This window comes from Onychomys torridus, chromosome 4 (genome assembly GCF_903995425.1).
Source record: "Onychomys torridus chromosome 4, mOncTor1.1, whole genome shotgun sequence".
Classification (NCBI taxonomy): Eukaryota; Metazoa; Chordata; class Mammalia; order Rodentia; family Cricetidae; genus Onychomys; species Onychomys torridus.
In genome coordinates, this window is record NC_050446.1 from 76,160,980 (window position 1) to 76,290,217 (window position 129,238).

Here is a 129,238-nt window from a genome sequence, read left to right on the forward strand (position 1 = left end):
TGCCTTCCACACCATAACAGGATGCATTTCTCTGAACTGTGAACCAAAAGGAACCTTAAATTACTATTAGGTATTGATCACAGCAAAAATTGTGATATCACTGAATGAAAATATGCCTGTGGTGTATAGAATTTTATGCTTCTGAGTAGCCTCAATTAAAAAGTAAAAAGAATATAATAAATTTTAATAACATATTTCATTTAGCCAGGTAATCCAAGTCACTCAAATGAATAATGCAAAAAGGATGTAATATTTTCCCACTAACTCATCAAACTTCAATCTGTATTTTTCATGAAGAGTATATTTTAAATTAAGACACTATACTGTCATCAAAAATAATTACTAGTACATACATGTAGCTATATAATCACTAATCCAAGATTTTCATTTATAAAATGTACAGTTGAAAAATGTAGATTCATATTCCAAAGTTGTTTTAAATCTACTTGAAAACTTTCTGATAACTTAGTTAAATATGTTCTTGGTTTTATACTAAAATAAAAATCAAGTAATAAAATTTGGTTCTGTAGTCACAGTGGCTGCATCTATTTTCCACACACTAGGATACAGCTAGTGACTGTTACACTGGGCACTGCAGCTTTGCCAAAATTGTTCATGCATTTATCTCTCTTCTCACTAAAAAGCTCTGAGTTGCTCAGATCTTCCTCACTGCCTAGTGTAAATAAGGCTTGAGTCATAAATGGTGAAAGTTTGTTGAGTCAATAAAAATAAACATGCAAATCATTTGAATCTTCTGCAAGATGAAATTGAGAGAATTCTTTTGTACAGACTATAAACAGCATTTTTATGAATATATACACACACAACTCCTCATACATATACAAGCACAACTGCAGCAGGGACCAGGACATAGAAACAACCTAAATGTTCAGAAGAACATTTAAGATATAGAAACAACTTAAATGTTCAGACTGATGAATAGAGTGGTATATGTATATAATGTGATACTATGCAGCCTTTTAAAAGGAACAAATCCTGCCGTATGTGACCATGTGAATGAACCCAGAGAACATTGTAATAAGTGAAATAAGCGAGTCACTAAGGGCAGGCATTGCATCTCCGCTTCCATGGGGTGTCTCTAACAGTCAAACTCAGAAGCAGAAAGCAGCTACTGTCAGAAGCTGTGGAGAGAAGTGACTTCAACAGCATGTAGGTAAGACCTAGAGATCTGCCATAATATTGTGTATGGTTTGTAACACTCAACTATGTTGTGTGCCCAGGCATTTGAGATGTCGGGTCTCATGTAAAGTGTCCATATCACAGGAGAAGAAAAAGAACAATAGCAAAGAGCCAAACCAAAGCAGCAACAAATATCCTCCATGGTGTGTGGCATTAACCATGGGGGCGCAGAGAAAGGGAATGTATGGCAACTCCACACTTCCTAAGACTATGCTAAAACATAAAGTGTACTTAAAAGAGAAAAGATACCAAGTCCATTTGTTACTGATTTCTTCAATAATAAACATTCCATACATACCCACCTCATCCTCTCCTCTTCATTCATCCCTATTCATTCCTTTGGCAACTTTGTGAGCAGTCTGCAGAATAACTACTACTGGAAAGGTGTGTATGGGTGTACATTCTCTGGTACTCACATGGAAGTCAGGAGACAGCATTATGGAGTCGTTTCTGTCCTTCCACTTTACATGGCTTCAGGGACAGAACTAAGGTCATCAGCTTGCCCTGCAAGCACCTGTGTGGAGCCCTCTCACCAGCTGCCATGATGTCATTTCACATTCTCGAGTTGTTCTGCTTTTCCAAGCCTAAACTTCTGGAGACATAGATTACTCACTGTCCTTTGCAGCCATCATACATGGATTAATGGTACAGTTTTTAATCCCAGAAACATTAAAATCAGTTCTTCAGTGTCTTCCTTTTCAATGACGCTTAATCTCTCAACAACCACATGGATAAATACCAACATCTCCGGTACCATCTGGACATATGGGACCAAAGACCTACATATATAAGTGATTCTATTCATTATGATAATGTTTGGAATGTGTGATTGTCCTTCACCTCTAATAAGATGGGTTCATATTCCCAGGCTTCAGTATAACACACACATGCCCTGGTACAGTGCCCTCATCAAACGCTGATTCAGCAGCCCCCATTTCCCTTTCCCATTTTTCCAACCAGTCACAGGACACAGGAACAGGATGGAAGAGAATTCAGAAGTGGAAGTGATATCTTCAATCTTGGTTACTCTGTGTCCTGCTGACAAACAACAGTGATAAATGAATGGAGATGTGTACATTTCCACAAAGGGAATCAGTTGGTGTATGCTTTATTCTAATGTTGGCTGAGTATGAACAAAATAAAACTAAATACAAAGACATCTACTGACTCAGTCATAGGGCTCACAAAAGTCTGTATTGGTATCCATTCTCTTCTGCTTGGCCTGCTCTTGGATGGTCACTAACTCTCCAGCAGTGAACTTGGGAGTGAGAGTCACGTTGTCATAATCAAATTCTTCATCGAGAAAGAAGGGTTGCACTTCATCCCCAAATACCTATAAAGGTACCAAAGGAAGAAAGGAACACAGTCACCGAAGTGAAGATGAAGTTGAAGACATAAACAGCTTATTAATATTTAATGAAACTTTTTTTAGACGTTCGGCACTCTCAGCTGATTAAGCTGTTTTTAAGTAATGAAATAAATTCAATTATTCAATTTGACCTAATTTAAGCCTCTTAATATGCCCCATTTGATCACACTGTATCTGAATGAGTATCATTAACTAATTCTGCCCCCAAGGCAAGAATCAGATCTGCTTTGCACAAATTCATTTCATTCCTTCCCACACTGCAGAGTCAGAGACAGAGGCATATGGAAAAGCTAGACACTCCGTTAAACAACAAGAAATACACCTTAAGGTCTTGACCAACCTCTTCACCATTGCTAAAAAATATCTGTTAATGAAGTAATCTTTCCAAACGAAATTAAAAATACCTTGTATTTACTATAATCAAGATAATAGTGTCATACCCCTGTCTAATAACAGGAGAAATTAAAACACATATGATCAAATTTAAAAGTCCAGCACCCCTTTTCTTCCTTTTTGCATATTACACTTTGATCTGCAAAGAAAGGTAGCATTTTGTACATGTTTATACAAATGAATGAGTTTTAAAGACCTTCTAAAGGATGAGCCATTCAAAGCACATTTCCCAAGGCTGAGGGTGAAGCTCAGTTGATAGAGTGCTTTGCCTGGCATGTGCAAGATCCTATGTTTGGTTCCCAGCATGAGAAAGGGTTTGTTTCTTTTCATTTTTTTTTAATATAGAGTACATGTTCCAGTAAACAGAAAAGAATGCCTTAAATCTCAATAATTCACCCACTGAAAAATGCCACCCAAAGCCAATGGTATGAGATACAATGAAATCATGCAGTGCCTCATCAACTCTATATGTATGGTGGTGCAGAAATAATCGAAAACTGTGGCTTATGCAAAAATGAAAAATGCCCTGAAGCTAGCTAGTGTCAGCTTTAAACGTTCTTGCATGGCAGATCTCCCCAAGCAGCGGCCGCAGCATGTGTGAAAAAGGAACATGCTGCTCAGAGGCTCTGCGCTGCTCCTGCAGTGAGAAGACCATCAAGAAAGCTCTGCTTTCCCACCTAGCTGTTCGGAGTCCTATTAGGGAGTAGGGTGTGTAGTGCTAATCGCAGACTCCAGCCACGCATTGCCCTGTGACAACAGAACCAGCTACTGGGATCCAACAATTTCCAGAGGCCTGAGCCTCTCCTCTGTGTTTTCCTGGGGAGGAAAGTCAAGAGGTGCCACTGAATGATTTCCCATCCTGGGCCTGCCCTAGTATCAAGAACCACATGGGTATCAACAGTAAGTAGCCTTCCATTAGCCCTGCCAGTACCTAGTGAAAGGATTAGCATCATCAGCTCACAATACCCCAAGACCAAGTTCTCAGCACAAAGGAGATTTATTTGCCCCAGAGGGACAGAGGGCAGAAAATAAGAGACAAAGACAGGAGACAGAGGATGAGGGGGAAAGGGAAGGGAACAGGGAGAGGAAGAAGGGATATTTGTCCTTGAAGGAGGACAAAGGACTGCCTCTGGATCGAGAGGACACAGAGACGGCACATAGGCAAATGGTGGCTTATGATGGTAAAAGGGGAAACTCATGTTAGGATGAGGTATTTAATTTTAATTGGCTATGTTAATTAGGGCAGCCAAAGGGGGTTGATTGTGGAACTTCAATACTTTGATAGCTGGACCTTGGTTATCAGCCTCAGGAGGAAGAAGTGGACAAATAAGGCCAAATAGCCACCTTAGTGGCTAGCTTTAGGACTATAATCTCATGGTTTTTAGCAAGGCTGAGAGAAGCGGGGAGAAGGGCAAGGCCTGCTGGAGCCATGTTCTCCATGCTCGGGATGGCTACAGTCCCTTCATCAACTACTGCCTCCCAATCATGAAGCTTTGAAAGGCTTCAGAACTTGCCCAAGGCTAGTAAAGAAGAGAAGCCACATTTGAACCCAGGACAATATGCTTCAAATAAGCCACATTTGTTCAAAAACACAAGCACAACAATTTCCAAAACACTAGTTCTTTGGGAAAAGAGCCCTTTTCTCAATAAGCTGCACAGTTCCCAGAGCTACCACTGAAAATGACTCAAGGCCATGTGCAAGGTCATGACTGTTTTCAATAGAGCAGCTGCAGACACGACGCAAATGAGCCTGCGGAGGAAAGTGACTGGTGTGCCATGATCACTCTCTGTAATTAAATTTCTCTTCACCACAAAGTAACAGGGAGCACTACTGATAAGACTAGTTCTAATGAAGAAACACACACACAATGACACTTGATGTTCATGTGCAGAATGCAAGTGTCCAAGCCACCTCCAACTCTATGTAGAAGTACTGAAACCTGCCATAGTCCATCCTGCCTGCCTATGTAGACACCTGATTCTTACTGATCCTGGCCAAGATGTGGAGGAAACTCTCTCTATGAAAGCTTTTGGTCATTGAGGATTTTTGAAGCTCTTCATGCCTTCGTCTAAAAGCAAGAGGCGACACATCTACCGAGCTGCAGGTATCTCACTTATGTCCAAACCCGGATTCAGAGTCCCACCCTGATCCTCTGAACCCATCCATTCTCACCACAGGCAAACACTTGGCCTTCATCCACCTCCCAGGGAGACTAGGTTACTAGAAATTAAACAAGTCTCTCAGCTATGAAAATCCCTTTGATACCATACCATGCCCTTCCTACTCCCCGGTCCATAACGTGTTTCCATCTCCCCCACCCTACACTTATTCATTCAATAAGCATTGGTTAAGCATTAGGTACTGGGAACAGAATGCCAGTACAGCAAAACCTGGGTCTACAGGATTTCCTGACCCAGGAGAAGACAGTAAACAAGTGTTATCACTGACATGGGGCATGCTCTTCACTAGAATAACAGCAAAAGATAGAGCATTTTCATTTTCCCCCAATCAAGGATCGTCACTTTGCAGAACATACCACCAGCCCCCACATCACCTCCCCTCATTATCTATCATCTTGTCTTAGTGGTCCAGGTAAAGTAAGGCTCATAGTTTGGGCTTCTCAGGGCTTCTGATCAGCACTAACTCCTATGGCCAAGTTAGTTCTTAAGAGATGGCCCCACCTAATGCCTTCTTATACCTCCATATCTCTGAATTTCCAATCTACATTGTGGCTGGAATATGTAGCATTATGATACTACAGGTGAAGAGATTCCCTCTCAGATGGAAAAAAAAAAAAGTGTTTTTCCTTAAAGTTTTTTTCCCCATATAGTTGAATTCTCATTGTGTTGCATAATTTTCTACAGAAAATTTGAATTAACAAAAACATTAGCAAAGAATAGAGTTTTCTCAACTCTGAGATACCATCTTATACCTGTCAGACTGGCTAAGATCAAAAACACTGAAGACAGCTTATGTTGGAGAGGATATGGAGCAAGGGAAACACTTCTCCACTGTTGGTGGGAATGCAAACTTGTACAGTCACTCTGGAATCAGGAGGGCAAATTCTCAGGAAATTAGGAATAAGTCTTCCTCAAGACCCAGCTATACCACTCTTGGGCATATACCCAAGGAATGCTCAATCTTACCACAAGGACACATGCTCAACTATGTTCATATCAGCATTATTTGTAATAGCAAGAACTGGAAACAACCTAGATGCCCCTTAGCTGAAGAATGGATAAAGAAAATGTGGCACATATACACAATAGAGTACTACTAAGTAGAAAAAAACAATGATATCATGAAATTTGCAGGCAAATGGATGGAACTAGAAAATATAATCTTGAGTGAGGTAACCCAGACTCAGAAGGACAAACAGTATGTACTCACTCATAAGTCGATACTAGATGTGAGGGAAGGGATGGTCAGACTGCAACCCACAACTCCAGAGAGGCTAGCTAACAGGGAAAGACCCTAGGAGGGACACATGGATGACTCTGCGAAGGAGAAGTGGATGAAATCTACATGAGTGGACTGGGTGTGGGGGGGATGGCAGAGGGGGAGGAGTAGGGGGCTGAGAACATAGAGAAATGGGAGGGTCAAGCTGGAACAGGGACAGAGTAGGAGGGCAGAGAGGGAGATACGATGATAGATGAGGACATCATGGGAATATGAAGAGGCAGGGAGCTGGGAAGGCTCTCGGAAATCCACAAGGATGACCCCACCTTGGACTGCTGCCTGGACTGGTCTACTCTGGTGATTGGTCTAGCGAATAACCTAGCTGTCATCATAGAGCATTTGTCCAGTGAGTGATGGAGGTAGATGCAGAGATCCACAGCCAGGCACCAAGCTGAGCTCCAGGAATCCAATTGATGAGAGAGAGGAGGGATTCTGTAGTCAGGGAATGTCATGATCATGATGGGAGGACATGCAGAGATGACCAGCCACACTAGAGGAAGCCCATGAACTGTGGACTGGTGGCTGTGGAGTCCCCAAGGGACTGAACTAGGCCCTCTGGATACAAAAGACAGTTGTTTGGCTCAAACTAGAAGGCACCCAGGCAGGGAGATCGGGATCCATCCCTGGTGCATGGGCAGGCTTCTGGGAATCCATTGCCTGTGGTATGACGCCTTGCGCAGCCTTGGTGCAATGGGAGGGGACTTGGACCTGCCTAGGCTCAGTGTGCTGGGCTCTGCTGACTCCCCATGGGAGACCTTGATTTAGGGGATGTGGGGATGTGGAGTGGCTTGGGAGAGATGGCTGGGGGGTAGGAGGAGGGAGGGGGGATGTGGGGGGGTTATGGGGAGTGAGTAGAAAATTTCTTAATAAACAAAAATGAAAAAAAGAATAGTTTTCTGAAAGCTAATAAACTTGCCAATATAAGGATTAGTCACTTATAATGAACTTAAAAAAAATACAAAGTTTGTCACTTAGAACTAAGAGTTATTAATAGCAGCAATTGCTAGATAATTTTCTTTTTTTTTTTTGGTTTTTCTTTTTTTAAGATTTATTTATTTGTTTGTTTTTATTTATTTATTTATTTATTTATTTTTATTTATTTATTATGTACACAGAAGAGAGTGCTAGATCTCATTATAGATGGTTGTGAGCCACCATGTGGGTGCTGGGAATTGAACACAGGGCCTCTGGAAGAACAGTCAGTGCTTTGAACCTCTGAGCCATCTCTCTAGCCCTTTTTGTTTGTTTGTTTGTTTTTCAAGACAGGGTTTCTCTGTGTAGTTTTGGTGCCTGTCCTGGATCTCAATCAGTAGACTAGGCTGACCTCAAACTCACAGATATCTGCCTGGCTCTGCCTCCCAAGTGCTGGGATTAAAGGTGTGCGCCACCACTGCCCAGTGCTAGATAATTTTCTTAGAATATGACTTCAATGCTGAAACAGAACGGAGGAAACTAAGAATAGTCATAATTTCCTATTTGCAAAGCCAAAATGTGATCTTCCGAACAATTAAGCCATTTGGGGGATATGCTTCAGTATGGCTCAGTTGAGTCAAGGTGTGAGAATAGTCCTCTGCAGTCATTCGGGAATTTTTCATTCTTCCCAAAATGTTCGATTTCCTACATTCCTAGGCATTGTATAAGGTCCTAGAACACAAAAAAGACCTGGGTAAAGTCACTGACAGATTATATCAACACCAACATACCATGATAGTGAACCATAGAGTGGCAGATTTGGGAGGGTGACAAGACCATCTAACAGACAAGATTGGAGTGGGTTGGGAAGGAATCAGAGATGGTTAGATAACTAGGTAGAACCAGTTAACAGGCTGAGGGAAGATCAGCCTTGCAGACAGTTTCCATGAGTGCGCTATGGAGATAAGGTGCAGGGTTTCATGTCTGAAAGCAGTTCAGCCTTGTCTGAGCATAAAGGACATAAGGACAGTGTGAGAAATGGCAAGGCGGCAGCAACATCATCTTATAGATGACAAAAAGGCCCTGAAGAATCTTTTGCAATCAGGGCAGACACTTGGTCTTATATGCATTCTCTTCATTTAGTCAAACTTTTTTAATGAACACCTATAATGGAGCAGGTATTAGCAGCACCAAAAGGAAATACAACCTGTCATCTTGGAGATTAGGATTTAGTAGCTCACACTGCAGATTAAATAGACGGTAGATTTGGAGGGATTAGCCTGGAGTCAGAAGGCTCCTCGGGATTCTGCTATCAGAGTCTAGCAAGAGACAAGGACAATGGAGCACTGGTAGAAAAGATACGAAACCATTTAGGAAGACAATAAGCAGCATTTGGTGACTGATGATACAGAAATGGCAGAGGAGAAAGTACAGGGAGGGAAACTCAGCTATGAACACACTGCATTTGAAGATCCCTGGAAGATACAGAAGTCAAAAAGCAATTAAATACACAAACCCAAAGCTCAAGAGGGAAAATATCTGAAGCTAGACGTGCCCATTGACAGACATAAGCGTAACAGGAAGAATTGAGAACGAAAGTCGCTTCAAGCATTCAGGGAGGGAAGAGTCACAAGGCATAAGGATGGCGCCGTGGAGAACACCGACTTGTTAGGAGTGGGCAGACAAAAACCTCCAAAGGAGGATGGGAGGAGCAATTTCAGAAACACACAAAGAATAGAGCAGAATTGTGAGAGCCAGTAAAGCAAGAGTACAGGGCAGACTGCCATAGCAGGACAGGCACGGCTCTCCATGCTCTGTAAATACAGAAAAGGAAACAGCAGACCGGGCCACTGAACTGTACCTGGTACCCCTCGTTCTGAACACTTTCAGGTAGGCAACCAAGGCCAAAGCATTTCACAGTTCACTGAGAGAGAGGAAGCAGGGCACTAACGGAGTTGGGAGAAACTAGAGGGGAGAGGAACTTAGCTAGATACACTCATGGATTTGAGTGGAAAAGGAGAGGAACAGACCACAGGCAAAGAACGGCCAAGGGAAGCCAAGGGTGTTTTCCTTCTTTTGTTTCCTTTTTGTCAAGGATGGGAGGGGAGATTTGATCACTGGGATGTTGTGGGAAAGAAACCAAGAGAGGAGGAAAGAGACAAGGATACTATATTAGTTACATTTCAGGTCATTGTAAGGAAATTCCTCACAAAAACAACAAAAGGAGGAAGACTTTTATTTGGCTCAAACTTTCAGGGGTACAGCCTATCATGGTAGAGAAGGCATTGGCAGCAGATAGCTCCATGGTGGTGGGCGCATGTGACAGCCACTTCCTCACATCCATGTGGACAGGAAGCCTACCTAGCAAGGACAGGATATGGGCCAGTTTATAACAGCTTGAGACCCATCTCCAGTGACCACATCCCTCTCACCTTCTAAAGACTCCACAAACCAGTGTCACTAGCTGGAGAAAAAAAGGTTCAGACATTCATCTATGCAGTGCACGTCACAGTCACACCAGGACATTCTCTCCCTGGCCCCATAGGTTCATGATTGCTTCATAATGCAAGATGAATCCGGTCCAACTTCAAAAGTCCTATAGTCTTTAGCAATCATTCAAATGTGCAAGTGCAGAGTCTCTTCTGATACTCAGAGTATCTCTAAACCATCAGGCCCTGTAAAATCAAGGTATTACACACTTCCAGCAGTGTCAAAGTAAATACATCCATTCCAAGGGGAAAAAAGGAAACAGAGCAAGGGAAGGTCAGCCCCAGGTCTTGGCATCATGGGGACATATTACAGAGCAGGAAGCAGAGAGAGGACAGGCAGAGTGGCTGGGAACTCACTGCCTCCAACTAGAGTCCAACCTCCAAATGTTCCTCGATTCCCCCAAAACAGCACCAGAACTGGGGACTGGGTATACAAAGGCATACACCTGTGGGGACAGAACATATCCAGACCATGACAGACCTCAACCATGGCACTGAATCACAAAGTCATTCCCAGTTAGCAAGAAGAATGTGTTTATTTGTTCATTGAGTAAATATCCGCTGCACGTCTATGCTTGGTTCTGAGCTCATTCTGACATTTTATGTTGTAATAACATAAGCTTACAGAGGCATGCAGGAGAGACAAGGTGCAGATATGTAATTCCGAGTGAAATGAGGTGTGCCATTCAGAAAGCATCACCGTGCCTCTTCCAACACAGTGAGGCTGCACGCTGCTCCACGATCCAGCAGTTGACTGCTGTGGCAGTCTGAAAGCTTTCTCCTTTCAAGGTGGGCTTATTTCAGCGTCTTAAGTTCTACAGCTCCAAGATTTCAACTACAAATTGAAATTCTGGTTTATTTTAGAGAAGAATCCTTGCTATACAACACCAAATCCCCTGCTGCTAAACAAAAACAAGTGTGAATTAAGTTATTAACTTGTTATTTTTGCCTAAGGAGCTGAGAGAAATGTGTGGATTTCAGGTATCTAATTTCAAGCCTAATTGAAATTTTTTTGTGACCACTATGGGAATAGAATTTGTGTACTATTAGGAAACTTTGAGTTTCCTTAAAATGGCCTATGTGACTGATTCTTACAGAGACATTGTTAAAGGAGGATGCATTTTCATTCATAATACCACATGGGCAAATTAAGGAACCCAAAACTAATGTTCAAATCAATAACAGTAGCATTTAGCTACAGGCTAGAACACAGAGTGATGTGGTAAATAAAGTAACTTGGTGGGGAAATGTTCAGAATCCCATTGTGAAAGGGAAAACAAGGGACCTGAGTTTCTCTACTGACCTCTTCCATGATTGTCTCTTCAGGGAAACACAATTTCCCTCTCACTATTAGGAACTCATCTTGCTCTAGAAAGCAGTTCAAAACCTCCAAAATTTGTCAAAACAGAGGAATCAATGCAAGAATTTATTGACAAATAACAAGCTAGACGTGTGAAAAAATGTCCCTCTCTCAAAAGGGAAAATGCACATACATAAACTACTAATAAATTTAGGGGGGAAATCAAACAGAACCAATCCATAGCAGAAAGCTGTGGATTCGGAAAAGGCAATTATGAGGAAGCAAAACTCACAGAACACAATTCGGCTTTCAGGCTGCAGTTACTGCATGCAGCCATCACCAGCTCTAACCCCAAAGGTTCCTTGATGGTTCCTCACAGGACACTTGCTGGAAGCTGATGATTACATTCTTTTATGATTTAGGTGGTTAAAAATAAGATTTGTGGGAGTGCCTGGGGTTATAGCCAGAGAGGCAACTGCCCCTGGGACCCACCTCTGTACACAGGCCATCCCAGGAGGACCTGACCAACTTGGCCCCAGTTTCCGGCCAATTGGAGGACCCTGCAGGAAGGCTCCTCTTTTCCAAGACTGCAGGCAGACCCTGCAGTCTCCACACCGTGCCCCCACACCCATTTGCCCTAGAACCCAGCCACTTCCTGAGACTCAGAAACCAATTCCCACCTCCCATCCGCCCCTGAATTCCCATCTGGACCAGAGACTGCAGGCAGACCCTGCAGTCACCACGCCCTGCCCCCACACCCATCTGCCAGAGACCCCAGCCACTTGCTGAGAATCAGAGACCAGCCCCCAGCTTCGATCCTGCCCTGGAACTCCCATCTGGACCAGAGACCAGAGGAACTCCCATCTGGACAAGAGGAGCTCCCACCTGGACAAAATAAGGAGACCCCAGGGACTTCCCGAGACTCAGAGTCCAGCCCCCCAGCTCCTATCCGGCCAGCACTCTCATCTGGACCAGCACTCCCATCTGGCCCAGAGCTTCCATCTGGACCAGAGAGAGGCTCCCTAAATCTGTCAGCTCTCTCTGGACCAAGTACACTGGTAAGAACAAGAACGAACCCAAGAGGAGATGGGCAGACACCAAGGCAGAAAGAAGTACATACAACAAAATAAAGAGCAATACAGCATCACCAGAACCTAGCCCTTCTCCAACAGCTAGAACTGAACATCACGGAATGGAAGAAGAAGAAGGAGAAGGAGAAGAAGAAAACAACCTTATAAGTAACATCATGAAGAGGCTAGAGCCTTATATAGAAGAAATCAAAAATAAAGTAGAGGAACAGACAAACAAAAAATGGGAAGGACACTATAAAAATCTAGAGGAAAGGACAATTAAAGCAGAAGAAAACAATAAGTCCTTGAAAAAAAATCATGAAAAAGCAAGGGAGACAGTCCAAGACCTGAAAAGAGAAAAAAAAAAATGAAGAAGACACTAGCAGAAGGAATGCTGGAAATAGAAAATCTGAGTAAACAAACAAGAATGTTAGAGGCAAGTATAACCAACAGAATGCAAGAAATGGAAGAGAGGATCTCTGGTGTTGAAGATACGGTAGAAGAAATAGATTCAATAGTCAAAGAAAACACTAAAACCAACAAAGTCATGACCCAAAATGTCCAAGAAATTTGGGACACCATGAAAGGACCAAACCTACAAATAATAGGGATAGAGGAAGGAGAAGAATACCAACTCAAAGGCACAGAAAATATATTTAACAAGATCATAGAAGAAAACTTTCCCAATTTAAAGAAGGAAATGCCTATGAAGATACAAGAAGCCTATAGAATACCAAAGAGACTAGACCCCAAAAAAAAGTCCCCTCGCCACATAATAATTAAACAACTAAACGTACAGAATAAATAAAGAATATTAAGGGCAGCAAAGGAAAAAGGCCAAATGAATTATAAAGGCAAACCCATCAGAATAACACCCAATTTCTCAATGGAGACTTTGAAAGCCAGAAGGACCTGGACAGATATAATGCAGACACTAAGAGACCATGGATGCCAGCCTACACTAATATACCCAGCAAAACATTCAATCATCATAGATGGAGTAAACAAGACCTTCCAAGACAAAACCAGATTGAAACAATACTTATCCACAAACCCAGCCCTACAGAAAGCACTAGAAGGAAAATTCCAGCCTAAGGAAGGCAGATACACCCATGAAAACACAGGCAATAGATAACACCACAGCAGTAAACCCCAAAGAAGATAAGTACACACACACTACCACCAAAACAATAAAAATAACAACAGGAACAAACAATCACTGGTCATTAATAACCCTTAATATCAATGGACTTAATTCACCTATAAAAAGACACAGACTAACAGAATGGATACGAAAACAGGACCCATCTTTCTGCTGCATACAAGAAACACACCTCAAATTCAAAGACAGACACCTCCTAAGAATAAAAGGCTGGGAAAAGACTTTCCAATCAAAAGGTCTTAAGAAGCAAGCTGGTGTAGCCATCCTAATATCCAGCAAAATAGACTTCAAACTAAAATCAATCAAAAGAGATGATGAAGGACATTACATACTCATCACAGGAAAGATCCACCAAGATGAAGTCTCAATTCTGAACATTTATGCCCCAAACACAAGGGCACCCACATATGGAAAAGAAACATTACTAAAGTTTAAATCACATATAAAACCCCACACATTAATAGTGGGAGACTTCAACACCCCACTTTCACCTTTGGACAGATCATCCAAACTGAAACTTAACAGAGACATAATGGACTTAACTGATGTTGTGGCTCAAATGAACTTAATCGATATCTACAGAATATTCCACCCGAACAAAAAAGAATATACCTTCTTTTCAGCACCCCATGGAACCTTCTCTAAAACCGACCACATACTTGGCCACAAAGCAAATCTCAACAGATACAAAACAATTGGAATAACCTCCTGTGTTCTATCAGACCACCATGGTTTAAAGTTAGATTTCAACAACAGAGAAAATGACAGAAATCCTACAATCTCATGGAAACTGAATAATGCTCAACTGAATCACCAATGGGTTAAGGAAGAAATACAGAAAGAAATTAAAGACTTCCTAGAGATCAATGAAAATGAATACACCACATACCCAAACTTATGGGATACTATAAAAGCAGTGCTAATAGGGAAATTCATAGCACTCAATGCCCACATAAAGAAGCTAGAGAAATCACATGCTAGTGACTTGACAGCACACAAGAAAGCCCTGGAACAGGAAGAAGCAAAGTCTCCCAGGAGGAACAGACGCCAGAAAATTATCAAATTGAGGGCTGAAATTAATAAAATAAAAATAAAGAGAACAATACAAAGGATTAATGAAACAAAGAGTTGGTTCTTTGAGAAGATCAACAAGATAGACAAGCCCTTATCCAAACTAACCAAAAGACAGAGAGAGAGCATCCAAATTAACAAAATCAGAAATGAAAAGGGGGACATAAAAACAGACAATGAGGAAATCCAGAGAATCATCAGGTCATACTTCAAAAACCTCTACTCCACAAAACTGGAAAATCTAAAAGAAATGGATAATTTTCTGGATAGGTACCACAAACCTAAGTTAAATCAAGACCAGATAAACCATTTAAATAGTCCAATAACCTCTAAGGAAATAGAATCAGTCATTAAAAGTCTCCCAACCAAAAAAAGCCCTGGACCAGATGGTTTCACTGCAGAATTCTACCAGATCTTCAAAGAAGACTTAATACCAATACTCTTTAAGTTGTTCCACACAATAGAAGCAGAAAGTATATTACCAAACTCCTTCTATGAGGCTACAATTACCCTGATTCCTAAACCAAACAAAGATGCAACAAAGAAAGAGAACTACAGACCTATCTCCCTCATGATCATTGATGCAAAAATACTCAATAAAATTCTGGCAAACAGACTCCAAGAACACATCAAAACAATTATCCACCATGATCAAGTAGGCTTCATCCCAGGGATGCAAGGGTGGTTCAACATACGAAAGTCCGTCAATGTAATACACCATATAAACAAACTCAAAGAAAAAAACCACATGATCATCTCACTAGAGGCAGAAAAGGCATTTGACAAAATCCAACACCCCTTCATGATAAAGGTCTTGGAGCGATCAGGAATACAGGGAACATACCTAAACATAATAAAGGCAATCTACAGCAAGCCAACAGCCAACTTCAAATTAAATGGAGAGAAACTCAAAGCAATTCCACTAAAATCAGGAACAAGGCAAGGCTGTCCCCTCTCCCCCTACTTATTTAATATAGTACTTGAAGTTCTAGCCAGAGCTATAAGACAACACAAAGAGATTAAGGGGATACAAATTGTAAAGGAAGAAATCAAGCTCTCCCTATTTGCAGATGACATGATAGTATATATTAGTGACCCCAAAAATTCAACCAAGGAACTGATACAGCTAATAAAAACCTTCAGCAACATAGCAGGATACAAGATCAACTCAAAAAAATCAGTAGCCCTCCTATATACAATAGACAAACAGGCTGAGAAGGAAATCAGAGATACATCACCCTTTGCAATAACCACAAATGAAATAAAATACCTTGGGGTAATTCTAACTGAGCATGTGAAGGACCTATATGACAAGAACTTTAAGTCCCTCAAAAAAGAAATTGAAGAACATGTCAGAAAATGGAAAGACCTCCCATGCTCATGGATAGGCAGGATTAACATAGTAAAAATGGCGATGTTACCAAAAGCAATCTACAGATTCAACTCAATTCCCATCAAATTACTAACACAATTCTTCACAGATCTGGAAAGAAGAATACTCAACTTCATATGGAAAAACAAAAAACCCAGGATAGCCAAAAGAATCCTGTACAATAAAACAACCTCTGGAGGCATCACCATCCCTGACCTCAAGCTCTACTATAGAGCTACAGTAATAAATACAGCTTGGTACTGGCATAAAAACCAACATGTGGACCAATGGAATCAAATTGAAGACCCTGACATTAACCCGCACACCTATGAACATATAATTTTTGACAAAGAAGCCAAAAATGTACAATGGAAAAAAGAAAGCATCTTCAACAAATGCTGCTGGCATAACTGGATGTCAATGTGTAGAAGGCTGCAAAATAGATCCTTATCTGTCACCATGCACAAAACTTAAGTCCAAGTGGATCAAAGACCTCAACATAAATCCAGTTACTCTGAACCTGATAGAAGAGAAAGTAGGAAGTAGTCTTGAATGCATTGGCACTGGAGAGCACTTTCTAAATATAACACCAGTAGCACAGACACTGGGAGAAACAATCAATCAATGGGACCTGTTGAAAATGAGAAGCTTTTGTAGAGCAAAGGACACGGTCAACAAGACAAAGCGACAGCCTACAGAATGGGAGAAGGTCTTCACGAACCCCACATCTGACAGAGGGCTGATATCCAGAATATATAAAGAACTCAAGAAATTAAGATATCAAAATGCCCAACAGTCCAGTTAAGAAATGGGCTATAGAACTAAACAGTGAGTTCTCTACAGAAGAAGTTCAAATGGCTGAAAGACATTTAAGGAATTGCTCAACAGCCCTAATTATCTGGGAAATGCAAATCAAAACGACTCTGAGATACTACCTTACAGCTGTCAGAGTGGCTAAGATCAAAAACACAGAAGACAGCTTATGCTGGAGAGGATGTGGAACAAGGGGAACTCTCCTCCACTGCTGGTGGGAATGCAAGCTTGTACAGCCACTTTGGAAATCAATATGGCGCCTCCTTAGAAAATTGGGAATCCATCTCCCCCAAGACCCAGCAGTAGCACTCTTGGGCATATACCCAAGGAATGCTCAATCATACCACAAGGGCATTTGCTCAGCTATGTTCATATCAGCATTGTTTGCAATAGCCAGAACCTGGAAACAACCTAGATGACCTCCAACTGAAGAATGGATAAAGAAAATATGGTACATATACACAATGGAGTACTACTCAGCAGAGAAAAACAAGGACATCATAAGGTTTGCAGGCAAATGGATGGATCTAGAAAAAATCATCCTGAGTGAGGTAACCCAGACTGAGAAGGACAAACATGGTATGTATTTACTCATAGGAGGATATTAGATGTAAAACAAAGATGACTAGACTGCTACACAACTCCAGGGAGGCTACCTAGAAAACGGGACTCTAGGAAAGACCCAGGGATCACCCAATGACAGAGAAATGGATGAGATCTACATGAACAACCTAGATGACAGTGGGAGTAATGAAGGGCAAGATTTGAGGGAAAGAAAGCTTAGGGGAGCAGGAGATCTCACCTAGATCAAAAACAGAAAGGGAGAACGAGGAATAACAGACCATGATAAATGAAGACCACATGAGAATAGGAATAGGCAGAGTGATGGAGAGGTCCCCAGAAATCCACAATGATACATCCTCTGTAGACTGCTGGCAATGGTCAAGAGAATGCCTGATCTGACCTAGTCTGGTGATCAGATGACTAAACAGTCGTCTTGTAACTCTCATCCAATAACTGATGGAAGTGGATGCAGAGATCCTGAACCAGGCCCCAGGTGGAGCTCCAGGTGTCCAATTATCAAGAAAGAGGAGGGACTGCAAGAGTGTGAATTCTTGAATCCAAGATTGCAAAAAGTACAGGGACAAATAGCCAATCAAAAGAAAGCACATGAATTATGAACCAATGGCTGTGGAGCCCCCAGCTGGATCAGGCCCTCTGGATAAGTGAGACAATTGAATAGTTTGATCTGTTAGGGAGGCATCCAGGCTGTGGGACCAGGACCTGTCCTTAATGTATGAGCTAGCTGTTTGGAATGTTGGGCTTACACAGGGACACATGCTCAGCCTGGAAGGAGGGGACAGGACCTGCCTGTACTGAATCCACCAGGGGTGTCTTGGTCCTGGAGAACATGGGAATGGAGGGGAGGGGCTGGGGGCAAGGTGGGAGTGGGGGCTGGAGGGGGGAGGACAGGGGAACCCATGGCTGATATATAAAATTAAAACACATAATAGTAATAATAATAATAATAATAATAATAATAATAATAATAATTGTGCTATTAAACCCAGGCAGACTTGGTTCAGTGTTGTGATTTCAGACGGTTTTAAAATGATCCTCCAACAAATAATGATTACACCTAAAATCCCAACTAGGTGTGGTGGCACACACCTGTAATCTTAGCTCTTACTAGCAGGAAAATGAGCAAGGGCCAACCTGTGCTACCTAATGAGACCTGATTAGAAACAGAGCAAACAAAAAGTAATGAAGCTTACATACAAAATATCAACCTGGATAGCCCAAAGGCAGAAAAATTAGCCCTAGATTGTTCTTGAGTTTGACAACACAAAAGTTGTTCATATGAATTTGATTCTAACATTTTAAAATGTTCACATTTTCTATTTGGACAGTTACAGTCCTTCAAAAAGGACATAAGTTGGCCTTAGTGATACTCACCTATTATCCTCACACTTGGGAGGTTGAGGCAAGAGAACTTGCCAGGCTGAGCTACAGAACAAGTTCACGTGCAGCACAAGTTATACAGGAGAGAAACAGTTCAGTTTAAAAAAAGTATGTGGAATTGGAGGAGAGATTAGGGAAGTAGGGGTGTATCTAGAAGTCAGGATTTGGGGATGAATATAATAAAAATAGATTTCATGAGAGTCTCAAAAAATTAATTTTTAAAATGGGGGAAATAAAGGCTTGCCTATTGTGTGCAAGGCCCTAGGTATAATACTTGTAGTTGTAATTTGAGTTTCATTGACTATGAGATAGGTCCAAAAATAAGCTTCTTTAACCACTAACTGAAACTAATTTATAATAATTTTGATCACTGCCCCAAAATACATAGATTCTATAACTGACTTAAAAGTAATTGCATTTCTTAGGTACTGGGTGCCATGTCCGGTATCCTGTATGGTCACAACTAGCCAAGACTATAAACAAGCCTTAAAATGAAATGGATTCCTGCTCAGAGAAGCCCTGTGATTTTAGCTTCTTACAGTTTAGCGAGTATAATCTATAATTCAAAAATAAGTCAGCTGTTCTGACTTATTTGTCTAGCAACCAATTTGGGAGTTCAATACAAGCCCGCAAGCATCCTGGGTGTACTTTTCAGAATAGTAGACAAAAGTACTATAAGGGAAAAGTCCATTTGAGATTGAAATGTGTAAGTCATCTCTGATTGAACAGCTGATTCCATAACAGAATACACAGTCCAAGAGCACCTGAATGATTAAGGAAATTGAAGAGGGGCCCTGGGGATTCTAGCAGAATGCACTAATAGAGAACTCTGCAACTCCTGTGTCGTCCCGCCATGTTAACCGGGGAGAAGTTACTTCCCAGCACGGGTGGTGCGGTGTGTTTGTGGGCAGGAGAGCTGTAAAAGGAGAGCACATTGGCTCTCGAGGAATGCTTCAGGAGAATAAACTATAGCAGAGAGTCTGTTCTCCCCACCTTTGAAAACGATGCTGAGGTGACATTCCCCAGCCTTCCATATACCTAGATAGGAACAATTACTCAGCAGTTGTCAATGGATTCAAGTCAGAGCCTCTGCTCTCTGATTACTCTAAGGAACCGACCCGTTCACTGTAGGAACTCTCTACAAATTTTTAAATGCAAGAAATGAACTTCTACCTCCTTTCAGGAATGGATTTCAGACTGAGATTCCGTTTACATCCTGCCCTTACCTTACCCAATACAAAGGTTTACAGGCCCTCAGAATGGCCAGGTTAGAGCAGAAGAGAGAAGAAAACTGTCCTTTCATCTACTGAGCAGACCCTACCCAGAACTACAGAGGTAAAACGTGTTTCTATATACAAACATCACTGCTCTGTGTACATCAGAGCTAGATGGAAGTGGGCAAGATCAACTAAACAATTTGAACTCCAAATTATCCCAAATGGAGGAGAAATACAAAAGCATGCAGATACAGGGGCTCCCTGAAAGGACAAAACCCATGTACTGTCACAATGGAATTCCCGGGGAGTACCTCTTCCGTGTGCTTCAGAGTTCTTCCTATGGCAGGCTTCCGCATCACCTCAGAAGTGAGGGGCAGGTCCAGAGAAGGAACATAAGCAGGAACACTGGTGCTTATATCCTGTTCCACTTCCCCTGGGAGGAGCAGCCCATCTGTTGGATATAAAATATTTCAGCTGATCCGCTAGTGAAGCTCATCATCTCCCCAAGTCATCTAAAAGCCTGTGACAATCAAGACTGGCAGCTATGTTCAGGGAAAGCCTACCCCTTGCACCGTTCCTGTCCTCGTCTGAGAACTTGACTCAAAGGATTCCCCTTTCTATAAAACAGAAGCTACCTGTGTACTGATTTTCTATCATGGTGCAAGGTTACAGGCCATCTGGAAGGCTGGAGGAAGGCTTAGGGGGTGACATGATGGTCCTCCCATGCCTAACTCCCTTTCTACCACTATAGGAAAATAAGGCAGGAATGTGTTCCTTTCGCCTCATTTTCCCATATTTTCCTAAGGGGGTGAAGAGAAAGAAAATGGAGTGCAGATTTCATTCTGTAACAATGCAGCAATATTTCAAATATATATATATATATATTACACAATGAGGAAGCCAGAAGGAAAATACTTTAGCTTTCAGCAGAAAAATGAAATACTCTGTCATATGAAGAACGTGCGGGCTCATTTTCAACACTTGCAAACAACATGTTTCCTGCTTGTTTAGCACAGTCACAAGAATTCAATAACTAATCTTAGTTTCCCCATGGATTTATTTTAAGTAGTTATGTTGGCTTGTTTTCACATGTGTGACACTTCATGAATGTATCACTGATGCCACTGAACCTCTGCAAGCTTCTTTAGGTGAGCAAACAGACACACAGAAGCATAAGGCCCTCCCTCCTTGGTCTAAACTTCCAGAATACCAGAGGAACTAGTGAGAGCTAGCCAATAACTTGGAACTGGTACAAGATGCTACTGCCTGCTACTCAAAGATGATCCTAATTAAGCCACTCATTAAGTTCTCAATGGAAGTGATTAATTAGCAACAGGCATATCTGGGCTAATGGCAATGGCAGCACACACAGAAAGATAACTGTGCAGGTCTGATATTCTAAAACTGAGAGTATTCTGAAATGCACCCTTTACCCCCATAGACATCACCCTCACAAGAACAAATCACTGTTGGTTTTAATTGTTAAGAAATAGACATAGTCAAGTCACCTAGAAACTGAGAACTGGTGGGGAGATAGTGAAGAAGGTAGTTCTATTGAGCTCGATGATTGGAATTTTAGAACATCATCTCATAACTGGTGTAAACAAAAGCAGTGATAACAACTGACACCGATGTGTCCAGTATTGTCCAAGCACATCTCATCCTCCTAGCAGCTCTTACGGTTCTGTGTTGTAAGCAATGAGCTCTCCACATTGAAAAAGACCTCACTCCAGATCCCACAGCTAGAAAGGCAGAGTTGGGCAGTCTGCCCTCAGAGCCAGGACCTCAGCCAATGTCACACTACACATTTTTTAAGCAACCATTTCTACTACATGTTTAATTTTGCTTCATTATATGGAACATCTAAGCATGGGCCAAGAAGTGTCACCTGTAGCACCTGAGCATAGCAGCACTAAGTACATTTTGAAAACATTTGATGCCTAGACAATAACACATTTAAACTCATTAACACTGGGAGAGAAACTGGCTTTCTGATGTACCTATTTATGAGTTCAAAGCCAAACTCCTACACTGGGCTCCCTGTGTAAGAGCCTAGGGTACATCCAAGGCTGCTGAGGGCCTGCCAACAAGCACTGAAGAAAAGGCGTAGGCCTCTGAACGTGAGGACCAGCATCTATCAGGTCAGTTGGCTGCTGGTGTAAACACCAGTTCCAATGGGAAATCAGAATCAATTCTGCTCTCCAGGCTTATGCTTAAGACCATGGCTCTGTCTGACAAAAGGTATGGCGAGCAGGGCAAGTGTCCAGGTCTTCTACTGCAATTTTACAGCACTAATCTGTTCTCATCGAAGGCAAGACTTCCAACTACAACGAAAATGATTTCTTCTATAACAATTCTACTGCCATGGGAACAATTATTTCAAGACAAGAAGACTCCACATCCTCAGCATCTTAAATAAATTGCTGTCACCTTTTCTCTGGGGTAAAGACAAAATTCAAGAAGGCATACTATCAGGGGCTAACACAGTGCCTTGTGCATGGTGAATGGTGAATTCTCAACCAGCACTTAGAAGCAGAGAATTAATTTCCTGCATTACAATTTTAAACTGACCAGCAACTATCAAGAGCCTGTACAGCAGTTAGACACTGTATGTGATATAAAGCAAGCACAGTCCATCCTCTCAAAAACTGAAGGTTGTTATAGGGATACATTCTCCACATATAAAATCAAAATGAGAAAAAACCAAAACCCAAATTGAATTGTTCTGACTCTAAGCATTACACAGCTATAAAGGTAAAACAATCCTGACAGAAAGAGCCTGGTAGGCTATCTATTAGGAAAGAGAATTACTCCTATCTTTCAGCCATCTCACAGTTATTTCTACATATACTCCTATTTCCCAGACACTGGGTGGGTGGGGGGGGGACTATTCACTGATGATGAGGAATGGATTATCTGAATTTACAGTCCAAATCTAGAGTGTTTTCAAGATAAGGATCAGATCTTATTCATTGTCTCTAAAGCAACGCAAAGGCTTCTTACATTTTGAATGCCCTTGGTAGCTGGTATGCACTGTGGAGTCAGCTTCCCAAAGTAAATTTTGTGGCTGACTGACTGAGACGGTTGAGGCTGTTTAATTGTCCTTTCTCAGGAATATGTTAGGGATGTCTAATACTTAGAAACAATGCATGCCATTTATCTATCAGTATCTAGTCACTGATGGACAACTCAAAGGCTACAACCATGCAAGCTAATAACAACACTTAAAAGTAAATGATGTAGGCCTGGGACTGCATAGACGGCTGAGCAGCTAAAAACACTGGCTGCTCTTCCAGAGGACCTGGGTTTGAGTCCTAGCATCCACATGGCCACTTGCAACCATTTCTGGCTCCTGTCCTGAGGGATCTGATGTCCCCTTCTGGCCACCATGGGCATAGCATGCATGAGACATCCAAACATACATACACATAAAATATCATACACATAAAAATAAGTATTTTTAGAGCCTTAGTAAAAGCAATAGTTTTTCAATTCTATATTAAGGACATTTTTCAATTAAAATTGAAATTTGTTTTAACAATGTATGGCAGTGAAGATTATAGATATAGTATAGTTTGGTGTCACACCCTTGGTTCACACTAAGGTACCTTTCCAGTCACTGCTTTTATAACTTCAGTGATAATATCAATAAAGATGACGTTAGGTCATCAGGGTTTCCCAAGGATTCTCAGACTATATCCTTAAAGATCAACTGTTCTAGCTGGTATCAATCCAACTACTATCTTAGAGAAAAACTAGAAAGGCCAGATAAGTTCAAAAAATCAACTATTTGAAAGCACTGAGGCTACTAGGGCAGCTTGTATCTTGGGAAGTTAAGATCTCCCCAAGAAGAAAAGAGTTGAAAAATAAGCCTAAGGGTCAAAGTGGCTTTTTCAACTCAAGGCATTTTTACTGGTTTGTAGGCAGAGGTTATGAAGCCAAGAAGCTAAAAGACTTTAAAAACATAACATCAGGACTGGAAAGATGGGAGAGTGGTTAAGAGCACTGGCTGCTCTTCCAGGAGGCTGGAATTCATTTCCCAGCACCCACATGGAGACTCACAATCAGCTGTAACTCCAGTTGCAGAGAATCCAATGCTTTCTGCCAGCCTTGTGGGCAATACACACATGTGGTACACAATATAACCACAGGCTAAACATTCATATACATAAAAGTTTTAAAAATACATCTTTTTAAAATTTTAAAGTAAAAAGCGTAACAGGGTTGCAACAGGGCTACAAAGGTAAAGCTGAAAGGTCCTCAGTGCTCTGATGTGTCCTTACAGTGAAGAATGCTAAATAGGGAAGCTCAGGGTTCATACAAAGTATGAGACCGTTGCATGCACAGGGAAAAAAGGACACACAATTTCCAACAGCATGAACCCCACAGCAGAAACAGAAGGGTGGATCCACACACACCTAGTTTCTTTTCCCAATTTATCTGATTAGGAAGACTCTTTCTTTCCTTGGATAGATTATGAAAAAAATAGAATTATCTTCCTTTTTCTATTCCCTTTTCAGGAAGAAGATAAAATTTTCTTTATGCAATAATAAGTATGAGAGTAGGGTTTTCTTCTGGTTAACATGGCTTCCCAAATACACCTTCATAAATTAGCAAATATAAAAACTGGAGTAGTGGGAATAGAAGACCACTGTAAGGCAAAAAAAAAAAAAAAAAAAAAATGTCTCCTTTCTACGTTTTTAGTAAGCAGTGAAGCCATCAAAGTGGTGGCGCACTCTATTAATCCCAGCACTCGGGAGGCAGAGGCAGGTGGACCTTTGTGAGTTCAAGGCCAGCCTGGGCTACAGAGTGACTTCCAGGAAAGGCGCAAAGCTACACAGAGAAACCCTGTCTCGGGAAGAAAAGAAAAAAAAAAAAAAAAAAAAGATACCTTAAGTTGGTTGGAACATGCCATCTTCTCCAAGCCTGGGACTCTCCTATATACATTTCCTTATGCCACAGCATCTTAAACTATGGGTTGCAATCCTATATGGAGTCATGTAACCAAATGTAGTAGTTGTGAGAAGTTTGGCAAGAGAAAGGTTTCTTAAGACACAATGACCAGAAATTAAGCCAAATCCCAAGGTATTCCTGGAACTCACCTGTGGTCGTAGCATGCAACTTCACTGCAGCACTGGTCTGAACACACAGTGTGTACACTAAATACCATGAGTGCTGGTAACACCACAGTCCCCATGAACATTTCCCAAAACACCTATCTCAGACTACAGTCCACTAGATATTATGAACTGCACTGTTTTCCCTACACATACAAAGATTTCAGTTCTTATGGAACCATAATGGTTTAACTGCAGAAAACAAAGACTTAATAATTTCCTAGCATTGTTCCTCAACATGTAAACATCAGATTAGTTTATCTTTACATTGAGTGCATTAAGCTAGAATGGCTGACTTTAAAAACAGCTGTTTGAATTGCAGGCTTACATTTCATTTTTTAAAATCCAATAAAAATTTGGCTTAGGATTGGAAGAAAATTTCCAACAAATTCTGAAATAGCCCTAAATATAATTCTGCCACTTTGTACTACATAGCTATGGCAAGAAGAATTTGCAATGCTGGCAACTATAAAATCAAAATATCTATCTACTCTAAAAACTGATGAAGATGTTCTGCACACTGCAGCATCAAATATTCACCCAAGATCTAAGTTTTTAATCCATCCAAGCATATCCATCTCATTATTATAAAAATTTGTTTTTATCTTTAATACATAGTAAAGTTATATGCATACCAAAAACTGTTTTAAGGTAAACTTCTTTATGACTTTCATAACTTTTTATGTGTATATACCTAGGGCTACAGAAAATTTCCTGGTGTGAAAAGAAATCATGGGAGGAAAAAGCTTTTTAAAGCCCCACTTTCCACCATTCCTACACTCTCCTGTCTCCCCTCCTCCTCACTTCAGGTTCTTCATTTGGTTCATGGTTTTTCACCCTACAGGTCACATGTTCTAAGAAAGCTTTCTCTGATTCCACAGACAGATTTCAGTTCTCCTGCCCTGTGTTCTCATGAGATCTACAACAAATTATAATGATATATGTGTGATTCTATGGTTAACACGTAATTCCTCCAATAAACTGTTAATCACATCACATGAGAACAAAAGTCTGATGTGTTAGTCTTCAATTACATTCCAGGAATAAGCCACAGTTGTTAAATATTTGTTGAGTAAGAATCACTGGTCACTCCTCTAGCAGAAGCCTCCTACCCCACCAGAAGCCAAGCCAGCATCATGAACTCAGAAACCAGGCCAGCTCCCTGAAACCAAGCAGAAACCACCCATCCCACTAGAAGCCAGGCCAACATCCTGAACCCCAGAGGACCCCTAGCCAGATCAGAGGCCACACACATAGCCAGAACTCCAGCCCCAAATTGGGTAGCAACCCCCTACTGGACCAGAGGCCATCCAGGCCATCAGAAGTTCAGCCCCCACCTTGGTTGGAGAACCTCTTACTCAGCCACTGGCCACTCCAGCCAGAAGACCAGAGAAGAAACAGAAAGCGAGAAAGAAAACACCCACACAACAAAAACAAACCCAGAAATCAGGACCTAAACCTATAATCACTCCAAATTAAGATGCCTAAACATCAGTATAAGAACATAATCAACAACAGCCAGGACAATATGTCACCTCCAGAGCCCAGCCATCCAATTAAAGGAAACCCTGAATATTACCATATAGCTGAAGTACAAGAACACAACTTTAAAACCAACTTTATGAAGATGATAGAGGTCCTTCAAAAGGAAAGGAATAAATTCCTTAAAGAAATCAAGGAAAAGACAATCAAAAATTGGAGGAAATCAATAAACCCCTTAAAGAATGCCAAGAAATTTAAGAAAAAAAAAAAACTGTTCAAGATCTGAAAATGGAAATAGACTCAATAAAGAAAACACAAAATGAGAGAATTCTGGAAATGGACAATCTAGGTAAGTGAATAGGAACTACAGATACAAGCATCATCAACAGAATAGAAGAGAAGGAAGAGAGAATCTCAGGCGTTGAAGACATGATAGAAGAAATTTGATCAAAGAAAATGCTAAATCTAAAACACTCTTGACACAAACCATCCAGGAAATCTGGGGCACTATGAAATGACAAACCTAAGAAAGACAGGAATAGACGATTCCAAGCTCAAAGGCCCAGACAATATTTTTTAACAAATAGACGATTCCAAGCTCAAAGGCCCAGACAATATTTTTTAACAAAATCATAGAAGAAAATTTTCCTAACCTAAAGAACATGCCTATAAAGGTATAAGAAGCTTACAGGACACCAAATAGAATAGACTAGAAAAGAAAGTCCCCTTGTTATATAAATAATCAAAACACTAAACACACAGAACAAAAAAAAAAAAAACACTATTAAAAGCTGCAATAGAAAAAGAAGTAACATATAAAGGCAGACCTATTAGAATTACACTTGACTTCTCAATGGAGACTGTAAAAACCAGAAGGGCCTGGACAGATGTCTTGCAGACTCTAAGAAACCAAATATGCCAGCTCAGACTACTATTCCCAGCAAAACTTTCAATCACCACAGATAAAGAAAACAAGATATTCCATGATAAAGTCAAATTTAAATAATATTTATCCACAAATTCTGCCCTACCAAAAAACTCCAACCTAGGGAGATTGACTACACCCACAGAAACACAGGCAAATAATCTTACGCAGGACAACCCAAAGAAAGGAAGCTAATGGAGCTAATAGACCTTATGAACCAAAGGGATCTAACAGATGTCTACAGAACATTTAACCCAAACACAAAAGAATATACCTTCTTCTCAGAACTTCAAGGAACATTCTCCAAAACTGACCACATACTTGGTCACGAAGCAAATTTCCACAGATACAAAAAAATTGAAATAGCCCCTGCATCCTATCAGACCCCCACTGATTAAAGCTGGATTTCAATAATGACAGAAACAACAGAAATCCTACAAACTCTTGGAAAATGAACAACTTTATACTGAATGACTACTGAGTCAAGGCAGAAATAAAGAAGGAAATTAAAGACTTCCTAGAATTCAATGAAAATGAATGCAAAACATACAGAAACTTATGGAACATAATAAAAGTTGTGCTAAAAGGAAAGGTCATAGCACTAAGTGCCTACATAAAGAATTTGGAGAGATCTCATACCAGCAACTGAACAGCTCACAAGAAAGCTCAAGAACAAAAAGAAGCAGATACACCCAAGAAGAGTAGATGGCAGGAAATAATCAAACTGAGGGCTGAAATCAATAAAATAGAAACAAAGAGAACAATACAAAGAATCAATGAAACAAAGAGTTGGTTCTTTGAGAAAATCAATAAGATAGACAAACCCTTATCCAAACTAACTAAAAGGCAGAGACAGAATGTCCAAATTATCAAAATCAGAAATAAAAAGGAGACATAACAACAGATACCAAGGAAATCCAAACAAACCCTAGGTCATACTTCAAAAACCTGTACTCCACAAAACTGGAAAAATCTAAAAGAATAGACAGATTTCTTGATAGATACACTTACCAAAGATAAAGCAAGATAAGATAAATAATTTAAATGGACCTAACCCTAAGGAAAAAGAAGCATTCATTAAAAGTCTCCCAACCAAAAAATGTCCAGGGCCAGATGGTTTTAGCAAAGAATTCTACCAGACTTTCAAAGAAGAGCTAATACCAATACTCCTCAAATTATTCCACACAATAAAAACAAATGGGACATTCCCAAATTTATTTTATGAGGTTACAGTTACCATGATATCCAAACTACACAAAGATTTAACAAAGAAAGAGAATTACAGAACAATATTCCTCATGAACAATGATGCAAAAATACTCAATAAAATACTGGCAAACCGAATCCAAGAACACATCAAAGAGATCATCAACCATGATCAAGTAGGCTTCATTCCAGAGAAGCAGGGATGTTTTAACATACAAAAATCTGTCAAAATAATTCACCATATAAAAAAGTGAAAAAAAACAAACAAACACATGATCATCTCATTAGATGCAGAAAAAGTCTTTGACAAAATCCAACACCCCTTCATGATAAAAGTCTTGGAGATATCAGGGATAACAGGAGCATTTCTAAACATAATAAAGGCGATATACAGCAAGCCGATAGACAACACCAAATTAAATGGAGAGAAACTCAAAGCAATTCCACTAAAATCAGGAACAAAAACAAGGCTGCCCATTCTCTCCATATCTATTCAATATAGTACTTGCAGTTCTAGCTAGAGCAATGAGACAGACAACTAGAGAAGATGAAAGGGATACAGGCTGGAAAGGAAGATGTTAAAGTATCACTACTGTAGATGATATATTATATACAAGCAACCCCAAAAATTCTACTAAGGAACTCCTACAACTGATAAACACCTTCAGCAAAGTGACTGGATACAAGATTAACTCAAAAAAATTAGTAGCCCTCCTATATACAAAGGTGGAGAAAGAAATTAGGGAAACAACACCCTTCATAATAGTCACAAATAATGTAAAATACCTTGATATAACTGTAACCAAGACCCGTATGACAAGAACTTCAAAAGCCTTTCAAGAAAGAAATTGGAGAAGATATCAGAAAACAGAAAGATCTCCTATGTTCATGGATCAGTAGGAAAAATGGTCATCTTACCAAAAGCAATCTACAGATTCAATGCAATCCCCATCAAAATTCTAATACAATTATTTACAGACCTTGAAAGAAAAATACTCAACTTCATATGTAAAAAAAAAAAAAAACAGGATAGCTAAAACAATCCTGTACAATAAAAGAATTTCTGAAGGTATCGCCATCCTTGACTTCAAGCTCTACTAAAGAGCTAAAGTAATACAAAGAAAAGAAAAAAAAAAAACAAAAAAAAAAAAAAAAAAACATGGTATGGGCTTAAAAACAGGTGGCTCAATGGAATCAAATCAATGACCCAGACATAAATACACATACACACAGCTATGGACACCTGATTCTTGACAAAGAATACAAAATTATAGAATGGGAAAAAGAAAGCATCTTCAACAAATGGTGCTGGTCTAACTGGATGTCCATATGTAGAAGAATGCAAATAGATCCATATTTATCATCCTGCACAAAGCTCAAGTCCAAGTGGATCAACATATAACCAGTTACACTGAACCCGACAGAAGAGAAATGGAGCCTTGAACACATCGGCACAGGAGATGACTTCCTGAATAGAACACCAACAGGGTAGGCATTAAGATCAACAATTAATCAATGGGACTTCATGAAACTGAAAAGCTTCTGTAAGGCAAAGGACACCATCAATAGGACAAAGCCTATAGAATGGGAAAAGATCTTATCAACCCCACATCTGACAGAGGGTTAATTTCCAAAATATATAAAGAATTCAAGAAACTGGACATCAAAAATCCAAATAATCCAATTTAACAATGAGGTACAGATCTAAACAGAATTATTAACAAAGGAATCTCAAATGGCCAAGAAGCACTTAAAGAAATGTCCAACATCCTTAGCCATCAGGGAAATGCAAATCAAAATGACTCTGAGATTTCATCTTATACCTGTCATAAGGGCTAAGATCAAAAACACGAGTGAGAGCTCATGTTGGCAAGGATGTGAAGCAAGGGGAACACCCCTCCATTGCTGGTAGAAGTGCAAATTTGTGCAGCCACTTTAGAAATCAATATGGCTGTTTCTCAGAAAATTGGAAATGGATCTACCTCAAGACCCAGCGATATCACTTTGGGACATATAACCAAAGGATGTTTCATCCTACCACAAAGGCACTTTCTCAATTGTGTTCACAGTGGCTTTATTCATAGTAGCCAGAATCTGGTAACAACTCAGATGCCCCTCAACCAAAGAATGGATAAAGAAAATGTGGTGCACTTACACAATGGAGTATTATTAAACTGATTAAAAAAAAAATAACATCATGAAACTTGCAGGCAAATTGATGGAATGAGAAAAAAATCATCCTGAGAGAGGTAGCCCGAACCCAGAGAGACAAACATGGTATGTACTTATTTCTAGGTGGATATTAGCTGTAAAATAAAGAAGAACCATGCAACAACCCACAGACCCAGAGGTGCTAAGTAACAAGGAGGAGGCAATGGGGGAGGAGTGCTTGGCTCTCCCTGGGAAAGGTAAATAGAATAGATTTTGTGGGAGGACTAGGGGCAGATGGAATGGGAAGAGGAGAGATCAGGTTGGGGTAGAGTAGGAGAGTGCTGGAAGAGATGACTGGAAAGAGGGGCATTTCAGGGTGAGGTAGAAATTTACTGCAATGGAAACTCCCAGGAATCTACAAGAATGACCCTAGCTAAGACTCCAAACAATAAGGGATTCGTAGTCTGAACTGGCCATCTCCTGTAACCAGGAAAGACCTCTAGGAGAGGAACTGGGACACCAACCCAGCCAAATAACCTTCAACCTACAATTTGTCCCACCTACAAGATGTGCTGGGGTAAAGATAGCACACAGAAATTGTAGGGGTCGTCAACCAACAACTGTTCCAGCCTGAGACTCATGCCATGAGAATGAGCCCACCTGACACTGCCTGGAGCAGGACCCAGAGGCTGGATGACCCAGAGACCTAAAATAGAACCAAACAAGACTAAAGAAAAAAAGTCAATGTAGTGATGCCTAATGATATTCTGCCATACTCACAGATTGATGTCTAGCCTCATCAGAGAGGCTTCATCCAGTAACAGCTAGAAACAGATGCAGAAGAGACCCACCCACAGCCAAACATTAGACAGAACTCAGGGAGTTCTGCTGAAGAGGGAGAGGAAAGATTGTAGGAGCCAGAGAGGTCAAGGACACCATAAGAAAACCCACAGTATCAACTGGGTCCGTAGTGGTTTACAGAGACTTAACTGACAACCAGGGAGCCTATGTAGGACTGACTAGTTCCTCTGCATATATGTTACAGTTGTGTAGCTTGGTCTTCTTGTGGGACTCCTGACAATGGGATCAGAGGCACTCTCTGACTCTTTGGCCAGCTTTTGGGACCATTTTCCTCATGCTTGGCTGCCTTGTCCAGTCTTAATATTAGAAGTGCCTTCTCTTACTGAAACTTTATATGCCATGTTTGTTTGATATCAATAGAAGGCATGCCCTTTTCTGAATAGAAATAGAGGAAGAGTGGATGGGGAGTGACTTGGAGGGGGGGGACTGTAGTCAGGATATAAGAAAATACTAAAATCATCATCATCATCATCATCATCATCATCATCATCATCACCACCACCACCACCATCATCATCATTGTTTAAAAAAAAAAAAAAAAAAAAAAAAAAAAGCACTGGTCATTTACAGGTTCCCTAAACCTATTTAATGTTGCAGATAATGACTTTTTTTTTAAGTGGCCGAATTCCTCAGTTGTATGCACACACCCAAAATAGTCAAAAGTAAATACAAGTGCTAAAGAACTTAGAATAAAAAGCAAATGGGAATCCAACCTCTCAGCCCTGATAGACCCTACACATCCTTCTCCAGTGTCTAGCCAGGTAAATGTAGTCCTCACCCCTCACAAGGAAGCTCTGCAACAGATGGAGACCATTACAGAAAACCACAACCAACCCAACTACAGAGTTGTGGAGCCCAGCCCCACTTCTACAAAACATCCCCACACTCAAGGCTTGGGGAATACTGCAACAGAGAACACAGATAGACTGTAAGAGTCCAAGGACCAGAGACTTTACTGTGAGACTGTGTCTCCTAGTAACATCAGAAGATACACCCGTAAAGTTTCTGCAACATAACTTCCTAAATAGGAACTGAACAAGGACAACAGTAGACATACCAATGGATGAGGGAAAGACCACAAGGCTTTGACCTACCCACACAAATAACTATAGGCAATTAGAGAATGCTAAGAGCAAGTCTTTCCCAGGGACACGAATTAGTTATCCAATACCAAATGGTCAGCCCTTAAAATATACAGGCAAGTTGTATAATAGCTTGAGCAGGTAGTACTTAAGGTATTGAGAAATACATACATATATACACATCTGTATGTAACAATAAATAATGAAAAAGGACATGAATTTGAAAGAAAGCAAGGAGGGGTAGATGGAAGGGTTTGGAGGGAGGAAAGGAAAGGAAAAGGAGAAATAGTGTAATTATATTGTAACCTCAAAAAAACAAATCATTTTTTAAATTTTTAAAAAAATCAAACAGGGCTGTAACTGTTGAGCAGGAATCAGTGCCCAGTCTCATCCAACACAATGAATAGCAGTATAAACACACCCACTGTAAGAGACCTTTCCACACAAGTGTGATTATGAGAACTGGACCTCCAAAATCCAGTCTCTCAAGTCAGCTGCATGGAAACTGAGAGAACAAAAGAAAAACGAACAGTATTCCTACTCTAATGACCTCAATGGAATGACTGCAGCTATCCCAAGTTACAATTTTGTTGTATAGCAATTTGAGCCATCTTATCTGAGGCAGGGCAGTCACCAGGTTAACTACCCTATCTTAAATTCATAAGAGGTAAAGGTGCTAACTGTAAGGACGTGACAGCCAGCCCTAACCTCATGGCACTGTGTTTTTTCCTGCCCAGAAATGAACTGCTCTATTCCAGTCATTAGAGCGCTCAGATCTGAGTAATAATTTACATAGGTCCCCTGTGGTGACTAAAGAAATTTAATATGGAACCAGGCATCCCTTAAGGGCCATTGCCCTTTCGCTCTGGAATGCCAGGGAGATCCTAGTGGCCTGCAGGTGAGAGAAGAATAAGATAATGGGCTGTGAGGGATTAACAGCTGCCTTTGCTTCTGTAAAAACCTGCTATTGCTATGGGACAGGGGATGAAATGGTCTTTTATTACTGCAGAGAGGAAAGAAAAAGACAACTGAAGGATGTAAAACGGTTTTCTTGCCCAGCTGTGAGTTCCATGGATACTTGTCATGCATACCTCTCTGATGTCTGTCCTTAGCCACACCCCCTTAACCTCCACTTCTAGCCTGATCGAAGATTGCAGTCCTTCAGCGAGGCAGGAGAGCTGGCCACGCCCCTCACCAGCTGCAGCACCAGGGAGAGTGGGTCCTGCTCCTCACCTGGGCAACACAGTAGAGCTGGTCCCGGCGGCGTGGGTGAGCCACCCTGAGGCCATGAAAGCAGGAGAACTGGCCCTGCCCCTTACTACATGCTACAAGCTGCATGAGGGTGGGGGTGGCGGTGGGGGAGGGAAGCAGTGCAGGAGAGCTCGCCCTGGTGGGGAGGATGAGGGAGAACTGGCAGGCTGACAAACCCAGCTACAACCCAGGCCCAGAACGAGGGCTATGAGTTGGCCCACCAAAACATCCACCCCATCTGTGAACTGCTGGAGCACATGAAAGGACTGATCGTGTAGATCCAAAGCTGCAGTGTCTCAGTGACACCGGGCAACAACAGGATATCCAGGAGTCGTCCCAGTGAAAGCCCAGTATTATGATAGTGAAGCAGAAACCAGAGGCCTTGAACCAGACCAATGACTCACTCAATGAACACTTGCAAGTAAAGATGCATGGACTAAAGGGTACACTGTGTGACTCTCAGTGACACACTACAGCTTCAACAAGGAGATTTTCTTTCTTTTTTATTTTCTTGAGGCTGCAAGGGTAGAGGGCAGATACAAAGGGACAGGGAGATGAATGGGATCAGGATGCATCATGTGACATCCACAAAAAATCAATAGTTTTTAAAAAAAAGAATAAATTAATTTAATTTAAATTTGAATTGAGTCTAAGTCTCTGATTTCTCCCAGTGGACTAAAACACCACAACACTAACTTGATGTCAAATGAACAGAGAGCACCAAACAAACCTTGTAGTAAAGGTCATACTCAAGCCACCCACATTGGTGCACTGTGCTGCTTCTGCCGAAAAGCCTGAATCTAAACTCTCCTCCTTGACTGTCAAAATAATGAGGCAAACCCTGGAAAGGAACTACGTACGCTCTTGAATCTTGGAGAATATTTATGAAGGTGAGCACAGTAACAAATAAAATCAATGGTAGAAAAAAACAATACAAAACATGCTTCCTTGATGCCCCAGGCAAATCTGTTGCTTAAACAGTAACAACAGAATCTAATCAGTAAACTTCCCAGCTGCCAAAATTATACGAGCAACTTGCCTATTTAAAAATGTCACATTTCCCAGCTGATATAAATATTTGCCTTCTGCTTACATTCCTAAAGTGCAATACAAATTAGGCCACACACTGAAATTCACCTTGGCACAAAGTATTTAATTTCTTTCTTCCTTTCAAGTGACCCAGATTGTACATTATGAAAATTGGGAAACCCTGGTGGCCTTTTGGTGATTAGAAAAGATCACTGCAGACTGAACCGACTGTCAGCCATCAATTCAAACATCATTTCACACAAGAGACAGTCTTAACTACTTCATTCAAGTCCACTGAGACTTGGTTCAGCCTCAGTAACTGTTTACACACAAATGCAAGACCTCCTGCTACCTAGTCTCTGGAAACATGATACTAGTGAGATCTTTTCATTCAACTTTTTTTTTCTATTTTTTTCTTTTTTTTAATCATATTTGTGTTTTAATTTTACATATCAGTCATGTGTTCCCCTGTCCTCCCCCCTCCCACCCCCACCCCTGCCTTCCCCCCAGCCCCTCCCCTCCATTCCCATCTCTCCTCCAGGGCCAAGACTCCCCTGGAGATTCAGCTCAACCAGGTAGATTCAGTACAGGCAGGTTCAGTCCCCTCCTTCCAGGCTGAGCAAAGTGTCCCCACATAAGCCCCAGGTTCCAAACAGCCAGCTCATGCACTAAGGACAGGTCTGGGTCCCACTGCCTGGGTGCCTCCCAAACAGTTCAAGCTATTCAATTTGCTCACTTATCCAGAGGGCCTGACCCAGTTGGGGGCTCCACAGCTTTTGGTTCATAATTCATGTGTTTCCATTAGTTTGGCTATTCGGAACCCTGTGCTTTTTCCAATCATGGTCTCAACAATTCATACTCTTACAGTCCATCCTCTTTCTTGACAATTTGAGTCCTGGAGCTCCACCTGGGGCCTGGCCAAGGATCTCAACATCAACTTCCATCAGTTCTTGGATGAGAGTTCCAGCACAAAACCCAGGATAGCCAAAAGAATCCTGTACAATAAAACAACCTCTGGAGGCATCACGATCCCCAAACTCAAGCTCTACTACAGAGCTACCGTAATAAAAACAGCTTGGTACTGGCATAAAAACCAACATGTGGACCAATGGAATCGAATTGAAGACCCTGACATTAACCCACACACCTATGAACATATAATTTTTGACAAAGAAGCCAAAAATGTACAATGGAAAAAAGAAAGCATCTTCAACAAATGCTGCTGGCATAACTGGATGTCAATGTGTAGAAGGCTGCAAATAGATCCATATCTGTCACCGTGCACACTTAAGTCACTTAAGTCCAAGTGGATCAAAGACCTCAACATAAATCCAGTTACTCTGAACCTGCTAGAAGAGAAAGTAGGAAGTAGTCTTGAATGCATTGGCACTGGAGAGCACTTTCTAAATATAACACCAGTAGCACAGACACTGTGAAACAATCAATCAATCAATCAATGGGACCTGTTGAAACTGAGAAGCTTTTGTAGAGCAAAGGACACGGTCAACAAGACAAAGCAACAGCCTACAGAATGGGAGAAGGTCTTCACCAACCCCACATCTGACAGAGGGCTGATATCCAGAATATATAAAGAACTCAAGAAATTAGACATCAAAATGCCCAACAGTCCAGTTAAGAAATGGGCTATAGAACTAAACAGAGAATTCTCAACAGAGGAAGCTCAAATGGCTGAAAGACATTTAAGGAATTGCTCAACATCCCTAATTATCCAGGAAATTCATTCAACTTTTTAAAAGAAAGAAAGAAACCTGGTAACTGAATAGTATACTTGAAAAATGTTTTTAAAAAGCAATGCCACAAATAATAGGCAAAGCTGATGTAAAAAAAAAATTAAATTTGCCAGCCACATTGGCTTATGGTGGTTCGATGAAAGGGATCCACCTCTCCCTATATACTTAGCTGGTGTTTACCATTATTGAACAGTACTAGAATCTCACAAATCACTATTAGCATTAGTGATACACTCTAGGTTCTTGTTGTAAGCAACACTGATCATTTCCCTGTAAATAAGCAAAGATGTTGGGGATGGAAAAATGTGACTCCCTAACTAACAGCTGTTATCCTATGTCACAGCAGTAGCCTTCAACACTTAACTTGGAAACAGTCAGGCAGATAGCATGGATGCTTGTATTGGATGTTCTCAACCCTCTACAGACACCTTGAGAAAAATCCACAGTGGCCACACAATGAGGTCCTAAAGTACATTCACTCTCCAGCAAAACATTGTCCTTTTCACTGGAAGAGCTCTAGAGAGCTTTGAAGCCTAGAGGACCAAGCCTCTCCAATACCCTTGGCCTTGGAGATACAAAACTGGCCCTGCCAAGGGCTGGGGCATGCCAACTCCCTGAGCTTACACTTATAAAACTAAGGGTCGTGGTACCCTAGGCCTATACAATAGCTGAACCACCAAGTGGAGCAAAGGGGCCCACTCATCAGAGCAAGCAAGAGAGTTACGACTCTAGAGGGTGCTACATGCTGCTGCTCCCTCCTGTCTGTGGCTACAGCTCACTGCTATCAAATGCTAAGAGATAGTTAAAAAACAAAACAAACAAAAACAAAAACAAAAAACAAAAAACAAACCTGCCAAATACCACCACTCACAGAGATTCTCCTCAGCAATCCATAATTTCTATTGGGGAGAGCAAAAGAACACCAAGCCGTATGACTGACAAGTACAGACCTTTTCACTGCTAGCAGGAAGTGAGAAACTTCACCACAATAATGCCCAGTACAGGCTCTCGCCTATAAAACTTTCATCTTGGAAATGTTTTACATAGAGACAAGAACCAGTCTCAAACAATACCAGAATGGCTAAAAATGCAGTTCATGGGATCTCACCAAGGAGCTAGTGAATTAGGTTTTCTTATGGGTACAGGATATAGGAATCTGCCTTGTTTTTAAAAGCAAGCTTTACTCCCCAAATCCACCAAAACAGGTGCTTTATCCTTCCTGGCTCTCCCTCAATCAAGTCTTACAAAACTCAGAGTCACTGGGGTATGACATTTGGAAGCAGAACAAAAAAATGTCATTGCTTCAAATTCTCAAAGCCTTACCAATTCAAGTAGCCCAAAAGCTAGGGCAGGAGCCTACACTGTCAAGTGACAAGCAGTTGCTACTCCAGATCAACTATCCACAGCCACTTTAATGCCTATCTAGTCGTGACAAAAACTCTTCTCCCAACAATAGCAATAACTTGTGGTTATTATGACAAAACAGTGTGACAGCAGGACAAGGGCAATCAAACCCACAAGGGAACAGCCCTGTGCCTAAACTTTAAGATTAACTTCAGGATGTCCTCTCACATTCAATAAAGAGCCAGGTTCTCTCTCCTCTCTCTTCTCTCTCTCCTCTTCTCTTCTCTTCTCTCCCCACTCATGTGTCTGCTTCACACAGGCCTGTCACCTCTATCCTCTACCCTATATTAATAAACAGCTCTTCTGTGGAAAAAATAAAAATAAAATAAATAAATAAATAGCCAGGGTTTTCTGCTGTCCCTATTGTTAATGTTTGCTTGCTTTTCTTCATGATAGGTTCTCATGAAGCCTAGTATTGGAGAATATTAGTTTAAGATATGTTACATTTGTTTATGCTTTGGAATATTTGTTTGATGGTGCAAAGATGTGTTGCATTCTTTTATGTTGCATCTATTTAACTCTGTGAAGCTGTGTTACTTTGCCTGCCTAAAACATTTGATTGGTCTAATAAAGAGCTGAACAGCCAATAGCAAGGCAGGAGAAAGGACAGGCAGGGCTGGCAGGCAGAGAGAATAAATAAAAGGAGAAATCTGGGGGAAAAAGATCAAGGAAAGGAGGACTCCAGGGGCAAGCCACCCAGTCACCCAGCCACTCGGCCACCCAGCCAGACACAGAATAAGGAAAGAAAAAAATATACAGAAATAGAGAAAAGTAAAAGCCCAGAGGCAAAAGATAGATGGAAGAATTTAAGTCAAGAAAAGCTGGCTACTGGGTTGGGGATTTAGCTCAGTGGTAAAGTGCTTGCCTAGCAAGTGCAAGGCCCTGGGTTCGATCCTCAGCTCAAAAATAAGAAAAGAAAAGAAAAGAAAAGAAAAGAAAAGAAAAGAAAAGAAAAGAAAAGAAAAGCTGGCTAGAAACAAGCCAAACTGAGGCTATGCATTTACTTATCAGAGAGAATTAAGTCTCCATGTGTGATTTATTTGGGAGTGGGTGGCAGGCCGCCCAAAGAGTGAAAAAACAACAAACTAAAGCCAGCCTCGCCGCAAACTGGCTATGCAGTCAAGGATAACCTGAAATTCGGATAACTCTTGTGCTAATATTACCTCATGTGCTACCACACCCAGTTTTAAAGGTGACCTGAGGATAGACACCAGGACTTTACCCATTCTGGGCAAACACTCTTCAGTTGAGCTATATATATCGCCAGCCCAAACTCCAAAGGTCCCTTGGAGAAATATACTTGTGCTGATACAAAAATGCTAACCAGGAAAGGAGAAAGCAATACCCCATATGAACATCAGTGGATTAGCATAAGGCTCCTTTCAGTGGATTGTGGAAAAAGGACTCAGAAAAAGCATCCATTACATGTGTATACTTACATATTTCATAAATTTTTAAAGGCAAAAATTCTGTATGTTATTATTATTTATTTTGTGATCAATTTTTTATATTTTTATGATTTCTTATGGTCAGTTGCTGTTTTACATTTTCCTTTAAAATAATATCAATTACAAGACTGTTCTTCTGGGAAATAAGGCAATAACTTTATAAGAGCTATATGTGACATGATTATTTAATAGTTTAATTTATTCTGAATTTAGGGGAAGGAAGGGAGGGACAGCTCTATATCAACTAGACCAAAGGTTTTATAAGTTTCAAAAGTCTTTAACTGATTGAGTAAAAGTTTCTGCTTTTTAAAAAGAAATTTCACAACTTCAGTTTTTCTTACATCAAGGGAGGTAAGGGAAAGATTGCCAAAAATAACAAAGCAACATAAACCACTTGTAGTTTCTAGAAAGAGGTCATACAGTATGAAAAAGACAGAGAGCACATACCCTTGTTCATCTGGGGCTCACTCTCTTCCTCCATGTCCAAATCTTCTAAGTCTAGGAAGTTGTCTACCTACAAGAAGACTGAGATTATCTTGCATATATTAGACATGAAGAAAGGCAATGTAGTCAGTCAGTGACCCACGCACACAGCTGAAGGCTGGATCTGCTTTCCTGTGACCTCTCCAGGCCCAGTTAAAAGCCATTGTATGCATATGTTTTCCGGTCTGTAGAAGCATGACATTTGCAAGTCTAGGGTTTTAAAACACCACAGCCTGCTCTCTACAGCAAAAAAGAAAACAGACTGGGGTTTCTTGTAAGGGACTCTGTTTCAAATTTTCTTCCCAGAATTTTTATCAGAGGAGACAGCAGTTTCCGGGTTTGGGTTTGCCTGCTTCTCAAGAAACCTTAGTGATGGTGGCAGCCAGGACCCTTCCTCACAGCATAGAGAGCCAGAGAGAGGAAGCTAAAGACAGCAGGAAAGAAAATATCATTCAAAACAAAAGCATGCTGCCCAGGTAAATCACAGGAGAGGTGAGCAGGGCAAAATATCAAGTGTTTTCTCTTTCAGGCAAATAAAACTGAAACTTACTTCAAAGGCAAAAAGCACCCCAAATAACCTCCCCCACCCAATAGCAGCATTTCAATGAAGAACTATTCCATGTGGAATACTGCTTCCCACTGCACACTGACAATGAGGCATCTCAGGGGACTATCAAAGAATGTAAATAAGAAAATGCTGGCACATGGCATGGAGTAAGGACACAAGGTCGCCATTTGTTTTATGCTTACAACCTGAACGTAGAATTAACAAAATACCTTAAAGTAACAAATGGAGATTCAAGACAGTCTGTGTCTTTCTGTCCTGAGCTGAATGTGGAATGTGTAGTAGGCAGACCATGCTGACCCCACAGAAAGTAAAAATGATAGCTTCCATGCTGCTAACCTGGTAACAGCAACTCTTATTCAGCATGCAAACTCAAAAGCAAAATTCACCTTCCATATGTTTCAATACTAAAATTTGAGAATCAGTTACATTATAACATCTTTTTTAATGATCATGCTAAAATTCCCTTCCCATTTGTTAAACCTTAAGGAGACAAAGATCCAGAACCCAGTCAAGCACAAACAGTTTAAGATGTTCCACCACCAATTTTAAAAAAGAAAATCTTTCAAGGATAAATCTGTTGATTCTCCAGTTTTGTACAAAGAAAAGCGGGAGTCTAATATTTGCCTATTGGTTTGTACGGTAGTTAAAATACAGGCTGTCTCTCATAGGCTCTAGCAGTTGAACACTTGGTGCCAGTCAGTGACGCTGCTTAGAGCGGTTTAGGAGGCAAAGCCTTGCTGGAAGAAGTCTGTCACTGGAGGTGGGCTTTGAGAGTAAAAAGGCTTGCCTACTTCTAGTTCACTCTCTCTGCCTCCTGCTTGTGGTTGAGGTTGTGAGTTCTCGGCTTCCTGCTGTCTGCTGCTTGTTATTATGCCTCCCCACCATGACGGACTTTTATCTATAGGCTTTTTCTTTCAAAGTTGCCTTGGTCATGGTGATTCATCATAGTAACAGAAAAGTTGCTAATACATTTGTTTATGTGTGTTATTCTCAAGGCAGATAACTGAATCTGGCCTTACCTTCACCTTTCCTGCCCGGGTCATATCACCTTGAAGGAAGCTGCCAACTTGCTGGCCTTCATCAATCACTATCTGAAAACACAGCATGGACACACAGTCAGGAAATAATAGTTTCTGTTCCTAGCAGTATCTGGAAGACCAGATTCTCTAGGCTATAGCAATGGTGAAGGGATCGGTTTCAGCAAGTCTAACTGCAATTCTGGTACCCTAGACTCACCCAAGATATAGCAGGTGACTTAATTCAACATGCTTGTGTATAAAACAGACAGCTGCTCCACCTCCTAGTCAGCCCCGCAACGAACCTCTGATACACAAATCAGAGATCACTGGTACAATTTAACAATTCTAGGCCTCCCTATATTTAATAGAATCTCAATCATCACTATTAGCGTGTGAATCCTTTATGGAAAATATCTCATATCTCACACTAGAAGCAAGCTCTAAGAAAAGTGATTATAAATCACTGTTCTATACAAACACATTTCTATCACAGAGGCTTCTGACTCTTATAAAAACAAAATATTGTGTAATACTGTCCATAATATCACATAGAAAACATTGCAAACAGGAACAAAAACTCAAATGATTTTTTTTAATTAATCTAAACTCAAATGGCTTGAAAAGAGAACACTATGAATTATCATTCCTTGATAATTAAAGACAATAGCCAAAGAGGAGATGAATACTGTTGATAAGGTCTTGATGATTAGAGAACACCATCTAATATCTACAAAGCAAATCTTAGAAAAAACACGATAATGGCTTCTACTTTAAAATCTAAATGTGATAAATTTAGGACAGGAAAAAGTCCAGTTTATACAAAGAAGTAGAAAAGGGAACTCTCTGAAGCATTTACACATGGAAGAGTGCTAAGAAGTTTTCACCAAAAACTAAGGATTATCAAACTCTGGCATGTCAAGACTTAATTCTCAAGAGAGCACTTTTCCTAGGAAGAATGCTTCCTCCTTCTTCAAGCTGTTTCTGTAAACATAAGATAGTTACCTGGTCATCTTCTGAGCATTCAGATGAAGTATGAGGAAAGATGGCTGTATTTCTAAAACGATGACCATTTGATTCATTTTTATGGGTCAATTTTTCAGCAGTAAATATATTTTCTGATGAATCAGTTCCATGTGCTCCCCCTTTGGCCACATTATCCTCTGAAATGGTAAATTATGAATTATTAAAAACACCTAATGTGGTCAGATTGTTTCTTTTGTGTTTACTGGAAATTTTTCATCCCTTCCCCCACCCCCCAAAAAATAATCCTTCTCAAAGAACTGTATCAGTAGAAGTTTCTTGAGGCCTTAACTACTCTTACATATAGATAACACTCCTTCAACATCTGACGAATACTGTCTACTATATACCCAGCACTATTTTTTACCATTGTTAAAAAGTTCAAGAAAGTACAGTTCCCTCAAAAATGTGAGACATTATTTATCTCATTTTCCCTTAGGTTTGGAACTTTTTTTCCTCATATGAAAGCAATGTGTGTCTACTTTTTTTAAAAAATATATGAGGAAAAGAGCAAAATATGAACATCATCCCTTTAATCCTACACAGCAGAATAACCACAATAAAATGTTTTGAGTGCTTATCTGTTCATTTCTTATGTATCCATGTACTTCTAAAACTCCAAATAGGATACATAAATACTATAATTTTGTTTGCCAGTAGTGTTTTTATATTATTGAATATTATTATATTTTAAGTTACAGAGAACTCTATTATCTAAATGTAAGATAGTTTACTCAATCAAGTCCATTATTCTTTTATTATTAATTTTTTTCTAGTCTGACCACAGTTTCCCCTCCCTCCTTCCTGCTCTCCTCCCAGTCCCTCTCCCCTATCTGTCTCCTTGTTCTCCTCCCAGTCCCTCTCCCCTATCTCCTTGCTCTCCCACCACCACCCAATCATTCCGCCTCTTTCTCTCCAACCTCTCCCCTCTCTTCAGAAAAGGGCAGGCCTTCCACTAGATATCAATCAAACATGGCAGATCAAGGTGCAGCAAGACTAGGCACCTCCTCTCCTATTAAGGCTGGACAAGGCGACCCAGTAGAAGGAAAGGGTCCCAAAAGCAGGTAACAGAAACAGCCCCTGCTCCCACTGTTAGGAGTCCCATATGAAGACTGAGGTGCACAACTGTATAACATACATGCAGAGGGCCCAGGCCAGTCCCCTGCAGGCTCCCTAGTTGTCAGTTCAGTCTCTGTGAGCCCCTGTGAGCCTGGGTTAGTTGATTTTGTGTGGGTTTTCTTTTGGTGTCCTTGACCCCTCTGGTTCCCACAATCCATCCTCCCCTGTTTCCACAGGATTCCCTGAGCTGCTCTAATGTTTGATTTTGAGTCTTTGCATCTGTTTCCATCAGCTGATAGGTGAAGCCTCTCTGGTGACTATAGGGCTAGGCACCAGTCTATGAATATAGCAGAATATCATTAGGAATCATTACGTTTACTTTTTTTTTTTCACTAGTCATGTTGAGTTCTAGCCCCCCAGGCAGTGTCAGGAGCGGACTCCCATTCATGGTATGGGTCTCAAGCTGGACCAGTCTCAATGTCCATTCTTAACTATTTATAATTATAAGTAATACCTCTTCCTGGGCGGTGGTGGTGCATGCTTTTAATCCCAGCACTTGGGAGACAGTGGCAGCCAGATCTGAATTTGAAGCCAAACTGGTCTACAAAACAAGTTTCAGGACAGCCAAGACTACACAGAAAAACCCCATCTTGAAAAACCAAATTTTATATATACAATTTTGGAGACTGGGCTGGGATCTTGGACAGAACAAAAAGGACAATTTTATATGTGTGTGTGTGTGTGTGTGTGTGTGTGTGTGTAAAATTTGGTTTTATATATACATATATAATTATAAGCAATACTTCTGTATTAAATCCATGCACAGATGCACAGTTACGGTTCTTCCTTAGGATAAGAAAAGAACCTAAGATTAATGAAAAATTAAGAGACTATGAAAATTCTATTGTGACTCCATCAATAGAAATGTGCGGGAACAAAACAGAATAAGTCGGGTAAGAAATAAGAGATCTTGATCTTGCATGTTTCATTTGAGGTATTATGGAGGCAATGACCCAAAAGCAGCTGCAAATGTAGGCTGAAGTGTGGAAGGAACATCACAATCAGAGGTGACTACCTGACCATCATCTACACTGAAGCAATAACTTAAGCCAAAGAGAACATTTTAACATTGGCATCATGGTTAATACTGTCAACGTCACAGACTCTAGGATCACTAGGAGACAAGCTTCCAGACACACCTGTAAGACATTATCAAGGTCAGCATGAATGTGGTGGGAAGACTCACCCTGAGCTCAGGAAGCAGCAGTCCGTGGGCTGGGGTCTTGGACAGAACAAAAAGGACCAAGTACGCTGAGTACAAATACTTATGTCTCTCTGCTTCTTGGCTGGGATCCAATGGTACTAGCTGTAGTGGATAGCCACCTCAGACTCTGACCAGCACACCTTCCCTCCCATGATGGCCTTTCCTGGCAGACTGAGCCAAAATAAACCCTTCCTTCTTTCCTTAAGTTGCTGTGTCAAGGAATTTTGTCACACACAGCAATGGGACAATTAACTAATATAATTAGCAATATTGACATTACCATGAGCTTAAAGTCACTGAGTGTTGAATGTTCTTTCTGGACATTTCATGAAACATTTCATTTTAAATCTTCCAAAATACCTAGAAGGCAGTCCTGTTTCTATCCCCACTTCACAGAAGACAGTAACTCAGGATACTAGAGATTAAATAAAATGTCCAAGGTAATGTAGCTGGTAGGTAACCATTGGATATAAGCCCAAGCCTTCTGACTCTAAAACCTACCCCTAACCACCGCTTTTGCTACCCTGAGTAAATCAGTAAAACAACAAAGGGAGAGGTCCTTACTGAACAAATAAGAAAGAAGTGCTCTAAGGAGAAGGGAATGCTGTGGGATGTCTTTCTGCATGCTGTGAATATGTGCTGTTCTGATTGGTTGATAAATAAAGCTGCATTGGCCTATGGCAGGGAGGATGGAGCCAGGAGGAAAAATCCAGGAGAGACAGTGAAAGGAGAGTAAGAGGAGATACCGAACTGCCATCCAAGGAGCAACATGTACTGGGATGGAGGGAAAGCCATGGAACACATGGCGACACATAGAGTAAATGGGTTAATTTAAGATGAAAGAGCTCGCTAGCAAGAAGCCTGCTATAAGCCACACAGTTGGTAATTAATATATGCCTCTGAATGGTTATTTTATAAGCAGCTTCGGGACCTCAGGGCCAGGCAGGACACAGAAAAACCTTGCAGCTACAAGGGAAAGAAAATTTAAATTTAAAAGGAAAAAAGCTTTCAACTGTCAAAGAGGAGTCAAGACTACAGGATACATTTAAAAAAAAAAAAAAAAAAAAAAAAAACCTGTAACTCACTTGTGTCAATCACAAGTATATATAAAAAATTATAAAGGACTAAAAAACAGTCATATGGTAGATATCAAGCTATCCCCAATTGGGGAATCCTATGCCAGGCCCTTACCTACACTGTGGTGAAAATGTCCCAGAGATGGATGTATTATTTTAGCTGTGAGCAGAGCAGAGCCACCATACTTATTTCTTTTGAGATGTTACTTGCATGACATTAAATCTGCAATTGTGATGCTCACAGTTTGGTGAAGGGCCAGTTGGAACCCTGTTGTAATGGTGTCGATGAAAATGGCCTCCATAGTTTCTTATATTTGATGCTTCATCACCAGGGAATGGAACTATTTGAGAAGGATTAGAAGATATAACCTTCTTAGAGTAGGTGTGGCCTTGATAGAGGACCTGTATCATTGGGGTGGGCTTTGATGTTTCAAAAGCCCATGCAGACCCAGTTTCTCCCTTTCTGCCTGCTCCCTGTAATCAGGATAAAAATCTCTCAGGTACTGCTCTAGCGCCATGCCTTTTTTCTTCCTACCATGATGATAATGGATTAACCCTCTGAAACTGTAAGCAAGCCCCCAACTAAATCCTTTCTTTTGGTTTATAAGAGTTTCTGGGAGTTGGGGATTTAGCTCAATGGTAGAGTGCTTGCCTAGCAAACACAAGGCCCTGGATTCTATCCTCAGCTCCAAAAAAAAAAAAAAAAAAAAATACTGATCACCAATGTTTCAGGCAGTGGTGGTGCACACGTCTTTAATCCCAGCACTTGGGAGTCAAAGGCAGGCGGATCTCTGTGAGTTTGAGGCCAGCCTGGTCTACAGAGCAAGTTCCAGGAAAGGCGCAAAGCTACACAGAGAAACCCTGTCTCAATAAACCAAAAAAAAAAAAAACAAAAAACAAAAAAAACAAAAAAAACAAAAAAAAACAAATAAATGCGGGCTGGAGAGGTGGCTCAGAGGATAAGAGCACTGTTTGCTCTTCCAAAGGTCCTGAGTTCAATTCCCAGCACCCACATGGTGGCTCACAACCATCTGTAGTGAGAACTCTTCTGGCCTGCAGAGATATGTGCAGACAGAATACTGTATACATAATAAATAAATAAATCTTTTTTTTTTAAAGAGTTTCTGTGGTTGTGGTGTCTCTTCCTCAGCAATAGAACAGTCACTAAGACAGACATTGGCACCAGGGAGTGGCGTATTGCTGTGACAGGCCTGAGCATGCTATTCTGCTGGAGGAAGGAGGAAGACTTTTGGACTTTGGGCTAGAAAAGTGATTGAATGCTTTAAGCAGGGATTAATTACTAGTAGTAGCAATACACTAGTAGTAGCATGGAAGACAGTGGTGCTGAGGGTGACTGCGGACTGTGGGGACCCAGCTTAAGAGTTTTCAGAGGTGAGGAATATTGTCATCTGGACTAGAGACTATTCTTGTGATATTTTGGCAAAGAATATGGCTGGTTTTTGTCCTTGTCCTAGAAATCTTCCTGAGGCTAAAACTGAAGATTTTAGGATTAATGGCCTTTGCAGAGATTTCAAGACAGCCTAGTATTGACCATATCAAGTGGTTATTAGTGATCACACTTATGCAGACCTACAATGAAAAGGAACAAACAGGGCAAAGGGAAGTACAGAACTTTAGTCTGAGGGAAAAAAAGAGCACCAGCAAATGTAACGCTGGAGCCAAGTCTTCTGTTTAAGGAGATGAAAACTTTAAAGAAAAGCTTGATGCTGAATGGAATAAAGGCAAGATGTCACTCAGACACTCTGCAAACTGTGAAAGGCCTGAGAGATTTCCTAGGCCTCGACAACAACAGAAATCTTATGCGGATGTAATTCAAGGAGGTACCCAGTTTCCAGCCCCAACAAGCAACAGAACCTGGCAGCTTCTGCCACGTGGTTCGGGATAGAGTCAAGAGGGATATAGGAACTGGAATCTCACTCCATTGTTAAGAAGAGTCACTGAAGCCAGGCATGTGGCAGGGCAGTCCCTGCATGGAGACCCGGAGAGGAGACTGCATGAAGCTGTAAAGGTGAAGCTGGATTGCCTTGGAGACCACAAGATGTTGAAGATGCCAAAGTCGTGAGATACCTTGGCAACTGCTCACAGGAGGTAGAACCAGCCCAAGAGAGACATGTGTGTTGCAGTCAGCAAGGCTAGAAGGGAAGAGCATATAATAAATGCTTTAATATTAGACATGGAAATGCAGAATTTATAGTTTGCCCTGCTGATTTTCAGTCTTGCTTGGTCCAACATTTCCTCACTGTGCTCCTTTCTCTCCCTTGTTTGATTCTGGATACCTTATTAAAAGTAAAATTTGTCAAGAATTTACAACAAAATTTAGTTTGTTTGTTTGTTTGTTTATGTGTATAGGTGCATTGACTATGTATATGTCTGTACATCCTCGCATGCCTGGTGCCTGAGAAGGTCAGAAAAGGCATCAGATGTCCTGGGACATGAGTAACTGATAGTTCAGAGCCACCCTGTGGGTGCTGATAATTGAACATGGGTCCTCTGGAAGAGAAGCCAGTGTTCTTAACCACTGAGTCATCTCTCTGGCTCCTTTTTTCCAAACACTTTAATACTGTTATAGAACAGAATTAAGGTAACACAGCCTGTGATAATAATTCACATCTAATGAATAATTTTCTCTTTTAAAAAAGAAAAAAAAAAGTATCCATTTACTTTGAAAGCAGCTCTCCATTACTGCCTACTGCACAAATACCAGCAATTCCTAACTAGCCCCTATTGGAAAGATGATCTCTGCCTTTGGCACTAACAAATTCTGAGTAAAATCTCTGTGGTGAAGTACAAGCCTTGGATGCCAGAGGTAGAAGAGCTCAGGAAGTGGGTAATGTGCTAGGAAGTTGCTAAAACCACTGCTGAGATATCAACAATATGAGGAGTCAGGCAAGCAAGGATGAAATCGGTGTAGTCTCCTAGACCTCTTCCATTTTGGAGTCAGGTTTCCCATGGTTCTCAAGGTAACAGTAAGAAGTGGCCGAGTGACATGGTGATGCTTAGAAACAGGATAAGCTACTGAGGGATGAACAGATGCCTCAAGCTTCATCAGAGGCAGAAGGGAAGGCTTCCTGTGGCTCCCACCATTCCTCCACACACTATTAGCAATAAAGGGAACAGTTTCAGTCCTCCTAGACATCGTTTACGTCAAACAAGCCTAAATGTGGTAGTTACCAAGAAAATCCTACCTACTCAACCCAAACAAGCCTAAATGTGGTAGTTACCAAGAAAATCCTACCTACTCAACCCAGCACTCCTGAACTAATCAATTGACTTCAATACTTGGAAAGCACAGTGGTCTCTGAAAACAGATATTCTGCAATGACAGGTTATATATGTTGCCAGCTCACTCTATGTACTCCTCTCTCAATTCCCAATAAGATGCTGAGGGTACCAGATGAAAGTCCTTTGAAATAAAGTGAAGTTCGAGCTCCTGATGCTGTTACTGAATTACTGATAAAAGTCCCAGATTTAGAAAAAAAAAAAAAAAAAACTCTACTCTTTTAAAGTCCACCCTCTCTTAAATGTGAAGTTTTTAATCTTTAAAACACCAAAGATTCAGAAAAGTACTTGCCCTCTCCATGATTAAACTTAAGTTAAAGTGCCATCCTAAACCTTGAAATTAGTTTCACAAGCCTATGTACCATGCCCCCACAAAGGCACAAAAAGTGTTTTTGCATACAGGCCTTTTATTGGTTTTTAAACCTAGTAAATAATAAATCTCTTGGCAGAATGAGATGAGAACAAAGTTCCTTTTCAATATGATAATGTCAAAATGGCAGATGTTGGCACAGCCCAGACTTGGAAGTGGCCAGCAGCCTGATTAGACCAGATGCTGCTTCCCAGAGTGAGGCTGGTGGCAATGCACACATGCCACCCAACTGTTCATCTCTTCTGCTTCTGTTTTCCATCAGAGTCCTTTCCTACCCTTTTGCTGTGGATATCGCTCTGTGTAAATAAAGTTCTGATTGGTCAGTGGCCAGGCAGGAAGTATAGGTGGGAAAAGAGAGTAGAGAATTCTGGGAAGTAGGAGGCTGGGGAGAGACCACTGTGCTTTCCAAGTATTGAAGTCAATTGATTAGTTCAGGAGTGCTGGGTTGAGTAGGTAGGATTTTCTTGGTAACTACCACATTTAGGCTTGTTTGGGTTGAGTAGGTAGGATTTTCTTGGTAACTACCACATTTAGGCTTGTTTGACGTAAACGATGTCTAGGAGGACTGAAACTGTTCCCTTTATTGCTAATAGTGTGTGGAGGAATGGTGGGAGCCACAGGAAGCCTTCCCTTCTGCCTCTGATGAAGCTTGAGGCATCTGTTCATCCCTCAGTAGCTTATCTTGTTTCTAAGCATCACCATGTCACTCGGCCACTTCTTACTGTTACCTTGAGAACCATGGGAAACCTGACTCCAAAATGGAAGAGGTCTAGGAGACTACACCGATTTCATCCTTGCTTGCCTGACTCCTCATATTGTTGATATCTCAGCAGTGGTTTTAGCAACTTCCTAGCACATTACCCACTTCCTGAGCTCTTCTACCTCTGGCATCCAAGGCTTGTACTTCACCACAGAGATTTTACTCAGAATTTGTTAGTGCCAAAGGCAGAGATCATCTTTCCAATAGGGGCTAGTTAGGAATTGCTGGTATTTGTGCAGTAGGCAGTAATGGAGAGCTGCTTTCAAAGTAAATGGATACTTTTTTTTTTCTTTTTTAAAAGAGAAAATTATTCATTAGATGTGAATTATTATCACAGGCTGTGTTACCTTAATTCTGTTCTATAACAGTATTAAAGTGTTTGGAAAAAAGGAGCCAGAGAGATGACTCAGTGGTTAAGAACACTGGCTTCTCTTCCAGAGGACCCATGTTCAATTATCAGCACCCACAGGGTGGCTCTGAACTATCAGTTACTCATGTCCCAGGACATCTGATGCCTTTTCTGACCTTCTCAGGCACCAGGCATGCGAGGATGTACAGACATATACATAGTCAATGCACCTATACACATAAACAAACAAACAAACAAACTAAATTTTGTTGTAAATTCTTGACAAATTTACTTTTAATAAGGTATCCAGAATCAAACAAGGGAGAGAAAGGAGCACAGTGAGGAAATGTTGGACCAAGCAAGACTGAAAATCAGCAGGGCAAACTATAAATTCTGCATTTCCATGTCTAATATTAAAGCATTTATTATATGCTCTTCCCTTCTAGCCTTGCTGACTGCAACACACATGTCTCTCTTGGGCTGGTTCTACCTCCTGTGAGCAGTTGCCAAGGTATCTCACGACTTTGGCATCTTCAACATCTTGTGGTCTCCAAGGCAATCCAGCTTCACCTTTACAGCTTCATGCAGTCTCCTCTCCGGGTCTCCATGCAGGGACTGCCCTGCCACATGCCTGGCTTCAGTGACTCTTCTTAACAATGGAGTGAGATTCCAGTTCCTATATCCCTCTTGACTCTATCCCGAACCACGTGGCAGAAGCTGCCAGGTTCTGTTGCTTGTTGGGGCTGGAAACTGGGTACCTCCTTGAATTACATCCGCATAAAATTTCTGTTGTTGTCGAGGCCTAGGAAATCTCTCAGGCCTTTCACAGTTTGCAGAGTGTCTGAGTGACATCTTGCCTTTATTCCATTCAGCATCAAGCTTTTCTTTAAAGTTTTCATCTCCTTAAACAGAAGACTTGGCTCCAGCGTTACATTTGCTTTCCCCGAGGCTGGATGATAATTGACTCATTATTCACAGTCATAGCTATCAACCTGCCAAGGCACAAATGCACAAGCCTGGCCTGGGGGGCTGGGGGGGGGGAGGAATATATAGATATATATGTCAAACACACTAGATGAGGGGCACAATAGCACTAAGATGAAATTTTTGAAATGCCCAGTGTTGAGCACACTTAGAAGAAAATGTGGAGAGCGTAAAGTTGCTAAAATTGTATTATTTATGTTCAAGAAGGAAATCTGTGATTAGTGGGGTCCTGAAGCTTAGAAGTCCAAAAGTGACACTGTGGTCATCAACTATGTGAAAGACGAGAAAGACAACTAAGGCACAGTCCCTGCCCTCACAGAGGGGCCATGCCAGGAGGTTAAGTCGTGTATGAAAAGCCCCCAAAGAGAAGGCGTCTGCAACAAACCACACAGAACGTAGCAAAATGGTAATTGACTTTTGGAATCACGGAAAGCTTCACTGGAAATCAGTCAGGTGAGGTGGACTTTGGAAGAAACTGACAAGCTCAGCAGGCTTATTTATTCCATGAGGGGTTGGGAGGTGGTAAGCTCATAAGTGAAGCTTCCGGGGCCAAAAGGCCAGGGCCTGAGGCAGCACAGTGAGTGAATCTTCCAGGAAGATTGGCAGACGCATTCTATGACAGGTGAACAGGGTGTATTTGGAGAGCTCAAATCAAACTATGCACTTGACCAAAGGAGTCAGTCACAGTCCAGCTGTGCTCTACAGAGAGACACAGAGTAGAGCAGACAGGTTAGGTCATGGAGGCAGGAGGGTCACCTGACAGGTAAGGCCCACACTGTATTGTCTACTGTGTAACAGGTGAGAAGGAAAAGAAGCCGCCGCTACAGAAGAGGCAGAGATTTAAGAAAGAAAAAGCAAGCCTGCAAAGAGAGTTTTCTTTGTGTTTCTAAAACAGAAAGAAGACACTATCTCCCGCTGGTTATGTTTCCTCCCTCTAGATATCACAGAATATGCTCCTTATCTTCCCAATGCCAGCCACACCAGTCTTTGACATTCAAATTGGCATGTCCTCGGTAACTTTCTCTGAGTCTCTGTGATGGAAGATGTAGATAATACAAGGTGCTTGTAACCTGTCAGGTAAACTAGAATTTGGTTCAGAGGCCACACATAAGCCATCTGACAAGCTTAGCTGTGCTGTTCTTCCCAACTGACTTAGTCAGGACCACAGAATAACAAATCTCACCATTCAAACACCTAAAGCATTATTTGAATGTTGCTTCCAGAAGCTTTGGTCTTCATTGGGGTCAAAGCTGCTGGTGACAGTATCTATAGATGACATGTTTACAGAAGGTAGACTCTGTGGTATCTGAGAAGTTCATTTATTGTACACACAATCCATTTGTATTAATTCTTCAAATTAGCATACAAAGGGTTAAGTTCCATTCAGGCACTGTCCTTATCAATATCAAACAACTAAGTTAATGTGTAGTTTATTCCCTTGGTACAGAATGTTCACACACAAGCTAGACTCTTCTGGTTCTTGAGCTAAACCCATGGTGTCACATGGTAAAGAGTTCAGAGAAGGAATCCAAGTGTTCATGGGAAACATCTGGACCTCTCCACAGCTTTATTCAGATGTAACTTATGTACCAACAAATCCATTCACTTTAGCACAGTATCCAGTGATTTCTAGTAAATATGAAGACATGTAAAAGCCACTGCCATTTAATTTTTAGTTTCTATCACCCCAAAAAGTTGCCTAGTGTCAATATGCAGGCTCCTCCCACCCCCATTACCAACCCCAGCAACAGGCAGCAGTCCATATAATTTTTGCTGCTACTGGTTTGTGTTTATTAGACATTCCATTAAAGTGAAATTATGTACATGTGATTTCTTTTATTTAGTATAACAATGAGATACAGCCATGTCTGGTATATACTATTATTTCTCTCCTTTTGTTGTCAAACCATCTTCCACTGTGTCTTGTTTCTCCCTTCAGCTAATAATGGACATTGGGATTGTCTCCACATCTTGTACTCCCTTGATCACAATATTGCATTTGCTCCATGGACCAGCATCACTAATCCAGTTCCACACAGTGGGAAACATAATGACATCAAACCAACAGATAACTACAGTCTCAGCTGCCTTCCACATCAGAGGAGAGAAGAGATGTATGTGTTTTCTGAGGCTATGACTCTCCAGTCACTCCATACTATCACCACAGATGTAGAACTGGGGCTCCATCACATGGCCCTGTTTTCTTTGTTTATAGAAAATTCTCAGAAATTTCCTTTATAATGTGTTGATTGTTTATGTCTTCCTACTCATATTTAAGCATAAACAGAGCAAGGAGCTCCCTTTCAGGAACTCACTCATGGTTCCTGGAAGGTAAAATCCTCTCTCCAAAGAATATGAAACAAGACTGGGAAGTAGACTGTCAGCAAATTCTGCACTGGCTGCTGGGCTGGAGAGTGGATGGAAGGTTAGGAAAGTGAGGAGGCACTGCAAGGGCATAACATTACACATATCTCTCAGCTAGCATATCATCTAGAAGGTTTTCCAAAAATAATGATTAAATATGTGAGCAAAGATTTCATTAAAAAGCCAGTAACATCTCTTCCATTTCCTTGAAATTTTCACTTGATTGATGCCATAAATTTTGACTGTTTTTGAACTAGTATTTCCATGTATAAAATGTTTCCAAAGACTACAAATAAGAAAGCTACAAAGGAGTAGACAGAAAGATAAAGGTGGGGAGAAAGGGAGCGGAGGGACGAGGAGAGGAGGAGAGGAGAGGAGGGGAGAGGAGAGGAGAGGAGAGGAGAGGAGAGGAGAGGAGGGGAGGGGGAGGGGAGGGAGGGGAGGGGAGAGGAGAGGAGAGGAGAGGAGGGGAGAGGAGAGGAGGGGAGAGGAGAGGAGGGGAGGGGAGAGGAGAGGAGAGGAGGGGAGAGGAGAGGAGGGGAGGGGGAGGAGAGGAGGGGGGGGGAGAGAGAGGAGAGGAGGGGAGAGGAGAGGAGAGGAGAGGAGGGGAGGGGAGAGGAGGGGAGGGGAGAGGAGAGGAGAGGAGAGGAGAGGAGGGGAGGGGAGAGGAGAGGAGAGGAGGGGAGAGGAGAGGAGAGGAGGGGAGGGGAGAGGAGAGGAGAGGAGGGGAGAGGAGAGGAGGGGAGGGGAGAGGAGAGGAGAGGAGGGGAGAGGAGAGGAGGGGAGGGGGAGGAGAGGAGGGGAGGGGAGAGGAGAGGAGAGGAGAGGAGAGGAGGGGAGAAGAGAGGAGAGGAGGGAGGGAGAGGAGAGGAGAGGAGAGGAGAGGAGGGGAGGGGAGAGGAGAGGAGAGGAGAGGAGAGGAGAGGAGGGGAGAGGAGAGGAGGGGAGAGGAAAGGAGAGGAGAGGAGAGGAGAGGAGGGGAGAGGAGAGGATGGGAGAGGGAAAAGAGAGAGAAGGGGAGGAGAAGGGGAGAGAGAAGATGAGGGAGGGGAGAGAAGAGGAGAGCAAGGGAAGCTAAATCTCGATGAGGTCCTACAAGGCCATCTACCTATGATGGCCTGCCCCTACTTACATGCCTTCTGACCTCAACCTCCACTCCTCCGACTTTTGTTCAGATCACACAAGGCACTCTAGCATTTTTAAGGTGCCTAAGACAGGACAAGGGCTGCTTTACCTGGCCTCTTCACTGGCTCCCCTGGACTTTAAACGTTCTCAGGCTTAACTCCCTCTCTTTCTGATCTCTTCCAAGTTTTATCTTCCATGGCTGTCAACCCTCATTAATAAGGAACTTCAACTTGTACCTTCATGAGCCACTACTCCTCTCTGCCTCCATCCCCCAAAAGCTTCTAACAGATGGTATTATATTCATTGTTTAGTGACGATTTCACCTTTCTAGAATGCAAATTCTCTGAAGGCAATAATTTTTATCACTTTTGTTCGCTTACATGAGCAGCAATTAGCAAACTTATGATGGCGAAACAAACTATGGCATACTCATACACCTGAATTCTGTGCAGCCATCCAACATAGTTAAGTAATAATACTTACCAGCATAGAAAGATGTTCATAATATGTTATTTTTAAAAAAGCAAGTTTCAATGAGATTATGTACAATATGATCTCATTTCTATAAAATGATTTCAATAAATTTGTCAAATATATAAATGAAGGGAAACAGTAGGTTGAGCCTTTAACTATAATTTAGGCATCCTAAGTATGAATAAATATGCATATATGTATAGTATATGTATGTACCATGTAATACTACTAAATCTATTCAATAGAAATTACTGTATCTATATTACTGATAATAAAGTGAAGCTCAGAGTATGTGAACAAGTGGGTCTCTGATTCTTGTGCCTTCTTTTGGTTTCTTTTCCTTCTATTTGTTTGTTTTATCCAATTATGATGTGTTAGTTTTTGTTTTATCTAATTATATTTTACTTTTTAATATATTTTATTTTATTGTTATCCCTTAAAAGCCTGTGTGATTTCTTTTTCTACTTTTTTAAATTTTATTCTTCTCTCATACATTACACCCTGACCACCATATTTCCCTCCCTCTACTCCTCCCAGTCCCCCCCCCCACTTCCCCTCTGCCCCAGATCCACTCCTCCTCCATTTCCTTTCAAAAAAAAAAAAAAAAAGCAGGCCTCCCAGAGATAGCCAACAAACACAACCTAACAAGATACAATAAGACTGGGCACAAGCCCTCATGTCAAGGCTGAACGAAGCAACCCAGTAGGAGGAAAAGGGTCTCAAGAGCAGGCAAAAGAGTCAGAGATACACCCTGACTCTCATTGTTGGGAGTCCCACAAGAACATCAAGCTGCACAACCATATGGTATATGTAGAGAACCTAGCTCAGACCCATGCAGGTCCATGTTTGCTGCTTCAGTCTCTGTGAACCCCTATAAGCCCTGTTTAGTTGATTCTGTGGGCCATGTTCTCATGGTGTCCTCAACCCCTCTGGCTCTTACAATCATTCCTCCCCATCTTCTGTGGGGTTCTTCTGGCTTCATCTAGGGTTTGACTGTGGGTACCTGCATCTGCTCCCTTCACTTGCTGGATGACGCCCCTCTGATGACAACTGGTCTAGGCACCAATCTATGAGTATAGCAGAATATTATTAGAAATCATTTCATTGACCTTTTTTTTTTTTGACCAGTTATGTTTGGTTCTGTCCTGGGTCACTGGGCTGTCCAGCCTCTGGTCCCTGGCTATCCAGGCAGTCAGAGTCAAGGGTGGGCTCCCTCTCATTGCATGGGCCTCAAGTTAGACCAGTCACTGGTTAGCCACTCCCACAAGTTCTGCACCACCACTACCCCAGCACATCTTGCAGGCAGGACAGATCGTAAGTTGAAGGTTTTGTGGCTGGGTTGATGTCCCAGTCTTACTGCTGGGAGCCTTGCCTGGTTATAGAAGATGGCCAGTTTGGGTCCATGTCCCCCATTACGAGGAGACTTTGTTAGGATCACATAGATTCCAGGGATTTTCCACTGCACTAGGTTTCTACATCACCCCCTAATTGAGTCGCCTCCCCCAGTATGCTCTCCCTCTATTCCTCCCAACCCCAGCCTGATCCCTTGTTTCCATTCCCACCCACCACAGTCCACCCACAAAATCTATTCTATTTCCTTATCCTAGGGAGACCCATGAATCCCCCCTTGAGCTCTCCTTGTTGTCTGTGGATTGTTGCATGATTATCCTTTTCTTAACAGCTAATGTCCACAAGCCTGTTTGTTTTCTAATGAGATACAGAAAGGGAGTGGATCCAGATAGGAGGGGATGTAGGGAGGAACTGAGAGGAATAGACGGAGGGGGAACTGTAATCAGGACAGATAATGTGAGAAAAAAGTCTATTTCGATAAAAGGGGGAAAAAGTGAAGCTCAGAGATATTAAGCATCTTTCCCAGGACTATCTAATTAGATGGTAACAAATCTTGTATTCAAACATCTTGATTATCTGCACTCATCTGCTATTAAATAATGATTGGATATATAAGTACATACTAATAAATATAGAAAATTCATAAAAGATGCATATTGTTATGGCTTCTAAGACATATGGTTTTTAATTGAATAGTTTAAAATAGTTTTGCCTGCATGAAACAGACACCTAAGGTAGTAACTACCTAAACAAAATGGAAGATTATTTCCTGCTCCCATACTACACAAATGCATACAATCAGGGGCTAATATGGATGCTGTTGTTACACAAAGTTATCCTAGAACCCATCTTCCTAAGACCTCCTTCCCTCTTCCTACTCAGCTACCACTAGAGCACCACCCTCTCCACATGCTCCAGCATGATACCCCACCACATCTCTGTGCAAAGGATAAGGGAAGGATGAAAGAGGTGGTAAAGATATACTGCTGTGGGATGTCCTGTATGCTGTAAATATATGTTGCTATGATTGATTGATAAATAAAACGCTGATGGGCCAGTAGCCAGGCAGAAAGGATAGTGTAGGTGGGACAAGGAGAGAGGAGAATTCTATGAAGTAGAAGGCTCAGGCAGAGAGAAATGCTGCCAGCCACCGTGATGAGAAGCAACATGTTAAGATACCAGTAAGCCACAAGCCACATGACAACTTATAGATTAATAGAAATGGGTTAATTTAAGATATAAGAACAGCTAGCAAGAAGCCTGAGCCATTGGGCCATACAGTTAATAAATAATATAAGTCTCTGTGTGTTTGCTTGGGTCTGAGGGCTGCGGGAGCCAAGCAGGAACAGGATAACTTCAGCTACAACATACTTAACACTTCCCATGACCAGCTAAAACACAAGGGTGCAAACCTTCAATCCCAGCACTCTGGAGGCAGATACAAGTGGATCTCTACAAACTTGAGGCCAACCTAGTGTATATAGGGAGTTCCAGGCCAGTCGGGACTACATAGTAAGAACCTGTCTCCAAAAGTATAAAACAAATACATAAAATTTTTGAAGGTAATACGTCAAGGAAGACAAAAACTAAGCATCCCTAACAGGGATCCACCCAGTCCAAGGTGATGTGTGTGTGCTTTGCTCCATGACATGGAAGGTTTGGAAGACTGCTGTGGCATCCTGAGGACATGGCTTCCAATTCCAGGCCTAAGAGAATTATTCTAGTAATCTCAATTCCCAAATAGTAGGAAAAGGATAAAAAGAACCTCTCTTCAATGGAAACACTCAGGAATCTATGTGGGTGACCCTAGATATGACCCCTAGCAACGTAAGATAAGGAGCCTGAACAGCCATCCCCTGTAAACAGGCAAGACTTCCAGTGGAGGGACTGGGACACCAACCCAACCACAAATGCTTTGACCTACAATTTGTCCTGCCTACAGGATATGCTAGAGTGAAGATGGCACAGAAACTGTGGGAGTGACCAACCAATGTTAGGCCCAGCTAGAGACCCACACCCTGAGAGGGAGCTTACCCTGAGGGCCAGGAACTAGAGGTGGGACACTTCAGAGTCCTACAATAGAAACAAACATAAATGGGGGGAGGGGGAGGTCAATGGAATGATTCCTAATGATATTCAGCTATTCTCATAGATTGGTGCCTAGCCTAATTGTCATCAGAGAGGCTTCATCCAGCAACTGATGGAAACAGATACAGAGACCCACAGCCAGACATTAGGCGGACCTTGAGGAAGCCTGTGGGAGAGGAGGAGGAAGGATTGTATGAGTCAGAGGGGTCAAGGACACCACAAGAAAACCCACAGAATCAACTAACCTGAACTCATAGGGGCTCACAGAGACTGAACTGACAACCAGGGAGCCTGCATGGGACTGGCCCGGGCCCTCTGCACACATGTTACAGTTGTGTAACATGGATCTTCCTGTGAGACTCCTAACAGTGAGTGCAGGGCTGTCTCTAACTCTGTCGCCTGCTTTGGGACCCCTTCCTCCTACCGGATTGCCTCATCAGCCTTCATAGAAGAGGAGGTGCCTAGTCTCACTGCAACTACATATACCTTGGCTTGCTGATATCCATGGGAGGCCCACCTCTATCTGAAGAGACAGTGGAGGAGTGAGTGAAGGGGAGAGGTAGAAGAGGTGGGGGAAAGAACTGGAGGAGGAGAAGGAAGAGAAACTTTGGTTGAAAGTAAAATTTTTAAAAATTAATTAAAAAAAGAAGAACCTGTCTTAAGGTTACAACTCAGGAACATTTAGCTGCAGGAGAGAGGGAGAAGTGTAATCTTTATCATAAATGATGATAGAGTAGCTAAGTTGTGCTACAGAATGCACCCCCCACACCCCCACCCCGTGTGTATGAGTGGGGTTGGGGGAGAAGTTGTACCTTATATTATTTTCTAATTTTCCTGCCATGATAAAGAAAGTTTAAAACAAATATTCATTTTTAATTTCGATGTTTCTCTTTTAAATAACAACTTAATCTAGTCATAAAACTACTCTTGGGTGATTATTTAAAATGTACTAAACACCTCCAAGTGTGAAACACAGCAGAACAGCAGAAAGCCCACCAGAAACAGCAGGATTATTAGGGAGACATTTCCTGGAAGTTCAGGCAACAAGATGCTCCACAGTCTGAGTTTTTCATTATCTTCTTATAGCCAAATGCTCCCAAAAGAACGCAGTTCTCCTGCTAATACCAGATTATGTGGCAAGAACATTTTCCTGTGGCGGAGTGATTTGGGCATGGACACCTGCACTGATAGCCTTGAGACTTGAGACAGAATTGTGTGTAACCAGAGACCATTCTAAAACTCTGCAGGCGGTATATCAACGATCAGCAAGATCACAGGAAAATTATTCCCATAATTCACTACATTTTTCCTGTCAAAATGTCATTATATACTATCAAATGGTAACATTAAACAAAAGACATATAGAAAACAAAATAGATTAGTCTCTCTTTTGGCAATACATCCAAATTACATGAAAGCTATATAATTTACTCTTAGAAAAATGCAATTTGTACCATCCCCCACACACACATACACATACGCACCTCCATCTCATTTAAGGCATATTTCTTAAAGCTATTCTGAAAGTCAAGGTTCCTAGGTTGCACAATGAAACTAGTCAATCAGAATGTAAAGAAAAATGCAATTTAGTAAGTGAACAACTCACTTTAGTAAGTGCCTCTCGTGTGATTTTTGTTGAGACATAAGGTAGAATTCCCACAGCAAGGTTTCCTGAGATAGAATTTTATGGCTATGTGAACACAATGTGTTTAGTCCAGCCACCAGAGGCCAGCACAGGACCAGTCCCTGACTTTTACAGCTGTACACTAGGCCACATACCATATAATATCTACTGCACACAGTTGGTTCTAACAATCTCAAGAAACAGCATAGAAACTAACTGACAGTGTACATCTAAGGCTTTAACATTTAACTTTGATATTGCTCTTTTAACATCAAAATCAGTTCCCCTCACCACACAGCCTTTACAACTTACAGAGGACCTTCATGAATATTTCATCCAATTCTCACCCCAAGTGCAGGAGTTATACTGAACAGCAGAATCACTCTTGTTTTGTGCATTTAAAGAATAAATGCCAGGGCTGTGGTCTTGGGGAATGAAATGCCCAGACTAGTTCCTGGGTCATCTGATGAGAAGATACAAAAATGCCCTTCCCATTACACTGGCTTGTCCTACATCAAAAAGAACCAGAAGAGCAGTACTGTGTGTTCTTCACAAAACATCCTCATACCCTGAGATCATGCCTGTCTACCAAAACACAAAACATCCTGGCTCCCTGAGATCATGCCTGTCTACCAACTCACAAAACATCCTGGCTCCCTGAGATCATGCCTGTCTACCAACTCACAAAACATCCTGGCTCCCTGAGATCATGCCTGTCTACTAACTCACAAAACATCCTGGCTCCCTGAGATCATGCCTGTCTACCAGCTTCACAACTCACCCAAGTTAGAGGACATTGCAGCAATCAATTTTCTCCTCTTCCTCACAAGTAAGTCTTTGCATACATTTATAATAATCTAACATTCAAACATGGCATGTGGCATTAGGGATCTCCAGCTTTTAAATTATGTGGGTGTTGAAAATTCTTTCATTTTTTACAGGATACATTAGAATACCCCTCATTTAAAAAAAAAAAAAAAAAAAAAAAAGCTTGAAGTAAAGAAAGAAATGTCTACACTGCTCTAATTATTCTTTTTTTTTTTTTTTTGGGGGGGGGGGGGGGGGGAGACAGGGTTTCACTGTGTAGCCCTGGCTGTCCTGGAACTCACTTTGTAGACCAGGCTGGCCTCAAACTCACAGAGATCCACCTGCCTCTGCCTCCAAAGTGCTGGGATTAAGGGCGTGTCCTGCCACTGCCCAGCTCTAATTATTCTTACTGCTTTTTTGTTTTGTTTTGTTTTTCGGCGAGGGAAATTTGAGACAGTGTCTCACTATACAGCTCTGGCTGTCCTGGAGCACACTATGTAGACCAGACTGGCCTTGAACTCACAGAGATCAGCCTGCCTCTGCCTCCTGAGTGCTGGGATTAAAGATGGATGCTACTGTGTGTGGCTTGCTTTTTTTCTTAACTCATCAAAAATTCACTCAATCAAAATCTGAGAGCCAGAACCAAAAGCAAAGTTTTGAATGTGATTTGTCAGTACTGTGCAAGCAGTATTAATATGGCCTAATTGTACAGTCTCTAGGTGACAAACATGAGATTGCTATCTGTCTTTGATACATCTAAACTATTTAGACTCAGACCATCTTTCATAAGCAGACAGCAATAAATAGCAACACGGCAACTGATGAATCCCTCTAACACAGAAACTCTGTTTCCATCTCTACATTCCCAGATTTTAGTTCAATCCTTACAGCATAGCTACTAGAAGAATGCTTTCACATACCATACTACCTAGTAGAACAGCCCATGATTCTGAAATGATCCCAACATTACCAAGGACTGGACCGACACTGTATTTAGAGACCAGTGACCAGGTTTAGATGACTGCTTGCAATCCTTTTTGTCTAATCTGTGGCTTGTAAGACCACAAAATCTAATGTGAAAATCAGATGAAGTCCAGAAAAGCACAGAAAAACATGATGATGCTCCCTATTCCCCTTACGCTAAGCGAGCAATGGGCTGCAAGATGAGCAAGCTGTCTGCCATCACTTAAATCTCTCTCACTGGAACAAATCAAAATTAGAAAAAAAAAAGAAAGAAAGAAAGAAATCCCATACTAGAGAGCTGTGGTTTTCATATAAGGAAGACACAGGATGGTTAGAGCACAGTTTCCTGTTTGTATCCCTTTGGGCTTAGCCAAGCATTTCAAAGAAAATATTATTGTTTCATGGCTGAAAGAACGCTTTGCCAAAACCATTCTGATCTGACCGCATGCTTATTCAACTGAATCAACACACACAGACTCATGACTGTCTCAGCTCAGGTGGAGTAATTCACCTTTTCCCTTCGGGGAACAACACATTTGCCTACCATGAGTAAGAACAACACCTCACCTTCAAGAAAAATAAATACCAAACAATTGTTCACCTAAGTAATATTGCTTAAATCAGCAAAAGGTTGAAAGTATCACTTGAATTAATTTATCTCACTATTAGTAATTTCCTATATTTTGTAAAAGTTTGAAATCCCATCTGTTTGCTCAGTTCTTTAATTTATACACACACATAAAATGTGCTACATATAATGCATAAATTGAAAATACACAGAACTAAAGAAATTATTCTTATAATTATGATCAAACCAAAGTTCTTTTTTTAAAAATCCCTCTTCTCTAAGAAGCATACCAAGAAATGATATCATTAAAACAAAACAGTGTGCATTAAGAACACTGCCAAAAATAAATTTAATGATCATAATTCAAAGTGCTATACACGCTTAAATATTTTCTTTCTGTACCCAATTACATCTAAATTGCAGAAGACACACACACACACTCAAAAAAAAAAAAAAAAAAAAAAAAACCTAACGATTATCTATGGACCAAATATTCCCATTTGAAGTAAATATAAATTGAAAAGACCTCTGCAGAAGATTTATGCTAATATACCTAAAACAAAATGGCCCCATCAGCTTGAAATCTGTCATAATTTGAGGAGGGAAATTTCCTTCTGCAACTGAACCAGCAGTTTTCTGTGTTCCATAATTTGTCAATTTATTCCCTAAGTGTAGTGATTTAGTGACGAGGAAAGAGACGGAGAAACAAATGAAAAGTGCTTAATTACAGTTCGCAGATGTTCCCCCAAGAGAGAACCAGGCTAATGCCGTGAACGCTGTAGGAGTCTTCCACAGGGCTCCGTGTAAGTTAGCTCCTGGTCCTCTGGACTTTTTTCCTTCTTGGTGTTTTATGTGACATTTGATGCTATGACAAAAAGGTCACATACAGAGGGCTACTCACTTAGGGTCACTAGGAGACTTACAGCCTATTTTGTCCTTTTCTTCAAGGATTCTAAAAAGCACAACAAGGCAAGTCTTAACGGGCTGGAGAGATGGCTCAGTGGTAAAAAACAAACAAACAAACAAACAAACAAACAAACAAACAAAACATGTGTTGTTCTTGCAGAAGACCTGTGTTCAATTCCCAGCATCAACATGGCTGCTCATAACAGGCCACAACTCCAGCTCCAGGGGACATGATGCTCTCTTCTGACCTTCAAGGCTGCCAGACACTTACATGGCACACAGACATACATGCAAACTAAACATTCATACACACTAGTCTAAAAATAATTTTTAAAGAAAAGCCTTAAAATAACACTGCTTCCTTATTCCCTCCCCGAGAATGCCAGATTAATAAGCTTTCTCCTTAACTGTCTGGTTAGTTTGATGGGGAAGTCCTCATGTGATGCCTTGTCAACCTTCCCATGGAGTTCAGTCAGTTTCCTTCTATCTGCTGGGTTATTTCCTGATTGTGCTCTTTACTGTTAAACCCATATTTGCAAAAGAGCTTCCCGGGCAGCCTGACTTTTTTTTTTTTTTTAAACTTCTTCTTCTTCTTAATGTGGCTAACAGAAAGAAAAGAAAGAAGAAGAAAAAGGAAACAGAAAGGCGCTCCACATGGGCGATGAACTAAAAACACCCCTCGATACTCAGTAGGGAATTGGAGGTCTGACAACAACAGCACAGACTCCGTGCTGCCACGACCACCTGGGAGATCGAAGCTGGTCAGTCCGTTTCCAACTTCCTCCAGCAGGCAATCTGCCAGTTGTGAGAGTATCAAAACAATGTTAAGCCCTCGGGTTTCTGTCTAATACACGACAGAAAATAACTGTGAAAGGCTACATGACAAGGATTATGTTTCTTCTTGTGTTTTCTTTTATGAAAGAAAGCTGTTTTTCTGCTCTACTGAAATTCCTCTCCTGCTTAGAAACGGGTAAGAGGGCCAGCTGCTTGCTATATTTTTTTTCTCTGTGGTATTTTTCTACAGCAGATTTTAAAATTCATTCTTCAGACTGGGAAAAGCCTCTCTTTATACTCAACCCCACCCATGAAAGTTTAAAGATTCATTTCTAACATTCAAATTCAAAAGAGCTTTGGGGATGGAAATATGTCAGCTTTAGAAACGTGTTGTTTTATGTGCCGTCTCCAGTTTCATTTTTAATTACATTTTTTAGAAGTTGTCAAGTATAAGTAGTGATAGTCCTTTGGCTGAATTGACAAGTCAAAATTTATCGGTCCAGAAGTGTAAACCAAATCCCAGCACAGGATGCTAAGCTCCTGACAGAACAGACGCTCAATATGGAAGCAAACAATAAAAGGTTCCTCAGAGGAGAAGCATGGGGCTTTGAACAAGAAACTTGGCCTCTGAGGGCCTAGTACCTCCTAGGCAAAGTACCCCCGACTTGCCCTTAACTCCTCCACCTCCGACCCTGTCAGTCACCTGCTCCTCGGTGTCTTGCCATGCCTTGCATACCTCAAGTGCCCTTTTGCTCTCTATTCTGTCTTCCATACCCAAGCTCACATCTCTTTCAAAGGAGCACCTCTGTTCAGCCTCCAGGACAGTCTCCCTGGTTCAAGGGGAATCCTCCTCTCAGAATCACAGCAGTGTCTCTAATTATTTTTACACATCTCTATGTCTGCTTGCTTCTTTGTAGAGTACTGTGGCTTCCAGTTACTGTGTATATCAGTCTAACCCTGGAGCACTGTGACCCAAATGTGGCTATTATTCCTCAGGGTCAGGTCTGACCCTACCTATCTGCTTGTTGGTTGTCTCTTTATTCCATCCATTCAATAAATAGTCACTAAGCATACACTCATTCCATATTACAAGATATTGTTTCTGGTGCTAGAGTGAGAAGCCATAGTGAGCAAAATCCACCAGAAGCAGCTCCCATGGGGCTTATACTCAAGAAAAGGCAAAACACGTATGTTCTGACATCTGTTCCAATGGCTCATATCCCCATCAATGCCTTCTGGACCTCAGAAAAAAAACTGCCCAGTGCTGTCAGACAGAGAGGAAACATCTCCTCCAGAGTGTGGGCTTTGAAGTCACTCTGAATAGGCAGACAGTACCACTGTACCACTAACTTGTCACATGACCTGTAGCAAGCTGGCCTGGGCAGCTACAACAAAATAACCACAGGCTTAATGATTTAAGCAGGAGAAATCGCCCACAGTCTTGGAGGCCAAATTCCTAGGTCAAGGTTGGGTTTCTTGTGCAGACTTTCTCCTCAACCATCACAAGGTCACGTCCTCTTTGTGTCATTTCAGTGTGCATGTCTCTTCTCTCTTCCCCATTCCCCAAAGTCACAGCAGATTGCAGAACCAGTTTAGACTGGTAAAACCTAATTACTTTTTTAAAGGCCTCTATCTCAACATCTACTCCATATTATGGTTAGGGCTTCAGCATAACAACTTTTAGGGTTACAAAGTCAGGTCCATAATGGCCAGTTACTTCACACCTTCGACCTTACAACTTGTTCATCTGTAAACTGGTAATGATAAAAATTAGTTTTTAAAAATCTCACTAGGCTATACACGACAAATTAAGATGATCCATGTACCATGCAGAGTATAGAGCTAGTAACCACTAAATGCTGCCAGTATGCCAGCCTGGTTTTCTCACAGACTCACACTGTTGGGTGTCTCTGTGAGGGAAGTAGGATGGTCAGCTGCCTGGAATTTGAATCTTTGACCTGACACCTGTACAGTGACTTTCTGGTCCCTGTGGCATAAAAAGGAATGGTAAAGGCCATACCTTCATATTATTGTGACAATAAGATTCTTGAGATGAATGATGGGTGAACATACCAATAAATGAATCCAAAACAGAGAGAACTGGGCTGTCTCTTCCAACTCTACAATTTAAACAGAAACAAACTGGAGCAATTTTCTGGAAGCTTAAAGAGTGTGCACAGTCCTGTGACTCAATAAGAGCCTCTGTAATGTAATCTAGACCAGTGGTCCTCACAGTCAGGGAGACTCAGCGCTGCCTGCCTCACCTACAGAATCCCTCCCATAAAGAGAAAAATCTTCAGTTCCTCACGATAGGGACTCACTTCAGAAATCCAGAACAAACTTCAAAGTCTATATTTGCATAAAGGGTTACTTACCATAACCCTTTCATAAAGGCTAGTTCTGATAGCTAGCCAAGTCTAAAAACTATTTTTCAGCATAAATGCAATGGATTTTAAATTTTCAAATAGTCATGTTTGAAAAAGATAGAAAATAAAGTGAAGTTGCCATTCGTGTTTTTATTTAAATCCATTTCAATGTAGTATCTTAATACTACTAACCATATCAAATATAGGCAATTAAAAAATATCGCTGATTTTTTTTTTTTTTTGAGACAGGGTTTCTCTGTGTAACATCCCTAGTTGTCCTGAAACTTACTTTGCAGACCAGGCTGGCTTCAAATTCAGAGATCTACCTGCCTCTGCCTCCAGAGGGCTGGGATTGAAGGCATGGATCACCACACCCAGCAATATATTCTATCTTTATATTGAGTCTTCAGAATCCAAAATCTATTTTACAGTTGTAGCATACTGCAAATCAGAAGCCAAATTTTCATTAGAAATACTTATTTTACTTTGATTTCCAAAATTTTGCCTTTAAAAAGTGACTCACATAGCCAATTTGTCTCAAACACATTTAAACTTTTATCCTAATAAATTAACTGAGTATGATTTATCATATTTATATTTAAAATAATTAAATATAAATAAATATTGAGACCCAGATTCTCAATGGCACAGCCACAGTTCAAGTGCTCAATGGTCACCTCTGGCCAGTAGCCACTGTGCTGGACAGGGCAGGTATTTGTGAGCACAAACCACATGATTGCCACATATCCCTGAAATATGTGGTCAGGTAGGGGGCTAGCACAGCTCCTCAAGTAACCACATGTGAGTGACAAGCACAGATTTCATCCTCTGGGATGGCAGAAGATATTAAACTCTAAGCAAAGGAGAAAGCTGTTTAGATTTTGAAACTCTAAGCCCAGAACACCACCATTTGTCCTGGACACTCAAACACAGAATGTTCTAACTAGTGTGGAATGTCTTTTCCTGAAGATATACTACAAGAAAAATAAAAGGCTAAGAAGAAAGTATAGCAAATGAAATGAGAAAAACACAGAGAAGTGAGAAATAAACGTTTCCATCAAGATCTGAAAATAAAATCTTTGAGTTCTACTTAGTAAGGATAGAACAGGTTAAAGGAGAGGGCACAGAGAGTCCCTTTGGGAGCTGACCCCAGATATTTTAGGAAATAATAAGAAAACCAGGAACAGATTAATTTGAGTTGTTAATTATAAAATTACAGTGGATTCTCTTCAGTCTCCTGGTAGCACTCACAAGGAATCCTAGCACTCAGGAGGGGGAGGCAGGAGGATCATAAGTTCAAAGTCATAGTTGGCTACACAGCAAGTTTGAGGCCAGTCTGGGCTACAGGAGACGCTGTTGGAAAACCTCCATTTTAGTTTCCAAACTTAAACTACTTAGAGATGAATGGTGGGCAATATAGGAAGCTTTCATGGAAATTAATAATTTTACCTAAAGCACAAAATTAGAACAATGGCTGTAGGTTGTACATGAGTGCATGCGCAGGTAAATGTAAATACTAGAAACTGAAATTAGTGATCATTGTGATGCTCTATGTTAGTCCAATTTCTGTTGCTATATTAAAATGCGTGGGACTGGATTCTTAGAAAATTCAGTTTGTGTAACTCATCGTTTGGTAAATTCTAGCACACAGGATCAGTATCTGTCGATGGTGACGCCAGTGACTTGGAAAGGGCTTCATGGAGGATGTCGCCATGTACAACATGGTGCAAGAACACAGTGGGGAGAAAACTCAAGTCAAGATAGGAAGCCAAGAACAGGGCAGAGACCAGTGTTGCTCTTCTTATAATCACCCATGTTAATTAGCAATTACTCCACATTCAATCTTCTGAGGGCAGCATCCCCATCAGCCTAATTGACTCACACTAGTCCCCATTCCCTTAAAGGTCCACAGACTGAGTAGGCTAAATGAATATTAATTTAAAAAATTCACATTTTCAAAACCTTTACAATGATACAAATTGACAAATAGGGGGAAAAAGCCTCTTCCACCTAGATATTCTAAAAAGTTCTTAAATTAAGAGGTACAGAGGACTGAAACTTAGTACTTATCTTTATCCATAAGATCAACAACATATACTGTCTCTATCGATAGGAAAAGCAAAACTCCACATTTCTGATTTCTAACACATATCTTCCAACTTAATTTATCCTCTTGAACTGAAGACGCTATTGAGAATTCAATTATAACTGTCTGTTTAAAACTAGTAGTTTAATATATCTAAACATTTTGATAAAACATTGTACTTATAATCAAATATGTCCCGTGGTTTAAAATCTAGGGTTGAAAAAAAAAGGAAAGAAAAAAAAAACCTCCAAAATATAATCAACTTCAGTGTAATGTAGTGAGAATTATGTGCGATATTAACACTCTTCAGCTGCTTTCCAGGGGTCTGAAGCAATAATGTGAATGTCTTTTAAAAAGCCTATAGTTTAATTTTTCCAGAAAAATAAGTTTAATAGGATTACTGACCCTCTTAACACTCCTCTAAAGAAAATGAATTCCATAAGCATTGTGGCATATAACTATTATAAACATAAATAGAACAGTCAATCAACAGACATAGTAATGGACTCGAGAACTTGAACCTACTGAGGAAGCGTGCCTAGTCTGCCTGATGACCATGTTAGCAGGAAGATTCATGTAAAAGAACCAAACACATTGAGACAAATGAAGGGCCTAGAAACAAGGCAGGGAGATAGGAACTTTAAGAAAACAACCTAATTTCTTAGCATATCGGCCTGGATCAGCTATCCAGGCTATCACTCAATTCTGAGCCATGTACCTAAGTACTGTTTGGTCTTTTGGGAGGTATTTAAATGTTCCAAGGGGGAAACAGGACAATTACTGATTTAAGACATATTTTTGTACATACAACTCTTTGTGCTTTAAGAGGAATTTTTTCAGGTCATTAGTTTATAATGTGAACAGGCGCCTAGGGATATTTTGAAAGGGAAAAGCAGCTAGTATGCTTGGAGCTACAGTTTATGCGGCTCGAATCATCATTTATTTCAGCTCAATTTGGGGCCCCATGCTGAACTCAAAAGGAACTCACCACATTTGAAGCAGTTTCTTTCTCGGCATGCAATGACCAAATCAGAATCTGAAGACAAACTAGATAAAGGGCCTGCTAAAGCTAAGGTTTTACAATTGCATGGCACAAAAAGAAAATCAGCTATACAAATAATATCTAAAGTAATATATATTCAAACTGAATTAATTCTTCCAGTTTTATCTTTATTTGGACCATCTCATGCCAGCCATTCATACTGCCATGTTTGGGTCCAGAAGGCACAGAGAAAGCAAGCAACTTCCTAACCCAAGTTCATTAACAAGAAGATGCAATAAGCCCAAATTCACAGACTAGTGGTCATCCTGACATGATCTGCATATCATGTCAAAGAGTTCATTCACACGGTTCCCAAATCAATCAGCAGCCCTAAATTCTCTACTTCCCACAAGTATAAATAAAATTCCCAGCCTTCCTACATGGTTTGTTTACGTGTTAACAAAATAGATAGTGATATTATTCTTTGGCTATCGGAGAAATACGGCTCAATACTACACTGAGAGTCCAATACTGTCAGAATTGAAAGTATTTTTTAAAAGAAAAAAAAACAACAGCATATGAGAAACCCTCACCTGAAAAGGCTTCAAATTTTGGGCCTTTTCAGATTTGAGAATATTTTAATGTATATAAAATGAGATTGAGAGGTAAAAAGGACCCAAGAAACTTGCTATTCATTGATGATGTATATACTTTAGTCTGAAAGTTATTTCATACAGTATTTTTAATGCATGGGTATTTTTACTATAACTTAGCACATGTGGTCTGATGTGGAGTTTTGTACTTTTGGAATCATTCTGAAGAATTTCAGGTTTCAGATTTTCAAATTAGAAGTGCTCAACCCATACCTTGAACTACGAAACATTAGAATTCCCTTACTTTTGCATTTGTTTAGATCACAAGTCATGATTTCACATCAGGAGATGAGCTTTACAGTGAAGATCATGGTCTTCCAGACAGGAAACTCCCTATTCTCAACCATGGATACACACTAAAGGTGCCAGAGGAGCTTTTAGAAAATGCTGGTTCCTTGGCCCCAGCTGAACTGCCAAGTGCACTATGTAACAACAGAGGCCAAAAGCCTCAGAGGAGTCTAATGTGCAATTTGGTGGAGAGTTCATGACTTACATAGATCTCAAATGTGTATTGATGGCCCAGAAATGGCAAACGTTGAAAGCAAGTCAAGATAACTGAATGCAGAACCCAAGATGGACACAACTCTAATGTACATGAGTGAACAAGGCATTCACACACTTTCAGACAGAACTAAGGCACTCCAAGGCAGGCACAAGAGTGAACAAGCTGTGCACACATTTCTAGACAGAACTAAAGCACTCCAAGGTAGGGGTCCTGAGCTCCAGCTAACACTGTTATAAGGGAAATCACAGACACCAGATCTTTTCACATGGCCTAAAATCTAGAATCAATTTTTTTTCATAAAATTACTAAGCATTTAAGAGTTGTCTCGTGTGGGGCGGTGGTGGCACACGCCTTTAATCCCAGCACTTGGGAGGCAGAGCCAGGCAGAACTTTGTGAGTTCGAGGCCAGCCTGGCCTACCAAGTGAGTTCCAGGAAAGGTGCAAAGCTACACAGAGAAACCCTGTCCCGGGGAAAAAAAAAAAAAAAAGAGTTGTCTCAATTAAAAACCAACACTATATAGAATGAGCAAGCATATAATGAAATACACACTTTAAGTTTAGACTTCTGGCTCCATCCAAGCTCTCTTACCTCAGGTCAAAGGGATATTTCCTGTCTACAGAAACCTCAGCACCATCCTCAGCATCAGCATCACCATCATCATACCCAATGTGTTAACCACTATGACCAGTTCTGCATAGCGTCCCTAGTCTTGAGCAGCCTTTGAGGGAGGTACCATGATTAGTCCCACTTTCTGGTAACTACCCCTGCCAAAGTCAAATAGCTGGTCAATGATCACACCAAAATCCAGGCATGGAGACTGTCTTGGTTTTGAATGTGCTTTTAACAACTTTAAAAAACAAAACAAAATGAAGTGTACAGCTAATAATTTCTCAGCTCATCTGTAGTTATCAAATATCTCTGACTCTGCAACACACCTTTTGAATAAATAAAGACAGGTGTTTATAGCTCCCAGTAACAAAGTCTCTAGTAAGAGCGATGTGCTCTAAGGAGTTGAATGAATGTTCATGAGTCTTCTGAGAAGATACCAAATCTGTTGCTGCAAAAAGTTTACTTCATGTAGCTCTCCAGGTGGGGAAGGACTCAGCTTTCTTTAAGGGGCTGGCCACTGTGGGTAAGTAAATGAGCAACACAAGTTGGACTTTTTTTTCTCTTTTCTTTTTCTTCTTTTTTTTTGGGGGGGGGGGGGGGGGGGTGGGTGGGAGGGGGGCGGGACATCACAAGGGTGAGGGAGTTGGCAGACCTGGGTGGGAGGACTAGGAAGTGAGTTTACTCGGGGCTGGTGATGTGCAATTCCTAAATAAGCAATAAAAATATTATGGAAAAAAAGTTTACTTCACTATTTTACCTTTTGAAAGATGAGTAAAAGTGCTCAGAAACTCTTCATATGTTTGCTCAGGACAATTAACAAACTTATCCAAGACTTCTTTCATTAACTGATCTTCATCCATCATCTCCGGTCTCAGTATGTGCGAAGGCATTCCTATTCACAGGGCCACTCTATAAGACAAAGAAAAGCAGAAGCTAGCGAGTAGGGCAGCTTCAGCAAGGAGATGTGGAGGAGCGCAGGGCCCAGCAGGCAGGTGATGAATGGCTGCTGGAGCACTGGACTCCAGCATAAGGGCTAGAAGCGTCAGCACACTCTGTGCTGCTGAACTGCTAACTGCACTTATTTGGGTTTGGATTTCAGCTTTCACAGTATATGCTAAAGTCACAGGAGTAGTGTCACATAATTTCACTAGAAACTAAAAATCTTTCGACGTGAGGAAAATCTCCAGGACATCTACTGACCACAGCCACCATCACCACCACCACCCCAGCAGTGGCAATGACTACTGGAGCTGGTATGGAAAAGTAACTTGTTTAGCTCTTACTATGAATGGGGTGCTGTCCTAAGAGCTTCAGTGTTAGCTTCCACAATGCCAGGCAAATTCACAGAGCCAAACATACTTGCCCAATCCCTGAACTCAAGCCCTTAAAACAGCAAATCATGCTTCACTCCATCTACTGTGACCACAGCAGCAGTATGGCTAGCAAGAAGTGGCAGGTCTGAAAATTCTGACATTCCAGTGAAGCCATTGGCAACCCTACTACAAACACCTAAAAATGAGCCTGAGTCTGTCTCCCGAACCTACCCCAAATGTTCCTTGAGCCAGTGAGGTTATATTGAATAATTTGAATCCTTCTAATACCTGACATCCTTGAACAAAGTCAAACTAAACCACCTCAATCTTCTCATCCTATTTTAGGAGACATTTCTTTTCCAAAACTGAGTTCAGAGTTGAGGTTCTCTGAGCAGCCCACACACATCCCTCTCACCATAATGGGAGGAGCTGGCTGTGACTTCTCATGCCACCATGTACTATACACTTAGCACACTCTCTAGGAGGAGTTATACATATTTCTTTATCTGCTTTTACACCCATAATCATGAAAGACTGAGTGTATCTTCTCATACTTGTATCCCAAGTACTTAAGACCTTAGGGTGTAGAGCTGGCCACCTAATGTGAACTAAAGGTGCTCACTTGAACGGGTACAATGGTCAAAATGTAACTAGACTTGACAAAATTCAACTGAACTTGGCTAATGACTTCACCTGTCCCTGGATAGGGAGTTCCAAGAACCCTATCAAGCCCTCGGTCAGTGGACTGGGAAAGATTTGATAACACATCACCTGTATGTGTTTACAATATGGCAAACTGGAGCAGAGACTCCAACATGGTCTGGGTATGGACTAATTCTCACAATCTAAAGACTGCACTCATTCTATTCAACTAACATCACATTCACAGCACCACTGGCCCCTTCACACATAACTCATTTTTCATGCTCCTAACTGCCTTATTCTTTGCAGTTCGAACTTAGTCTTCACTCATGATATCATATCTGGTTGAATTCCATTCATCATGTATAAAATATTATTTCATAAAACTTTGGGAAAATTGACTATCTACATTAAAAAGAAGAATAAATACTGCCAAAGTAATACATGCAGAATAATAAAAAGGGGGGGGTAGGGGATCACCACACTATATGGTAAGAAAAGACAGCACCAAACTCCTTTATATTTTTCTGAAACAAGAATAAACATCTGGAGCTGGGGAGAGAGCTCCCTAGTGCTGCTTGTACAGAAGAGCAGAGTTCAGTTCCCGGCACCACAACTGGAGGCGCACAACTGCCTGTAACTCCAGGTCCAGGAGACACTGACGCCTCTGGCCTCTGCAGGAGCGCACACGCGCATACACACACACACACACACACACACACACACAAATACACAATACACATGCATACACACACAATTAAAAATAATAAAAGTCAATCTTTAGAAAGTGGTCATCTTTACAGCCTGGTGGTGGTGGCGCATGCCTTTAATCCCAGCACTCGGGAGGCAGAGCCAGGCGGATCTCTGTGAGTTCAAGGCTAGCCTGGGCTACCAAGTGAGTTCCAGGAAAAAGGTGCAAAAGCTACACAGAGAAACCCTGTCTCGGGGGGGGGGGGGGGGTGTCAGTGGTCATCTTTCACTTAAAAAGGAATAAAAATCTGTTCCTTGCTACTAACATTTTTCACCCACTTTCCATTTTAGATGTTTTCTATTATAGATGTCATCACCATTTACAATATAAACAACACAGGGATGTGTAAGGTAAAAAGCATTAAAGATATTCTTAACTGTCCCCTGACCCCACCAATCCCACCTGTAAATGCTGTCAGAAGTCTAGTAAATATATTTCTAAATCTTTCCCTACAATGTTTATGATTATAGACACTTTTTACAAAAACAGGGAAATATAAGCTGTTCTCTACAAACAGATTTTTTTTGTGTATGCTAAAGAACAGCTTTTTAACAGAATAAGATCCATAGCATCCCACCACATCAGGAAGTCAAAATCTAGCCTGTTCTTTCAAACAGCTACCCAGTCACAGCCTAGCTCTGCTCCTTGTATATAACAAGGGGCAACTTTGGGAAAGTTACTTGGCATCTCTGGACCTATCTCCTCTGATCTAGGAAGGGGCACTGTCATGACTCAGCTTTGTTTCCTAAACCTCACTTCTAAATATTAAATACTAAGGAGGTAAAAGTGTTTTCTGAAGATGATGTCCAAACTCATTTACTGATAAGACCTGACCCAAATTAACATGAGAGTATTTGTGGTTCTTATTTCTTCTACCCAGCGTGACTAATCATGTTTCACCTCCCACCCCCCAAAAAACTAATTGGCTTGCATTTGGGGTGACTTCCCAGCCCACCTGGAAATTTGTATAATACATGTCATATGTACCACCTACCTTACTAAGATCCAACACATTCTGAAACACATGTGAACCTATGGGTTTTACAGAACCATGAAGCTCTATGAAGCTCACAAGACTGTACTGAGGATGAACGTGTGTCTACTTTAGGAAAGGTAGCCTTCCTGATGATAATGAGGAAGGAGACTGCAGAGAATCACTTTGACCGTGACAACTCTGGCTTTGAATGCAAGATAACACCTTGTACATTCTAATCCTATAGGAAGCACGATGCTAGTGGACCAAATGAAAACAATAAGTTTGGGTATTGACTTCAAATGAAAGGCACTGTTTCAAGCTACTTGTCTGAAAAGTTGGATACGTGAAAAGTCATCACTTACAACAAACCCATGTGTACCATTGCCCAGGCTTCAGTGATGTATAGCTTATTAAGGTAGGTCTGCAACTGATAGATAATAAATACCAACAAAGAACCTCACCAGATCAGTGACTATTATTTCATTATCAGCAGGACATATAGGAAACACAACAATCTCAACATCTGTCTACTTTTCCAGAACTGGAGCACAGCATACCAATAATCTCTTCCTCAAAGCATTTAACTGGTCCACTTCTATGCATCAAAAATGGCCAAGCTGTGGCTTCTACTGCTGCAAATGTCTTCTCACAGTTATGTTTAACAAAAAACAAACAAAAAAAGTCACAGAAATTCCTTTAGGGCTCCTTTCCAAAGTTTCAATTGATATATTTTGAATGTTTACCCTCAATGTATCTCAGTACTACCAAAGGCAAATGATGAACAGGCTATACACTGCACAGAGATTTTAAAAAAAATCTTCAAGGCTTCTTATTTCATTTCTGTGTTTGTAACAATCTAGGCATTTATTGGCTTTTTTAAGACTTTCACAAACTGTCAACAGTTGAAGAATTTAACGAGTATCCATCATCCAATTTAGACTTTTCATTACCTAGAAAAGCATTAGGAACCTAATGTTAAAGGTCCCCAGAGACTGACAAAGCAGATCACCCTTTACCAGACAGTCTGGTGGTTTATGTAAATGCCAGTGGTTTTCTAGACGGAAGCATGCTTTTCATTTACCACCCACATGCTAGCGTATTTTTACCATGAAATATTTTTCTAAAAGAAAAAAGAGAAATAGAGGCTTGCCTAGATAACAAGATTCATTTGGGGGTGGGGGCTTGGTTTTGTTTTATGCTTTGAGCACCACATGAAAGGTGTAGAATGTAATGGTAAGTAAAGGCATATAAATAGCTACTGGTAAATCATAAGCAACACTTTTCACCATCAAAGCCTTAGAATGAAAACAGAGAATATTCACTGCTCTGCTCTGACTACTAATGTCACTTGGGAACCAGATGGTTAGGAAAAGGCTTCTCTCTTTGCCCTGACTGAGAGACAAGAGAGGAAAATCCCATCACCCCCCAGAGGTCCTGTTGTGTACTATCAAGTAATGAAGCCAACAATCATATAAGCAGAGTGCTGTGTGCACTAACACAAATAGGCCAATAAAATGTGGAATGTGATGTCATCACCACCAACAGCACATCTTGGATTTCTATCTTCTGATCCTAGTGCAATGAACTCACCCAACAAAATGCAAATGTCGGAGATGAGAGTGTGAAGCTTTAAGATACAGACCCCTACAAACAAGTCTTCTCTCATGGTGCATCGCCTGATTTCTTAACAACATGGAGGGCTGTATGTCTGCAAAAATGTTTTTAAAAATGTGCTGTGGCAATTGAGCCTGTATGATAATGAGTATTCAGAGATGGGTAATTCCTGGGGGGTGCTCACCAACCTAAGACAGAACACCTGTGTGGCCTGGACAGGTGTCTCCATGACCGGTAAGGTGACCTGCTGACGTCCCATGCAACCTAAGTCAGAAGCTCATTTTTTAGTAAAAGGGGGAGACCTGTAGGTCCCTGGCCCCCGTTTTGGGTAACTGTTGCCTTGCTTGCTGACCTTGACATTGATATCCTCCATATGCCAATTCCCTGCGTGATTCCACCCTCCTGAATTCTTAAAGGATGCTCCTCCACTGTGAATCTAGCATATTGGGCGTTAACTGCTCAGATGCAAGATTGTAAAACATCAAGAGTGGGGGTGGGGATTTAGCTCAATGGTAGAGCGCTTGCCTAGCAAGCGCAAGGCCTGGGGTTCGATCCTCAGCTCAAAAAAAAAAACAAACCATCAGAAGCAAATTTCTGCCATTCGGGGTTCCCCTATTGTGCTGTTAAGTCTGTATTCAGACCTCCTCCCTCCTTCAATAAATGACATTTGACATTCAAAAAAAAGAAGAAGAGGGGGGTCAAGAACATGATGGGGAAACCCACAGAGACAGCTGACCGGTGCTAGTTGGAGCTCACTGACTCTAGATTGACAGCTCAGGAACCTACATTGGACCGAACTAGGCCCGCTGAATGTGGGTGACAGCTATGTGACTCGATCTGTTTGTGGGGTCCCTGGCAGCAGGACCAGGACTTATCCCAGGTGTATAAACTGGCTTATTGGAGCCCATTCCCTGTGGTGAGATACCTTGCTCAGCCTTGATACATTGGAGAGGGGCTAGGCTCTCCTTCAACTTGGTATGCCAGACTTTGTTGACTACCAAGGGAGGCCTTACCCATTTTGAGGAGTGGATGGGGACAGAGTGGGAGGGAGGTGAGGAGACAGGAGAAAGGGAGGGAGGGGGAACTGGGGTTGGTATGTAAAATGGAAAAAAATTTTAATAAATAAACATATTTAATAATTTTAAAAAAATGTGTTGTGGCCGGGCGGTGGAGGCAGAGGCAGGAGGATCTCTGTGAGTTCAAGGCCAGCCTGGGCTACAGAGTGAGTTCCAGGAAAGGTGCAAAGCTACTCAGAGAAACCCTGTCTCAAAAAACCAAAAACAAACAAATAAACAAATAAATAAATAAAATAAAAAATGTGCTGTGTCCCATTGCAACTTGAAAACAATAATAAACTTCTAAGGAGCTGTACTAGGTTTCTCAGAGCCTACCTTCAGTGTGTTATAGTTCTGGGAAGTAAAACCCACTGAAGGAGATGAAGGAGAGGACACAGTAGCAATGTAATTGACTTTACCTAAGGAAACAAAGCCATCAACCTTCATATGTCACAGGGTGGCTGTCCTTTCATATTAGTATAAACAGTCTAGTCTCCAAAAGGCTGAACTGTACTGTAACCACGTGATTGTGACTGGTTCATAAGGTAGAAAAGACCAGGTGTGAAGAGGTGGCCTCCTTGACTGAACTGCAGCCACTCTGTACTTGCCCCTACGTTTCCAATCTTTTGTTTTGTTTTGTTTTGTTTTGTTTTTTTGTTTTTCGAGACAGGGTTTCTCTGTGTAGCTTTGCGCCTTTCGTGGATCTCGCTCCGTAGACCAGGCTGGCCTCGAACTCACAAAGATCCACCTGGCTCTGCCTCCCGAGTGCTGGGATTAAAGGCGTGCACCACCACTGCCCGGCCGTTTCCAATCTTTTATACATCACATCAAGAAGAGAGGAAGAAACTTAGATGCTCTGGGCTGGAGAGGTAGCTCAGAAGTTAACAGCACTTACTGCTCTTCCAAAGGACCTGAGTTCATTTCCTGGATATTAGGCAACTCACAACCACCTGTAACTCCAATCCCAGAGAATCCAAACCCTTCTTTGTCAACTGATGCCACTGAAGAGCTGTCATGTACAGTTCTCATGTTACAAACCATGAAGAAATGCTTACGATCATGAACACAAAGAAACCAGCAGGAACATTAAAAAAGAATGGAACTAGTGAACAAAGAGACTGGGAGTTTGAGGGAGAAAGGACAGGGGCACATCAGTGGGTTTAGAGGGAGGAAAGGGAAGGGTGAAGTGTTGTAATTAAACTATAATCTAAAAGAGAAAGACAAAGGGTACTTGTCAACTACCGTAGGAGAGGGAAAACAAAACATGATAATGTGTTCAGGTCAGAAAACTAAACAAGAGTCAAAGTGATTGGTGGCCTTCTAACGGTAGAGTACAGCTGAAACCTTCCTTCTACTTGGAATCTTTCTTGACTCTGATACATGATTGTTTCCAGGAAAAATAAAAACAAAACAACAACAAAAAACAGTACTAATGTTGGATAAGTGGACCCATGCCTCCAACACAACTTATTTAAATTCAATACACCTAGGAGATGAGTATGTGCATACACAATAGAGACCAATAAATCTATAGATATAAATAGAGAGCTATAAATACACCTAGGAAAATAAAGGAAGGTATCAGAGGACAGAAGAATATAAAACAAAACATAGCTTATAAAACAGAAAAGAACCTGCAGTCCTCTACTGTTCTTTCATCAGGGTGAGATAAAAGTAGACAACTCCAGCATCAAAGGATACACCACACTTCAAGTTGCAAACTTCTAGTGACATGCCTTTGCAATACATGAAAGCCAGAGAAGGCTTCATTAACACCCAAAGGCTGAGAGTATAAGCATCTGGGCCTAGATCCCCCAGGAATAACCCTCTGCAGTGAATATTAAAGGAAGCAGTTGGGAGAAGGTAGGAAAGGCTTTGGGATTACTGTTGACCTCACAGTTTCAAAAGAGATGTGCTGTCTTCCAGGTCCACTTTCCCTGACAAACATATCATCTTATGGAAAAGAGTAAGAGCACACCCACACTAAAGACTTCACACAGTTTCAAAAGTGTGGGCTTAGTAAGTGCTTAACATGACTGTAGATATCACAATGGCTGCTTCAACACACACACTTCTGGTTCCTTCCTAAAGAGGTTTAAAAGTTCCTTATTCCTTCCTTACAAGACCCCGCTTTCCTAACAGGAATGACTATGAAGAAGTAATCAATGATGACCTTAAAATTACAATAACATGAAATTGAGTGAAAGCATACTAAAATGAAGGAAAAATATAAATAACAACAGATCAAGGCAAAATAGTATATGTTATAAAGAAAATAGGAAAAATAGAAAATCATCAGGTCATATGACTAGGCAAAGAGTAATTCTTAGACTTGAACCCAAAAGCATGATCCACAAGAGAAAAATCTGATTAACTTCATTGAGCAAAAAGTGTCCTGCAAAAACCTATTAAGATGAAAAGTAAAACTGGGAGAAAATATTAACAAACCACATATTCAAAAAAAGAGCAGCATCTGCAATGTGGAAATTCCTCTTGAAATCCAGCATTACATCAACTTCAAAGGACAAGAGACATGCATGGACCCTTCACCAAAGAAAACCCACAAATGGCAAATTAAAAACATGAAAGAATGACTGGTATCATAGCTATCAGAAACATACAAAAGTATGTTCATACACAAACTTGTACACTAATGTTCATTGCAGCTTCATTCATAACAACCAAACACTGGAAACTATCCAAACACCCTTTAACTGGTGATGCTTAAACAAACTGTCTTTAACTGGTGATGCTTAAACAAACTGTGGTGCAGCCACACCAAGGAATACTACTAAGTAATAAGATGGAAACAAATTGTTGATTCATGCAACTTAGATTTCAAAGGAAGTATTCTGGGTGAAGCCAAGGTCAAAAAGTACATATGTATCCCATGGTTCCATTTATATGACATTTATAAAATATATAATTATAGAAATGGAGAACACATTAATAGTTACTAGGGTAGGGGAGTGGAGGGAACAAGGATGAATATTAAATATTGTGGTATATAGCTGAATATCACTGTGTGGCAGTTTTTATGCAAAATTACATAGGATATAATTGAGACATATGAACACAAATGGGTGCACACATAACTGATGAAATTCAAATAAATTTTGTGGCTCCCACCAAATTTCATTTTAGTTATGCAAGATGTTAACTTTGCAGAAAGTTAGACAAAGGATGCATGGGACTCCTCTGTACCTTTCTTTTAGCCACCTATGATTATTTCAAAATTAAAAATTTACAAGTGCAGACAGAAGAGCAGAGAAGGATAAGTAAGGCAATCAATGCCAAGAAGATGGGAAAGTAGCTGCAAGACTTCTACCAAGAACATGGGGACTGGTGTGCTGACTGCTTTCTCCTGCAGAAGCACTTGGGGAGTAGGAACAATACTAATGTGTAAAAGTGCATGCTTAAGCAGAAACACTCTACTTGAAAAGTTTCCTTGCTTTTCCTGCTCATCCACCCAAACCACTATCATAATGCTTCTGGAGGCGACCATTCATTAAGCCTTTCTGCTCATCAGCAGATTGCATAAAATCAACTTTATCTTCCCAAAATATGCTCTTCCCAAAATATGCTCTTCCTCCCAGCAACTGAAGTCAATTCAGAAACCTCAGTGTTAAAGGACTAGGCTGTCCAACTAAATATAAAGTATTTTTAATTACAGTTATTAATTACTGAAAACAAAGAAAATGCACACAGCTAAGAATTTAAATTTCCTCTCCCCACTTACTCCCTATTTTTAAAAAGCTGATTAACTGTACACCTACAGGAGACACCAAGGGGAATTGTTCTTGCAAACAGGAACGTCGGCTTTTCCTTACCACACCTTCTCAATTCGTATTTAATATACAGCTATGTGGAATCACAAATAAACACCCCACCCTTACCTTTGGCTAAAGTCCTGCAAACACACTAGTGACCTCTAGACAGTTCATTTACCAAGGAAAGTCAGCCATGTTCAGAGCCAACGCCCTAGCCTCAGAAATGTCATCAACTGCATTCGTAATTTAACAGAAGATAATAGTATGCCTCTGTGAACCTTTTTCTCACCGCCCCTGGTAAAGCTTCTAAACCAGAGGAAGTACTGGTGTCTGAGTCAGCTTCATAGCTCTAAAACCATGCAATGTTTCAATAGTAAGAGATGTAGCAGCTCAAATATATCCCATTTCACTGGTATGCAATGTCCTGTTGACGCTTATGGTCTCTGTACTGTAAGACAATTCTGACAGAAAGGCTCCCTGCTTAGTTAAAGCTGGCCCCTCTCTAGGCTTTCCTGAGCCTGCCAGCCACCTGCACAATGCACAGCACTTTTACAATACCAGAACATCAGCTTTAAGCAAAACTCACGCAGCTGGTCGAGAGCAGGTGTAGACCGGGGAACTAAGTCAACACGGCCTGCAGGAATACATTTCTAAGTGTTTCAAAATGCCAGATCTTGCAAATAAAATTGACCTTTTCACTTGGCATTCTCTTAAAAGAAATAAGATTTTTGAGACATGCATCTCGGCTATTTTTAATTCCAGACGCCTATGACCGGAATAACAAATGGGCTTTAAGAAGGAATGCAATGCTTCCATTTGCAGCTTTGCCTCCATGTCCACAACTGAGCACCCTGCTGCATACATACAAACTACCTTTGCCAACATGGTCTCTATCGAGAAAAAAAAAAAAAAATCACAAACACTTCTTTCTCTAAAAAGGGATTTTTTATGATTTTTTTCTAGCACATTACAGAACTCTGACATTTTTTGCCACTTTATTTTAAAGCAATGATCAGGGAGTCGGGAACTCGGAGGGGGAATTACCAAGCCCCCTGTTCAGGGGGGCCCTACTTAACTGTTCTAAATGAAAGGTGACAAATCATTTGACAAGCCCTGCTCTGGACAGCCCATCACCCTAACTGTAGATCACATCCTTTGCTGCTTCCCTTTCCTTCCTCTTTTCTCTTCCGTTGGTTTCAGCCATGGCTCCAATTTGCAACTCACAGGACACGTCAAACTCTCCTGTTTCTACTGCTTCCCTGAGCATCAGTGCCTCGGCACGTGGGACTTAACCTCCATGCCGTCTCAGTGCCATGAGAAGAGCACCCCCTTGTTCCTGGGCCACCATGAAGCTGCTCCCCCACTTAGAGAACAGAGGTGGGCCAGCTTAAAGGGAGCAAAGTGGAGAGCCGACAAACTGGTGCCCCTCCTCTGCCTACCCCCAACTCACCAGCACACAGTCCCTACCCTACAGAGGCGTCTGCAGCTGCCACCCTTGCAAAGTTAGTTAACTTTCTGTCCTTAAGAAGCTTGCAAATAAAAACAAAGGCACTGGACTTGAAGTTGTCTTTCATCTCTTTGCTTTCCAATTATGCTTCCTTTATTGTCCAATTACAATGTCAGTCTACCCTATTACTAAGTCTTTTATCTCTCCCATGAAATAAAGCTATTTTTATTCTGTAATTAAGTTGACTGTGATTCTTTAGTTCTCCACTCTTTTTTGATTTAAAAAGGGATAAATCAATATATTCCAGAAAGAATTGGAATCTGATTCTGCTTCAAGGCTTTGAAATGGGTTAAGTAACCTACGATTGTGATTTCCTGATGAATATCTAAGAACTCTAAAGAAAAGCTGAGTGTGAGAAAAATATAAGGTGTGTTTGTTGACAATCAAAAATGGCTGCCTTGGCCTGGCAAGACGGCTTAGCAGGGAAGGGCACTTGTTGACAAGCCTGACAACCTGAGTTCAATCCTTGAAACCCGTACGGTAGAAGGAGAGAACAAATTCCCCAGATTACCCTGACCTCCACACATATGCCATTACACACACACACACACACACACACACACACACACACACACACACACACAAATGTAAAAACAATGCCACGTCATTCTACTATCATATATGCTGCTTAAGTGCAAGGCCTGGGTTTGCAAGGATTTGGGGGCAGTTGTTTTGGGTTTTTGGGTTTTTTTTGGGGGGGGGGTTGTTTTTTTTCCTAATCCCCCACATGACTGAACATGGATTTATGTCACCAGTGTCCCTTAATCCAAAGGATATGTTCAAAAACCTCCAGTAGATTCCTGATACTGTAGGTGTATCAGACCCTACACTGACTATGTTTTCCTATCTATACTTATAATAAAATTTAACTTATAAACTAGGCAAAGTGAGAGTGTTTTAAAAAAAACACACAATAGGGCTAGAGAGATAGCTCAAAGGTTACGAGCACTGACTGCTCTTCCCAGCAACCACATGGTGGCCCACAACCATCTATAATGAGATCTGGCGCCCTCTTCTGTATACATAATAAATAAATAAATCTTTAAAACACACACACACACACACACACACACACACACACACACACACAATAAAAGAGAACTAGCTGTGTTCTATTTAGAATATACATAAGTAAGATCATTCTGTCTCTCATAACACCGCTCATACAATGTTTACCCTTCCTCTTGTGGTGATATGAGACGATGTTTAAAGAGAGCACTTTATCTTTGTCATATCCAAATTTCCAGTTTCACCTGACCCTTGTGCTTTTGAGACACAGTTAAACAAAGCAAGGGTTACTTAAACGCAAGCACTATAATGCCATTTCATTTGATCAGTTAACAAAAGAGGCTACTAAGTAAAAAACAGGAGGGTAGTTTATACTGTGTGAACATACTGGACAAAGGGATGCCCCATGTCCCAGGCAGGATTCAGAAGAAAACTAAAGGACATCACTGTGCTCGTCAGGGCATTATACAATTTAAAATTTATAATTTGCTTATGCCTGGGATTTTCCATTTAACACCTTTAGATCCCAGAAGATCATAACAGAGAGACACAAGGAAAGTGAAGGCATGGCTAAGGGAGGGTTACTGTCCTAGTCTCTAGTCACCTCCAGAGATAGATAACCTATTCAAAAACTAAGTAAAGATTGCCAGGTTAAGGATGCTACTAAACTCTAAAGGCTAAACCACTCACCAGAAGCTACTTTAAGAGCAAATGAGGTCTGTTTTGGAAGAGCTGTGGCCCCATCCAGCACAGCAGCTTTAGGAGTGTTGCCACCACTGCTGTGATTCCAGATATCACAGCCATCACACAATGGTATTAAGAGGAAAATGGCCAACTGTCCTGTTTCAGACAAACAAAAATCATCACAGAAATAACTAGACAATGATATTTAAAGGACGGACCAACATTTTCAGATGAGAAGAATCAATCAAGGAATTGAGCTGCACATGCATTTAAAAAAAAAAAAAAAAAAAAAAAGTCAACCCTAAAAACAGATCTTAACATTTTCCAAATAAAATTAAGCAGCTATTTATACAAATGAACCCATAACATCACTCACCCTCAAAATCAAGATTTATTGTGCAAACCCTCTTTTCCACACATGTTCTGTCCAGCAACACTCAGTTCCTTGTTTTAGAGACAAGAAAATTGAGCTCATAAAGGTCACTCTACTAGGAATGATGGAAACAAAAACCCTAGCAGACCTGTCCACCCCTAGTCACTACCTGTGGTCATCTAAGCTTCGTGGGCGCTGATTAACTGACCAAGTAGAGTAGGTGCTCTGGGAAATGTTTCTACTCAATGAAATCGTATGCAACTATTAAAACTGTAAAGGTGGTTCTGCTAACGAGGCCATATAAAGTTGTAACGCCATCTCTGGTGGAGGACATTCATAAATTATCTCCTTTCGTCTTTCTCCAACAATCATGGGAGGTAAACATTCCTAAAGCAGACTTGAGGGTTAAGATGACTCCGCTCGGGAAAACAACCACCCCTATTTTCACAAGCATCACGTTGGACATTACACCACAACTGCCTGACTTAAAGTGGACAGAGGCCCTCAAATAATTAGAACTCGTGCTTCTTAGTCTGCACTGAAGAAAACTGGGTCACAGAAGAGACATTCTGATCTCTGCTTCAGAACAGATAATTTCCCATATGATTCACAACAGTGTTCATTTAACCCAAGCTAGTGATACTCATTTTGTGTTTTTCTAAAATGTTTTTAACTTTAATACATCAAGTTTCGATTACACTTTGTTTTTATAAATGACCAGTAACTCACGACTTACATTTTCAATCTGTCAGTAATGAAATGGTTAAACTTGAGGGTAACATCCTGGTAGATATCTCTCTCAAACACCAAAGTGGGGTGGGGCGGGGTGGGGGGGTGTCACAGTCAGTTACTCCCGTTACACCAGAGTTCACTGGAACATCTGTAGGGACATAAACACTCTACCCTTCAGCCGACAGCTTGCCACAGTCACACTAAACAGTCAGTGACTCTTCCCCAAGTGCCGAGTTTAATTCCTGGCTTAGCCGCAAAGATTCAGAGAGGGATAAGCAGCCCCTCTGGCCTTCAGGTAGGTCCAATACCTTCATTTCTAGCAAAGCTAAAAGATGGGAACCTATGTTCATAAACTTTAAGGGGCTGTTGATGCCACAGTAAAGCAGTATGCTGGCTACGGATGAACAGGGTATCTGGCTAGGGAAGAAGTACTACAGAATTTGGAAGTATGGGGTCACTTGGCCTCCAGCTACTGCAAGGATTATGTGGGATTCCTTCAGGGTATTATTATTAATCTTGGGACATAGCTGATCCTCTGGCATCAGCATAGGAAGACAGGCCTAATCCTGGTTTCACTGCCAGCAGAAATCAAGTAACTATGCCTCTAACCTGATTACCATGCAAACAGCATTAACTCACACACTAAGTGGCTGCAGTGGGGGGTACTTGCTATTTTGGGAAACACGGGCGATGCTGATCTGTAAGAGTTAGTGCTCCAGAGTAGACTGTCTGTCTTTGGAGAGAAAGTCAGTGCGGACACAGGAAACTGCACACCCAGACCTCACACCGTTAGTTCTCTTCTGATAACACTCAACGATGCCCTGGCTTCAGAGTGAGTAAGTGAGAATTGCCCTGCTGCGGGACGTAGTGCTGGGCTGAGGAAACTGGGCTACGGGTATTGGCCCTGTATTCCTTCCTCTTAAACAGAATCTTTAATGTGTTGGCTTTGAAATGTCCCTGAGCTGAAAAAGCAGTCTTTTTCCTTTTTTAATCTGCCTGATATTTTTGTCTATTAAAAGAGGAATGAACCTTCAGTGGGTTATTTTAGATCTAGCAAAATTTGTAAGCAACTTTTAAAACCCTAGATGTAACTAACATAGTTATATGTTAAAGCCATGGAAAAGATTCAATTGTCAACTCCAGTAAAAAAAAAAAAAAAAGAAAGAAAGAAAGAAAGAAAGAAAGAAAGAAAGAAAAGAAAAGAAAAAAGAAAAAAAATAGACAAACCAAAATTTCAACAACTCAGTATGTCAAAAATGCTAAAATATCTCCAATGCTCCTATTATTTAAATATATGAATTGTCTAAGATAGATCATCTAAGATTTAAATGGGCAAACCCTTGCCTATGTTCCAAGAGGAGACAATATGGCTAGGATTCCAAGTTTGCTACAAAATGGACAATCTTCCCTATGCACTACTTAAGAAATTGCTTCTATTTAATCCATAATACTCCAAATCTCTATGACAACCTTCACATAGCACAGTTGGCTACAGTGAAAACTAACTCTCTCTCTCTCTCTCCCTCCCTCCCTCCCTCCCTCCCTCCTTCCCTCCTTTTCTTCCTCCCTCTCTTCCTCCCTCCCTCTCTCCCCCCTCTTCCCTTGGGATCTGGAACCCACTGCCCCTGTACAGCTTGTTCTATGATCCTGGATCTGTTCTCCTGGGTGTTTGAAATAAGTAAGCTTTGAACTCAGTGCCACAGATATTACATGGCCCAAGGAACATTTGCAGGAGGAACAGAAATATAGTGTCCAGTAACATTTGATGACTAATTTCTGTGCACAAGGGACTGCGCCTTATAATCAGCATGTGCTAACTTATTTCACAAAGCAATCCAATGAATAGGTACTAATATTATCCCCATTTTCAGATAAAAGAGAGAAAATCGGTTGTCAAGGATGATTACAAAGCAACTAGGTGGTAGAGTTCCAGATTCAGACTCATCAAGTCTAACTTTGGATCTTGCACACACCACAATGGCTTACAGAGGGAATGACAAGAACAAAATGCCCCTTGTTATTTAAACTGAGTCACCGCCAATACCTGTGGCTTATAAATTTATCTGACTATTATTAGTTCAAAAGTCTATCATTGGCACCACCCCCTCTACTGCTCGGAGAACATCTTGAAGGAAGGAAGGGAGCCAAAAGAATGTTAGAGCCAGAGGACAGAGGGGCTGTGAAAAGCTCTCTTTAAGGTATGGCACAGGCACTACAATCATGAACTCATGGTGGCTGTGGTTTCCGAGACTGGGCCTCCACAACACTGGCCCCATCAACAGCCAATCGTGGATGCGAGGGGAACTCACGAGGCCCTGCTCCACTCTGCAGCACTACTGACTACTGATAGATTTGGAGAAAGAAGGAGCCACTGCCTTCAGATATGCACCCATTCGGGAGCACTCCAAGTTTCTACAGATAGTTCCAACCCCACGGTCACACAGATGTCTCTGGTTAAACTCAGTGGGTCACAAAACAAAACAAAACAAAAAAGGTTTATCTCTCCACATCCACTGACCAAATTCCAACATCCTATAACCCTTTCCAAACATCTCCAGCATCATTCATGTGTGATGTCATTATCAGCAGACAACTGAGCCCTAACAGCCTTGTTCTCTATTAGTTCAAGGACAATGGTATCTACTATTTACTGTGTTCGAGCCCTGTTCTGAGTCCTCTGCCATTCTTAAATTACTAATCATAACTGATATCAACCTATGTGGGTAAAATTACCTCAGTTTACAGATGAGGAAATCGAGCCATAGAGTTAAACAGCTTGCTCAAAGTCATGTAGTTACTAAGTGACAGCCAGGATTTGAATCTAGTCTGATAGCACTAGGTCCTAGTCGTGACCATTGTTTTATTCTGCTTTTTAAACAACTTACTGTATTTAAAAAAAAAAAAAAAAAAAAAAGTCAATCTTATTTTGTTTCAACATTTAGTGCCAAAACAGAGTGTTTCACATCTGCAAGCAGCAAGAGTACTTATCTCTCTCTAAGGTAGGTAACAGTACAAACTTCCCAAGCTTACTCTGTCTGATAAGTATTTCTTAACGGCAGTGCAATACGAAAAGGAGCCCTTTTTATACTCAATATAAAATTACTCAAGAATCATCTCACAGTTTGTGGCTGGAAGTGATCTGAAACTAGGTGTCGGGGCAGGGGGTATTTCAGGAACGCTTCACTGAAGAATCCTCAAAACAAGAAGGAAGGAAAGCTGCTGAGCAGGAAGGCGGGCGGGGGTCTGCTAAAGTGTCCCTTGCAACCGCCTAATTGCTACACTTCCGTTAGTAAGTGCAGGAGTGGGGAAAAATTATTTTCAAACAGCTTCTCCCCTGCGTGCTAAGTATTCTGAGACTCGTCTTTTGGTTCTGAAAGACAGTCAACTTTCCTAACTCCCTGTCCCAGCAAGCGAAGAGTCCTCAGAGTGCAATTCTGAGTCTTGCTTCAATACATCCGGAGTTGAGTCAGTAAAGACGACTCAACCATGGCTTCCCTTCAGACTGCGGTTTCCAGGCAACCACACTTTAGGCCAGAAGTATGTGTGCCTCCTGCCAGCACACCCTACTAAGAGTTCCAGGAGCTGAGGCTATTCCTGAGCACAGGTTTGCAGGAGCCCCTCCTGGTACTCTTGCCTTCCAGCGCCGCATTGTCGGCAGAGGGGCGCTTTCTCACCTCTGTTCCCTAGCTGTCCGTCACCTTGGCGCCCATCTAGTCACTTCGCACTTTTGGAGTCCTCATCCAGTCAGCCTAAGAAGGCTCCAGTCCTGAAGCAACAGGGAGACAGACCATAGAAAACGGATTCCTGGGAAATGTAGTTCTATTGGCTCCTATGCACGGGCTCTCTAGGAAAGAAGGACTACAGTTCCCAGAAATCAAAGCGAAGCGAGTCCGCCACTAAAATATGTCCCAGCGGCTAGAATTGAATTAAGTAGGAAAGGTCTGTGACTCTTTGCTTCCTGATTTGAGGTCTTACAGTTCTAGGACAAGCATGTTAAGTGATTTTTCTTTTAAACAAGCCTTTTGCATGTGAGAAAATATAAACATAACGATGTATATTTTAAGATTGCGTTTTATACTTCTTTCAGATAAAAGACCTACTCATAATCAAAAATGTCCCTGCAGATGATAACAGTGGGTCAAAATATAGCCTTAATTCAACCAGGCTTCTCACTGATGAATTTTGATGGTCAAGTTTTCTTCTTTGGCCAAAAGGGCTGGCCCAAGAGATCCTGTCCTACTGGAGTCTTCCATTTCGATATAAAGCAAAATCATCTCAAACTGAAGCCTGCGGTTTTCTCTAAAGATTCCTGCTACCTCCCACCACTTCGCTACCCAGCTACTTGCTCTTACAAAAGAAGCTTAGAGTCTGAAAAGCATCAATATATCATCCACGGAGGGAAAACACCAAACAATGAACTTTCCGATAAGATTTATATCATGTCTGTTGCTTGCAAGAACAACAAAAAAGTTACTTTCTGTTGCACAGAGAAAGATTTAGTAGGAGATGTCCCCGAAGCCAGATATGGTCATTCCATTGATGTGGTGTACAGTCGAGGGAAAAGTATGGGTGTTCTCTTCGGAGGACGATCATACATGCCTTCTACCCAGAGAACCACAGAAAAATGGAATAGTGTAGCTGACTGCCTGCCCCATGTTTTCTTGGTAGATTTTGAATTTGGGTGTGCTACATCATACATTCTTCCAGAACTTCAGGACGGGCTGTCTTTTCATGTTTCTATTGCCAGAAATGATACGATTTACATTTTAGGAGGACACTCACTTGCCAATAACATCCGCCCTGCCAACCTGTATAGAATAAGGGTAGATCTCCCCCTGGGAAGCCCTGCAGTAAACTGCACAGTCTTGCCAGGAGGAATCTCTGTCTCCAGTGCAATCCTCACTCAAACAAATAATGATGAATTTGTTATTGTTGGTGGTTATCAGCTGGAAAATCAAAAAAGGATGGTCTGCAGTGTTGTCTCTCTAGGAAACAACACGATAGAAATTAGTGAAATGGAGACCCCAGATTGGACCCCAGATATTAAACATAGCAAAATATGGTTTGGAAGCAGCATGGGAAATGGGACTGTTTTCCTTGGCATACCAGGAGACAATAAGCAGGCTATGTCAGAAGCATTCTATTTCTATATGTTGAAATGCTCTGAAGATGATGCAAGTGAAGAGCAGAAAATCTTCACAAGCAGTCAGACATCAACAGAAGATCCTGGGGACTCCACTCCCTTTGAAGATTCAGAAGAATTTTGTTTCAGTGCAGAAGCAACCAGTTTTGATGGTGATGATGAATTTGACACCTATAATGAAGATGACGAGGATGATGAATCTGTAACTGGCTACTGGATAACATGCTGCCCTACTTGTGATGTGGACATAAATACTTGGGTTCCATTCTATTCAACTGAGCTCAATAAACCTGCTATGATCTACTGTTCTCATGGAGATGGGCACTGGGTACATGCTCAGTGCATGGATCTGGCAGAACGCACACTCATCCACTTGTCAGAAGGAAGTAACAAATATTACTGTAATGAGCATGTCCAGATAGCAAGAGCATTACAAACTCCCAAAAGAAGTCTGCCCTTACAAAAACCTCCAATGAAATCACTCCACAAAAAAGGTTCTGGGAAAGTCTTGACTCCTGCCAAGAAATCCTTTCTTAGAAGGTTGTTTGATTAGTTTAGCAAAAGCCCCTCAAATTCAGGTGCACTGACCTACATTTTAAATCATAATAGTGATATAAATGGTATTTTGATTTCTGCTCACTGAAAATCTCTGTGCTGTGTTTTGGTTGTATGAATTAAGTGCTAGTTTTAATTTAATGTGAAACATAGTTATTTTAACATGTGCTTTTAACATTTTATTCAAAAATTTCTTAAATGAGAAATGTTATCTAATTTTTTATTCAGAATAGCAGTTATAAAGTGTACAAAGAACTCTTGCATTATTTTGTAACAATCTACATGTTGAATAGTAATTAAATAACAATAAATAAACTAATGCACAAAAGAATTAAATTGTTTTTGTATAATAAGTAGCTTATAGTTGGTTTAAAAAGTTAAAACCAAGAACAACTACATCCCACACTGCTCTTTATAAACTTTAAGGCAGCCCCTTAGATTATACCCATGAACTGAAATACATATATATTTCTGGCAGTAACACAAAGGAAGAACTAATCTACATCAAGCCAGGAATAATGGCACGTGCCTTTAATCCTGGCTCTTGGGAAGTGGGGGCAGGTGAACTGTGAGTTTGATTCTGGCCTAGGCTGAAATACTCAAAGGCTGGCCTTGATAGAAGACAGAGCACTGGTAGAATTGTCACCTACTATGGTGGTTTGAATGAAAATGGTCCCCATAAGTTCATAGGGAGTGGCACTATTAGGAAGTGTGGCCTTATTGGAGTAGGTGTGACCTTGTTGTAGGAAGTGTGGCACTGGGGATGGGTTTTGAGGTTTCAGATGCTCGAGCCAGGTCCAGCATCATTCTCTTTTCCTGCTGCCTGTCAACCCAGATGTAGAACTCTTGGCTCTTTCTCCAGCATCATGTCTGCCTGCGTGCTGCCATGCTTCTTACCATGATGTCAATAGACGAAACTTCTGAACTGCAAGCCTGCTTCAATTAAGTGTTTTCCTTTAGAAGAGTTACAGTGGTCATGATCTCTCTTCACAGCAATAAAAACCCAAGACACATACCATGCCCAAAGTCCTGAATTCAATACTGTAGTACATTTTCTTGAATTATCTACATGCACTTCAAAAGGGTTAAAACACATTCCAACAATACACCTTTGTCTGAATCACTTTGGGGACTCATATTAAATCCTTTCAAAATCAATTGTCATCCCTTCAAAATTGCTCAACTGTTGCCTCTCTTCTTCATTAAAGACAGTTATCTCTGGAAACATTTAAATGTCATTCAAAGCCCAATAGTGTGCATCCCTGAATATTGCATTCTCGTTTTAAGTGAAAAGTGAAACATGAACATGAACTTATACAATGATTTTGAACTTGCATTCTCAGAAGGGCTCTAATGCTAAGTCCTGAATGGTTTTCAAAATAGTATAAGAAGGATATCAAGAAATGTGCTATCAGTGAAAAGAAAATGTTCATAATCCATGAGTGAAAACTCTTCATTTCTTGTATGAAAATCACCAAATCCCTCATCGTGGCTTGACATGGTTCTTTAGTTCCTTCCCTTCCTTCCCTGAATCCTCTGTGTATTTGAGTTCTATAATGGTTCAACATCCTTTCTCAAAAAATAAAAATAAGGTGGATGGTGCCTGAGGAAAAAAATGACATTTGTAGTTGACCTCTGACCTCCACATACATATGCATATATGTGCCCATGCTTCTGCACACACATAATCATGTACACATATGGACACATACAACTTTTTTTAGTTCCAAGGTCCACATTAAACACGGACCTACACAAAAAAACAAAACTCATCTCTAGAGAACTTGTTGTCTCTAGACAAGGCAGGCGAGGTATAGAAAACACATCTGTACGTACTTGAGCTGTTTATGCAGGAAAGGCTGTCTATGCGATATTAACTCTTTTCTAACCTGGAATATACTGATGAAATTAAAAAATAGGGCCAAAATATCTCAAATTTTATATCTCATATCAACCTTTGCTAAAGAATTACTGTGGCAAAGATTTTTTCAATCTAGACTAAACCATTTGAAGTGATATACAGAATGTATAGTGAGCACTCAAAAAAGAAATGAGGATCTGTGTTGTAAAGGATGACCAAATCATTTGTGACAACTTTAAGACAACTCTGTCTTAAAGACAAAGATGGAAAGATAATTATAGAAACTAACCAATTCATTAGACTTTGACCTGACCTCAGTATAGAAATACACAGATCTTAGCTTTCAAGTAAATTAGGATATGTGTGTACATGCATGTGTGTGCTTGTGTGTGTGTGTCTGTCTGTCTGTCTGTCTGTGTACACACATGTTCCTCTGTGTTTGTGTCCACATGTGTGAGGATGTACACTTGTGTGTGAGTGTGTGTGAATGTGTACTTGTACGTGTGGAAGCCACAAGAAAATCACAGGTGTCATTTTTTAGATCTCCTCCACTTTTTTGTGTCTCTGTCTGGCCTGGACCTGGCCAGGTAAGTTAGACTAGCTGGCCATCCGACACTGCCTTGTCTCCACCTCCTCCCACTGATATTAAGTGAAGATTCCACCACCCTGGCTTTTTATGTGGGTTCTGGGGATCAAAGTCAGCTCCCCATCACCTTACATGCCAAGCACTGTAACAATCAAGCTATGTCTACAGTGTGAAATGAATCGGTTTTATAAGTCAGAAATACATTGCCATCATCAGGAGAGGATAAAAAGCAATAAAAGGAGAGAGGAAAATTCCATGGAACAGAGGGGGAGAGAACAGGGGAAGAAACAACGTCACAAAAAGAGGAGACTTTTGATACTAATGACCCTGCTTCATCTCTTCCCACCTAGGTTGAGCACAGTTGTCTGAGAGAGTGAGATATTAATTTGTAGGCAATGTACCATTGAAGCAAAAGGGGATGTTAAACTTGCCTTCAGGTCCTTCAATTACACACACATAATCTTTCTCACACCTGGACAGAGCCCTCTGAGCTTAATACTTTCCAAGAGCATGTCCCTTGTGTCTTGTTCCAGCATGGTTTAGACTGTATCATGTGACCACCTCAGACTCTTCCATGGTTTTCATTTACACACAGGGTCTATCCAGTGGGTCCTGCACGGTAAAGCTTCTGTCCGATTCTCCAATAGTCTAATCCCTCCTCCTCAGTCTGTTACTGTCCACTTGTCTTTCTTAAATTCCCAAACACACTGAATGCTTTCCCATAGGCTGTCTGCTCTAGGTAACTGCCCTAACCTCATCCCTCACTCAATCTGTACATACCCTCTACCTGCATTCAGTCTGTCTCCACTTAAATATCCTTTCTTCCCAGGTGCTTTTTTCTGATGCCACAATTTAAATTCTACTGTCACGTTGTACTTTATACTTATCTATTGTAATTGCATCTAGTTCTTTTCCTCCTCCACAGTACTAGAGTATGACACAGAGCACTCATTAGTCTTTTTGTTGATTTGATGTCTAGCTCCTTGTGAATCAAAATTATGCTACTTGCCACTATACATCAGTATCAGCCATACATTGCCTGCTTAGAAAAAGCGTCCCATAAATACTTAAAATAGAGGCTGATAATCTGCTAAAGGAGAAAAGTTACCAACAGTCTTACATAACTGCAAAGCCTCAGAGCCACAACAATGATGAAGATACCCCAACTGTGCAATAGCGGAAGTTTGGGGTAAACTAACAGTTGTCTAATTGGATCTAAAGCCCATTCAGTTAATAAAAACTCATGCCTGATACTGTAAACCTGGCCAGGAGCTCTTGTTTAGAAATGTCATTGAGCCTAAAAGAGGGTCTAATACTACCATATTACTAAAGTAATATAGTTTTCAATTAACCTCTAAATGTCCACCCTTACACACATAGACCACTGCATCTCTCACCCCTCACCAAAAAGCTTCTTTTTGCAGCAGAGAGAAACTATTAAAGATATCCACAATTGGTCAAAATGCAGAAAATGGGTAACCTTGGGGCACCCAGCCCCCAAATGGGACATCCATAACACAACCCTGAAACCTAAATCTTGGGGGAAAATCTCAGAAAGGGAGATGAAAAGAGTCTAAGAGGCTATGAACTGGAACAACTGCTACGTGATGGTTTCTTCTGGACAGGACAGGGATGTTACTCCCATGGACTCTCAATAACATGGCTGCCCTCTGAGTCCTGCAAAGACCACACTAATCAACATGTGAACATGGATGGAAGAAAATTTCAAAGTCCCCTTTCCCACAGATGAGCCACAGGAAGTCAGTGGCTGCTGACGGAGGAAGAACCACTTCTAGTTTGTTTTGTTTTAAGGTGGTGGTGGTGGTGGTGGTGGTGGTGGTGGTGGTGGTGGTGGTGGTGGTGGTGATAGTGGTGGTGGTGGTGGTGGTGGTGGTGATGATGATGATGATGGTGGTCATGGTGGTGATGGTGGTGGTGGTGATGATGGTCTTGTTGTTGCTTCAGAGATGATACTACAATCCTATATCCTCAGTCCTATACACAGCAAATAATGGAAATACTAATTATACTCAGTAGTTTGTGTGTATGTATACGTGTGTGTGTGTGTGTGTGTGTGTGTGTGTGTGTGTGTGTGTGTTTGTGTGTGTGTAGCTGGAAGATTTCCTGTGCCCACCCAGCTCCCATGGCCTCAAGGTCCCAAGTAAACACACAGAGGTTTATATTAATTAAAACTGCTTGGCCATTAGCTCAGGCTAACTACTGACTAGCTCTTACACTTAAACTAAGCCCATTTTTGTTAATCTGTATGTCTCCATGTTTTCCATGGCTTTACCCGTGTGCCATTACATGCTGCTCCCTGGACGGTGGGCTGGTGTCTCCTCTGCCTCTTCTTTCTCATCTTGTCTATATGTTTGGATTTCCTGCCTGCCTCTAAGCTGCCTTGCCTTAGGCCAAATGGCTTTATTTACTAACAAATCAGAGCAACATATATTCACAGCCTACAGAAAGACATTCCCCCATCACATATATACACATATATATACATATATATGTATATATATAATTAATATATCTTTATTTTTGTTTTTCATATATAACAAAAGCTTATGTATCATAACAAAAGCTTTTATACATATAAAACAAAAATAATATACATATATGAAAAACAAAAATAGCCAGGCGGTGGTGGTGCACACCTGTAATCCCAGCACTTGAGAGGCAGAGGCAGGTGGATCTCTGTGAGTTCGAGGCCAGCCTGGTCTACAGAGCTAGTCCAGGACAGGCTCCAAAGCTACAGAGAAACCCTGTCTTGAAAAACCAAAAATTAAAAAATAAAAATAAAGACACAAGAAATTATACATTTGAGAGAGGCAACTGGAAGATACAGGAGACGATAGAGGAGGAAGTGGGGTTGAAAATTATGCAAATACAATGTATTCACGTATGAAACTTCAAATAAAATAAAATAAAAGCTGAAGTACTTAGAAATGTTATCATAAAGGATGTAAATGTCATTGAGCCTTACTTTTAAGCAAAGCAGGATTAATATTCAGTTATTCAAAAAGTCAGGTCTAGAAGCATCAGGGACTGGCTAGCTTGCTACTAATCATGATCCCAGTTTCTTGGAGAATGGGATAGAGATGATAAATTAGTATAAGGAAGGGCAACTGGGTCTTGGGGACAAGCTATTTGCCTGTAAGTACAGAATTTTAAGAATTGATGTAGCTATAGAGAGAGCCAGACAGAATCCCAGTCTAAAGAGAAATGAAATATGGAAGTGTCCAGTTAAGTGACAGGGAGAGTCATGCAAAGCTACACAGAGCAGACTGTAAAGATATGATTCTGGCTAAGATATAGTCCCTGGCCTCTTGTGAAAATGGAGGTCACAGAAGTACCTGTTACAAAAGGATAGAATGTGGCAACATTCCTAAAGTGCTTACCGCAGGAGAAGAAGTTTAGTAAATGATAGCTATTTGGTTTTGATTAGGTTTTCTGTCTGTGTGTGTTTTGTTAGCTTGACTGGTCTTTTGAGACAATGTCCCAATAAGTCAGCCTTGAAGTCATAATTCTTCTGCCTCAGTCTCCCAAAAAGCTGAGACTATAAGCACTTTCCACCAAGGCTGTTATATTATTATTATTATTATTATTATTATTATTATTATTATTGCTAGAACTGGGCAAAGAGCCTGGAATCTAGCTAGATTTGCCATAATGTGTGTGGCCACAGACAACTCAACAATCAAAATTTTAACCATGGGCTTTGAGTTTATAAGAATTAGAGAGCAGCCTATTATTCCAGAAGATTCTCAGAAGAATTAATAAGGTTTACTGTTTACAGTGAGTATCTGGAAATTCTTTCTTCCTACATTATGATACATTATACCCTTTATCCTAATCCAGTACCCTGTGTTTCAAATATCACTGTCTTAGTACCTTTTCCTGTGATAAACAACCCCTAATGACTCTAGGGCAAAAAGATGTATTTCACCTTCCAATTCAAAGACATCCATCATGGCAGGAAGTCAAGGCACCAGGATATTGAAGCAGCTGGTGCGGAAATAGAGAGCAATGAATGCTTATCCTCAGTTCACCTTCTCCCTTTTTACTCATCCCAGGGAATGGTACCACTCACAGTGAGTTCTTCCCTTTGATTAACCCAGTGGAAATACACTCCCACAGCTACGGCCAGAGGCCACCTGTCTCCCAGGTGACTCCAGGTCTCCAGTTGACAACTGAGACTAAGTATCCTAATCACCAAATTTATTTTTTAATGTCCTTCAAAAACAGAGGGATAATTTTAAGTATGGGCAGTCAACGTTGTTGATATGTAACAATAGAGCAACAACATAAATCACAACACCTGTTCTTTTCAAATCTTAAACTTTTATTCCAAATACTTAAACACAGAATTGTGGATAATAACCAAAATGCTAACGAGTAAGATATTAAAAGATAAAAATAAGTACTGGAACTCATCTTCTTCCATGTGAAAACATTTAAGATGAAAATACAGGTCCTCAGATCAAATAATACATTGCATCCTGGTATCAAAACATCCCCTAAGGGAGAAAAGAAAACTCTTGGAAGACACTAAACAAAACATATCATGCAAGAAAATAAAGTGAAATACAATCCCACAAAATAAATCCAAAAACTGATCAACTTTGAGGTATGTTTACATAAATTCTTAAAGAAAAAAATAAAGAGAAATGGGTACAAAGTATCAATTTTGGTTTAAAATATCTTACCATAGAAAAACTAGAACTGTCATACAATATCTAAAGGCAGACACATATGTAACCAAACACTACTTACAAAACTAGTCCAGCCGGCACATATCTGTCATCCCAGTTACACAGAAGCTGAGGTGGGAGGGTTGCAAGTTCAAGGTCGACCTGGGCAAATAGTGAGGTCTTGTCTCAAAAAATGGTTGAAGAAAGCTGAGATATACATCAGAGGTAATATGTTTGCCTAGCCTATGCAAGACCCTGGTTTAATCTTGCAATCCTGCCTCCTAGCTGTGTGGAATTTGAAATCTGTGTGAAATCATATGAAGCCCATACTTTCAAACCCCACTCCTGAAAAAAAAAAAAAAAAAAACTTTGTTTTCATGCATATTTTGTGAAAACAAATTGAGATAAAATTCAATTCCAGTCAACCTGAGAGAAAAAGACATCTTTCCCTGCTGCTCTGGCATCTGTGCACATGTTTATTAATCCCAAGACACTTCTTAACCTCACACCGATCATTCATCAATTTTCATCAGCTACCGTCACTGGTGCCCACAGTGCACCACAGAAGGCTGGCAGATAGTCCTGTAGAACCAAGTTTCAGGGCAGAAAAATGCATTGCACTTTTCCAGCCCTGCTCTGTGCTTTAAAAAAAAAAAAAAATCCCCTGTTCATTGCGATGAATTTCCCTGGAGTATGTGCCTGCATTTGCAATGGGCATTGTTAAAAAATAAAAGTAGAGTATTAAACCAGAGTCTAGGATATTGCAATCTCCACAATGAGGAGGGAAAAAATAGCCATAGGCAGCACTCTACATATTGAAATCTTGTGACCAGGTGTTCTTGAGGTTTATAAGAATGTGATCTGATTAGGGGAGTCGGGAGAAGGTTGTGCTATAAATCATGTCCTGAGTCAAATGCTTCTGAAATTGTCCTACAATGCTAGCAAGGGGAATTTAATATTGGGCAGTATTTACAGTGCTGAAAATTGACTAACAGAGTGAATGGGGGAAAATACCTACCAACCAGTGCCAGCATGCTCCAGGGAGCAAGAAGACGGTGGGAATCTAACTGTTTATTAGCGTACCGACATCTGTAAGGATTAAATAAGATGAAAGCACTGGTGGTTTGGAAGCCTATTCACTTCCAAACTACAAAACAAAGAAGGGGTTTTTAAATAATATTTAAGTGTGTATATTTTTTGACAACTAAATTATGAATGTCTTTGATATGCTCCATCTAGAAAACAAAGAAAACTGCTGCATATTTCAATGGAAAACACTAAATTCAATCCCCACATATGCACCAAATGTGTGCCATTTAGGATAATGTCATTGATGCGCACTTGACAACTAAATTACAAAGCTCTTTGATATACTGTGTATGAAGACTGACAATTATGACCAATAAAATCAAAGGAAGAAAACAACTAATTAACACCAACATATCATTATGACTCACTGGCATATAAAATCCCATGCCTGCTCTTAAATTGCTGGTGCCTGGCAAATGCTGAACTCCTCAAGACAAGAGTAGTTTCCAAATAGCTGCATCCACTAGAGGGTTTATGGGCTCCGTAAAGGTTTGGCCCAATTCCATTCTATCCAAAGGCCCAAGACAAACAGATGACTTTAAATTCCATCCTGAAAGATATAACTCCTGGGATTATAATCTGTAGTGGTTATTTGTATATCCTAATTAAATTCTGATGCTACTGTATAAACAATATAAACAAAGTATGAAGAACACAGAATTAAGAGACAAAAGGCTTGGGTTCAAATTCAAAATCAGGTGTTAATTATCCCTGTTACTTCAGAAAAATCGGTTACCCTCTATCCAATGTTCCCCTCTTCACAGAGCTGTGGTGAGGAAAGCAAGTGTGAGGACAAAATTCCAAAAGTGGAAAAAAGTAACTAATGTACATGTGTTCACTCTCTACTCTGCTATGAGCAGACTTCATCTAAACTCCACAAATGGAAAAAGTACGGACACACTGACACTCAACTGATCATAACCCAAAGACTAGCCCACTGCGGAAGAGAGGCCTCTAAGAAGCCTCTGCTTATTCAAATTGCCCCATGTTGCACATAGAGCAAAGCTGACATTTTCAGCAAGGCATTAAATCTGTTTTTAGGCAGTAAGGAAATATGGATTTTTAAAAATCTGTGACCTTGAGGTTGTATGGAAAAGCACTGAGAGTATAAATTACTTTTAATTAAAAAGGAAAAATAAACAACCGGAGTTGGCTATATATAGCTTAAGCAAACACGAGTTTATCAGATTTAATGGGTAGCTGTAGCTAACAGGTGCATCCTCTAACTTCATTATTGAAAATTTTATGACACCAAATGACCTCCTAGACACTGAAGGTGACAGTAGTGATGCCATTTAAGCCTAGAAAAGGCTGGTTTTTTCTTAAACCTGTCTTGATGTAATTTATTTCTGCAAAAATATACCATGCAAGAAAATGCACTGAGAGCCCTTGGTAAAAGTCACCGTGCCCTACAAATGTACAGCATTGTTAGAGAAACCTAAAAGCTCCTTTGAATCTTTTAAAATAAATGAACATACGTGAAATTTACAAAATAGTTCTACAAAATATGAAATGCGTTAATATCTCAATACGAAATATAATAAATTGAAGTGAAAAGGGGCATGCACAAGACAAATTCCTTTCCTAGCATGCTCGGCTGTTCTTTGACAACTCTGGCTTTGATTTTCATGACACACAGTGCCATGCACACACTGTACATCCTTGTCCCCTGCAGTTACCACTGTTCTCAGTTATTGAGTTTCCAAAGAACTGATTTCTCCTGCTGCTCTTCTGGACTCACTAAACAGCTCAGGCAATTATCTCATCGACTACCCATTCCTGACCAGGTGACAGCACCTCCGGCCTGTCACTCCAACCTGCCACCCCTTGGGTGGTAAGACCCACACACACAATGATGTGACGGGTGCTAGGAGAAGACCTCACTGCAACCCAAAGGAAAACACTTTTGCAAACACCAACTTATATGTGGTGGTCCTACTTAAAACTCCATTGAATCTTGGATTTCCAGAGAGTCCTCAATGCCCAAAGGGTCCCCTAAGTTCTCCTTTGAGTTTATGGTAAACCCAGAGCTTTTTAATGCATTATGAGCATTCATAAACTTCTGGAGATGTTTTGAAGTATACAACCAGTGGTGTTTCAGGACATCTTCCATCTCATAGCACTTGGACTGTCTGGCATTCATTTTTCGGAAGCGTCTAAACAGTTTATTACCAGATTCATTCCCTTCACTTGCCCATGCCCCAATAGAGCCATCCCTCTCAATAATTTCAGGGACATGGGCCAAGGTTTTGTGAAAATAATTAGTGATTTTGCCCTCGTATCTATATTTGAACTTGGTAGAGAGGAGCTCAGCAAAACGCTGTGAGTTGAAACTGTACTGGCAGAGGGACTCTGGGCACTCTTTAGCAGGACATGTGGAGCGCCACACGGGTTTCATCTTCAGATACAGGTCCATCAGTTCTCTGAGAGCTTCATGCCTCTCCTCAGAAGGAATTAACTCACAAACTGCATCTACAGTCTCTTGGGTCATAAGCTTCCGGGCAAAGTTGCCATTCATCCTCATGATTGGTTTTAGGTTCATTCTTTTCCGGAGATGTTTGTCCAGTGTGGCCTGCCATCTCTTCCTTTCCTCTTTAGAGGCATTGGGGTTTTTATACACTTCCCCTATCTCCAGCTGGAAAATCTTGTAGAATTCAGCCGCATTGCCAATGTCACAGTGGAGTGCATCTATAGAAGGGACTGTCTCAATGAAAGGTTTGGCAGAGACCCCTTTCACCCGGTCCCGCAGTTCTTCCACTGACTCGTGATAGGGATTGGATCGCCAAACCTCATAGCGCTCCAGGTTCTCAGCGTGGCTTCTGGTTATGGAGTGGAAGACAAGATTTTGAGAGGCTTCTAGACGAGTGGCATCACAAAGTGTACAGATGTAGACAGAGCCAGAGGCTTCCAAGCCTTCTACTTCCCGGACAAGTTTTTCATCATATCCAGTGCCCCTGAAGATGAACTTAAAAGTCCTGGGGATGCCTCCCATCTCCAGTATTAATTCACTGCCCTTCATGGCCTCCCTTTCAGCAATGAGAGGGCTTAGGATGGCAGTCAGGGTCTCATGGTCAGACTCATCTGCCAGCATAAGACACAATGGCTTGCAGCACAGTTCAGAATTGGGCTTGGGTTCCTCAAATACCTTCACATTCTTCGAACCATGCTCTACCGTAACTCTCATTACCGTGAATGAAAAACGAACTGCCTTTTCTGGAACTGCAGGCCCACTCCCATGCTTCTCACTCACATCCCCCATTCCATCACAAGACTCCTTTACCACTACAGTGAAGGGACCATTCAGGTAGTCATCAAGATCTTGGGATCTCATGCCTTCCAAGATGTCTTCTTCCATGTCCATCAAAGCAGACACCAAAGCAGAGTCATAGCGGAACCTCTTTGCAATGGTATCCACCGGGTATTCATCCACAGAAGAGGCAAGTCCAGACAGCCCATCAATAATTCCAACATCAGTTCTGGAGGACACATTCTTCAGAGGGGGCTGCCACTCAAAGGGATGGTAGCCTGGCAGAAGGACTTTCTCTGCATTTCGAAGAGCATGCAGAGGCTGAAAAATCTGCCTCCCAGTGATGGCTTTCACAGTCCTGTACATCTTATGGTACTGGCTGCAGCTGAGGAAGGTATTGACCCGGATGGCCAAGCAAACAGCTGGTTGCAGACCAGAGCCCCGCCCCTGCATAATGGCCTCTAGCTCATCGGCTTGTCTGTGTTCATTCCTGGCCCTCAGTGCCAGCAGGAACAATGTCAAGCACACAGACTTCACATCTCCACCTTCTTCTTTGTCAGCAAATTCTTTGACTTGAATCTTGAGCTCCCTGAGTCTATGTTTCTGAGCCCTGCGTGTCAGTGACAGGAGGTGTTGACGAGGCCGGCCCCCTTTATTAATATGCACCAAAGCCTCTTTAGACTCTTTGTGGCTTGAGACATGATGGTTATATTTTTCCAGACTCACCTCCTCGTTGCACTCTTGTGCAGGACACTTCACCATCAGCGAATTCAAGATGTTCAGAAAGGACTTCACTGGACTCTCCAGGTCAGTAGGGAAGCATGGGTATCGGCAAGAAGGACAATAGCTGCCCATGACTTTGAGACATCGGAGGATGCAGATCCTGCAAAACACATGCTTACAGCTGGTCTCCACGGGGTCAGCCAGAATGTGTTCACATATCTGGCAGGAGATGGATTTCACGAAGTGTGCTGGGAAGTCCACTGCAAGAAGCTTGGTACTGAGATGAATCTTATTGCAGTTAGAGATCTTCTTCATGACTTCCTTACTGCTGGCCCTAGCCTGAGCTCTCTTGCGCTGACGGTCCCGTCTCGCTTGGTTGAGCACAGTTTTTAGTTTCTTGCTGAGCTGCACATTGGGCTGATGCCTCTTCCTCTTGAGTCCCCCGTGGGCAGTGAGGCAGATGTCACAGGATGGTGAGTGGGGATGCCACTCCGTGGTCACATTCCTTGGGAAGTAGACCTCACAGGGGGCACTACTGAACTTCCTGTACATAATGCTCCAACAGTTATGGCAGAATTCAGTGGGGTGGATCGAGTCAACATCTGCCTTCACATCAATCCGGAAAACTCTGGCAATGAGGTCTGGCCAGGAAGTCACTCTCTTTTCCTTCTTTCGGAAAAGGCTTTGGGTTTTAGCATCCACGGGCCCATGGACTGGATATCTCCGGTTGTGCCCATCACTCTTGAATGGGTTTCCACAAATGCGGCAGAAGTGTCTAAGCCTGGCTTGGTGAATTGCTTTGTCTCTTGACTTCCCATCAGCATGGAATTTCTTTGAAAATTTAGGGTGGAGTTTCAAAGCTCGCTGAGTCAGAACTGATTTCTGACCACCAGGCTTGTCTGGAACTACTGGAGACTGCTCTAGGTAAGGGTTCCCCTCTGAGGAACCCTTCTCCTTTTGTGCTTCTTCAGGTACCTTTTCGGGTGCCTTTTCAAAGGATCGAACCCTGAATAGCTTAAATTTCCATTCAGAAAATTTGATTTGTGGGTGCTGAATTTCATCAGGGGTAGGACTGAGTCTCAGGGTGGGTGGCAAGGAGACAGCCATGTCGGCTAAGCTACCTGGGGACAGTGGGAGGAAAAAAAAGGCAAGTTAAGAAAAATATCAATATCTGATTGCTGTATCTTGGAAATAATTGAGATTGATGCATTTGATTTTTCATTCATTAATTCTTTCCAAAAGATATTTATTATATCTCCTGCTGTGTTGGATGCTGATAATACAGCCAAGAATAGTCAATCTCTTTTCTAACAGCATTTGGAGCCACTTAAACTGCGCGTGCGCGTGTGTGTGTGTGTGTGTGTGTGTGTGTGTGTGTGTGCGCGCGCGTGCTTTTTGTTGTTGTTGTTGTGGTTGTTGCTGTTTTTGTTTTTCGAGACAGGGTTTCTCTATGTAGCTTTGCGCCTTTCCTGGAACTCACTTGGTAGACCAGGCTGGCCTCGAACTCACAGAGATCCGACTGGCTCTGCCTCCCGAGTGCTCGGATTAAAGGTGTACACCACCACCGCCCGGCTAGTGTGCTTTTAAATAATATATATATATATATATGTAAAATTTAATTCCCTTACCACAAAAACCTTATCTTTGAAGATAGCATCATTGAGTGATTGATCTTGTTTCCCAATGTCCCTGGTACCCATTAGGGGCTCAATAGTTTTTTGTGAATAAATATAATGATAAACTGGATACTAAACCAAAGAAAAGTAATATTTTCAACATTGTATTAGCCTCATTACACTAACTGGACAATATATTTCCAGGTTTTTAAAACATTCTTCCGGGAGATTGGTTGTTTATTTCTTCCAAATAGGTCATAAAGAAATGATAAAGCTACAAACCCAAAGAAACTAATTACTCACTACTTGAAAGGATGAAGTGAATTTTGAGCTTTATGTATGCAAACTAATAATAAGTATCATGGATAGTAATTATGCTTACAATTTTAATTAGTGAATGCTGTTGTAAATTAGAAGGCTGAGTCTACATTAGAAACAAAACCTTTAAACCTGCAACAAACCATAGCATGAGCATGCTAAAGAGGCTGAAGGACTTTCAAGATGAAAACTTCAAGTAGTTTCAGACAAAACTCACACAGGTCATCCTGAAAGTCACTGCAGACCAAAGGTCATTAGTACTACAGTGTGTAATAAGAAGAGATATGAGGAACATTTTTCTCATGGTTAAAAATATTACAGATGAGGGAAATTATGTAGTTGCATTATAATCTCAAAAAGTAAAAGAAATAAATTTTTAAAAAATTACAAGTGAAATGAAATGATTCCTAATGATATTCTACTATTCTAATAGATTTGTGCCTAGTCCAATTGTCATCAGAGAAGCTTCATCCAGCAACTGATGGAAACAGATGCAGAGAGAGACCCAGAAACAAACATTAGGCAGAGCTCAGGGAATCCTGTGGGAGATGAGGAGGAAGGATTGTGGGAGTCAGAGGGTTCAAAGAAACTACAAGAAAACCCACAGAATCAACCAACCTGGGCTCTTAAGGGCCCACAGAGACTGAACCAGAAAGCCTGCACAGGACCAACCTAAGCCCTCAGCATATGTTACAGTTGTGTAACTTGGTCTTTTTGTGGGGCTCCTAACAGTGAGAGCAGGGGCTGTCTCTGACTCTGTTGCCTGCTTTTGGGACTCTTTCCTCCTACCAGCTTGCCTCATCCATCCTTAATAGGAGAGGAGGTGCCTAGTCTTGCTGCAACTTGATGGGCCATGGGTGGCTGATATACACAGGAGGCCTACCCTTTTCTGAAGAGAAAGGAGGAGGAGTAGATGGGGGTGTGGCCAGATGGGCGGCTGTGGAGAGAGGCTGGGAGGAGAGTATGAAGGGAGGGGAAACTAATTAACTGGAAAAATTAATTAATTAATATAAAAATACAGATGAGCATAATGGTGCATGTCTGTGATACCAACACCAAAGAGGTTGGAGCAGAAGAGTCAATGCAAGTTTGAGGCCAGCCTGGTCGACCCTAGGCCACCCTGGGCTACACCCTGTCTCAAGTAATAATAATAGTAAAAACAATAATAATAAAATGATATGTCAATTATAGTATAAATATCAGTCACAAAATAGAAGAAAAACAAACAGTGCTATCTGAGTAGTCTCTAGACCTAAACTAGACCAAACTGCCTACAATTCCTTAGTTCATAATATACCATCCCATCCATGCTCCCCAAATGTTTCTGGGTTAGCTCTTTTGACCTATAACCTATGTCTAGAAACCCATTTTCCCCTCAACAGATTAACCATCTCTATGAGTTTTATAGTCACATAGGAAGATAATCCCTCAAATAATACATTTTGACCAGGAGTGGGACTTGGGCAAGTGACATGATGGAGGTAAAGACTAGTCCTGGATCCTTCTAGTAACACTGCTTTTTAGTTCTTCCTTTTAAACTAACACACGTTATTCCATGTATATGTGTATTATACATCAGAGCTGTTGGGTTTTTTTTTTTTTTCATTAAAATTAAAGGCAAATTTCTAAGACTTGATTGAAGGGGAAACACAGGCTGTTCCTTATGTGAGACTATGGAAGCCAAACAATTCTAAAAACATTTCAAAGGTCTTAAGAACCCCAAAGGTATTTCAAGTGCAACCAAAGGCCTCAACGTTGCTTTCTGATCAATTATGTTTCTTCATTCTTTCTTGTAACAAATGTGAGGCCAATCTCTGTGTTCCTTGCCTTTGGCTTGAACCAAATGCCATTTTCACCACATTAAATATTAACCTTTCACATTCAATAAGTCAACTTCCCCTGACTCCCACTAGCCTGAAACACTCTTACCAAATCCACCACCACATCTGTTTAAGTGTGCCCATGGAATAATGTAGTTATTAACTACTGCCAGTCAAATCTAATGTATTTACTAGATTGTTTCACACCACAAATCATAAAAGTGTATCCAAACCTTTGAAACAAAACAGAGGTTGAAATCATGGAATAATGCTTTAAGGGAATATACACAAAAATGCTAAGGGGGATTTTCTGTAAAGGTTACATGTTTTATGGGTTTGGGAGATGATAGAACTTTTAAAAATCTGATTTAGTGAGTCCTTGTAATCGCTCCAGCTACCAATGACTGAAACTACTGTTATCACTTAGTTTTAAAGAAAGCATGGAGAAATTAAGATACCTTCATATACCCTTGAAAGGGGTATAAATATAAATTAGCATAAAAAGTCTAGAGACACTTTTGTAATGCCTTTTAAAAGTTAAAATGTGTTGTCTTTGGTGCAATAAATTTCCTTTGAGGAAGGTATTTTATAGATATTCTATAGAAATACCTCCACAAGTATATGATGACATTTATATAAAGCCAGGGGAGATTTACTTGAAAAGTTGTTAGCTACTTTAAAAAACAGAAAATAATACCGATAATTACCAAAGGTGCATTACTAAATAAATTATGGTCTAAACATAGAATAGAAACTACATTAAACAATGTATACTTATATATGCATAAAAAGTAAACAAAAGATGTCCATGTGCAAAAAAGAGAAGACAGAAACAATAGCAAGTACAACAGGATCCTGTTTATGCATACACATTCATATTTTATACAAATTGAAAATACAGAAACTCTAGAACTTTACGCCCTAAAATCTTAACAGTGCTTAAACACTGGAAAGTAAAATTAAAACTAACAAAGGGGTCTCTTAATTTTATTATTTTCTTGTTTGAAGTTTCCACACAACACATGTATATTTATTTTAGTTTTATGACCAATTCAGCTCAAATGAGACCTTTTTCAAGACTAGATTTGTATGTATTGATGATCTTTTTATATTCTTTCTTTTTAATTTTTCTCCAAAAAATTTTAAGACCTGACTAAGTCTTAAATCTGACCAGCATCCTTATTCTTGTTTATCTTTTGTTTGTTGTTTTCTGTTAAACATGTCTCAAGGGGACAAAAATCCAACCTGTAGAAACCTGAAGCTAGGATTAGGGAAGGGTGGTTTTGCACCATGATTTGAAATTCTTCAAATGCCTATTGTCTTCTCTTGTAGCAAAGGGTCTGAGAGTAGACACCTCAGTCTTAAAGGCTGAGGATCTGGTGCTGGCACAGCTCTATTCCAGTCAGCACTATTACTTCAGTATTGCCATCATCTACCACCACAGCTGTAACAGTCCCTCCCTCCACAGATCAGTGACTCTATGAAACCAGCCTGGAGTGCTGTAGACTGGGAAAAGCTGTAGTTTGTAGTGAGTAACCATTAGTGTCCTGGGGTGTCCGGAAAGCACAGGAGAAGCTCATCTCTATCTCAGCCCTAACAGTAACACATGCATTCCCCTCCTTGGCTCACCATCTCCTGGTAACAGCTACAATATCATTGCTGACTGGCCAGTGAGTCCCAGAAAGAGCTCATTGTCTCTTCCTCCCTGATGCTGAGATTACAAGAATGGGTTATCACACCCAGCTGTTTTACAAAGGTTTGGGGGATCCGACTCCTCATGCTTACTAACTGAGCTATCTCCCCAACCCCAATCACACAATTTCTCTGTGCCCAAGCGTGATCCCTCTTTGCCACACCTTTTCTACTTTGTTCTTTCCCAACTATCTGTACAACATGCACCAAAACATTTATAGCATCTACAAAATAACCAGAACATGCTTGCCCTTCTTCCAGGGGATCCTCCCATTGAACTGCTTTAGAAAGATGTATACAGTCACAACCCTTCATTATACATCCCAAGAGCGCAACCTCAGAATAAGGTCTCTTCTATGGCAATTCTCAAAACTAATATGAGTCAGAATCACCACAGGGTTTGTTTTCCAAAGCGTGCAGATCATTAGCTTGCAGAGAGCCTGCCTATTTGTCTAGGTGGAGTCCAGAGAATGCATTATTGCAATGGTCCTGATGGAGTGGCATACAGATCACATTTTCAGAAACACTGGATGTCTCAGTTCAGGAAATGTCAGGGCCACGTTGGCAAAACCTGGGAAATTGCACATTTCCTCCCAACCTGGAATTCTCTGCTCCTGATTATTTTTTCTTGCCTGATCTAACAGTGTGTTAGTTTATCTCTCCTTTGCAGTCATTCAAGCAGCTCTCCTTAAGCCCTGCTCTGCCAATAGCATTCATTTATATCAACTTAGATGTGTTCCCTCTGCTCTATAAGCCTGACGTGTCTCTCAACTTGGCCTCTTACTCCTTTTCTGTTTTTCCTTCATCCCAAACAAAAACAAAATCAGTGCCAGCTTTCCTCATTCCCTCTCTTCACTGCCTGCAAGGAACACATCTCTCATGGTTCTGATTAGAAACACACAAAAATATATATAATAAATATCTTGGCTCAAGGCATGAGAAATATGAGAGTTACCTTGCTCCACAGGCCTCCTGGCCAGAATGCTGGGATGTCTGCAGTTTAGTTGTTACTTATTATTCGATAGCACAGAGATAGCAACATGTGTTGTCTACTCTCTCCTTGCTTTCTTGCCCCTTAGTGCATAACGCTGCATTATTTATCAGTCCCCACTGTCCTTCCTACCCTCCCCCAACACTGAGGGCTAACCACAAATGATGGTAGCCAATCACAGGCCACCCCGCCCCTCCCAGCTCCAGCTGGCACCTGGCTCTTCAGGAAACTTAGCTGGAGGACCCAAATGTAGAAACATGCACAATGTGTTCTGGAGAGCAGGCTACCAGTCACTGTCTGATAATGCCTGATGTAGAAATGATCTCAACATTCTACGCTCTGGTTTCTGCCTGGGTTCTAAAGCTCCGTGCTTCAATTTCTGCATCCAAAAGTCAATGGGAGCTAGCAGTAAGAGTTCCTATAGGAAAATTACTGGAATGGTACCTGGTTCCTAGGAAGAGCCTATCAAATATTAACAAAGTTATGAATTTTTATTTATTATTTGTTATAAACAGCCCAGAACACTTCCACCTGGTCAAGTCTTTGTCAGAAAACTTGAGAAACCTTGAAAGGAAACTAAATTTAAACTTAGTCCTGAAGACAAGAGACCTGGATATAAATGACTCAGGCCTTGGATTCCTTACTTAAATACTTATAAGTTTAAATCTGGTCACCCACAATAGAGGCTTGGCAGTATTAGATCAATGTGCTAGGTCTCTGAGTACTTTCTACACACTTAGTTCTCACAACAATCCTATACATTTGATAATATTATCTCTAGAGAAAGGTTTCAAGCAGTAGAAAAACTGGCCCATGGTCATTTTGCCACTTGTTGAAAGTGGGTTGGAATTGTGAAGCCCTTTCCCTGTCTCTGTCTCTCTTTATCTCAGTCTCTGTCTCTGTCTCTCTGCCTCTGTCTCTCTCTGTCTCTGTCTCTCTCTGTGTCTCTCTCTCTGTCTCTGTCTCTGTCTGTCTCTGCCTGTCTCTCTGTCTCTCTGTCTCTCTCTCTCTCTCTCTCTCTCTCTCTCTCTCTCTCTCTCTCTGTCTGTGTGTGTGTGTGTGTGTGTGTGTGTGTGTGTGTGTGTTGTATACATGCTTGTGTAAAACCACACAGGCAGATGCAAGTACACCTGTATGCAGCGTGCATGTAGAAAGCGTGCATGTAGAAGCCAGAGGCCAACATCACTGGGTGTCTTGCTTCATTACTCACTGTCTTATTTTTTAAAACAAAGTTTCTCGTTGAACCTGAGGCTCAGCAATCCCGGTACATGGGCTGTCCAGCAAATCCCAGGGATCCTCCCGTCTCCATCTCCCCAGTACTGGGATTATTGACAATGCAGCACTGTATATAGCGTTTATATACGCACCCTGAGAATTAAGCTCAGGACCTCAATTCATGCACTTGGGACAAGAGAGAAGAAGCACAGGATGACTTCCATGGAAGCAGATATCTTCTATTCATGCCACACTCTTCAAAATGCTGCAACCCGACTGGGGTCACAGAAAGGAAAAGAATAAGTCAGACATCATGCTTCATCTTGAAGGAAAGAGAAAAACAATATTATCTCACAGAACTGAAGCTTACTTTTATCAGTCCTGTATCACTTTATAAACAGAAAAATTCAGAAGTATTACAAAAACTAATCCTAATAAATTAATAAAAACATTGGATTCATACAAAAATAGACTTAAAATTGTTTAGTCTTACAAAAGTTTAGATGTCTTTATATCAAATTCTTCAAAGTCAAGAGCACTAATATTATCCCCCATTTTACCCAACAGCCTCTTCCTTACCACCCGCATTGCAACCATATTGTTGTTATTTGTCTCCCACTGTGAGCCGAGACCACTTTCCTGGCACGTGGAAAAACAAGCTAAGCAAAGGGCCCAGGTCCTTTTGACTAGCAACTAAACTTCTGTTCACTATCCTTTCAAGTATTTTCAATGAAATAAGCCCACCTGGAGCAATCCTTGACTTTCATCATAAAATTGCAAAGTCAGAGCTACCTAAGACTCTGTGTTGTTCCAAGCAAATTAAAAAATGGAACGAGCTGACAGGTGTTGGCAAAATTTTACAGGAGGCAAAAAAAGAAAAGAAAAGAAAAGGGCGAACTAGCATCTGGACAATGTGATGCCAGATTCCAGCCTCCAGCATAGCCTTCTAGCTGAGTGATTATCTGTGGAGAACCCTGGAAGCGCCCACAGGCCCTTTGCTCTCCAGGCTTCTTCACGCATGCCTTCCTGCTGTCCTTCCTTTCAGCCTGCCTGTCCATCCAAGTCCCAAACCCTCCTTAACAAGTTGCCTGCACTTATTCCCTGTGACTTCCCAAAGGCTCTTTTAAAAGACCTTTTCAAATTCAATTTCTTCCCAGACAGCAATGAGCTCTAGTTGCTGATACCAATCAGAATCTCCTCCTGCAGCCAGAGTCTGAGTAGGTGAGCACCACATTTCCGACTCTTATCGTAACCCAGCAGACGCTGTTTGCCAACATTGTGATTACATACATAAGCATGTATCTATACATCTCCAACTAGCAAAAGTCTTGTCTTCTAACATCATCGAGAGCCGGAACTAAAGGGGGACTTAGAGGTTATCTGGTCCTGAGGCTGCATCTTGAAGGACAAAGGGCCTCCACGTGATGTCACAGGAGAGGAAGAGATGCAGAGAGAATGCTTCAAATGTGGTCTCCAGGGTTCCAGGACAAGAGTCTTTTCACTCTAGTAAGAAGAGATCCTTACCCCTCCCACCCTGACACCACCCTGAGTTTGGGCCAACAAGGGGCTTGAGTTGGTGACAGATCAGAACCTTAACAGGTCATTGCTAAATTTGAGCCTTGGATGATTGTGAGAATTTGCAGTATCTCCACTCATTCATTTCACCCCCACTTCCCTGGCCTTAAAATTGCTTCCTAATTAACTCAGTGTGGATTATCCCTGTTAGTAAGTTTTCTAATGCGTTATTAATTACTCTAAACGTCAACTGCAGCTCATTTTCAGCACATTCTGGAATGTCACAGCAGGTTTCCTGAGAGCAGCCAGCCTGTTTTCTAAACAACTAGTGCCACCATGTGGACAAAAATGGGCAGATTCTTGAGGAATCAAAACAAGACACCAGATAAACAAAACAAGTACTGAATTTCTGGACTAGTGAAGAAGAAATTGTGTGTCTTATTCTCTTCTCTACCTTTGTCTCAACCTCTATCCCCCATCTTACCTTTCCACCATGGCTTGCCACTCGAGGAATCCTCCACCCCATCCCCATAATTCCTACGAACCAGGAAACAACACTAAAAGCTTACAAGGTCAAAGGAATTTGCCCAAAAGCTCACACCTAGTGTCAATGTTCCACTAAAGTCAAGGGTCCAACATGGAAATCTGGCATCCCTGTATCTCTACTACTGACTGTCCCCACGCCTCCTTGACACCTTCTCCTAATTCCCCAAGCAGGTAAAGATGTGAGAGCTGCATCTTCTTTGGTGATGCTGGGGACTGAGACATGATGGGCTGGACGTAAGTCTCTACTAGACAAAGTTTCTAACCTGGTGACAGGCATTCCTGTCCAAACCCAGCAACAGAAGGGTTGTCTCCATTCCATTTAGCTGCCAAGCATTTGACAACGATTTCAAAGGTCAGACTAGGATGGAATTTGTCTAAAGTTCTCAGAGCTGGTAGTATTCATGTTTGCAAACCAAGCACACCTATCCTAAAAATGAGAGAACAGAAACGGTGTAGATAGGACACCACCGTGGAAAATTCTTTTGTTTCATGTGCAAAATTTTAAGTCATACTCAAAGCTATCTTCAGATATGAGGCATGAATAAAATGGCTCCCAAGGCATCTCATAACGCAGATATTGATATTTCCAAAATCTGGAAATGTGCCAAGTGAAGTTACACACAATCAATGTTTTATTTTGTTATAACAGGATAGTTTATAGGACCATCTGAATTCTAGTGCTTTTTATTTACGCCAATTTTAGATTAAAAGTAACTGTCATGCATGAAGGATACAAGTTGAGTTTAGTTGTAGTTGGCATTCACAGTTCTTAACTCTGCTATCAATGGGTGACCTATTTCTTCAGGATTCTCTGAGTCTTTCCCAGTAGTCCAGTGAATCCTCACTCCAGAATCAGTCACAAACCAGAACCAACAAGGGATGTCATTAATTAACATGTGGCAATGGTTTGGAATATTGTTTGAGTATCCCCTGTGGTTTCAAGTGTCTACATTTAATTCTCATTGTGGGACATTAAAGGTGAGGACTTTGGGAAGTCGGATAAGGTCACTAGAGCAGAGATCATGATTGAATACTTAAGGGAGAGAGACCTGATAGAAACACATTGACCCACATGCTCTCAGTCTCCTGCACTATGATGCTCTGCACCTTCAGAACTCTTCCAGGAAAAAATTTTTGTACCCCTAGAGTTTTGAGACAAAATAAACTTATTTCTATTATTGAATAGCCTGCCTCAGATATTTTAATACAGTGATGAAACACTAATACAGAAGTATTACTTGTATCATACCAGAAAAAATATACATAACAATATGACAAAACAATACATAAGCAACTTCCATGCCTCTTAAACATCTTCATGGCCCTTATAATTACTCATTGGCTATCTTTGTTTTATAGAGACCACAAGTAAAATGTAGAGGGTGAACTCAGATTAGGTGGTTTCTAGTCATCTGGATTTATAGTGCCCTTTCTCTACCACAGATGTTTCACCAGCTGATGAAATATCTCAGTAGGCAAAGCCTGACTACCTGAGTTCAATCCCTGGGACTTATTTGGTAAAAAGAGACACAGACTCCCTCAAGTTGTAGCTGTTTCTGACCTCCACATACCTGACATGACACATGCATGTGAGTACTCCACACAGAGAGAGACAGAGACAGAGAAGAGAGATGATAAATAAATGAAATGTAATGAAAATAATTGTAAAGGGAGTAGGGTGCTGGAAAGATGGTTCAGTATTTAAGAGCAGTTACTATCCTCCACAAGACTGGAGAGCAGCTCCCAGAACCCATGGCAGGTGGTTCATAATCACCTATAACTCCAGCTCCAGGAGATCTGATGCCCTCCTCTGGCTTTCATGAATATCCACATACATGTGACATACACATTCACACAGACATACACACATACACATAAATAAAATATGGCTGTCTTTGTTGATCTAAGGACCTGTGTATTGATACTTTGATGCCTAATACCTCAGGTTGTGACTCTGTCTGAAAACAGGTACTTGTATAAGTCAGAATTCTCCAGAAAGAGGGGGATGGGCAAGGAGGGGGAAGAATGTGAGTTTGCCTCACATGACTATGGATGCTGAAAAGTCTCACAAACTACTTATCTAACAAGATTGTGAACCATGAGGGCCAGTGGTGTGAATTAGTCTGAGCCTGAAGAGTCAAGAACCAGGAGCTCCAGTGTTCAAGAGCAGAACACGGAAGTTTAGCTCAAGGAAAGAAAATTTTCCCTTCTTCTGCCTTTTTCTTCAGTTGTAGACCTAAACATGTTGGGGGATACCCGCTGTCACTGATGAGTGTGTCTCCTCTACTCAGTTCATTCAATTACTAAATTCTTATGAATAAGCCCATGTTTTACCAGCTTCCTAGGCCTCCCTGGTCCAGTTACATTAACACATAAAATTACCTATCGTGACTCCCTATAGAGGTGATTAGGCTAAAATGAAGTCATTGGATTGGTTTCTAATATACCAGTCTGACTATTGTCATATGTAAAGGAAATTTAGGTTTGGAGACATGGCTCAGCAGTTAAGAGTACTTGCTGTTTTTCAGCAACTGGAGTCCAGTTCCCAGAACTCACGCGGGGTAACTCACAACTGCTTGTAACTCCAGCTGTATGGAGTCCGACACTCTCTTCTTGCCTTCCTGGTACTTGTGCACACACAATACACACACATGCACGTGAAGAAAAACAAATGTTTAGGAAAAATGAGAAAAGGGAAAGGGAACATTGTGGGAATGGGGCAGGAAGATTGTAAGAGCCGGGGGATCAGGGAGTTTGCTGGGAGACTGTGTCCCTTAGGAATGTCAGAAGCTTACAGCCACACAGTGTCATCAACATGACCACATAAACATAAGCTAAACAAATGCTAAAGTGCCTGGGCGGGGGAGCCAATGAGGCCCAACCCTACACAAAGAACTTCAGGTAACTAAGGAACCCTGAGAGCAGGATGAATAGTCTTCCCCAGGGAACAGCACACCAACTGGTTATCCAATACCAAATGGTCAGTCCTGAAAACATACATACAAGTAACATCACACAGACTGAGCAGGTTGTGTTTATGTATTTAGGAACATATATGTGTACTCATATACATATATGCATATAAGAACATATATTTAATAAAAATAGAGGTCATTAATTTGAGAGAGAAAGGAGGGAAATGTGGGAGGGTTTGGAGGGAGGAAAGGGAAGGGAGAAATGATGTAATTACACTATGATCCCCAAAAGTACAAAAATAATAATTTTTAAAACACAATTTAAAAAAGAACCCTGGCTTTGAAACCGTATAATGACCCACATTATATTCTAGCCCTACCTCTTTTAACCTGTGTGAATTTGGGAATAGTCCTTAGTCTCCCTGATACCATTTTTTTAATGTTAAAATTGGCATCATGGGGCTGGAGAAATGGTTTAGCAGTTAATAGCACTTAGGGATCTTACAGAGGACCTGGAATCAATCCTCAGCACCCACACAGTAGCTCACAATTGTGTGTAGCTCTAGCTCTATGAGATCCAGAGTCCTCCTCCAGCTTCTGTGGGACCCTGGATGCATGTGGTACACATCAATGCACACAAACACATACATACACATACACATACACATAAAAATAAAGAAACAAGATCTTTCTTAAAAACATAAAATTGGAATAACACTGTGCGCCTGGTGATGCCCTTGGAAAAATTAAACAAGTTAATCAGGGTGATATGATTATCACTCCATTAAACAGATCTCCCAATCTTCCTCAAAACACTCTCCTTCCGTCTGCTTGGTGCAATTCCACATCTCAATGAGAGCTCTTGATCAGGACCTGGTCGCACTGATTGTTCTTCTCGGAACCCACACATCCAATCAGTCAGCAACTTTTAATCTTCTTACAATCACAGGGGATATTTCACTTCTCTGGTCAAAAGCCTTTGTGCTGCTTTTCCATCTTGGTTAAATCTAACACCGAAGGACTCACAAGAGCCAAGAGCGGACCACCTCTGCCCTCTCTTACTCTTCCCACCCGAGTGCAGTCGCTCCAGACTCCCTGTGCTCCTCAAAAAGCCCAGATAGCCATCACATGCAGTTCACTTACTGAAATACCACTTTAGACACCACTGTGCTAGTCAGGGAGCTCCAGAGGAGGTGAGGGGCTACACACACACACACACACACACACACACACACACACACACACACACGGAAGAGAGAGAGAAAGAGAAAGACTGCTCTCTAGATTTTGTGTCCCCCAAAGAATCTCGCTGCCTCACAAGGCTGGAACTGTAAAAGCTGCCGCCATGTGACCTGATGATGAACTATGTGAGAGGAAGCCCAACCAGACAAGAGGAAACAGGAAGCAAATGGGGTGGGGCGGGATGGAATCTGACATGAGAATATTTAAACTTTTGGATTAAATAAACTACAACCTCACAGGCTTTTAAGTGATGGAAATCATGAAATTCTATGGACTACTTAAGTGAGGCTGATTTTAGGGTTTTGACTTGCTTTGTTTTGTAGGCAAGGTCCTGTTAAAAAGGTTGAGTTGGCCTACAGTTCACAATCCTCCTGTCTCAGTGTCCTTAATGCTGGAACTTCAGGCATGTATGTGCCATTTACATGAGCTGAAATTAGGTTTCTGTCCACTGAAACCATCCTAAGTCCAAAGACACAAAGATCTTATCTTCTATCTTTGTGAGTTTTCCGTAGGAGTTTTGAGTGCCTGGAAAATTGTAGCAATGCCCCAAGGAAAACTTCCCTTCAGTCCACGATGTGTCTGGAACTTTAATATTTCCCTGGGTACTAAGGAAGTCCCTGCTTGGGCACTTTTTTCCTTAAAGAAGATCAAATTTGGGTTTCTCATTTCCCCCTTTTTTCAGATTGATACAAATTCATTTTACATAGTGACATGTTTCCTAAAGATAATTTGTTCAAGTACATCATGTGCTTTGGCCATAATTACCATCCTCATATTTTTCCGTTCCTCCTACCTCCCTGTTTACCCCGGCAACTGTTCTCACTCCTTTCCCATCTGCTTTTTCATGTGGGGTTTGTGTGTGTGTGTGTGTGTGTGTGTGTGTGCATGTGTGTGCGCGCGTGTGCGCGTGCGTGCGTGTGTGTGCGTGTGTGTGCACGCGCGTGTGCGCGTGTGTGCATGCGTGCATGTGTGGTGTGTGCGCACGCGTGTGTGTGTGTGCGAGCATGTGTGTGCGTGTGTGTGCGTGTGTGCGTGTGTGCGTGCATGTGTGTGCGTCTGTGCGTGTGTGTGTGCGTGCGTGTGTGTGGTGTGTGCGCGCGCGCGTGTGTGCACGTGCGTGTGCGTGCATGTGTGTGCGCGTGTGCGTGTGCGCATGTGTGCATGTGTGCGTGTGTGTGTGTGTGTGTGTGTGTGTGTGTGTACATACATATTTGACTTTGTGTAACGATGTACAATCTAGGATTCACAGATGAGAGAAAACATGCAACAGTTTTGTTTCTGAGTTTGGCTTATTTCACTTAATATGATAACCTCCAGTTACATCTCTTTTACAGCAAATGACATGTTTGTCTTCCTTTACAGCTGAATGAAAATCCACCATGGAGTTTACTATCTATGAACCAGTATTCACCTCTCCACCTTCCTGACTGTGAACTCACTGTGACCAGCTGCCTCCCACTTCTGCCTCCATGGCACTCTTCCCATGATTAACTGTATCCCTTAAAACTGTGAGCCGAAACAAACTGCTCTTTCCTTAAGTTGTTTTTCGTCAGATATTTTGCCACTATAATGAGGAAAATGGCTGATACAGTGATCGCTCATGATTGCATGGCCTGCCTCATCTTCATGAGTTCTTCAGTTGTACTGTCTTTATTAATGTGTTGTTCATGTACAAACCTTTGAGAACCTGCTCATGACATGAAGCCACTCAAGCCATTCCCCTGCTAGTCTATGTATGTGATCTAAGAATGCCCATAGACACAAAGTGGAAATTGATTGTTAGGCAACTGCATAAACTATTCAATAGGCACAGAGCGGGAGGAGACACACACATGGGGGGGGGGGAACCACAGGAATAAGCAGGTGATAATAACACAAAGTTAAAAGCAGCCCACCTTCCAAAAATTTTCTAATACCAGGTTTCATTACAACATTTTCCTATGTGTACATCTTTGTATGTACTCACAGCAGTCTCACCATGGCCCTATGCCAGCCCCCCTCCCCACCTCACTGCCCTTCCCTACAAATAGTCTCCATCCCGCCTTCATGTTGTGTATACATGTATGTACATGTGCAGGTAATTAAATCTGGATTCTGCATATGAAGGAAAGTTGTGATATTTTGTTCCTCCCTTCTGCCCCCTCTTGTCCCTCCTCCCCCTTCCTTCAACTCCTTCCTCTTCTCTCAGAGTCCTCCTCTTTATTTCACGTCCTCTCTACATATTTATTTTATATGTACGTTCCATATAGGAAAGAAATCTTGGTACTTGTAAAGATTCTATCTTTAAGTATGGACACACTGAAGATCGGCTTTAACCTGGAACTTCCAAGACCCAGAAGTCCCATGCCTACTCATTTATATCAAGTCTATACAGATGAAGCCAGGTGCAGGAACACACACCTGGAATCCCAGCACTTCAAGAGGACACTGAGTTTAAGGCAAGCTGGGCTCAATGTAGTTCAATGTCAGTCTGGGTACAAAGCTTCCTGTTTCCAGAAAGCATATTCACCCAAAATGTAAACAAAAGTATATACGTACAAAATAATTTACTGAATCACAATTGCAATAACAAAATATTGAGAATAACCTAGGTTGTTATTTGTTAAATCAGTTCTACTCAACATTTTAAATGGTCTATATTGCAACCATAAAACAGCAGAAAGATGCTATCTACATAGAACAATCCCCAAGGGTTAATTGTTGGTGGAGGAAAAATCATGGTACAGAAGTCATGTGCAAATCTGTGATTTTTAACAACACCACTTCCAGCCTTGCAAGAATCTCTGACTCCTTTTTGAATTTTTATTTTTAATTGGCTTACAAAATGGTAGGTTATTTTAAAACAAACAAACAAAACCCCAGTGCCAGGTATGGAATACCTCCTTATGAACTGTTGGTCAAGGAGATTCCCATGCCCTCCTAAAACATACAGGCTCTTGCCATTCTTATTGTCTACCCACCAGAGCTAGATAGTAAGACTCTGTTGGTGAAGTCTGCATAGACTTTAATTACAAAATATAGAGAAATCAAACTAGAACTGGGCTAGAAGCTTCCTTCCTGCTCGCTGACTTTCGTGGTGTCAGAAGGTGCTGTGCACGGTTCTAGGAAAGAAGATGAATCAGTCATCTTACCCAGCTATGAATCTAATGAACTACAATACCAACCTGCTATGCAAGATGTGCCCAGTGGTGAAACAGCACTACAAGAGGTACAGAGGTGACCAACCACTCTCTGATTGGATCTGAGGCCTGTTCTGCAGGGGGAAATTCACTCCTGGCACTAGAAACCAATCAAAAACCCACAGCTGAGGAGGTCTTAGGCCACTGTGAGGAACTTAACCTCCACTGGTTAGCTAAATTGACATGGGGCCAAACTGCCTTTTACATACCTGTGTTTAAAACCGTAGACAAATGCTACCCTTCAGCCTTAACCACAGAAGCTTCTCTTTGCAGGAACAGTGGTTAATGTAGAGCTTCATAACTGTTTATGGTGCTGAAAGGAAGTGGTGGTTGAGTGTTCACCCTATGTAAGACATACCGGGCATTTATACTACCCCCTCAAAGTCTTAGTAAACAGTGAGGAAGAAGGGCCAGCTGAAAGACAGGAGAAATGAAGGGACTCTGGCCAGCTCGAATGAGGCAAGCATGGCTCTGGCAGGCCTTGCCCTTCTCCATTCCCTCCATCTTGCTAAAAACCATTAGATGGCATTCCTAAAGCTAGCCACCAAGGTCTATTCCCTTATTTGGCCACTTCCTCCTCCTGAGGCTGACTACTGATGTCCAGCAATCAAAGTATTGAAGTCCAGCAATCAAAAGCACCTTCAGTTCACCTCATTAACATGCCCAATTATAATTAAACACCTCATCCTAACAAGAGATTTTTTCCCTGTAACTTGTATAAACTGCCATTTGTCTATGGACCATGTCTGTCTCCTCTCTATCTAGAAGCAGTCCTTTGTGTCCCCCTCGCCCCAAGGACAAATACCCCTTCCCTCTCCCTTATTATTTGCCCCTACTCCCTCATCCTCGGTCTCATGTCTTTGTCTCTTATTTTCTGCCCCCTGTACTTCTGGGGCAAATAAATTTCCTTTGTGATGAGAACTTGGTCTTGGGGGTCCTGTGGAATACTATCTTCTGGGCTTGATACAGCCATTGCCAACAAGATTCCACAGTATCTAATGTGGCCTGCGCTGGTCATGCACAAGACTGGGCCTCTCCAGAGTCAACCATGAATCAGGGAGGGCCTCCTGTGGCTCTTTGCCTCCCTGCTGAACTGGTGCATGTTAGGAGTCTCGTGGTCATCGTCTTTACTGGGGAGTCCACCATAGTCTAAAATGGCTTGAAACCCATAATCACATCGATGGACTTGTTGAAACCCAGAGGTCACAAAACAAAACAAAAAGGCATGAGTATTTAAAAAAAAAAAAAAAAAAGACTAACAGAGAAGAAGGAGGTTGACAGGGTGATAGGGACAGCAGAGAGGATAGGGTTGAGCGTGATCAGAACGCACTATATCATGTCTGAAGTTGTCAAAGAAAAATTCAAGAAACTATTTAAAATGTGCAAATCATCTAGGTGAAAAGAGAGGGAACCAGACGGGTGTGTATTGCCTGTACGTGCAGAAACCACCCCAGGAAAGACGGACGGGCACTTACTCACACTGGCTGCCTTCTGGAAAGAGAACTGGGAGGTGAGATCTCCAGGCTAGGCCTTGCATCTTTGGAGTTTGGAGAGTCTCACCTCAGAATTAGATCCCTCCTCTGCCCCCCAGAGCTGCATCCTTTGTGTTCCATCAGTGACAGCACAAATTTCAATATGGACCTCAGTGGTCACATTGTCTTTTTACAGCCATGTGGTAATCCGTGATCATAATTCAGTACCTTCCTGTTTGATCCAAGATAATTTTCCCCATCACACAATCCTTAGCTTATTCACCATGTGCAAACCCTCTGCCATGTTGGTAACATGGTCATGTCCCAGAGATTATGACTGAATATCTCTGGGAGTCATTACTCAGCCTACCATAGTTATCCTAAGAGAATAGCTAAAAGACTTTTACTATTTATGAACTGCAGTGAATGTCTTCCACAAATATATGACATTATTAATAGAGGAAAATAATAGTAGGATATATGAGAATTCCCTACACAATCTTCTCAATTTCTCTGCAAATCTGAACTCTTATTTTTTTAAAAGTCTATTAAATTGGATAACACTAAATGTGCAGCTACCATGTGACTCAAGAATTGGCCACCTGGGCATTATTGGCCCTAGAACTATAAAATTTGGTTCCTGAAAAAACTTGTCTGCTAATGTTTACAGCAACTTTCTAAATTTATCTGTTGAAATGTGTTACCCAGAAAATAAATCCAAAAGAAGTGTTTTGGTTTTACTTTAGCCTGAGATTTCAGAATTTCATATATCCCACAAACAATGTGGATAAAATCAGGCCATCCATCCCCAAGTGTGGAAACTAAGTGTTCCAGTACATGGAGAATGATCTTAAAGGAAAGTTTGGAGGGAATGGAGAGGTCAAGCAAGAGAGAGATGCTGGGAAGAAGGGATCATTTGCTCAAGCTCCAGTGCTGAGTTTCTATGTGCATCTCCAAGTTCATGTGCTGGGAACTAAATGTCCAACACAACATTGTGAGGAGGTGGGACCTTTAAGAATTGGTGAGGTCATGAGGACTCTGCCCTGTAAATAGATCAATGTATGTTATCTTAGAAGTGACTTCACTGTCACAAGAGTAGGTTTGTCATTAAAAGCAAGTTCAGCCCTCTCTTACATTCCCTCCATGCAAGATCTTCCACAGTGCTTTATGTTACAGGAAGAAAATGCCAGGGGCAGCACCTTACTCAGGCTCCACAATCGTAACAAACAGTTTTCTTTATGAGTTATACAATCCAGGGTATTCTGCAATCGCAGCATAAATCGGACCAAGAAATCTATAAAAGTACAACTCAGGAAGTCACCATAGAACCACTTCCTATTAAGTTTTGGGACCCAAGAGCAAAAAAGATCTGACTTCCTCCAGAGCCCCTGCAAAGAAAAATCCTTCCAGTACACTACAGCAGGAGCTGCATGAGACCTGGGGACAGAAAAGTCACTAATGTCATACTCTTGGTGAACAAGGCCACCAGAGGGCTGAGACATCCTCACCATGGGCTTTTTGGAGCTGGGATGTAAAAATGGCACAGGCATAGGTAAGAAAGGACCTCACACCCACAAGAAGGAGGAAGCAGAGATACATACTGATGACCAATAATGAAGAATGATGTCCACAAAGTTTCAGGAGTAGCTAGGACAATACCCAAGACTCTGAGAGGATATCAACCAGATCTCTACCTGCCATCCTTGAACCATGATGTAGAAATGCAGGAGCATAGAAAGATGGGGGGAAAGATGGAGAATCTAGGACTGATTCATCTGAAAGGACAAATAAAACTAAGCATTGATTGGAATAACGTTTTGCCTTCATGTCCAAAGAAAATGCATGTATTTGTGTGTGTGTGTGTGTGTGTGTGTGTGTGTGTGTGTGTGTGTGTGTGTGTTTGAAAGAGAGGGAGAGAGAGAGAGAGAGAGAGAGAGAGAGAGAGAGAGAGAGAGACGTGTGTTGTGTGAATAGGTGCGTACAATGATGCACATGTGAAGTTGTGAAGTTTAGAGGAAAACTTTATGGAGTTAATGATCTCCTTCAAGGTGAAGGTAAAGGGTACCGAACTAAAGTCACAAGGTTTGTGCAGCAAGTGCCTTTCCTCACAGAGTCATCTGGACAGCCTCAAAGGAATTTCTAATACACGGTCTATTAGCTTACAAAAATGAAGCAACTCACTTGTCCGCAAAACTGAACTCTACTGCTGTGCTTGGGAATTTCATACACAGTCAGCCTCCAGTCTCACAGATTCTCCATCTGAGTATTCAAACAACTATGGAACAAAAGTGATGTCTGGAAAACACATCAAGACTTGTTTCTTGTCATTATTTCCTAAATACAGTAGTCTATATAACAACTATTATATATAATAGTGTATATATATACATATATATATCACAGCATATTGTAGTATATAGTATACATAAATAGAGATTATTTAACATATAGAGAGGATGTTCATAGGTCGTGTGCAAGTACTATATTATTTTATGTAAAAGATTTGAGTGTCCCAACTTTCGTATTGGTGGGAGCCATAAAATTAATCTACACAGATATGAAGAATCATAGTATGTGATATTTTTCTACTTTTCTACACAGGAGGTATAAATGCATATAAAATAACTCATTAAAGGAAAGATTAAAAATGACACACAAGACCCCAAGTTCAACAATGACGACCTTAAGCATCATTTTCTTCCCACAGCCTTGCTGGTTAACATGCCCCTTTGATGTGACTGCAAATCCTTGGTTTCTCATACTTTTCAAAGTCACAGAGACTATACTCCCAATTCCCCTCATATTCTTCTGCCCATGAACTGCTGAGGACCATCAAAGAGTGGATACATCAAAGATGTTCTCAGTACACCAGTCATCATCAAGCTCCATGTATATGGGCAGCCTCTCCTGATAAAGAAAAGTCAGCTTTATCTAGGGCAGCCTCTTCCTTCACCCTGGACATCCTGGCCATAGCAGATGGCATTAGTCAACTATGTCAATTCTCTGAATAGTCACTTTACATCATAGAAACAATAGGAAGGTGTGACCCAGTTTATCCATATCAATCTAGTCACCTTCCCAGTTTTTCTTACTCAGTAACAACCTGCAGGATTATTTAACATCTCCACTTAAAGGGACTTGTGTTTTAAAGTTGAATTCACTTGCTTAATTATTCGAATTCTTTTCATGATATCAAATGGTAGTAACAGAAACAGAATAGAATAGAATAGAATAGAATAGAATAGAATAGAATAGAATAGAATAGAATAGAATAGAATAGAATAGAAAATAGGATTTCTGTTAGAAAGGGAGGGAAGGTAGTCAATACAGGCAAAAGTGTCCAAAGTCCCACCAGCACCACCCATACCTTCTCCCACCCCAAACAAAAGGACACTGGCAATGCAAGTTGCTGTTAACTTTTGCCTGATAGTAATGTGTGCTCACCTGCTGTCACCTTGCAAGCAATTGAAAGCCATTCTGTGTCCTACGATAGGATGTTGTGAAACACAAAAGAATATGATGTCTGAGAATCCTTCCAGTCTGATCCTTGTTACCAATCACTTTGTGTTCTATGGCTGTCCATTCAGGAGATGACCAGTAGGTGGCAGGATTGAAGCACATATGGCGGATGTGAGGCTTTTCCTGATGTATTAATTATAGCCCAGTTGTTTACAGCTCTGCAGCTGTTGTTTATAACTCTGCAGCACGCTTGGGGGTTCTTCTTCCTCACCTGCTATTTGTCTACATCTGCCTCTATGTCTCCAAGGACATGTCACGTGGGAACCAGAACTAAGGAGTCCTAAGTTTTTGTGTTTGTTGGGCAAAGACACCAGCCTTCTCTCCTCTCAATCCTCATGAATTGTCAACTTCTAAAACTAGGCAACTAAAAGAATCAAGGTCTCTGCCTATGATTCAACTTGAGGATTTGAATCAACTACCTAAAATTTTAAAGCCTCAGCACTGTGTTTGACAGAGATCACAGAACACAATAATGTGCTCCTTACAAGCTACAGGATATCTAAACAAATGACATGAAAACTGCCGCTGTCAATGAGGAGACAAATGCTAAAGCACATGAGAGGAGCCTTAAGAAATGCTACTTCCAGGCGGATCTTTGTGAGTTCGAGGCCAGCCTGGGCTACCAAGTGAATTCCAGGAAAGGCGCAAAGCTCCACAGAGAAACCCTGTCTCGAAAAACCAAAAAAGAAATGCTAACTTTCATGGGGCAGACCTAGGCCCTCTGGGCGTATGTCTCAGTTATACAGCTTGGTCTTCTTGTGGGACTCCTGACAATGGGAACAAGGGCTGTCTCTGACTCTCTTACCTGCTTTTGGAACCCTTTTCTCCTACTGAGTTGCCTCATCCAGCCTTAATGGCAGAGGAGGTGCCTAGTCTTACTGCAACTTGATATTCCCTGACTGGCTGATGTACATGGGAAGCCTGTGCTTTTCTGAAGAGAACGGAGGAGGAATTAATGTGGGGAAAGATGGGAGGTTGGGGAAGGGACTGGGAGAAGAGGAGAGAAGGAGTGGAAACTGTGATTGGGCTGGGGGAATTAATTAATTAATTAAAAAATAAATAAGACTTTAAAAAAGAAATGCAAACTTCCAGGAAGATTAATAGGTGATCACATTAACTCTCTTTCCCAATATCCCATCTAACAGTAAAGAGATATTTTTACTTTACCAAAAGTTAGGAATAAAAATTAGTCATATACCAAAAACTCCAGAAGAAGCTGCTACATGTTAGCAGAATGACAGGTAGACACAGTATGCTTTTGGCCACCTAGGGCTGCCACAGCTAAGCCATAGATTGTAGATTAAATAACAAACATTTTTTTCTGATATTACAGCAGGTCAAACTTCCAAAGGAAGGAGTTGGCAGGTTTGCCTTGTGAGTCTCCTTTTCTAGGCTCAAGGGTATTGTTACGCATCTTGTCTTATTGCTGTATCATTTGTCATCTCTGGCATCTCTTCATCTTGCTTCTCATAAAGATGCAGGCCATAGCACATGCGGGCTTCACCTTTACCTCCTTAATTACTTCCCAAAGGCCCCATCTCCAAGACAGTCACTCCAGAGTACACAGTTCAGTCCACAATGCAGTTCAAATCCATTCTTCAATTTTTCTTTTTCAGGAAAACAGGGAAGGAAAAGAATGAAGGGAAAGAGAGAATGAAAAACTGAAGCCAACTATGAGTCACTGTCCAGTTCCAAGGACAGCATCCTACTTGAAGATGGAAAGAGAGGTGAGCCTGATGAGCAGACTCACTCAAAGTAAAAGCAATTTGAGGAATACAGCTGATTAAGTGGGCTTGAGGACAGAAATCACACAGCTGTATCAATAGATGTGGGAAAAACTTTTGACAAAATCTTGCATTCCTTTGTAATAAAAGGTCCTTAAGAGACTAGTCATAAGACAGACTACATATGACAGACCTATAACAACTTATACAAAGTGTACTCAAAGCATTTATACTATTATAATATCAGTAACAAGACGGGGTGGTACTGACCGGTTTTGTATGTCAACTTGACACAAGCTAGAGTCATCAGAGAGGAAGGGGCCTCAGTTGAGGAAAGGCTTCCAGAAATGCTTCCATGAGATTCAGCTATAAAGTATTGTCTCAATTCGTGATCAATGGGGAAGGGCCCAGCTCATAGTGGGTGCTGCCATCCCTAGGCTGGTGGTCCTGGGTTCTATAAAAAAGCAGGCTGAGCAAGCCAGGGGAAGCAAGCCAGTAAGCAGCATCCCTCCATGACTTCTGCATCAGCTCCTGCCTCCAGGATCCTGACCTATTTGAATTCCTGTCCTGGTTTCCTTCAATGATGAACAGCAATTCTGAAGTGTACGTCAAATAAAGCCTTTCCTCCCCAACTTACTTTTTGGTCATGGAATTTCATCACAGTAATAGAAACCCTAAGGCAAGGGTGTTCTTCTCTGTTCATATTCAATATAATTCTTGCAATCATCACTAGAACAATAATACAAGAGAAGGAAATAAAAGGGACATACAGGAAATAAAGAAGTAACCATCTTTATTTGAAAATGATATGTCTATAAAATGTAATATCCTAAAGACTCCAAGAGAGATCAGATATGTTTATATCTCATAACCACCTTCAGGAAAATGTCAAGATGCAAAATCAACATACAAAAATCAGTACTCAGCCGGGCGGTGGTGGTGCACCCCTTTAATCCCAGCACTCGGGAGGCAGAGCCAGGTGGATCTCTGTGAGTTCAAGGCCAGCCTGGGCTAGCTACCAAGTGAGTTCCAGGAAAGGCACAAAGCTACACAAAGAAACCCTGTCTCAAAAAACCAAAAAAAGAAAAAAGAAAAGAAAAAAATCAGTACTCTCCCTATATTCATGCAACAAGCATGCACTATCCACCATACTAAAA

At 41.2% G+C, this 129,238-nt stretch overlaps 3 protein-coding genes across 4 annotated transcripts; 1 reads left to right on the forward strand and 2 right to left on the reverse strand.

The window, feature by feature from the left end:
- Nucleotides 1–2,285: 2,285 nt before the first annotated feature.
- On the reverse strand, nucleotides 2,286–90,213 carry LOC118582145 (intraflagellar transport associated protein). Of its 2 annotated transcripts, XM_036184748.1 has the most exons (7): nucleotides 90,094–90,213; nucleotides 72,752–72,903; nucleotides 42,570–42,727; nucleotides 41,568–41,639; nucleotides 39,945–40,011; nucleotides 20,102–20,241; nucleotides 2,286–2,533 (listed from the first exon to the last, which is right to left on the reverse strand). In XM_036184748.1, exons 2-7 carry the CDS (start codon nucleotides 72,882–72,884, stop codon nucleotides 2,369–2,371), a joined length of 735 nt encoding a protein of 244 aa, XP_036040641.1. In that variant the 5' UTR covers nucleotides 72,885–72,903; nucleotides 90,094–90,213; the 3' UTR covers nucleotides 2,286–2,368. The 2 variants fall into 2 exon arrangements, with proteins under 2 accessions (XP_036040641.1, XP_036040642.1); XM_036184749.1 differs by lacking the exons at nucleotides 39,945–40,011; nucleotides 41,568–41,639; nucleotides 42,570–42,727.
- A 318-nt stretch (nucleotides 90,214–90,531) lies between these two features.
- On the forward strand, nucleotides 90,532–92,115 carry Rag2 (recombination activating 2). The gene has a single exon (XM_036183337.1). It carries the CDS (start codon nucleotides 90,532–90,534, stop codon nucleotides 92,113–92,115), a length of 1,584 nt encoding a protein of 527 aa, XP_036039230.1.
- A 10,171-nt stretch (nucleotides 92,116–102,286) lies between these two features.
- Rag1 (recombination activating 1) lies at nucleotides 102,287–105,424 on the reverse strand. Its single transcript, XM_036183199.1, has one exon. It carries the CDS (start codon nucleotides 105,422–105,424, stop codon nucleotides 102,287–102,289), a length of 3,138 nt encoding a protein of 1,045 aa, XP_036039092.1.
- Nucleotides 105,425–129,238: the final 23,814 nt, after the last annotated feature.

Bases quoted from the DNA above. Each gene is read 5' to 3' on its own strand.
- Rag2 (XM_036183337.1), top strand. From the start codon at position 90,532: ATGTCCCTGCAGATGATAACAGTGGGTCAAAATATAGCCTTAATTCAA.
- LOC118582145 (XM_036184748.1), bottom strand. From the start codon at position 72,884: ATGCCTTCGCACATACTGAGACCGGAGATGATGGATGAAGATCAGTTA. The intron at 40,012-41,567 runs GTAAGGCCAGAT...GTCTTCTTGTAG, and splicing joins CCCGGGCAGGAAAGGTGAAG to GTAGACAACTTCCTAGACTT. The intron at 2,534-20,101 runs GTACTCCCCGGG...GTACCTTTATAG, and splicing joins CTCTGAAGCACACGGAAGAG to GTATTTGGGGATGAAGTGCA.
- Rag1 (XM_036183199.1), bottom strand. From the start codon at position 105,424: ATGGCTGTCTCCTTGCCACCCACCCTGAGACTCAGTCCTACCCCTGAT.